General features: G+C 45.9%; 4 protein-coding genes and 1 long non-coding RNA gene across 5 annotated transcripts; 3 read left to right on the forward strand and 2 right to left on the reverse strand.

Annotated features, from left to right (window-relative positions):
* The first annotated feature begins 27065 nt into the window (after window positions 1–27065).
* On the forward strand, window positions 27066–39429 carry Tmem220 (transmembrane protein 220). The gene is made up of 6 exons (XM_028869367.2): window positions 27066–27210; window positions 27861–27890; window positions 32086–32146; window positions 32992–33115; window positions 34474–34533; window positions 38235–39429. Exons 1-6 carry the CDS (start codon window positions 27118–27120, stop codon window positions 38368–38370), a joined length of 504 nt encoding a protein of 167 aa, XP_028725200.1. The 5' UTR covers window positions 27066–27117; the 3' UTR covers window positions 38371–39429.
* A 3409-nt stretch (window positions 39430–42838) lies between these two features.
* On the reverse strand, window positions 42839–57715 carry Adprm (ADP-ribose/CDP-alcohol diphosphatase, manganese dependent). The gene is made up of 5 exons (XM_028869369.2): window positions 57606–57715; window positions 47872–47980; window positions 46406–47032; window positions 45145–45261; window positions 42839–43236 (listed from the first exon to the last, which is right to left on the reverse strand). Exons 1-5 carry the CDS (start codon window positions 57657–57659, stop codon window positions 42926–42928), a joined length of 1218 nt encoding a protein of 405 aa, XP_028725202.1. The 5' UTR covers window positions 57660–57715; the 3' UTR covers window positions 42839–42925.
* A 4-nt stretch (window positions 57716–57719) lies between these two features.
* LOC114693126 (protein SCO1 homolog, mitochondrial) lies at window positions 57720–71642 on the forward strand. The gene is made up of 6 exons (XM_028869371.2): window positions 57720–57993; window positions 59018–59108; window positions 61334–61531; window positions 62185–62277; window positions 64576–64691; window positions 70780–71642. The coding sequence occupies exons 1-6, from the start codon at window positions 57775–57777 to the stop codon at window positions 70912–70914; spliced, it is 852 nt and encodes a 283-aa protein (XP_028725204.1). The 5' UTR covers window positions 57720–57774; the 3' UTR covers window positions 70915–71642.
* Window positions 71643–94081: 22439 nt separating this feature from the next.
* Window positions 94082–116693, forward strand: LOC114693127 (myosin-3). The gene is made up of 41 exons (XM_028869372.2): window positions 94082–94114; window positions 94901–94955; window positions 95809–96020; window positions 97597–97740; window positions 98235–98391; window positions 98836–98863; window positions 99153–99261; window positions 99780–99872; window positions 100508–100571; window positions 100660–100758; window positions 101963–102066; window positions 102146–102284; window positions 102893–103011; window positions 103102–103251; window positions 104256–104426; window positions 104515–104821; window positions 104946–105016; window positions 105897–105984; window positions 106073–106190; window positions 106569–106692; window positions 106786–106922; window positions 107222–107477; window positions 107670–107912; window positions 108005–108181; window positions 108308–108453; window positions 108533–108623; window positions 109393–109782; window positions 109879–110005; window positions 110831–110949; window positions 111136–111332; window positions 111663–111846; window positions 112488–112653; window positions 112951–113075; window positions 113565–113873; window positions 113986–114189; window positions 114265–114390; window positions 115166–115336; window positions 115429–115533; window positions 115693–115788; window positions 115886–116023; window positions 116546–116693. Exons 3-41 carry the CDS (start codon window positions 95817–95819, stop codon window positions 116570–116572), a joined length of 5823 nt encoding a protein of 1940 aa, XP_028725205.1. The 5' UTR covers window positions 94082–94114; window positions 94901–94955; window positions 95809–95816; the 3' UTR covers window positions 116573–116693.
* An 18454-nt stretch (window positions 116694–135147) lies between these two features.
* Window positions 135148–136618, reverse strand: LOC119086970. The gene is made up of 3 exons (XR_005090391.1): window positions 136113–136618; window positions 135846–135992; window positions 135148–135330 (listed from the first exon to the last, which is right to left on the reverse strand). It is a non-coding gene; the product is annotated as an uncharacterized LOC119086970 (long non-coding RNA).
* Window positions 136619–142444: the final 5826 nt, after the last annotated feature.

A 142444-nucleotide genomic window follows, 5' to 3' on the forward strand; every position in this document is an offset into this window, starting at 1 on the left:
AACTCGTTTTGGACACCAGGCTGGCCTCAAACTCACAGAGATCCGCCTGCCTCTGCCTCCTGAGTGCTGAGATTAAAGGTGTATGCCACCACCGCCCGGCTATTTTAACTCTTTATTTAAAAGTTAATCCAACTTGTCAATCACTCTGCCCCATGCCCCAGGAAAGCTAGTTCACCTGAAGATGGGCTAAGAAGAAAGGACTACTATTCGCTGACTGAGCTAGGAAACTCCTTCCTTGAGGCAGACACTTGCAGTGTTTCCATGAGGTAGCAAGGCAAGGACTGTCCATTTTTATGTCCAGTAAGTCTTCAGTGCTAATGTTTGTGCACATGAGAGTTAATTGGGGTCATGAAGTAAAACCACACCACTTCAAAAGATTGGTTTCATAGGTTCTTATAGAGCTGGGAATATCCATGAATCCATGTCTCCTCCACATTATAGATACCCAAGCAGACCCCAGTACCCGACACAGGGTACCTCAATGGCATCAAGATGCTGTAACCTATGCCAAGGACATGAGACAAGACTTGAAAGAAGTGAGGCAGAGGGAAAGGGGGTGAGGTGAGAAAACTCACATGGCGAGACCTAGAATGGGCAGTAAACAGAGGAGCCAAAGAAACAGATTGATAAGAAACCAAAACAGCCGGGCAGTGGTGGCACACGCCTTTAATCCCAGCACTCGGGAGGCAGAGCCAGGTGGATCTCTGTGAGTTCAAGGCCAGCCTGGGCTACAGAGTGAGATCCAGGTCAGGCTCCAAAGCTACACAGAGAAACCCTGTCTTGAAAAACAAATGAAAAAAAGAAAGAAAGAGAGAGAGAGAGAGAGAAAGGGAGGGAGGGAGGGAGGAAGGAAGGAAAGAGAGAGAGAGAAAGAAAGAAAGAAGGAAAGGAAGGAAGGAAGGAAGGAAGGAAGGAAGGAAGGAAGGAAGGAAGGAAGGAAGAAAAAGAAAAAGACCAAAACACACTGGAAACAGGTGAGCACAGGAGGTAGACAAGATCTTCTCCATCATTCCAAAGGAATTCAATTTGATTCCTTGAGTCAATATTTTCCAAACAGATGACTCACTAGCAGACAGAGAAATCAATTTAGTGGATTCTGGCAGGCAGTTCTCAAACGTGATTTAGACTAGAAATGCAGGTAAGTATTGATTCATGTAAGTTTTGCTTCCTTTATGTAAATAATTGCATTAGAAAAGTCAACTTCAATCTTTAAAAAGAGTTTTACAGTAGGTTAAGGTCACAGGAAGTTGAGAGCCACGTCACAGGCAGCACAGAGCTGTCTGAAGCTTTTCAAGACTCATTTGTACAAGGGTATGATGGAATTTGTGAGATACAACCCTCACTCTGCTGCTGACTGTGGTAAAATATTTTAAGGTGTGTTACCTTTGTTTATGTTGCATTTGTTTATCTCTGTGAAGCTGTGTTAAACACTTCTCTGTGCCTGTTTAAAACACTGGATGGTCTAATAAAGAACTGGCCAATAGCAAGGCAAGAGAAAGGATAGGCAGGGCTGGCAGGCAGAGAGAATAGAGGGAGAAATCTGGAAAGGGGATCTAGAAGGAGCCAGAGAAGGGGAGAATATCAGGGGCCAGCCACCCAGCTACTCAACCAGCAAGCCACAGAGTAAGAGTAAGATTTACAGAAGTAAGAGAATGGGAAAAGTCCAGAGACAAAAGGTAGGCTGAATAATTTAAGATAAGGAAAGCTGGCTAGAAACTAAGCAAAGCTAAGGCTGGGCATTCATAATTAAGAATAAGCCTCCGAGTGTGATTTATTTGGGAGCTGGGTAGCAGGCCCCCCCCAAAAAGAGTAATAAAACAACAACAATAACTGACTAGGTAGGCAGTCCAAGGGGCACCGTTCATCAGAAGACTGGAAATTAACAAAGTGGTTGGCTGAATTCCACTGATGCACATATTAATAGAGAGGGGTGGGGAGCTAGAAACCAAATGTGTAAAAGGGGTACAACTTCACTGAAGACTCAGAGGAAAAAGGCAAAGAGGGAAAGACTCTGTTCCCAATGTGGCCAGGAGGGTGAAGTTTTTTGATCTGAGGTGGGCCCTGGAAGACATGTGTATTCGCCTGTGGAAGAAATGGAGCTGGTAGATATAAGAGCAGACATGGTACCCAAGAACATCTCCAGGGCTCTGTCTATTGGACATATACGCCTGCCCTAAGCCAAGTTCATCTGGTACTATCCACCAGGATGGAGCCTTGAGCAGAGAGACCCAGGACCAATTTACCCTGTCTAGTGGCCCTGGAAAGTTGTGTCCCTTGCCTGGGACCCAAGAGCTGGTTCTTAGAACCCCCAACAGATCTGTGAGTCTCCCTTGGTCTTTCCTCACAAGTCCTTTTGATTAATTTCCATTTCCTTACTCCCACAAAGCAAAAGTCGTTTTCTCAACATCCAAACACACCCAACTGATAAATAGCACTCACCCTGTTGGCCTCATAAAGCTCATGTGGTGTGATTCATGAGGTAGTATCAAACTGCTTGGCAAACTATTAAGCACTGGACAGGTGTGAATAATAGGAACTTGGCAACAACAACACTCTCACCCTGAGGCCCTTCAGCTATTCATCCATGTTCTTCTTATGAAATACAGGACTTGGTGCTAAAGGCAGCTGCCTGCGGAACAGTGCACCATAACCTATGATCTCCCAAAACACGACGACGACGACGACGACGAGGGAGCATGTGAAAAGACTTAGGCAGAGTGGTGGGGTTTATATGGAGTTCCCCTGGAAGACAGAAGGATGCAGATGCTGGGGGACTGGCATGAGCCATGTCCCAGAAGCAGCTGCTATACTGGGCTACGTGGTCACCACAAACAGCCTACCATGTTTAATGAATTGTAGAAAAGAAATAGGGATGACTGAGGCCCTTCCTTGGTGACTAGGGTCTCAACTACCGGGGGCGGGGTCTGTGAAAATCCAGGCACAGACTTGAATGATGGACAGCTGACAGATATGGATCTAGGGGGCTTCGAGGCTGCCCAGCTAGGGCAAGAGGAAGGGGACTTGAAGCTCACACATGGGCACAAGTGTCCTATTTCAAAGCCCTTCTGGTCTCTAATAAGACTGAGGGGTAGGTCATTCCTGCATGTTCCCACCACCACCACCCCTGTACTTCTCCAGGGAGCTCAGCCCTCTCCTGCCTTTCTCCCCAAACCCTATCAAATCGGAAAGGGTGAGGAAATATCTTGCTGCCTTTGTTCTTCATAGAATGACCAGAACTCAGTTGGGTCTCTGTAAATGCCGAAAGAATGAACGATCCTTCCTCCTTCCCATCAGTCCATCGCCCCTTCCTTTCCCCCACTGGCAGACCAGACTCAAATGCTCTGTACCCTCTGCCACACTCCTGAGCCCGGTTCCTCCCTGGGCTCTGTATTTACCCTAGAGATAACCTAGAGATTAGTGTAGAGCCTAGAGCTGGTCAAAGGGAGCTGGGCACAACTTGGCCAAGAACCAGACAGCAGTGGAAAATTCCAGCCTGGCACCAAACCTGCTGGGTCACAGTGCCCAGCTGGCATATGCAGGAAGCTACTGAGACGGGGAGAGAAGAAAACCTACCCTTTCTTTTCAAGGGGTCTGTGTCTTCTCATGCTAGCCCAGCCCACCTGACACCTTTGAAAACTAAAGAGAAAACCCTGAACTTTGCCTGTAGAGCCCTACATAGTAACCACTTCAGACCTCATAAACCAGATGGTCTCCGTCATAGCCACTTAGCTCTGTCCCTTGTAACAGAAATGTAATGGATAAAACACGTCAGTACATGGGCTGTGTGTTCCAACTAACTCAATTAGGCTCCAGAGTTGTGTACTTTAGAATGCAGTTAGTAGACCTGCCAAGTCTGGGCACTGTCCACCCTAAGCCCTACTTCCACCTAAGATCTACAGCAATGGTTCTCAACCACAGTGGTTTTGCCACCCCCATAGGAGACATTTGGCAATGTCTGGGGATTTTTCTAGTCATCACACATCATGGACAGTTATTACTGGCATCTGGCAGGTAGAGTCTGTTACTGAAGGTTTTATGGTACAAGTCTGGTCTGTGGCAGTCTTAACGAGATAGGTTCATTCACTCATCCTCGATATACCAATTGAAGAGCCAAGTAACAGTAAATGGAGGGGGGGAGATTGGTTTGATGTGGTTACATTGGGAAGAAGAGTCAACAAAGAGGCCCAGTGACCCAGTGCTGACGTGAGGCTAACATTTAAATGGAGTTGTGTGTAGCTAAGTAGTCCTAGTCAAGGTGTGTCCCTGCCCATCACGGACCCTTCACTGTCTGAATCTCAGTCTGTCCTGCAAGGTCTTCTGAGAAATTGTCAGAACTGTGAAACTGCTTCTTGGAGACAAGTTCCTCCTGGATGGACCAGGCTTCAGCCTTTCCCTTCTCCTAGCATGAGATTCCTGGAGACAGTACAGTTTCTCGGCATCCATCGCCCCACTTGTCAGGAGAGCCAGAGAGACACTGTGTCCCTCTTAAACTATCTTCTCTTCTCTTAAAAGGCCAGGGAAGTTATGAAACAACCCCTAATGTATAGGACTGTCCTCATAATAAACCATTATCACCATGCCCAGGTGTCAGTAGTCTAACTTGAACAGCTTTGCTTCAGAGTGACAGCATCATCTGGGCAGTTATCAGAATTGATAATTACCCACCACTGCCGCCATGAATCAGAGCTCTGTCCCGCCTAGCAACCTTCATTTTAACAAGCCTTCCTTCTGGTTGATTATGGTACTCACTATAAGCTAGACAAGCACTGGTAAAAGCAGGTCCAGAAGGTTGAGGGGATGGAGCCATGAAGAAGAACAGGCTGGAACAAACCAGTTACCAGCTTTGCGCTTCAGGGGCTCTGACCATAGTGAGAGAGCCAAGAATCATAGAAATGGCTGTCCAGATGGGAGCAAGCACTAGAGAAGGACATGGAGAGCCCAATAAGGAAGATTAAAATGCTCCTCTCTTACACGACTCTGAGGCATACTTCTAGTGGCTATTCAGAGAACCTTCAAGGATTTATACATGACAATATCCAGGTTCAGAGAAGCCATGTGCCTGCATCCTGGAGTCTTCTGAGAGAAAGACCTGGAAGCAGGCATGAAACACAGCAGATCTTTGTGTAGCTGTCATGGAACTCTAGTGACATTTTGGCCTTGAACTTAGGGAGCTGATAGAGGAAGGGACAAGAGGATCTTGATTTCCATCTACCCAGGCCTGAGCCTGTACAAGGATGAGCCCCTCTTTTAAATAAGACAAACCAGACCATGCATTCACTCCCTCCTGTGCCCTGCCCTCTCTCTGCAGTCTGGACTTGGGCACAGGGCACTTCTTGGTAAGGACTTTGGCTGTGGCATGTGCAGCCCTGGGTGAGGACACTAGAGATGGCTAAGAGAGTTTGAGAGTTTTCAAATCATTTCCACTGGGCCTTAAGAGGTTTCTAGGATCATGACTGTGCTGAGAACGGGGTGATATGCTTTGCATCCTTCCACACATGAGGCACAGGATGTAGAGCTGACACTGAGAGCCACTGGGCTACCACATCAGACGAGGGGCTCAGATAGTTCAGAAGTGGAGCCACCGTATGCACATACAGTATCAGAAAGCTGCCAGGAAGAGGGACAGTGAAAATGGGAGAAGCGTCTCCAGACAAAAAGAAGGAAGGAGACACGGGGCAGTCTTCGTCTCAGCTCTCCCTGGCAGTGACTGGGCTGACTGTTGCCTCCACTTAACAGATGAGGAAACTGAAGCTCAGACTGATTAGGTAACTTCTGCAAAGACCAACAGCAAAGTTTCGATTCAGAATCAAATGAAACAAGGGGACCCATGCCTCTTGCGGAAGCACAGAAGCATCTAGAGATCAGGAGAGACCTCAGAGATGTCTTTTATCTGCAGGGGAAAAGCAGCCAGAGAACCATTCCTAGCAATGACCACAGTGTCTCCAGCAGCCCTGCATTCGGTGGCCTCTCTGACCTTCTCCTTTCTCCATTATTGTTTCTCTCTGGGATCACCCGACTGAGACAAACCATTGCTCCAGATTGCAGAGTGCATAGCCCCCGAAGGTGGGGCTTCCTTTACAAGTCTTTGCTTTTGGAAGGCTGTAGCCAGAAATCAGACAACCCCACCCCTTCCCACTCCTCCCTGCCCACCCATGTTCCTTCTCCAGACTAGAAAATACTCCTCCCTTAAGCATTCGTCCTCTGTAAACAAAACTCCCGGTCGGTCCTGCTTTCTCAAGACTGTTATTGTCATAACTCCATCAAAATGTATTTGCTGGCTGATTAATACAGAGGGCTTACCCCCAATCACAGTTTTCCCAAGAATCCCCTTCATGCCCCACTGCTCTCCTCTACCAGGAAGCAAGTACCCACTACCAGAAAGAAGTCCCCCTCCCACTGCCTGAATGATGATGGCATTCTGTCTTGGGACTCATTTAACAAGAAAAGAAACAAGGCTCTATTGGATTAACAAGGAACAAGGCTGTATTGGATTAACAAGAAACAAGGCTGTATTGGATTAACAAGGAACAAGGCTGTGTTGGATGCAAGTTGCCTGAATATCCTTTGCTTTCTGAGTGGGAGGAAATTGCCTCAGTGGGTGCTGGTTTCCTTAATGGGTAGCTTTTTGCTCAGAGGAGAATTAAACGCCAAGTGTGTGCAGTCCGTTGCTCAGGCAGCCCCAACCTGGCCAGCCATTCAGGGGAAGAAAAGAAAAATCACACATTCTTGGACAGAGTGATTGATACAATTGCTGGGGACACAGAGGGTCTGAAAATAGTGCTGGTCCATGTCCTGAAGCAGGTTCTTTCTAGTTTTTTTTTTTTTTTTCCCTCAAGAAGACTCATATACCTTCACCCAGCCTCACCCAGCCCCACCTCAGGAGGTCAGCCTGCAAGTGTTAGGAGGATACCACACATCCAGACTGGCCCGAGTGAGTCCATCAGCCCCAAGTTTAAGTGCAGTTCTGACTCCAAACCTTGGTACTGGGACCTACAACTGTGAGCAGAGACCATTTGTAGCCAGCCAATGAGCAGGAGGCACAGAAGGAAAACAAATCCTCAATTCACCAAAGCCTCCTTTGCCTTCAGCAGTGGAAATACACACTTCTCCTGTATAGATGGGACAATTAAAGATGCTCAATGTTTTCCACACATGGGCACATGATACAGGCACTGCCTCTTGTATCCCAGCCTACATAGAAGGCAGCCTTGTAATTTCCTATGCAATTTCTTAAAGAACCACAAGCTTCCCTTTGAGTGTGTGGTTTTCACAGTCATGCTAAGAAGACTCTATGGAGTCAAGGTCTATGTTTTAAAATCCTCCCAGGAGGTGGCAGGGACGGAAGAGCTAGCAAGATGGCTCAGTGGTCAAGAACACATACTTCCAGAGGGCCTGAGTTCATTCCTTGCTCCATATCAGGTGCTTCATAGCTACCTGTAACTCCAGGACCAGGGCGAGCCAATGCTTCAGGCCTTCATGGGCACCTGTACTCACACGGACATACCCACACACAATTCAGATACGTACGCGTAGTTAAAAATAAAATAAATCCTTTTTTAAATGCATAAATAAATAAAATTAAACCCTCACTGTTGCGCAGAGTAGTAGACCAAGCCTCAGCCATCTCAGTATTTTTAGAAACGCACACACTACACACACACACACTACACACACACACACACACACACACACACACACACACACACACAGTGGCCTAATAAACACAGAACCAAAGCACAAAATTTATCTGCTGAATGAGTGATTGGGTAAATGAATAAATGAATGAATTGTGTCTACATGGACCTTGTGTTGGAAAGGAGATCTAGGACAAACTCTCCCTGGGTCCTTTCTCAGGGTTGCTGTCCAGAGTTCAGACTGATGTTCTGTGAGAGGCACAAAGGCCAGGGTGACCAGGGGGCAAGAATGGGGCCAGGAGACCATGAGTGCAAACACTTTCTACAAAGCCGGCAAAGAGCAGGGCACAACTCTTTGTTTCCTCTGCTCTTTGTCTACAGTTTGTACTCCCTGGGGTTGCTGTGGGCCTGTGCTGTTGCTAGGCAACCCTGAGCATTAACCAGGAGGAGTTGCGGTCTGAACATACTTCTGCTCCCTGCTGCTGGGAGCACCTGAAAAGATGATGAGGGGGACAAGATGCACCTCACCTGGGTGATCTCTTATACTAAGGAGGGGTTCCTTCTGCTCCCTGTCAAGCAGATGATGTTAGATGCCCAGCTTCTCCAGGAAAGAAAGGGCGCTCCATCTTTCCCAGATTAGGATGGGGGAGCAGTGGATTAGAGTCAGGATGACAGGGGAGATGGTGACATCGTGAGAGGTTTTGGTTTGGGGTTTGTGTGGGGGTGGGGGGTGGGAGTGTTCCATGCTGTGTTCTCCCAAAGGAGGTTGGGGAATACTTTCTGTCTTCTTCCAAACTGCTGACTCCAGCGCTTCTAAACTGGAGCTGACTTTGACTCCCTCATTCTCCGGGGACATCTGAAGATGGTTTTGATTAGCATGAGTTGTGGGGGGAGGTCTTACTAACATTGGATGACTAGAGATACTGTCTAACCAACCTACCGCACACAGAACAACAACAACAACAAAAGTGAAGAGTTACCCAGCCCAAAATGTCGCCAAGGCTGAGACACCTGGTCTGAGAGTGACCAAGGCTTACCAGCATCATAGAGCTACCTCAGAGTAGAGTACTCTCCAACATCCATCACTAAGTCTCTTTGAAGACATAACACACGCTTATCATATCACCACAGTAGATCCAAGGCAGGGATAGGAAGAAATACGAGAGAGCAATCATTGAGCACCTACTATGTGCCACGAGTCCTACTCGAATAGATAGATACACTGCAGTCCTTTACTACTAACGAACAGATAATAAAACTGCCCTGGGTCCCTCTACACTCCCCCTTTTCCTTTGCCATCAAAGGAAGGTATGAGCTGGTGAAACACAGCAGAAATTCAAGAATCTGGGAACCTGCTCCTACTGGGTAAGGTAAGAAAAATTCTACCTCAGCCAGCATGACGGCTTTTGTTGCCTTCACATAAGAATCCATGGAGAGAGGAAGATAACAGGGCTAGGGGAAAAGGGCATCGTCTTAGGCCCTGGTGTTCATCTGTCCACAAGTCTAACTAACCCCCCACCCCTACTCCACCCACTCCCCCACCCCTCCCAACCCTTCCAGTCTGACTGCCAATCAAGATCCTCCAGCCAAGCTCATCAGTGAGCCCTCAGGGAAAGTCCTAGGATGGGTTCCCCATTGCTCTTGAGCTGCACAGGCACTAATGGCCAACTCCTCCACCTGGGCTGAGCAAAGAGGGACAGAGAGAAAGTACTCACTCAAAACTAAGACCTCCAAGTACCCATCAGACTCAAGGAATCCAGCCTGGCTCTTCCTCATCACTAGGTTCTATAGCCAAGACAAAACATGGATGTGGTCTCCAGGGCATTAGGAAAGTCTATTTTCATTCCTGAGTGCAAACCCTATTACAACTGGGAGGTGAAGCTACTCAGTGCCTTGACCACATGTTCCTCTAATGTCAGCACTAAAGACATATGCAGCACACATAGATGTCTCTTGTTCTTTTCCCATTGTGTGTGGTGTGTGTATGTGCGCATATGCATGTATGTGGGCACACATGTGCATTGGGTGTGTGTGCATGTGGATGCCAGAGGTTGATGAGATGAATCATCTTTTATCACTTTTCTACCTTATTCAATGAGACTGGAGGCCTCAATCTAAACCAAAGCCAACTACACAGTTTGCTCTGGGGAATCCCCATCTCTGCCTTCTGAGGTTGGATTAATGATCAAGCCACTAAACATTTACATGGTGTGCTGGCTAGTTTTATATCAAGTTTACACAAGCTAGAGTCATCAGAGAGGAGGGAACCTCAATTGAGAAAATGTCTCCATAAGATCAGGCCATAGGCAAATCTGCAGGGCATTTTCTTAATTAGTGATGGATGGGGAAGGCCTCTGTCCATTGTGGATCAGGCTACCCCTGGGCTGGTGGTCCTTGGTACTCCAAGAAAGCAGGCTGAACAAGCCAGGAGGAGCAAGCTAGTAAGCAGCACCCCTACGTGGCCTCTGCATCAGCTCCTGCCTCCAGGTTCCTGTGCCACGGTGTACTTCAAATGAAGGGCTCCATCAGTGATGTGGGGGCCGCCCCAAGATGGAAAGAAGGAACCACACTTTCATAACCTGACTCTGCTCATCACTGTCATGGGCTGCCCCTTATGGGAGACATGACCTCAGGCTAGGTACTTTAAGACTGACTGCTGAGCACCACCTGTGATTCTACAGGGCAAATAACTTCTGCATCCCTGAAGAGGAATTGAGGCACAGGCTGTGGCATTTGGCAGTCACTCACTAATGAAGAACAGAGCTAGAAATGCTCCCCCCACACCTCCACTCCAATGCTTCAGCATAGCCCTTCCCTCCATCATCAAGCCTCAGCCTTCATGCTGATTGGAAGAAGTCATCTCATGATTGGGGTTCCAAGACATCCAGGGTAACCTAGCAAACTGCAAGGGTAAGGAAGGAATGGACGAAAAAAAAAAAAAAAAGGCCCCACCATAGTGTACAGACCTGCCCTGCAAGGTCTGCAAAAGAACAGAACTCACCCCTCATCGCAGGGTGGGCCACCCTTCCCTTTACACCTCAACCTAGTAGTCTAACTTGGCTTCACTTCATCCTCTGTCCAACTAGTCCCCACCCAGAGCCTAGGAGTCATATCACAGACACATCTTTCCTTTACAGCCAATCGCTGAAATCCTTGAGATGAGCTGGATCTTCAGCAGCTACCCCTCAGAGGCTTAGCTGTTCCTTCACAGAATCCTTAGCTAACCAGGAGATAGATAGCTAACTATAGATAGATTCATAGGGGCCTCATCCACCCAGGCCTGGTGGCATTTTGTCTCTGAGCCTTGGCACTCCAGTCACACTTTCTCTTGCACTTAGTGGGGCAGCCACATTTGCTACAGGTCAGCTTCAGAAGGTGATAGGCTCTAGAGCCACAGCGTAGCAATTTGTGTGTGTGTGTGCGCGCGCGCGTGTGCGTGCGTGTGCGTGTGCGTGTGTGTGTGTGTGTGTGTGTCACGGTGATGATTTTAAATGGGAAGATCCCCTTCATTATCTTCTTTCCTCCACCACGAAAAGAGACTGGAAAAGAGGCGAGGCGGCGGCGGGAGGGGGGGTTCTCAGTGACACATAAGTATCCTGCACAGCAATGAAAAGCTAATGACAGAGAGATGGACTAGAACCCCAATTTTTCCAGGAGTCTCCTAACTCCCGGCCTTGGGCACCATGCCAGGCTGTTTTCAGCAGTGAGGCAGGGGAATGGTCCTACTCAGCCTTTTCTTTTTCAGGAAGCCTCCCATGTCTTCCATCCATACCAATTCTTCCCTCAGCCCACCAAGTCTCTTCTCCCCTCAGACCCTCATTTCTGCTCAACTCTCACTTATCTCCCTTGGAAAGCTTTTCTGGATTCCCAGACTTGATCAGTCCCACCCCACTGTCCCCTTTGTCTTCTCAGCCCTGAGAAGAGAGGAGATCCCCTGAAGAGAGACACTTGTGCCCTCCCCATAGCAATCAGACTATTGGAACAATGCCCCCCCCCAAGGTGCAGTGTCCCCAGGAAGTTCATACTGGAGGAAGAAGAACGCTAAAGCCCTGGTTCCAACGGGGGAGGAGGGGCAATGTCTTCTGAGAAAAGATGCCACACAGTCCTGGCAGCTCATCGGACCACTCTCACTCAGGAGAGACTGGAGCCAAGAAAATGATGAGTCAGTGATGGGTGGGACCACACCTTGACCAGGATTGCTAGTGACACATTCTTGCGCCCACAAAAACCTAAACTTTAGGTCAGTACTCCCAAGGTGAGTTTGAGGGGGAGGGTCACTGGACTTCTTTATTGGTTCCTCTTTCCAGTGTGGCCTGTTTCCTCACAGTGCCCTGAAAGTGAAGTATGAAGAGCTACTGAAGAAGTGCCAGCAGGAGCAGGACTCACTGTCACACAACGCTGTGCAGACATCTAGGCTGCTGGCCAGGGACCTGACAAGACTGGTGAACCAGTCTGAGGCTGGAGCCAGCAGCTGGGAACCCACCCCTGTCAGCCCAGAGCCCACCACTTCCCCCACCACTACACCTTCAGGGTATAAAGCACTATTTAAGGAGATATTTAGTTACATCAAGAAAACAAAGCAGGAAATAGATGAACAGAGAACAAAATATCCATCTCTCTCCTCTTACTCGTAATGAGACCTCCAGCTCTAATCTGCCTGTTTGCTCTCACCCCCTCCCGTTCAGACACAGCACAATCTCCAAAGCTTGATGTTGATAAAGATATTTGCCTCATTGCTTTGTTACTGTTTCCTGTTTAGTTGGTATATTGAGGCTGGGTGGCCAAACCTTGCTTATTGAGATTGCCAAGGCCCAGCTCTCAAGCTCAAAACTGCAGTAATATCAGGAACCCCTGTATTATGTATTGCACATGTGACTATCATAGTTAAATCTGTAGTATGTAATTGCTTATTCAGTGCCTTTCTCACTGGAATATGAGCTCCAAGATAGAGGGACTGGAGCTGTCTTAGTGACCAATGTATCCCCCAGAAGGAAACAGGTAGCCAAGGGTGCATTCTGTGTGGCTGTCCTGGTCAGCTTTTGTCAATTTAACACAAGCTAGAGTTATCTGGGAAGAGGAACCTTAGTTGAGAAAGTCCCTCCATCAGATTGGCCTGTAAGCAAGTCTGTGGGGCATATTCTTGATTAACGATTGGTGTGAGCAGGTCCAGCCCACTGTGGGTGATGTCGTCACCTCTGGGTAGGTGGTCCTGGGTTGTATAACAAAGCAGGCTGGGGAAGCTATGGGAGCAAGCAAGTAAGCAGCACTCCTCCATGGTCCCCACTTCAGTTCCTGCCTCCAGGTTCCTGCCCTGCTTGAGCTCCTGCCTTGGCTTTCCTCACTGATGGACTGTGATCAGAATGTGTGAATCAAATATACCCTTTTCTCCCCAAGTTGCTTTGGCCAGTGCTTTATCACAGCAACAGAAAGCAAGCTAAGACAGTGTGCTAACCCTCCAACTCTCTTATCTCTTGGTCTCAAATATCTGAATTTGTAGACTAATACCAGCAGTCCCAAGGGCACTTCAGATTTAATGAATCTCTCGGAGCACCTCCCTCCATGCACACACACACCTAGTCCAGTGCAGAGGCAACAATCAATGATGGTGTGGTGGCTGTGCTTCCTAAGTCTCTAGGACACCTGCCCTGACAGAGGGAACTTGGGAATTTGGAGCTTCTGCCAAGATGAAAGGAGGGCAGGGACCCAAGACAGTTCTGGCCTGTGCCCCAGGCACTGGGGAGGGAAGGAGCTCAAATCACATTAGCATGGTGCTCAGCTGCTGAATTAGAGGTTGCAGCCTGCTCAGCGGCTCTTCTTAATAGGGACATTAATGTTCATTCTGAGCAATTACTGTATTTGCAACGGTTTCTTAATGTTCAGCTTCTGGAGCCTCGGAGCAAAGGGCCTTGTATTTCCCGTAACCTGCTCTCCACTAAGCTGGAGAAATGAGCTTCAGAAATGCTCTGCCCTGCTGGATCTGAGGAAAGTTAAGTACCTGGCAGACTCTGCACCTGACCCTCTCGCACCCTATGGCCTTCCAAGAGAGTCTAGGCAGAGGCAGGTGGGTCTCCCAGCATAAAAAAAAGAACCTCAGGAGCCTTCTCCACAGCTGCTTCCTGCATAGTCATACAGGGGCCCAGAGATAATGCCTGCTAAGCGCTCCTAACAGAATCCACTCCTCTCTAGCATCCCACTATGGTACTTATCATTTTTATTTTAATAGCATTTCCCCTCTTGATCATTAGAGTAATTAAGGTTCATTGCAAAAACAGAGTGCAGTGTAGAATTGAGCGGATCATTTTACCTCTATACCCACAGGTCACAGCCCCCCAACACTATCCTATACACCACCAGACATGAAGATATGTAAATACCAGTATTAAAAACACAGAGTGCAGTGTTCCAACAGCCTTATGATGGTAGGGTGGCCGTGGTACATTGCCATTGTATTTATAGCTCTTTCCCAGTGAGATGTAGCCTCAAGATCAGGGTATACGACCAAGCTCACTACTGATCTGGGCCAAGGCACCTGGCACAGAGCAGCACCTGGCACAGAGCACTCACCCCTTTCATGTTAGCTGGCTGGCTGCTGTCTCAGAATTCCTTGAGTTGTGAGTGACATAATTGGGTGCCCAATGAATGCTGGCTAAGAAATGGTGATCTCTAAAAATCTTAGGGGATCAGAAATAGTTCTGATGGCAAGTGAAAACTGACCCAACTCCCTAACCCAGCTCTCTCTCTCTCTCTCTCTCTCTCTCTCTCTCTCTCTCTCTCTCTCTCTCTCTCACACACACACACACACACACACACACACACACACACACACACCTTATCTACTGTTAAGAGTCATCCTTAGGCTCTTCTGGGTAGACCAGATGTCTTTCTCACATGCCATATAGTTAAGAGAAGGGAGCCAGCCCCTCTCTCACTAGCTAAACTAATCCGTCCCTGCATCCAAAGTTGGAATGTCTAGAGCTTGGGGTGGTGACAGCTTGGATCTGGAATGTCCTCTAAAGGTCCTGTTAAAGGTCCCCCCAGTTGGGTGGTACTGGGAGGTGATGAAACTTTGAGTGGTGGGACCTAAAGAGAGGTCTTGAATCTAGGGATGTGGCCTTGAAGAAGATGGCAGGACCCCAGCTTCCTATCTCTCTCTTTTTTTGTTCCTGGCCACTAGGATGAAGGCTTTGCTACCCCCATGTATTCATGCCATGGTGTGCTGTCACAGGAACAATCAGTCATGGACTGAAAAAAAAACCTATGAGCCTAAATCCCCCTTCTCTCTTTAAAGTGCACTGTCTGTCATTTACTGCAGCAATGGAAAGCTGCCTCCCACAGGTGGGCCTGTCACCACCAAGCCTAAAGGCAGAATGGAGAATGAGAAGGGAAATCCACACCCGCTAGAAACAAATGATGGAAAAATGAATGGATCATAGGCAGGTGAATGAAATAGCCCACTGCTGAGGAGACTGGAACAGCTCTATGTCCTGTGTCTAGAACTTGGTTGCGATGCTCATGTTATATATTGAGGACAGCAGAAAAGTCAGGGAGAAGCTGGATGGGAAGGAGGGAGGAAGGGAGAGGGGAGGGAAGAGAGAGGAAAAAAGAGAGAGGAGAGAGGGGAGGGAGAGAAGACAGAGATCAGTCAGGCACAGGAGAACAAGCAGAAGATAACCTGTGAAGTAGCTGGGGGACATTAGCAATGGGCCATCACAACAAAAGTCTAGCAGGTCCTGCCTAGGGAGCCTGGAAGCCTTCAGGGACACCCTCCTGAGTCAGGCTTAAGGATGCACACCACACTGGTGCTATATTCAAGAATCTGGCCTGGTCTTCTGAGATGTGTGTCCATCTCTCTGCCTGTGGTATTCCTACCTAACCACCCCCATCCCACCCTGGAATTTGGTAATCTGGACCAAGAGAGAGAGAAGGAGGTGGGGCTTCTGCACTACAAATTTCTGGGGGAACTCCATTCACTCTGTGAGCTGGTGTCCCCTCAGCTGACACAGTTCAGCTGTAACTCACAAGGGACCTGACTCCCTCTATACATCCCAGTCTGCTTCTTGTAGGTTGGACCAGGCTGGTGATAAAACGATCTTTGGCCCAGAAAGGCTAGAAGCTATAGAAAGAAAAGAGAAAGGAAGGAAGCAAGGGAGGGAGGAAGAGAGGGAGGGAGGGAGAAACCATACTCTGCCCCCAGCTCACCAACTGGATGCAAAAGCAAACTGCAAAGAGACTACATCTGTCTGTTATGGGCTTAAAACTTGGGGTCACTCTCACTAAAGTGTGAGGTGTTGCTAGGATTCTCTTCTTCTTCAATCTCTCTCTCTCTCTCTCTCTCCCTCTCTCCCTACCTCCCTCTCCCACTCGCTCCTTTCTTTCCTCTCTCCCTCCCTCTCCCTTCCTCTCTCTCTCCTTTTCCTCCTGCTCCCCTCTGAATTTCCATCTCTATCCCTCTCTTTTCCTATCTTTATCCCCCTCCTCTCTCCCTCTCCTTTTATCATCTTCTGCTTCCTCTGTGTCTCTTCCCCTTTTCTCCCTTCTCCTTCCTCCCCCTTCTTTAGCTTCTTCCCCGTTCCTCTTCTCTCTTTTCTCTCTTTCTCTATTCCCTTTTTCTGTGTCTCTCCCATTTTCTTTCTCTTCTTACCCCCTCCTTACCCCCTCCCTCTGTAGATCTCTGCCTCATCTCCCCCCTTCCCACCTCCAGCTTCCATGTCTTCATTTCTCCAGCATTTCTTAGTTTCCTGTCTGTCTTCCGTCATCCCATCATGTATTTAAATTTTACCAAATGCAGTCACTCTATTATCAGCCAAGTACACACTGTACGCTGTATTACTTCCAGAAGTACAATCTCCCTCTGATAAGGGAATCCTGCTTCTTTCTATCGACCACAGCATCTTAAAAATACACTTACACTGAATGTAATTTGATTTTTTTTTTTATATGTTTGGTTGTGAGCCTAGCCTTTAACGGCTGAGCTATCCCTCCAGCCCTAATTTGATTTTTTTTTTAAAGGATCATAAAGCAAATGTCCACCGGAGATGAAAGGCCCCACTTCCTGCCAGTGGTGCACAGGGCCGCATCTGTTTGTCTGCAGCAACAAGAGGAACCAGCATCTCAGCAGAACTGACTTCAAAGCATGCCCGTTAGACAGCTCTAACAAATGTCTTTCAATAGCCTTTGCTGAACTCCGAAGCGCTACCTGGAAACCAGCAGAAGCTGTGTGCTGGGCATGCAATCTCTGACTAGGGGGACCTTCAGGGTCTTTAAGAACAAACTCATCCTAGGCAGTGACAGAGGGAATCAAAGAGATTATGGTTAGGAGAACAGCACTTAGTAGTTCCCAGACCATGGGACACTTCAGCTTCCAAATCCGAAGGCAACCTGTGAATAAACTGCCCAGGGATTGTTTTTTCTTTCCAGATCAAGCCTTGAGTCAGGACTCTAGTGGCCTCTCCAATGCTGCCCATTTTCTCCTCAAATGAATGTGAGCATGGCTCCTGTCATCAGCTGGCTGGGGCATTTCCCAGCCCCTGCACAGAGCTGGGCAGAGCCAAGTGTCTTCTCCCTTGCTCACCTGCCCTCCAACCCTTTACCAGAATGAATATACATCAAGCAGCAGGGGCCCCAGAAAAAAATGATGACAAAGTCAGGAGACAGAGTGTGCCTTCCTGGAGTCAGGGAGATGTCCTTTCTTTGTGGCACAATTTGACCAGAAAACTAAGGAAAGGAGACTCGGTCAGGCTCACATCTAAAAAAAAGTCAGGGCTAGGGAAATGGCTCATTGGTGAAGCGTGTGCTTAGCATGTTACACACCCTGATCTTGATCCTCAGCCACACCCAAACAAAATAGCAATCAATCAATCAATCAATTATAGTTTCACCAGAGGGCATGGAACAGGAAAGGCCTTGCTGGGTATGGAGGCACAATCTTTAAGCTTTAATCCTAGAACTCAGGAAGCAGAGGCAGGGAATCTCTGTGAGTTTGAGGCCAATCTGGTCTACACCATTGAGTTTCCAGCCAACCACAGTTATAAAATTAGATTATCTCAAAAGCAAAGCAAAACAAAACAACCCAAACCATTAGAAGTCTTGGGCCCCACAGAAATCCTTAGGATGTGAGGGAGCTTTGTTTTCTCTCTAATAAGCACTAGGGCTTGAACCTAGGGTCTGTGCTTGCTGGGCACTGAACTGAAACACCAGTCCTCCTCCTCTCTCTCCTTCTCCTTCTTCTCCTTCTCCTCCTTCTCCTCCTCTTTCTCCTCTCTTTTTTTTTTTTTTAGAGGGGGCAGGTCACTTTAAAATTTTTTGGTTTTGCCACAGGGTCTCACTAAATTGCTCATGCTGGCTTGAATCCAGGCCTGTCTTAAACTTGAGATTCACTTGCCTCTGTCTCCCCAGGGGCTGGGATCACTGCCCTGCATCACCAGGCCTGGCTAGGAGATGGGATTTTTGTTATGAAATTGTTAAAGAGCTTTGAGATGAAGAGAGTCATGAGTTGTTTGGGGGTTTTGTTTAGTTTTGTTACCTTTATTTACTTATTTACTGGGGGGATAGCATGGGTTGCATGTGAGGTCAAAGGACAACTTGCAGTAGTCTGGTCCCTCCCTCCTCCATGTGGGTCCTGGGGATCAGACTCAGGTTGTCTCAGGTTTGGCAGCAAGTGCTTTTACACACTGAACCTTTTTTGTTTTGTTTTGTTTTTTGCTGACCTCATGTGAGTTTTGTTGTTGTGTTTGTTTTTGTTTTGAACAATTGCGGCCACTGTGGGGGGTGTGAGGGTGAAATTAGAATCTCACAAGAGTGGAAGCTAGGAGACTAATTAGATGGGAAGTGACTGTAGCCTAGGTGAGAAGGGCTAGAGGATCTGGTTAGGTTACCGACCCTGAGGGTAGAGAGGAGATACCCAAGTGGGAATATATTGTTGAAGCAACAAGATGTATTAGGTTCAGAAGAGAAAACTAGGTCAAGGATGACATCAGGAATTTGGGCCTGAGCACCTAATGAAGCTGGTGGTAACAGTCACAAACTGAGGAGGACTTGGAGGGGAGGCCAGTACCTAGTAAAGAGAATCTGACTTTGGATATATTTAAGTAAAAATTACATGGAATGAGGTTTGAGGAGTGTGGGGAGAAGGCAGAAGATGCACTAGGGTGGCCCAGTGGGAGGTGGGAACCAGCGGGAGGTGGCAACCAGTGGGAGGTGAGAACCAGTGAGAGGTGGGAACCAGTGGGAGGTGGGAACCAGTGGAGGTGGGAACCAGGGGGAGGAGGAACCAGTGGGAGGTGGGAACCAGTGAGAGGTGGGAACCAGCGGGAGGTGGGAACCAGTGAGAGGTGGGAACCAGGGGAGGAGGGAACCACTGGGAGGTGGGAACCAGCGGGAGGTGGGAACCAAAGGAGTATTCCGAAAAGCAGGCTGGGAGAGACTCAAGAGAAAGCCCGTCCCTGTGATCAAGGAAAGCACACGTGGTATCCCTCCGTATCCATGAGAGATGGCTCTGGGTCCCACCATGGACACCTAGTCCCTTGGATGTGTAAGTTCCTTACATAAAATGTCATAGAAAAAATAATAAAATTTTTAAGTTAAAAAATGTTGACGTGATTGGGGAGATGACTCTATGGGTAACCTGCTCGCTGTACAAGCACCAGAGGCTAAGCTCAGATTCCCAGCCCTATGTAAAGGCCAGGCATGGTGGCACACGCCTGTCACCCCAGTGCTGAAAGGGAAGGGACAAGAGGAGCCTGGAACTTGCCCTTTTGGCTAGAGTAGCTGGCCAGTGAGTTCTCTGTGAGAGACCCTGTCTCAAGAAATAGAGTGGGGATAGATAGAGGAAGACCCCTTCCATCAACCTGTGAGCCTCTGCATGCAGAAGCACAGGTAAGCATACCCCCACCACGTGTATGTGTGCACACATATACAAATAATAAATAAAAACAATAAAAGGCATAGTGTTTGCATGAATATACGCAAGTCCTCCTTGTGCCTTAAAAATCTTACTGATCACTCTGGTACAACATAAAATCCACTGTATCGTTTAGGTCATAAACAAGTCTGGGCATGATCAATATAGATGTAATTTTTTCAGATATTTTTATATACACTTGGTTCAGTCAACCGCTGCAGAAGCTGAGGATGGAGGCTGAGTATATTACAAGGTAGAGGGCCTGCTCAGCTGTGTCCAGCCATTGATAATTAGAACCGTGGGAGCCTGAGGCAAACCTTGGATCTGACAACTCTGCCAGCCAAATACCTCTGTCTCCATTGTAACTGATAGTGCCAGGGCCACACACCTATGAGTGTTGGGAGAAGGATTAGATTGCAGCTGTTTGAGGCACCATCTCCCATCAAATCACCCCACCCTGGCCGTGGAGGCACGCCATTCACCCAGCCACTGAGGGCATAAGCTTATAGCTACTATCAAGTAGGAAAAGTCAGCCTGCAGTCCTCGAAAGAGCACCATCCAGCTCAAAACAGGAGTTGGCATTTCTCTCACCAACTTTACTTCTGATGTTAGGAGACTTGGAATCATAACTATGTCAGGTCCAGGCACTCATCCTTAATCAGCCAATTTAAAAAGCCAAATTAAAAGTGAAAAGCAAAAAGGAAGGTTTATTCAATGTGGCCACAGTGGGGAGAAGGACAAAGGGATCCCACGAAGCCCCTTCAGTCAATCTTAGGGGTTCAGAAGTAAGAGCAAAGTTTAAACAGAGACCTAAAGATATGCATGTCTAAGCAGTTCCAGTCAAGGTGTGGCCACCATTGACCCATCCGTATCTGGGTTTTAGTCTCACCCTGTAAAGTGGCCTGCCAAGTTTTTAGAAATGTATGAAATCCCTTTTAGGAAGACACACTCCCCTTCTGAATGGTCTGGTGTCCTTTACTCTCAGGCCATGAGATTCCTGGGGAAATTCCCATTTATTTGTGGGTCCAATGTTTCAACCACTTAATAGTCAACTGAGAGACACATTTCTCCTTAGAATATCTGTTCCAGGCAGGTCACATTACACTGTCACTTGGTAGATTTTGACGTCTACGTAGAGAAACAAGTTTGGAGAGCCAATTTCACTAACCGGGAACAGCCAAGGAGCAGGCAGCTGCCTTCCCTTGCAGGACTCCTCTTTGCTGAAGAGGACCCACTGTCTACCTCCTCCCCCAAATCCTGCCAAGACTCCTGACCTCTGCCCCACCCTCACCACTCAGGATCCTCCCAGTCCATCATCCCCCTCCACCCTCAGCAATCTCCTTAACGACTTCCACTCCCCAGAGTTTTAGTCACCCGTGATGAGCAGCATTCTGGAAAGATTAATACGCCTTCTGACCAAATTCATGTAATTCTCAGCACAGTGTATTGTTGTGCGTGCTGTATTTTATTATTAGTTGTTATTCTCTGTGCCGATTTATAACTCAGACTCGATCACAGGTGTAGGAGAAAGCATGGAGTACATAGATAGGGTTTGGAACTATTCATGGTGTCAGGCATCTGCTGAGCGACTTGGGACACACTCCCTATGATAAGGGGAGCCACTGTAATGTAAAGAACGAATGGCCTGAATTCCCAGCACTTGAAAGAAGAAGTGGAACCCCTAGGGTAGAGGGCAAGTTCTAAGCTAGCCTGGGAACCGCTGAATCAGAAATAAATAAAACAAAACAACTGAAAAAAAAATGAGTCATCTTCTACCCACATATCTCTGTATTGTCTTAAGATGACAGTGAATTTTAGCTACTTTTGAAACACTTCTTTCAGTTGACTGTGCTTTTTTTCCCCCAAGATTTTATTATGAAAATGTGCAAACACAGGGCAAAGTTGGAGAGCACTGTGCAGGGAGCCACTCTCCATCCAACGCCTCTAGTTTATAGGGAGAGCTGACTCTGCCTTGTCACACAGCTATCCATCCACTCCTCCATCTGCCACCATCCATCCATCTTTTCTTCAAGCCACTGTACAGTTCACCCCTAAACACTCCAGTTACATATCTCATTAACCCCGGTCCAGTATTTGCTCAAGGGTTTAATTTTTGGTGACACAGTTTGCAAACAGAGAAATTAGCAACTCTGACGTGTGCAGACACTAACGTGTTGACAGTACACGCACACACAGATAATGACCGCTCCTTGAAGATAAGGAGCATTGTGGTCACTGGCAACAAGCTCCCTCAGGAGCTCTCCGAGTCAGTCCCCACCCATCCCAGAGGAACTGCTGATGCGATGCAGGCTTTGCCTGGTAAGGACCATCTCATAAACAGCCTCCCCTCTGTGTTTCCCTCCTTCCCAGCATGGCTCCCTACCGAGGATGCTAGGGGGTTCTTTTCCTTTTATTTATATTAGTAATCCATTATGGGACTACATCGCAGTATGACTGTACTCCTCCTGACCGCAACAGTTATATAATGAAGAAAATTGTCATTCATTAGCAAATTTCCTCTTAATGGTTCTGCTGAAGGTCGGAGAGACAGCTCAGCTGGAAAAAGCTCTTGCTCCGCAAACCTGACACCTGAGTTTGATTCCCAGAACTCACAGAGGAAGAAAGGAACCAATGCCTGAGATTTGTCCTCCGACCTCTACCTGTGTGCTGTGGCATTCTCAAACACACATGTAATAATAAGTAACGTTTGAGTTGAAAAATAATTCTGTTAAGAATTCTCTTATCATCCTAAACAAGCAGGAAGCTGGCAAGAGAGCTCAGCAGGGAAAAGCACTTGCCTCCAAGCCTGAGGACCTGAGTTCAATCCCAGGCCCCACATGGTGGAAACAGAAAACTGACACTCACAAGTTATCCTCTGACCTTCTTGTATGCATGCACACACCCACACCCACATGCATGTACACACACTCATACACATGCACACACAAGTGCAGACAAAAAAAATATCAAAATATGAAGCTAGCACATCCATCACCTGGGAATAAAACATCTAAAAGCTGCTGTGCAGCAACTGAGATGTAGGGCATGAGGGCAAGCCTGGGCTATTGTTGTCTGTTAGTATGATGTCTTAGTTTGCTCCAGTATTTTGCTCTGGTCTTGGTAATTTATATGTAACCAAGCCTTCTGTTCTTTGTCACAAAGAGTGTTTTCTCTGGGCAACTGTTTTGGCGAGTGCCAAGAACCTACTTTGAATTCATGTACACTGTAAAAAGATCTAAAGGACAGTAGACGTGTATCAGAATGGTACCTTATTTCTGCGGCTCATTCCTGCCAACATAGCTAACGAGCACTAGCTATGTTCTAAGTGCTTAGCCTGGGCAAGCAGCAGGAAGGAAATATATATATATATAAAATAGATGCAGATATTGTCCTCATTGGGCTTGCAGTCTGGTGAGCTACACAAACACCAAGCAACTGACGTTTCATTGCCAGTGTGATCTATACTACCAGAGCAAAAAGCAGATGCTGAGGGTGTGGCTGGGTTGTTCCAGGAGACTGAGTGCAAACAGGACTGAGAGTTAAATAGGCAAAGGGAAGGAACCATGCAGAGCCCATGCCTGCAGCAAAGAGAGCTGCATAATAGGAGGCCTGTGTAACCAAAGGTCTAGGAACACACACGTGTGTGTGAAATGGTGGGGAAGAGAGCTCAGCAGGCAGCAAGCTCAGCCTGCCGGCTCCAGCTTTGCAGGGTTTTACAGACTGTTCAAACCATAGGTCCTTGACCGTGGAGTTTCCCATGGGAGCATTCGGTGAGGCTGTCTGTTCTGAGTGAGCTCTCTAAATCTCTGGCGCCCAGAGCATCAATCTGAAGAAGGAGCAAAGAGTGCCTGGCATCAATCTGAAGAAGGAGCAAAGAGAGGAAGGAAGAAAAGATGAAGAAGGCAGAGAAGGAGGGAGGGGTGGTTTTAGGCAGAAGTTTTGAGATGTGTGTCTTGTGGAGATCACTGGTTGCAATGCGGGTGGAAGCAAGCTCAGAACACAGATCTTCTTTGGCTTGGCTGCCCTCGCGGGTACTGCATGGGGCGGAGCCGGGCGGCTTAAACAACAGACAGTTACTGCCTTGTGTTGCTGGAAGCTGGAGGTTCTCGATGTCATCAGGGTTGACGGCTAGAGAGTGCTTCCCTCCTGGGTTGTAAACAGCCTTCTGCTCACAGTTCCTCCTGTGGCTTTCTCTAGGCGTTCTCAGGAGGGGAGGGAGATGTGTAGGTATTTATACTGAATGCTCTTACTGTAAAAACACCAGTCCCATCAGGTTAGGGTCCCTCTCCAGTGACCTCACTTAACTATCTCCTTAAAGGCCCTGTCTCCATATAGTCAACATATGGATGGAACTCAGTCCCCAATAGGAGAGAAACCATCCAGGAGATCACTGGGGCTCAGGAGAGCACATCAGCAGCTCTTTTGGGGTGTGGCAGTAAAGACGGGGTGACACTGCAGATAGGTCTACCAGGTCACAGGGGGGCTGCCTAAGGAGGGACGAGGAAGGAAGAGACTGATAGGTTTCTACAGTTAACATGCTCGGTGGTAGCTCCCCAAAGATATGTCCAGGACGCTAGAAGTCTGTGCACATGACCTTATTTGAAGAAAGAAAATTGAAAATGTAATTAACTTGGTAATCAGAGATGAGATCAGTCTGGATTATCCAGGTGGATCTTAAATCCCATTAGTCTCCCTGTAGACAGAGAGGAGAGGGACAGCAGGATGGCTCAGTGAGTAAAGGTGCTTGCTGCTGCCTGATGTGACCTGAGTTTAACCCCTGAGGCCAGCACTGCCAGGTAGTGGAGAGAGCTGACTCCAGCAAGCTGTCTGTCCTCTGACTTCCACACGCTCACCTTAGCATGTTACACACACACACACACACACACACACACACACACACACACACACACCACTTTAAGAAAGATGAAGACAGAGAGAAGGTCCCTACACAGAGAAGACTAAGCAAAGACAGAGTCTACAGGAGAGAGCTGGCCAGAAGGAGCCTCCAAAACCTGCAAAGAACAAGAGGTTTCCCCTAAGCCTTTTCGGGAGAATGTGGTCCTGCTGACATCTTCAGTTTGGACTTCCAGACTCTGGAACTATGAGACAATCATTTCTCTTCTTTCATGGTAATTTGCTAAGGCACCCTTACACCACTAACAAAAAGAGAAACCGTGTATGTGGTCATGGCTATGTCATCAGTGAAGAGAGGGGTACCGGAGAAGCTCAGGTCTTCTAGTTTAGATTTACAAATGCAGACTCTGAGGTGGTGTTAAGATGACCAAAGCTACTTTGGTCTTTCATAAAGACTCAGCAACTGACAGCTATTATCATTATTGTTTGCTAGGGGATCACGTCTTACAATTTCATCCGGTTTTCCTGGAATCTCAGGCTGGCAGATGGGTTTAAGTTCTAGCCAATAGCACAGGTGGTTTCTCTGAGAATCACCGCTCCAGAGAAACCCCTCAGCTCGTTCCTTGCGGCACCTCTGCTTGAACGTAAAAGGTCCTGGTACAAAATCCTATTTGTATTTCTTCACCTCGGGCCGATTTCAAATTCATATGCACCCTGAAAGTCTTACATCAGACCTCTCCAGGAAGGTCCAAGGGAAGGTCCAACCCGCCCCACCTCCCCGCTCCCCAGGACTCGGTTCGCAGAGGAAGTCCGCCATCTTGTGGACACTCACGGGTCTAACAGCCTAACCCTTAAGCTCCAAAATGAAGATGAGTAGAGATTGGTTTTAATCGACTGTCCTCCCCACTCCTTTATCTTGTTAAAAAGGACAAGGCCATGGGTGGAAAATCCTCCTGGTCTTCAAAACATCTAAGAGGTGATCAATGAGACCACACCTACAGATGACCCCTTAAGCCTCCCCAGGTCACGGAGAGAGGGAAAGCAGTGTTTCCTGAAAATCTTTACTATGTATCTCAAAACCCTGTAGGACAGTGGTTCTCAACTTGTGGGTTGGGATTCCTTCAGGGTTGAACGATCCTTTTACAGGAGTAGCCTAGACCATCAGAAGACACAGATATTTTACATTATGGTTCATAACAGTAGCAAAATTAGTTATGAAATAGCAGTGGAAATAGTTTTAAGGTTGGGGTCACCACAGCATGAGGAACTGGATTAAGGGGTCACAGCATCAGGAAAGCTGAGAACCACCACTCCAGAGAAACCCCTTATTTCAAGAGTATCAGCTGCTGTGTGCCAGAGGTCGAGAAACACCTTCTGAGCAGTTTAAAGAATTTTAGGTCAAGGAAAGGGGGACAGTCAGGGACCCAAGTGCAGGATCTGAGGTGACAACGACTCTTTAGAATAAAAAATGATGAGGCGGATGGTTGTGTAAATGAGCCCAGAGAAGAGCCTTTGGAGCGGTAGCTTACACAACAGAAAAAGGCTGAAGGGGGTGAGCAGAGGGCGGTGAACACTTTAATGCCTTTCGTTCTAAGAGGTGCATGAGCAAATGCGTGCTGGAAATGTTGGTTTTGCTGGTGGGAGAGAAAAGTAAATATATATATATATAATACGTAAATACTTTTTTCCGGTAAGAGGACATGAAGAGAAAGGAGGCTAGCTGCTGAAAAGCTGTGTGTAGTCACTCACTTCAGAAATTGTCACAATGTTTTCCTGGCTCTGAACGTACAGGAGCTTTGGAAAGAAGCACATAAATACTAACATGATAGGCCAGGCATGGTGGTGCATACCTTTAATCCCAGCGCTGGAGAAAGGCAGATCTCTTTGAGTTCAAGGCCAGTCAGTCTGTTTTACATAGTGAGTTCCAGGACAGCCAGGGGTATGCAGAGAGACCCTGTCTCAAAAAAACAAAAGAAAAACATTTGAGAGAGAGGGGGAGGGAGGGAGGGAGGGAGGGAAGGAGGGGAGGGAGGGAAGGAGGGGAGGGAGGGAGAGAAAACCTACCTGTCTCCTCTCTCTCTCTCTCTCTCTCTCTCTCTCTCTCTCTCTCTCTCACACACACACACACACACACACACACACACACACACACACACACACACTTCTTTTTTCCTTTCCTTTCTTTCTATTCTTTACTTCCATTTCAGGTTTATGCTTGTTTTGTTTTTTTCTCATTTGCTTTTTTAGTATGAGAAAGCACAGCCTTAGACTAGGGGAAACGGGCTTTGGAGCTACACCTCTCTCAAACCCGATTTTCTTCCATCCCTCCACCATCGGGAAGACCTTGGCAAGTCACCTAGACCCACTAGGAGTCACTTTCCCATCAGTCAAACGGAGACAGCGTCAATCCTGCCTCCAGGGCACCCCAAAGAAAAGACAACACAGCAAGGCCGATGCCATACTCCTCCGCTAGTGGGCATCGCGAGACCGTCCTAGGACTGGGAAGGGCGGGGAGGCTCGCCCCCACCATCCGAGTCCTGGCCCCGCTAGCCCCGCCCCGGCCCTCTGCGCCCCGACCCCGCGCGCATGCGCCCCGCCCTTCCTTCCGGGTCCTGTCCCACTAGCCCCCCCCCCCCCCCCGCCCCTCCTTCTGGGTACTGCCCCACTAGCCGGGCCTCGCCCTCTGGCCACGCCTCTCTGGCCACGGCCTGTCCCTCCAGCTTCCAGGCCATGGCGACTGCAGTGGCTTCCTGGGCTCCCGGCTTGTGGCGGGCCTACAACGGGCTCATGGCATTCTTCTTCGGCCTGGCCGCCGTGGTGCAGGTCAGGCGGACTGAGAAGGGCGGGCAGCAGGACCGCGGAGAGGCCTGGGCAGCCAGTTCGCAGGGTGGAGCAGAATTGGGGTTTACGTTTCCCGAACCTACTGAGCCCTCTCAATCACAACACGGCTACGTTCGTGTGATTAAGCAACACTCTGAGAGCCTGACCTAGCGGCCCCGCGTGCACGGGCACACAGCTGATCACTCAGAAAAGGGACCCAGAACCGCAGCTCTGGCACCTTTCCGAACCTTCAGCTCCCGTGCGATTGAATGGCTTTCTGTGCCTGGAAGGAAGGCGGAAACAGAACTGATACCATCCTTATCCTTCCCAGATCGCTTACCGACCATCCGCAGGATAACCCCGCTTGTTTCTTGAGACCTAGGGTCTTAAAACTCCGTGTGGTTCTTAGGAAATCCCAAGCAGTTCTTTTCAAAGGATGCCTGGCTATTTGTTAGAGTTACCTGTTGTGATCAACCGGGAGTCCCTTCAGCCGTCCTGATGTGCAAACAGCTAGACAGTTCAAAGGTGTTCAGTAGTACCCTTAGCTCACTGCAGCGCCTGGCAATGAATAGTAAACATAAGGTCAGACCAGGCATAGGACATGTCAGTCAGGTCTAATGTCAGATAACATTTTGATGTTTTGACCATTCTAGGTGAACGATCCAGATGCAGAGTTCTGGGTGGTGAGTATGAGCTACGATAGCCCTTCATTTGACACAACTGTCCGTCTGATCCCAGTGGCATTTGCCTAAAACCTGAAATATCAACACTTTTGTGAGCCTGTTTTCCTAATTTTTCTCCTTGAAGGGGGAAATCACTGTGATGATATAACTTGCTGGAGGGTGTGAATCCGGGACTTTCTGGAGACATGGAAGTCTTTCCACAGAAAGGGCTTATCCCAGTAACTCTTGTCCCCTTGACAGTCATGTCACCAGTCATGACAATGCAAGTTCCTGTCGAATTTATTAAGGACCTACAACATGCTAGTCACTTGACATGCGTTATGCTGACCTTTCTGACAGCCATCACAAGGATGTGTGTGGGTTATATCCAGCCATGTGTTTTGTTTTTGTTTTTAACCTCAGACCGCAAGAGACAGTCTTGGAGGGAGACTGTACAATATCACTGAGGAAGGAACTCATTCTTAGGTTGAGGACAGTGTTCACAAGTGACAACACCAGGAATCACAGAGCAGAGTTCTAGTCCGGGTTTGGTGTTTGTCCAGTAGAACCATAGTATGAAACTGTTTGTTATCCAGAGTCTCCAGTCCCCAAATCAAATGACCTCCTTCTCAAGTGCTTTGGTCCATAGCCTGAGTTCCAGTTGTGTTTCTCTTCGGGAAGCTTCATGGTGCATCTCCAAAAGACTACAGCAAATAGCCATCCGTGCCACCATGCTGCTCCTCAAAACATGCCCAAGATCCCACCCAAGCCCTTCCCTTCCCAAGCCCACGCCTCCTGTTGACTCGGCCATTTCTGTTCTCAGCACAATTACCTAGGCAGCTTTGCTCAAAACCAATCATCTTTAACATCACTGCCTTGAGATGCCATCAGAAGTAAAAGTGAAAAGGAATTCAGCAAAACCCATTCTAGATATTGTTGCGTGCACGGTGCCTGAGCATTCCACCACACTTGTGTACGGATAATGGAAAACAGGTCACACGTTCTGATGGGTGGCCTCTCTCACTCCCTTTCAGTCCTCCATCACTTCCTCTCACACACAGCTTTATAAACTCGTGTGTCTGCCTCCTGTCTCCTGCTTCTAGGCTACCTGTATGTCACTGTCTGTGTCTAAATATTGTTATTTCCCAAGCTAAGTTGGAGATCCTCTTTTTAGTCTTTAGGCTTATCATAGCATGGCCCCACCCACATTTCCAGCATGACCTTTGAAGTCTAGTCCAGAAACGTTGGCTACAGTGCCTCGCCCCTACAGTGCTGCTGTCTGCCCAGGCTTCTGGAACTGTCTCAGATGCTATCTCATCCCCCAAACCGTTACTCTGCCTGTCTCCCAGAGGATCTGACCATCTTTCCTTTGAACCCTTATTATAGCAACAGTGCGTTTGGCTTGTGTTCTGTGCAGCCAGCTTCCAGGAGAAAAAGGGCACATTCTCCTTCTTCTTAGGAGCCTTTACAAAAGCTTCCTCATAAAAATCCTCCTGAGTAAAGTGCAGAATGGATGGATACACAGATGAACAATACTGTGTTACTTTCTGGGCTCTGGGGACTAGGATCTCACCCAGCTCCTTTCCACAGTCCCTGCTTCACCTTGTTCATGGAGGCTATTTGCATAGGATGCTCACCGAAGCAAATAGTGGAATGTGGATTATAACAAGGGGTTAGAAAAATATAGAACACATCACTTGGGAAACTCAAGGGGTCGCTTGGTAGTCAGTAGTGACACAGAGGGCCTGAGCTTTCTCTTCTCAGCCATCCTCATGTTCTCAGAACAGCTGCTGTGGCTCCCACTCTCGAATCCCCAGAGAAGTGTATCTAACATGAGAAGAATCAAAGCAGGACCGAGACAGATTTTCCTCCTGTGCTTTCTTCCCTTAAGTTACAGAGAAAACGTTTGCCGAGAAGCCCCTTGGGTGGGTGCTGTTCAGTTTACACAGATCAGCATCCCGTGTTGTTGGGGTTCGACCCTGATTTTAAAGCAACCATGCTATGTATGTCATCATCTTGGAACCTGGAACACCTTCCATTATATTTCTGGACATGGGCCATTTCCTACAGCCAAAGAGGTTGAAAAACAGTTTTGCAGTGAACAAGAATTAGAAATGAGTCCAGGGTACATTATGACACCACAGAATTAAATTCTGTTAATTTATGTGAGTACTGTGATACCTTTAGTTTTTTCATGGTTAAAAAAAAAAATCAACAAAGGACTGGCAATATGACTCAGTGGGTAGAATTGCCTGCCCCATAGCCTTACAAACTGATTTTGGTCCTGGTGACCCACATGAAAGTAGAATGAGAGAACCAACCCCACAAAGTTGTCCTTTGACCACCAAACACATACATTGCACACACATAGATAGATACATACATACACATACAGACACACACTCATTCACTCGTAAGATAATAAACTAATTAAATCCCAACAGTAACAGAAAAGAACATTATAAGTGGATTGCACTGGCTTCATATTTTTGCTGAGCATTGTTTTAGCTTGTATACTAGAAACAATTCTTTTCAGTCTCTCTGTCCCCAGTTTTTTTCATCTTCTTCCATTATAGATAGGGAAAAGAATTTTAATAAGGATTATTACATCACAGTTGCTATGAGAGACTTACTTAGTTTAAAGGATAAATTTGTTCCGATGTGTATAATATACTGTAATAAGGCTGTGTAATCTGTTAAGTCAGATATCTGGGCATTTGAATGCACATTTTAAAAATCTATGCTGGACATTTCTCACAGAGCACAATTGAATTGTATGATGTATGCTTGCTTATTGTCTTCTGTCTCTTATTCTTATCTCTGTCTGTCTCACTCTTGGGTACTCGAGTCATAGTTTTCCATTTGGAATGGGACTGATCCCTGACTTCTTCAGTGTGTTTTTAGAAGAGCAGCAGTGGCCCCTCCAGGGACTTGAATGCTGAGACCTACTGTCGACCTCCCCAATCAGCACCTGCATTTAAACAAGACCCTAGGTGATCCTTACATGCTAAAGACTTGGAAGTGTAGGGCTATCCCCAAGGAGTGTGACTGCCCATCTGTCAGGGACAACCTGACATGCAGATACCAATTCCCTGACATTCCAGTCACCAACTAGGATGGAACAGGAAGGACGGATCCAAATGCCAGCTCTGTGATCTCAATGCATGCTCTGCTCAAGGTGAAAATGGTCACTTAAAACAGACAGCTCTGATAACTTCCAAAGAGACTAAAGGTTCCTGTTCTAAACACTGCAATTGATATATGGTGTGAAGTGGCTTTCTCTCTTGGAAAATCTCCAGGTTTTATGAACCTGTTCTTTCTTCTTGCCTTCAACTGCACACACACACACACACACACACACACACACACACACACACACACACACACACTCACCCACTCATGCTTTGCAGCCAGAGTTTGTTATGATGAGGCTTGGGAATGGGGCTTCTTCAGGGCCAATCTTCCAACTCCCTTTCCAAAAGGAAGAGCCTGGTCTCAGTACTGGGCACATCAGACCCACACATTATTTGTATGCTTTCCTGTGACCTCACTTACAGAGGTGGAATACTGAATCACATCACTTGCAGGAGTGGAATACTGAATCACGTGGTCCATGGGGTCCAGCCCAACAGGGCCATCTGGCCATTCGCAGCTGTTTTGAGACAGTGTTTCTCTGTGTAGCTTTGGCGCCTTTCCTGGAACTCACTCTGTAGCCCAGGCTGGCCTTGAACTCACAGAGATCCGTCTGCCTCTGCCTCCCGAGTGCTAGGATTAAAGGCGTGCACCACCACCGCCCACATTCCCACTCTGTTTTTAAGAAAATGTTGTTTTATGCAAGCAAGGAAGGTCACTGGGTGTGAAAGTTGCTTGGGAGAGATTGGGAGGCCAGCATTGACTAAACACTCTGCTCAGACCTACAGCTTGGGGATGCAAAGCATTTCCTGGAAGAGCTGACCAAGGGAGGTAAAAATTATAGCCTGATGTGGTGATGAGGTCACAGTAGCAGAAGTTATCACCTCCTCAGTGACTACTAAAGCAGGAAAATTGTACAGCTTGGGGACCACCGATCACACTTTTATTTGCTAGATCCTCTGAAAGTAGCACATGTTGATCGTACTCCCATTTTCAGTGCTGGGAATGAGGACACTCTATTACTGGGCTAACCTCCAAGGTTTGGGCACACTTCCTAATCCTCCCATGTCCTTTTTGCTAACAGGTGGTGTACACGATCCCTGCAGTACTTACCCTGCTTGTTGGGGTTAATCCTCTCATCACAGGTATGAACAGTGGATTCTCCGTGGAGGTTCAGTGAATCAGAGTTCTTAGAATGGTGAGAATCTACCTGGCCAACTCCCAAGAGAAAACCAGGATTCCAGGCATTTCCTCTCCCTTCTCATAATGAGGAACTCCTTTTCACCTAGACTATCCTAGGAAGATTTCCCAAGGTCTTGCCATACTGGCCATTATCAACTGCAACTCAAGACTTCTTGGGCTGATTGTTTTTATGAGATTTAGCTCAGAAGGGAGATGGGTTTGGTCACTGCACTCCAGCTAGTGTCAAATGGGCATCAGTCACAGTGGCAATCTTGTCTTCTCAGACTCAGGGGCAACCATTGCCACCTATGTATTTTTTTTCTTTCTAATCCAGATCAGCTCCTTTTCTTTACACATTCTTAGAACAACACCACTCCTGTTGACGACTTTCTTATTTGGAATTTATTTGAAGTCTATGTATACAAACTGCTGCTTGTGTATAGAAAGTGCTTATTATGTCTGTAACACACTACTACATTTTTCATTGGTATATGTTGCTCCTTCCAATCTCTATAAGTACGTAGTACTTAGGGCAACAGCAACATATGGCACGCTTTTATGTGTCTCCCTACTAGGTGCAAGCTCCTTACAAGCAAGACCATGCTTTATGCCTCCTTGCATAAGCTTACATGTATTATTCCACTAGGCTAAGCAACAGAAAGTCTGAGGCCAGGTGCTGATGATGGGCAAGTGGTGTGGGAAGTGTGGCTCTCCCAAGAAAGTGAGTGAATTCCCATAAAGCAAGTAAAAGAGAACACTTGCTTCTGGATTCAACCTGATTCAACAGCTGCAGGATATGCACTTGTAGGCAATTTCATCTGGAAGAGTGTGTCTACGATACATGTGCTGTTTTGTGTGCTGTGGGCTGGCAGCTTGGCATACCACTTCTTGCTTCATGCCCAGCAGAGCATCCTAAACGAGGAAGAAGGCAGGTGAGCAGTGACTTTTGCTCTTTGGAGGGGTGGGGCAAACCTGACTAATCCTTTACAACAGCAACTCACCTACGCACAATGATGATTTAACTCCCTCAAATGTACCAGGAGGAGCAGGGGTAGTAACACAGACATTATGGGATGAAGAAAGTGTGGAAATGGGGGAGCCAGGATTCAAACCTAGGATCGCCTCTTGGATTCCACTATCATAGCTCTCATAGCTATTACCAGTTCCACAACTAGTAAGGGCATAGTGCAGTAACATTCCAGTCTGATAAACTGGTGACATCTTGAGTCACTCTTAGGTCAAAGTCTTAGGTGTAAATGCAACCAGCCACCTCAGGAGTCAGTACTTTGAGTCAACCTCTGCCAGCTTTGTTTGGTGTATCACATATTACCTCCCTTGGTCAGAACCATATATTCTGATCTTCCTTTGTTGGGATCCCAGCCTTACTAAAAGACCTTTACTTTCTTCCTTCCTGCTGCTGGTCTGCTGACAGCATGCTCCAGAGACTTGTATGTTATGTGTCACTGACAGGGTGTGGTTTGCTCTGGACCCTAGCCCATAAGTTTTGGGTAACTATCTGGACACTCCTTGGGGGAGGGGGTGAGAAGGCGCAGTGTCAATGACACAGACACCGGGAGTCAGGTGAGAAGCAAGCAGTGGCTCGTTTATTGTGAATATGGGGTGAACCTATATACCCCTCCCAATTTCCATTGGCAGCTGGAGATTCTCTTAGCTGTGTTGTCTCTTCCTCATTGGCTCCCAGCATTCTGAAGGTTGTGGGTCACCAATCACCAGGTGCAGCAGCAGACTCCAAGTTGGCTCAGTGGGAAGTAGCTAGCACTCATGCCTATGCACACTACCTGGAACAGGGCAGCTTAGGTTTTATCAGGCTAGCTGGCCACGCTCCTCCTATACCTATGTAAACTGGAGAGATGGCCAGGCCGGGTCTGCAGATGGAGATATACACTAAATGGGTTAGCTTGAAGCCTAAGAATCAGGGTGGACTTGAAGTGGGGCCTCCAGTGTCAGGGACAATTTGCTTATTCTCCAGCCAGTGTAAGAGGCACACATATCTGACACACAACTCCATGAATACATTCCCCCCAACACTATTAGTCTGATTAATATTACAAGCTCTCATTCTCCCTGCAGTATTCCCCCAGCTCTCTCAGTGTGTGTTCAGATTTTTTTTATTGGTTCGAGCTCTGACTGCAAAGCACTGACACCTTTCAAAACCATGAAACTCATGACAGATGAGCCCCCGGGCTGTCTTTGGGGCTGTACCACTCCTGGTGGCATGCAGAGGGGAGAGTGGCAGCCAGTTCATAATGGGAAACACGGTGTCTTCCAGGGAGCTGTCCGGCCTGGTGATCATCACAGCATGGATGGCACTGTGTCACAGCTCAGCAAAGTAAGTTCCACTCGTCAGTTAAAAGTCAAGGGCTCCGGGGCTAGAGAGACATCTCGGCGGTTAAGAGCACTGGCTGCTTTTCCAGAGGACCTGAGTTCAGTTTCCAGCACCCACAGATTGGCTCATAGCTGGCTCTCTGTGAGCTCTAGTCCCAGGGGATTTGATGCCATCTTCTGGCCTCCACAGGTACCAGGCATACAAGTGGTGCACAGACATACATGTAGGCAAAACACTCAACACATAAAAAAAAATTTTTTTTTGGTTGTGAGCCTAGCCTTTAACGGCTGAGCCATGCGGTGGTGGCGCACACCTTTAATCCCAGCACTCAGGAGGCAGAGGCAGGCGGATCTCTGTGAGTTCGAGGCCAGCCTGGGCTACCAAGTGAGTTCCAGGAAAGGTGCAAAGCTACACAGAAACCCTGTCTCAAAAAACCAAAAAAAATAAAATAAAATTTTTTTTTGCCCAAATGTATTTGAAAGTAAATGTCCTAATGTCCAAATATACATGGTTTCTATGTCAATTATACTATGTTCAGAGAATATGCTTTGTAGGATATAAGTTCTTTGAAATACATAGGGAGTATTTTATGCCTGAGCTTATAGTATTTTTTAAATAATGTGTAAGTGAAAAGAAAGTGGATTCTGCCAGGTGTGTGTGTGTGTGTGTGTGTGTGTGTGTGTGTGTGTGTGTGTATGTGTGCGCGCGCACGCGCCCGCACATGCCTGAGTACACACACATATTTGTTTGTAATAGGGTCTCATGTAGCCTAGGCTGGCCCCAAACTCACTATGTAGCAGAGGATGACCTTGAACTCTTGATCTCCCTGTTTCGTCTCTTAAATACTGGGATTATAGGCATATGCCACTACATCCTGGCTGGTAAGACACTTGTTAATGGCCAAACCTTCAGTTCATCAAGAAGATACAGACATTCTAAATGTGTATGTCCCCAATAACATTGCCTCCAAATAGATACAATAATCGTTGCCAGTTAAAAACCAAAATTCACAATTATTTTGTGAGATATTAATACACTTCTCCTGTTCATTAATATAAACAAAAGGCAGTGTGGATTTATAAGATATTACTTACACAATAAGACACTAGACTTCATGACCACTCTAGGACATGTGATTAGGGATTGAAGAATCTGGTGCTGGAGAAGATGGTTTGGCTGATAAAGCACTTGCAGGGAAAGCCTGACGACCTGAGTTCAGATTCCCAGCACCGGGTAGATCTGTGCACTCATGTAACCCCAGTACTTAAGAGCCTGGAGGCTGATGGTTTTTAGGTGCTTGTTAGCCAGCCAGTCTAGCCAATCTGTGAGCTCTGGGTTCTGTGAGAGGCCCTGCTCCCAAAAAAGGTGGACTGTGAGGCTGGTGAGATGCCTCAGCAGTTAGGAGCACCTGCTGTTTTTGAAGAGGGCCTGAGTTCAGTTCCCAGCACCTACATGGTGTCTCACAACAGTCTATAGTTCCAGTCCTGGGGGATCCAATGCCCTTTTGGCCTCCAGGGGTAACAGTTAGGTACACATGTGGTGCTCTTACATACATGTAGGCAAACACTTATACACACAAAATAGAAATAAATCTTAAAACAACTGTAGAGAGTGATAAGACAGTCAATGTCAACCTCTGGCCTACACACACACACACACACACACACACACACACACACACACACACACACACACACACACACACCCCTGGCAGAATCCACTTTCTTTTCCCTTGCACATGATTTCAAAAACACTATAGGCTCAGACATAAACTACTCCCTACATATTTCAAAGAACTTATATCCTACAAAGTATATTTTCTGAACATAGTATAATTAGAAACCATTAACAACAATAAAGTTAGACAACTGCTGTATATTTGGAAATTAGGAAATTTGCTTTCAAGTACATTTGGGCCAAAAAAGAAAGCACAATGGAAATCTGAAACTGAAAGGGGTAATGCTAACCTTTATGAAATGTAGCTTAAAACCACACTCAGACATAAATTCTGGACTTCAGCATATATTTGATGAGGGGTGAAGAGGCTGGAATGAATGAGCTAGGCTTCACGCTTAGAACATCATCAAATTAGGGCTGGAGAGATGGCTCAGCCGTTAAAGGCTAGGCTCACAACCAAAAATATAAGAACATCAAATTAAACCCCCCAAAACAAGAAAATAAGAATTAGTAAACCAATTAAATGAAAAATTGACATACAACCATAGGAGAACCATAAGGCCAAATATGGATTCTCTAAAATTATCACATTAATAAGCCCTGGTAAGACCTAAAATTAAAAAATATATACATATAAGAGCAAGATCCTGAGGAGGCATAAATAAGAGACATTAGGCATAAACAAGAACACATGGCACAACTAATGGATTAAGTCCTTAGATAGCACTGCAAACAACTTTCTGCACTGTACTTAAAGTCCTAGATTAAGTCAACAAGTTCATCAAAACAGTCAGTTGACTTAGAGTTATCATCAGTGCTGGAAGGCATTTTAGTGAACTCCTATTCTGGACTTGATTTATAAAATGTATTCATTTATTGTTGAGGTGCTGGAGACTGAATATAGGGCTTATATATGCTAAGGCATTTGTTCAACCAGTGAGCTATATCCCCAGATTTCTTTACTTTTTATTTTGAGGCAAGATCTCAGTGCCCAGTCTGGCCTTGAACTCACTTTCTACCAGGCTATATCTTCAATCCTCCTGCCTCAGGCTCCTGACTGGTTGGGATTACAGGCCTGCATCACTAGGTCAATAGCCACCCTCTGGAGCATGGTCAAGCTGCCAGGGACCACTCCCTTAAAGAAAGCTGACTCTCCCTCACTCCCCGGTTTGTTGTGGGGGTAGGGGACCAAGAGTACCTCCTCACTCGGCTGGATCTTCCTAACTTCTTGGAAGTTTAGTTCTTCACTTTTCAGTCTTTTTGTTAAATAAGACTTCAATTTTTTAAAAAAAATTTTCCCTAAAATACAACTCTAGACATAGATGTCATAGTTGAAGAAATCGAACAGGAAGGAAGAACCGTGCTGACCATTAGCAAATACCTCTGGAACAGGAAGGAAGGACTGTTTTCCAACTCACATGGTAAGGGCAGGACAACTCTATAACAAAATTTACCAAAACATTAAAAAAATAAAATTATAGTAACTTCACTCATAAGCACAGATGGCAAAACCTTTAAGGATTTTATTGTTATGAAAAAAACTGTAAAAATCACTTAAAATTACAAAACAAAAATTTCTAGAGAAAGCAATAGTAACAAGACCTTGGGAAAAGTTGAGCAGGGAGCTGCATCTTCTTATCCCAACACTCAGGGGGTGAGGCAGGAGGATTGCTACAAGTTCAAGGCCAGCCTGAGCTACATAACAAGTGTAAGGCCAGCAAGGGCTACACAGCAAAACCCTGCCTCAAACAAGCAGTCTAAGAGAGGGAAAGATTTCTTATGAGGCGACAAAAAAATAAGGAAAGATCAATTGTAGCATAATCTAATTAATCAATACTCCTCAGAACAGTGTTTGGAAGAGGCATTTGCAACATCTATCAAGATTAGGCATATAAAGATTTTATACAAAAATACTAAGTTCAATAAAGGGAAACTATTAAGATGCAATGTTTTACCAATTCAAACTGCATGCATATTTCCAAAGCGATTTGTTTTCTTGGACTTTCTAATCCTTTTTCTTTTTCTAGGAACCCAGGTGGTGGAAGAACGCACTTGGCTATTGCCACTGTGATCGCTCTTTTCCCACTCATTTCATGGGTCTATGTGTACATAAACAAGGAGATGCGCTCCTCCTGGCCAACGCACTGCAAGACAGTCATTTAGATTAATTCAATAATGCTTAAATTAGTATTTTAATATTTTATGCACACTAATGTATAAATAAGCCAGGAAAGAGGACAGTTTCCTGGTTTATTTCAAGAAATCTGAGTGAACACTAGAGATGATTTAAAGTCTTGAGAATTTAACAAGGCACCAGGACAGATAAGAAGCGGGGTCTGATTCTTCAGAGGCCTCTTCTCTGACAGCAGGGGACCAAGCACTGAGCAGAAATTTGAGTTTGAATTCAGCTTCCACACTATGTAATGGCTGAACTATGAATGTCCTGGTGGATATATTTCCTCCTGATATAGTAGGATGTCAGAGCTCCTTGGTCACCGCAACCAAACTGCTGTGAAGGCACTCTGAGAAGATAGAGTGTGTGCGGATTACCAAGGGCTGATTGTGACTGGAGTGAGGGGGCAGAGGCTGGGTAATGTGCTGACACAGAGGTAACTCAAGACTGCAATTACAAACTAATCCCAGTATACTTACCTGGTTCAGTGACACGAACTAAGGGAAGCTCTAGAACAGGTGAGCCAAATGATAGGCTTGTCTTGCAATCAAAGTAGAAAACCAGTAGAAATTATAGGAAAGATAAATTTGGAATATAGAAAAGATGAATAGGGAATATTAATGCTAATTTCTTACTCTCAGTGAAAAATAAGATGGAAATCTATAATTTGTTTAATGAATATTGTTATGCCCACACTGAGAGCACCAGAGGGCGACACCATCCAACAGAACATCCAACATGTTGTTATGGAGCACTTGACTTGTGGACAGGGTAACCAAAGAGGTAAATTCTTAACTTTTGTACTTTCAGAAGCAGATACTCAATTGCCAGAAAAAGTTAAGTGTGCTGGGAATGATGTGTGTGTGTGTGTGTGTGTGTGTGTGATCAACAGGTGTAGTATTTGCAGGAGTTTAGTGTCAGATGGATGTGCTTCTGTACAAAACAGTTTAGAGACATAAACACAGAATGCGTTTTATACTGATTGTATGCTGAGAAAATATTTTGAACTAAATTAGGCTAAATAAAATATATTGTATTTACTTTTTAAAGTGTGACTGCTTGAGTGTGTTAGATTACTTAATTAGCTCACATGGCCTGTCGGGTATCTAGATGGGAAGTTTATCTAGGCTGGAATGAAACTCTGTAACCAGATGACTGGTTTGGATGAGAATGGCCCCCACATGCCTGAATGGTCTCCAAGTGGTGACACTGCTGGGTAGGCTAGAATGTGTGGCCTTGCTGAAGGGAGTAGTCACTGGGAGTGAGATTTGAGGTTTCAAAAGACTCAGGCCATTCCCAGTGTCTTTCCCTGCCTCCTCCTTTCATCACAAGATGTGAGCTCTCAGCTGTTCCTGCCACCGTGCCTTTGTTCATCATCACGGACTCTAACCATCTCGAAGTTTTCAACCTGTGGGCTGCAACCCACAGGGGTCACCTGAAACCATCTGCATATCGGATATTTACATTATGTTTCATAACAGTAGCAAAATTACTTATGAAACAGCAACGAAAATAATTTTATGGTTGGGGGTCACCACACTATGAGGAACTGTATTAAGGGGTCCCAGCATTAGGAAGGTTGAGAACCACTGCTCTGGAACCGCAAGTCCCAAATTAAATGCTTTCTTTGGCCCTGGGGTTTTGTCTCAGAAATTGAAAAGTAAGCCAGACAAGATGTCATTCAGGAGACTTAAGAAATGCTTCTTTTAACTAGAATTAGTACCTATCATGCCAAAGGAATGGAAATGAGTCTGATATTCTATTTTATACCCTATAATGCAGCAGTACTCTGTAAATACTAAAGAGATATTTATTTTTGATATCAAGGAAAAAATAAAATTTATATTAAAGCAAGTACAGTGCAGTTGGAGTCAATAAGATAAAATGTCAAAGATTTGGAGTTTCCTCGTGTCCCTTTAGCCTACATGCTCTTTATCACTTTCATATCTTCTTTAGAACTAGTTGTAGTAAACTCAGTCCATTTGGAAATTCAACATAGGCACTATTGATCCTCCAAATAGGCTTGACTTCTGTGTAAATGACTCACATGTTCAAAGCATATATTATTTCCCTCTATCAGACTAGTATGGCTGTAAATATTCATGGTACCTTTTGCACCCTCAGAGAAGCATGGAAGACACTAACTTTTTGTCTGTACTTGTCTTTGGCCCTTACCAATGGAATAATTTTTATTTATTTTTTTAGGCAGGGTTTATGTAGTTCAGGCTAGCCAACATGCCAGGCTAAACTCTCTCTTCTTTCAGCATTTATGGTTTTATTTCAGTATGAAAAAGATGTACATGTGAACTGTTAAGTTCATTTTCTTTGCTGTGCAGCCCGATGTTGGGTTTGGTGACTTTGCTGGCCAGCTAGGGCTGCTCTCTGCACGAGGATCTGTGGCTCTTGGAGGCAAGACTAAAGGATCTCAGCACAATGAGACTTCCTGTTTGTCAGGAGCACTTCCAGACCAGGGACTTCCCAAAGTCATGAGGCAGTGTTGTTTTCTTGTCCTTCCCATAACCAATACTGAGCATCAGGCTTTGGCCTGGAATCTTCTCGGCACCTCAATACTGCTGGATTTCTGCTAGTTATACTTAGTTTTGGCCTACTGGTCTGATGGTACAGGATGAACTCCTTGGCCTTCACCAGAAGGAAAAGAACAGACATGACACTGAGATGGCAGACACTGGCACATGCAGTGCTCTGGAGGGGTGAAGACCACTCTATTTTTCTATTGGATTTAAGAATCAATAGCAGATTTAACACTGCAGTTCTCAGAATGTGTTCTCCCGTTTCCTATGCCTGCCCATCAGTTTGCTCTCTAGACACACATCCACAGCTCAGAAACCAAGAGTTCCTCTTAGGCTTTAAACTCTTCACCCCTCGCTCATTGATCTTCCCCACCCATCTAAACCACTCTTCTTCTTCTTCTTAAGATTGATTTATTATGTATACAATGTTCAGCCTGCATGTATCCCTGAAGGCCAGAAGAGGGTACCAAATCTCATTATAGATGGTTGTGAGCCACCAAGTGCTTGCTGGGAATTGAACTCAGAACCTCTGGAAGAGCAGCCAGTGCTCTTAATCTCTGAGCCATCTCTCCAGCCCTCCTCTTCTTTTTTCATGGCATCCTAAATCTCTTCAAATGAAATTCAAGTTTCTCTTCCACATTCTTTGTCCTTTTATATGTGGTGGGCAATTTCTCACATTTGTACTTGTGTTTTGTCTCTTTCCATCCTGGAGACATCAGGGTACACAGGAACATATGACAGTCGTGCTGTGGCCATCTGGGTAGTCACAATCCCTGTTACCTTAAACTGTGAGATGAATTTTGCACATGAGATCAAGAGTCTTGACATGGACAGGTGCTTGGACTATCCAGAGGGCCAAGCAAATGCCCACGTGCATCTTGAAAGGCTGGAAGAGGCAAGAAAGAAGATTCTGTCCAGAGCTTTCCACTGGACTGTGGCCACACCCACTTTGTTTTCAGCCTGGTGAAATGATTACAGAATCCTGACCTTTAGAACAAGCAGAGAACAAACACATGTAGGGAGTGGCCACATACTCAAGAATTCACTGGAACAGTCACAGAAAATGAACGGGCCTGTTTTCTGGTAGGCACTTCACAGGTACTTCTGGTGACCAGTATTTCGGTATTCAGCCCTGACCCAAACTCTACTCTTCAATGGTCTGTTTGCTGTCAAGACTTTCTGCAGATAAGCCTGACACAAACAGCAGTGGGGTTAAATGGGCTCCATGTGTCTAGAGAGGAAATCAAAAATAGATCATTTTCTACACAGTGGCCCCACAGAGCACTAGGCATTTCAGACAGACCAGACGAGCCAGCACTCAGCATTTGGCCCTGGTGTCACTTGGCACGTCCCCGCAGGCCCTTCTGAGATGGAAGGAAGCACCACGTTTTCACCTGAATTAATCGCTCAGTTTTTCTTCACAGAACAGGAGTGTCACTTTTATCTAAGTGCGGGTGCTCTGAACCAAAATGGGGAAAGCCTGCTCACACAGCGGGTAAGCAGGACAGACTTGCCTGGGCTTCCATGTATTAAGCTCTAGAGTCAACACAAGAGCACATTCTCCTTGTAAAAAAAGAAGAAATTCAAATTAGGATAAGTACGGTCCCTTATCAGACTACATGCCCACGAGTCTCCTTCCTGGTTTACTTTACTTTCCAGCTGCCAGTACGTGGGATATATTATCCAAAAATATCACTTCTGAATTTTATCTTCACTTACACATACTGAAGCCACAAAACCACTTTGTATACAAGCAGAATACTTAACAAGATTGAGAATTTAACTTTTTTTCCCCCCACGACAGGGTTTCTCTGTGTAACCCTGGCTGTCCTGGAACTCACTCTTGTAGACCAGGCTGGCCTCGAACTCAGAGATTTGCCTGTCTCTGCCTCCCAAGTGCTGAGATTAAAGGCATGAGCCACCACAGCCCAGTGAGAATTCAACTTTATATGCAATGGAGTAAAACATAAAACAATACCATTCTTTTTCTACAAAGACAGACAAGATAATGAGACTAAAAACACAAAGCTTGTTCCCTTCTGTAATTCATAATTCTGTCTGGAACTCTGCCTCTCCCTTTCAGTATCATTTTGTCAGGGTAGACATAAACTGTGCCGAAGGCCTGGCTATCCGGAGCTGTTTCAATAACTCCTTCAAGGTTGACATGGTGTATACCAAAAGGATCCTCAGAGTAGCCACCGTCATGTGTGTGACCAGCAAGGAAACACACCACACACTTGTGAGACCATATGATTGACAGGGCATCCATGTAGTTCCAAGCCAAGCACACGCTGTCAGAGGCCTCTGGGTAAATGGGAAGATGGCCTGTTAAAGAAAAATTAGGAGCCAATTAAATCATTTTCCATCAAGAAAAGACTGAAAGCTACTATTCAGGAAAACCAAACATAAGTATAATGCTTCTTCATCAACATGAAGACCAAGGTGGCAATGTGCTCTGTAATTTTAGCACTTGGAAGCTGCAGGAGGATTATGAGTTCAAAGCCAGACTGAGCTACTGAGCAGGCAATCTATAGCCTCATTTCTGGCGCACAGAATGGTCAGACAGGTAGCTGGTTCAGATATAAAGTAGAAGACATATTTGTATAGGAAAATGATGTCCGAGGACTTCAGAATTCCAAGGACATCCTGTGCTGGGCATCTATAAAGGCAGCCAGGAGTCAGCCAGATTCTTCACTGAAATCCAATCTCACTGATTTCCATAAATAGGAATGTTACATATAACGAATGATGTAGCTAAAAAACAGCTTAGGAGTTGCCCAGGGGTTTTGGTATATATATAAAAAAAAGTCACTGAACAGTTCAGAAGACTTTAAAGAACCTCTGGAGATCAAGGCTGCCAGATTCAATGTGCAGCTGAGGAAACGGATTAAAGCTGGGAAAGTTGACCTGGGGCCCAGGGGAAATCCACAGGCACCGGGGACTTCCAATCTGCAGAGCCAACACATTGGTTAGTCCAAGAGCATGCATCAGGGCAGAGTTTCACTCTGAAGGGAGGCAACACAGCTCACCAATCCTGGCTTCTTCCCAGTCACTTAGCTCTGCTCTGCTCCCGTTCATGTATTCTTACATTTAAACAAGTTCCGTTTTCTACCTACCTGTTTATAAGCAAGTGAGAAAGGGAGTGGGTAAGAGATCCCTAAAGCAGGAGGAGATATATGTGTGTGTCCTTCCCTTCTTCCTCCCTCTGACCCGAGCGGTTATAATAAAGTTAAGAGAGGCTAAGAGGACAGGCAAATTGCAGCAGTCATGCTCCTGTTCCATCCTCTTCACAGACAGATACACATTTATATTATCAACCACCTGAACAGCTTATCCTTTTCAAAGGATTTTCATTAATGATTTCATGTGTTACAAAGCTGAGAAAATTGTAGTTGACAGGTCTTGTTTGTCAACACTACAATGTTCATACCGCCAAGAGGCAGCCAGCATCCCACCATCATGTGCATGCAGGCACACCTTCCAAATTGCCTAGTGTCTCGGATGGCAGTGTCTCCCAAAACTGGTTCTAAATGAAAATAACAGGGAACTAACGTCTGTGCAACTGTGGGATTGACAGAGAACTTCAAGAGCTTGCCTGTCACATCTCATACTAATTTTGCTTCAGCTGGGCAACAGTTACCCAATGGTGGCAATTTCACTGCCAGCCAGGGCTCCTAAGGCTAAGACTTGGTGGGGCCTGAAAAGAATTCCTCAGTTAAAATTAGTACATAATTTGATCCCAGTTGGGAAAAGTCCACTTTGAAACCTACAAGGGAAACTCAGAGACACTAACAGATGGCAAAATGTTTTTGTTATTTTACAATTCTTTTCTGATAACTTCTTAAATGTTAAGACTTACGTTATATTTCAGTGAAAACTATTAAGTAAGACTGGAAGGATGGCTCAGCAGTTAAGAGCACTGGCTGCTCTTCCAGAGGACCTGGATTCAATGCCCAGCACCCACATGTCAGCTCACAACTGTCTGTAATTCCAGAAGAGATATGACACCCTCTTCTGGCCTTCTCGGGTACTGCAAATACACGGTACACAAAGATACATCCAGACAAACATTCATACATTAAATAAAATTATTTTAAAATTGCAAAAAAATGTAGTTAAAGTATTTGTTTTATAGAAAGAGGGTATCAAAATACAAATATTACTATTCTTTCATGGATAACTTCCCAATTTCTAAAATGTCAGTGTAACCAAAGAAACAATTTACATACTTACTCACAATCACCACCTTTTCCTGGTTCAGGTCTGAGAATGTAAGAACTTCATTCAACCAGTTCAGCTGTTCTTGGCTGAATCCTCCATTAAACTGGACATACTGGGGCTCAGAAAGTCCTGAATGAATTCAGCAAATTAGACCCGTGGCATGTCATTTTCTCCCTCATTTGGACATTCAAGTTTGGCTAACAAAGAACATGTTCTTTAGGGATATCTGATAATCATCTTAAGAATGTAGAGCAATATATAAACACAGCAATGGGGATTCTAGTCTTGGTCTCCTCTGCTTACTACATTGGCTTCCCGCTACACTGAAAATAGAACCCCCTTATTATGTCCTCTGAGCCCTACGACACAGCCTTATACCTGTCACCTTCACCCCAGTGAAGCCTGTGCTACTTAATAATGCCAAAGTCTGATGCAACTTAGTGCCCTTGCACTTGTGTCTCCCTGTGCCTGCCAGCTCCCCACCTCACTCTAAGTGTTAATCCAGTCATCTAGACAACAGCTTAAATACTTGAGTCCATGGAAAGTCTATTCACCTAATCTAAAACAGCATCCCTAGTTCTTCGCGGTAACACACTCTATTTTCTCAGCACAGTTATCACTGAGAAGATAATCTTGCTTTTGTTTCATCTCCTGCTAGAGTTTGGATCTGAAATGTTCAATAAAGCTCATGTGCTGAAGACGTGGTCACCAACTGAGGTGTTAGCATCTTTTAGAGGTAGGAGCTAGTGAGGGAAGTCAAGTCACAAGGGAGACTACAAGCTCAGGCCCTCTTTCCCGGCTTTGCTTCCTGGCTATGAGTAAGCAGCTTGCTCTAGTATGTATTCCCTGTCATAACATGCTGCTTCATCACAGGCCCAAATGCAACCAGGCCAAGGGACTACGAACTAAACCACCTCCCCGCACCCTCCACCCCAAACCATAAGCCAAGAGACCTTTCCTCCTCGCAAGTTGATTATTTTAGGTGCTGATCAGTGACGGAAAGCTAACAAATATATTTATTATCTGCTCTACCTACCTACTGCTATGGTTCTCTCCATATATATGTGCAGTGATTATGATGGGTACTCAATCTGTTAAATGTCTGAAGTTTAAATTACTTATAATTTATGTGACATCAAGCTTGTAAGAATCCTGACCCTGAACAACAGTGACAATAAATTTTACCTTAATCATCCATCTTCCTGCTGAATAAAAGGTAGCTGAAGAATTTAAAGACAATGTATTAGATTCTCAGCTCAAAGCAATAATTCACCTTGGGGACTATTTAACTCCACATTTGGATTGTGCTCCCTCAGCATCTTCATACACCGCTCATATTTTGGAGAAGATTGATCTATGCCCAAGACACTCAGGTCATAAGAATCAAGTAAAACAAACCGGAATTTAGGGAATGGTACAAAGTGATAAGCATAATAGTTCTCCGATGGCGTGGTCTCGGGATGCTGTACAATTCGGTCTTCTAGAAACTTGCTGTTAAGTTTCGAGTTTGCTAAGAAGTCTCTATTGAAGTTATAGAATTCATGGTTTCCCCATGTGTGGTGAACTGGGGCTTTAAGCATTTTGAATGTGTCCATGACAAGTTCTAGAGACTTTTCTGAGACTTTATACTGTGCGTTGTAGCCATCGATGATGTCTCCAAGCTGGAGGACACAGGAGGGTGGGCTGCGTTCTTTATTCCAGTCTTCAATGGCACCCTGTAAGTGAACAAGACTGTGCCGGTAATACCTCCGCCTGCTTCTTTGATAATTGAATCCATCTTCTAAGTCAGCATACTGAATATCTGCTATAACTCCAAAGGAAAAAAGGGGCTCTGAGCCATCAGCCAGGGCATCGGGGTCCAGCTCATCAGCCATTACCTCCAAGCAGGCTTCTAAATAAGCTAACGAGAGGGAAAAGATACCCAAGTTAAAATACTGCAGCTTTCCAATGGGTAGAAGAAAATGACAAAATGGGTAATTGACTAGACAGCAAGACAGACGGACAAGTGCATGGGCTCTAGAGGTCAATGTCTTAGCTCTAAAATGCTTCAGTTCTCATCCATAAAAAAGGTGATAAACTCTGTCACTCAGAAGACTAACAATTTCCTAAAGGGTACTATCATATTAACCATCAGTAATTCCAACTACAACAGCCATGTTCAAATCTGGAATCATTTCTCACTTTCCACCCATTTAAAACATAATGGTATTGTTGTAGAATATTATTTTAAGGTGTATTACTTTTGTTTATGTTGCATTTGTGAAGCTGTGTTACTGTGCTTGTCTAAAACACCTGACTGGTCTAATAAAGAACTGAATGGCTAATAGCAAGGCAGGAGAAAGGATAGGCAGGGCTGGCAGGCAGAGAAGATAAATAGGAGAAATCTGGGAGGAGGGAGAAGAAAGAAGTAGCCAGAGAAGGAGGAGGACTCCAGGGGCCAGCCCCCCAGCTACACAGCAAGCCATGGAGTAAGATTTACAGAAGTTAAGAGAATAGAAAGGCCCAGAGGCAAAAAGTAGATGGGATAATTTAAGTTAAGGAAAACTGGCAAGAAATAAGCCAAGTTAAGGTCGGGCATTCATAAATAATAATAAGACTCTGTGTATGATTTATTTCAGAGATGGGTGGTGGGCCCCCCAAAAAGTGAAAAACAAACAACATGATAGTACATCCTCTCCTGAGTCAAACAATTCCACCAGAACCTCACCCGTCACACTGTACCATCACACTCACACTCACCCACTCTACTTTCCATAGCAGACCTCCACTCTGGGGTACTCAAGCAGGCCCAGTCTTTTCTCTTTGTTGATGAGCAGCCTGCAGAAATCAGTCTGTCCCTTTTTTGTATCTGAAGTATTAAGGAAAGACAGTGATATGAAGACAGAAGGAGATAGTTTAATGAGGAATGTCCCTGGAGGCTCAGGAATTTGGTGTCCCAACCCCAGTTGGAGGCATAAATGGGGAAGTGCAGTCTTGCTGGAATAAGTAAGCCACTGAGGGTGGGCTTTTAGAGTTTAAAGCCCTTCCCCACTTGCAGTTAACTCTCTGGTTCATGATGCTATTAAACATGTGATCTCTTAACTTTCTGCTGGGCCACCATGCCTGCCTGCTACTACATATTCACAGGGTGGGAGAAAGGGATGTTAGAGATAGGGTCTCTATGTAGCCCTGGCTATCCTGGAACTCCTTGTGTAGATCAGGCTGGCCTAGATCTCATACAGACCTGTCTGCCTTTATCTTCTGGGACTAAAGGCATGTGCTACCTCACCCAGATACAAAAGATTCTTATACCTCTGAACTATAAGCCAAAATAAATTCTTCCTTAAGTTATTTTTTGACAACTTTTTTTTTTAAAAAAAATCACAACAGAAAAGTAACTGATATCACGAAGAATAATTTTAAATTTAAAAAAGCCAGTGCAGGGGCTGGAGAGATACTCAGTGGTTTATAGAGCTTCTTCCAGGGTACCATGATTCCTAGTACCCATGTCAGAAAGCTCACACTACCTGTAACTCCAGATACAAGGGATCTAATATCCTCTTCTGATCTCCCAGGGCTCTCATATATATGTGTGCACAATCACACAGAAATAAATAAATAAAAATACAAACACTATGACATCAATGTCAGCATTGTCCTTTCCATGAGCAGCAGGTGCTGTAGAATATTATTTTAAGATGTGTTACATTTGTTTATGCTGTGAACCATTTAATGATGCAAAGATGTGTTGCATTCTTTTATGTTGCATTTGTTTAACTCTGTGAAGCTGTGTTACGTTGCCTGTCTAAAATAGCTCACGGTCTAATAAAGAGCTGAATGGCCAATAGCAGGGCAGGAGAAAGGATAGGAGGGGCTGGCAGGCAGAAAGAATAAATAGAAGAAAAAGGGGAATGAGAAAAGAAGGAGGAGGACATCAGGGGCCAGCCACCCAGCTACACAGCAGACCATGGAGTAAGAAATAATGAAAGGTATATAGAAATAGAGGAAGGTAAAAGCCCAAAGGCAAAAGGTAGATGGGCTAATTTAAGTTAAGAAAAGCTGGCAAGAAACAAGCCAAGCTAAGGCTAAGTATTAATAAGTAATAATAAGCCTCTATGTGTTTGGGAACTGGGTGGCAGGCCCCTAAAGGAGTAAAGAGTAAAAAAAACTAACTACAAGCAGGTCCTGCTTCAACAGCTGAATTCTAATTTGAACCAGTTTTCCTAATCTTAGAATCCCCTGTCCCTGAACCAGAACAGAAAACAAATCTTTTCATTCCACACATAATCTCTATTAAACTTGGGAGAAGACTCTCATTAGGTTATTTATAAACAGAATTTGTAACTCTAAAAGAAGCAAGAATATTAAGGAGTATGACGAACATAAAAGGCCATGGTGTTAAATTACCAACTATTTATTATGGGGAAAAAACCCCACTGGAGTTCTATGTGAACTGATTAAAATCTTCTAAAACCTCCTCTGACTTTCTATAACCCTCCTGACTCCTGCTGTCTAGCTCCAGAGTTCCTGTCTAATCCCAGTTCAAGTGTCCTCCTAGCAGAGGCTCCAACATACTCAGCACAGGTGCAGACCTCAGCTGGACGGAGGATGGGGCTCTCCTCATTCTGAAGCCATTGTCACTGGATGGCTCACTTGGTAAAGGTGCTTGCTAACTGCCAAGGCTAATGAGCTGAGTTCAATTCCTAAGACCCACATGGTGCGTACAATGAACCCCAGCCCCCCAGTTGTCCTTTGACCTTCCAACGTGTACTGTGGCACACATGTAACCACAATCATATGTCCATGCAAATATTTTTTTTCTTCTTTAATTTTTTAAAGACTGTTTTTGCTAGAGCATTTTTAAAATTTGTTCTCTTCTCCCATAGTCTCCCCTTGAAAGCCCTACTAGACATCAAGTCTAAATATGTGTGATGGGGCAGTAGTTTCTTAACCCTCCTGTAGACTAAAGACACTTTTACTGGAAAGCTGGAAAACTCAAATAAAATTACAAGAGAATTGAATTTCATCTAACGTAGCTGAAAATCTCTGATCTAATTAGTTTCAGGTATTTGTGACTCCAAGCACAGCTGAATGCAATTACAGCAAAGGCCATGCAGCAACAAGTCTGTCCCATGAGCATCATCCCCAAAGCTCAAGACAAAACTGATCCGAGAATGCCCTTCTGGCTATGCCAGATAAAGCCATTTGTTTTGATATTTAAACCCGTAAACTTTAGGTGACAGTAAGTTCTGTGGACCTCTTAAAGAAGGTTTAGTCCCAATTGTGGTAGAACATTCTTTGTAGACTGTAAATATATATTGTGCTCATTGTTAATAAAAAGCTGATTGGCTGATGGCTAGGCAGGATTTTGGGGGCAGAGAGAATGCTGGGAAGAAGGGCGGAGTCAGAAGAGTTGTCAGACAGAAAGGAAGCAGGATATGGAGGAGAGGTAAAAGACACGAGCCTTGGGGCTGCACATAGATGAATAGAAATGGGTTAATTTAAGTTGTAAGAGCTAGTTAGTAATAAGCCTGAGCTATCGGCTGAGCATTTATAATTAATAATAACTCTCTGAGTAGTTATTTGGGAAGCAGCTGGTGGAACAGAGCTGATCTTGGAAAACTCCGCCTACACCCAATGATCTGATCTTCTCTCCAGGAAGCAGATGTTATTTTTGCTCACTTAACCATCATTTCCTGTTGTTTGTGTAACAACATCCCCATTTCCTTTCATGCCAATTTCCCTTCAAAGGCCATATTTTGTGACCTCCCAATTTGGGCTGACCACCTAGGGGTAGGTGAGCACCCCAAGCTGGGTCAATAAACTTCAGCTTAGTAACATCTGCCTGGAGCTTGAGCACAGCTGTTGCAGCCACTTTCACTAAGCTGAAAACTACAAATGAAATGACTAAGATAACACTGTCTTGTCCTGACTCCATTTCCTATCTGTTTAGGCACTCTTCAACTCACCCCCACTCAACAGACACATCTACCTTGGCAACACATGTGGGATTTTCCATGACCCTGACCATGGCCCAGATGTATTTACCAAAATAATTAATGTTTATACAAACTAAAGATATGCTTCAATAACTTATAAAGGTATAAATCAAAATTAATTGTCTTGCTGTGACTGAAACAACTATTATGTTTTGCTGGCACGGATGTTGCAAGGTTACTTGACCCTTATCTAAGACTGATGTACTTCTGGTCAGTGTGGTCTTTTGCTTTAAAAATGCTGTATTCCGGGGCTTTGTGTCCTTGAGGTGCTAACCCACTCTTGGTCAAGGCCAAAAGTAAAGGACTCCAATTTGGCCTTCTATGCGTGGTGGTCTGTAACTTTCTCATCCATACTATAACACAACTTGAGTTTCAGGGGAAATTAGCAGACAAAATCTAACAGAGAGGGGAACAAATCTGAATGAGGAAAGAAAGAGTCCTGGCAACTACTGAATACCTGAACCCACTGGTCCCTGCTAGATCTACCTTTGTCACTCACTGTACCAGTCACTCAACAGGTTCCCCTGATGACAAAGGGCAAGCCTAATTACTTCCTGTCAGCTGCCTGTCACTTTCCACTTTCCACTGTCAGTATGGGGAAACAAGGGACTAGGTTAAGGTTTGACAACTTTCCAAAGAAAAGTGGAGACAACCACACAAAAAGCGCACACTTCCGGTCTGTTCTGGGTAGAAATCAAAACTGCATACATAGGCCTTTAAAACAAAAGTCAGGCTGGGCGCCATGGTGCATGCCTGCAATCCCTGGATTCTGGAGGCCAAGGCAGGAGGATCATGATTTCAAGGCTAGCCTTGGGCAAAACATACCTGAGCTCATTACAAAAATTAAGGTCAATGAAAAGGGGGCAATATACAGTGCTATTAACTAAATCATCTTGAATAAACAGAAAACATAAAATTAGGCTGGTTATACTGGACACAACGGATCCTTGATCTCAATAATAAGAGAAGTTAATCAGGGGTGGGAAGGTGTCCAGGCAAAAGATTTACATGAAAGGAAAAAGGATGGAGGACCAAGCCAACAGATAAAACAAGCATTTTACTGGGCTGCTTGAGAGGTGCCGGGTATGGCAATTCCTCCTACTCATGCCTGAAACTTAGCATTCAGGAAATACTTAACAGAGAGAGCTCATCTTTCCTTTGGATCTGCCTTGATGTGTAATGTAAGCAGAGCAAGAGATTACTTCTGCTCACCTTCTACAGACCCACCTTCTCCTCACCGGCTACCCTGAGTTCTAAGGGTATTTCTAAGAGCAGCCTCTCTCCTCAACTGATGTGAGCTGACTGGCAGAAAAACAGAGCCTCTGAAGAGACAATGCCGGTGCCAATTCCCAGCAAGTCTTAGGTGAGCTCTGACTTTCAAAGAAAAAGATTGACCACAGGGATAATTACACATCATCTCAGTGTAACTACTTATACCTCTTAAAAGCCTCAACACCTAACTGTCTGCCCTCTCACCCCTCATATAAATCAATTTCCTTCTACTAATTTCTGTCTCCTGGTTTTTACCAGTAGACCTGAAACCAACAGAAACTTCAGATTTCAGTGACAATGATGATGGCATTTGCAATATGTCTTCGGAGATCTTTTTCTTGTGTAAGACACAGATCAATGGCCAGTTCATCTCTAGAGACAACATAGTATCACCTAGCACCTGTAGGTATTTTTTAACTTGTGACTTGTGGAAAGAAGGGGATAAAGGAGGTGGGGGGGGGTCATGGTTCACACACCACTAACAAGATCAAGACTACTTTCACTGGGTAACTAGTAATAGGTGAAGGCCTGAGAACCTGTCTCTTATCTTCATGAGGATCTCTGCGACACCTCACTGTGATATGTTAGGGAAAAATAAGAGTCCCAGGGAAGGAACAGGCTATAATCAGGGACGGATGGTTAGGATCACAATGAGTAAGAGTGGGCAAAGAGAACCAAGCAGGCAGAGAAATTACTCTTTGCTAGTCCTGGGCTGCGCTTTATGGTTTGGGGAAATAGATGCAGGAGGGCTTGAGAGACTGGCCCTTGTGGACAGAGATCAGAAACTCACATCCATCTCCAGCGGGGAAATGGAGACTAGGCAGCCAACTGACAGAACACCCGTCTCCACAAAATATCCCCCACAGACACGCAGAGAAAAGTATTTCACAATGTTAGTCTCAATAAGAGGAATTGCAAGGCAGGGCATGCTTGTAATTAGGCACAAGAGTCTGGACCTGTGATGAAGCAGGCATGTTACAGTGCCTGCTTTGAAAACTTCCAGTTTAGCCCATCCCACTTAAAGCAGCCTAAAGTCAAATCCAGCAACAATTTAAGTAGCCTCATCAACTAATGATAAAATAAGCATCAAATTGTGCTATGCATTTCCTGTCTCTCTCAAGAGAAGTTCCTAAACTGTAAGCAAACCCATCTGATACCGTGGTGGCTTCTTTTAACAATACAAGTTCCAGATTTACACTACACAACATGTTTCCTTTGCCAGGGCTCTATGGAGTCTGGCTTAGAGGTATTACCAGTGACTCACTCAACAGTTGGTTACAATTAAAATGTGGTATCTTATCCAATAGATAAAGACACTTTGGTAAACAAATAAATTGGAGAGTATAGGCAGTAGTAAAATTCCTGGCTAATAGAATTTAATGGACTTAATTGAATACAACATCAAATACAACGTTAATTTGTATGTAAGTTTGATCACATACCCTACAGCTGAGTATAGAGCTGAGACTTTGCCCTGGGCAAAAACGTGTGGCTACAGAAGGGGATTCCAAACCTTTCACTGAGTCATCTTCAGGAGGAAAAAATGAGTTTTGACTGACAATGACCCAACATGCTGAGCAGAAATTGAAGAACTCTCCCAGCTACTCTCTTAAAAGCCCATGCCCATGCTCCTGTGGCTCCCCTTCTTCTAAGCACCTCTTTCCTGTTAGCTCTCATGCTTAAATCTCTAAAACCTCGCAATACAACTCCAAATATGCATCATTCTGATTCATCCTGAAACTCCTCTGCAGCTGAGAACCCTAGCTTCACCAGAGCGGGGACTCTGAAGAGAGGACCCGAGACTGCTACAGGAAGCAGCAGCAGCTGCTGGGCTTCCTGCTCCTGCCCCACTGGGGCTGCCATCTTTCCTGGCAGCCACAAAGGGACAGTCCCCAATGTACTGTTGCTTCAAGAGCACCCCACGCTAAGATCTCTTGTACCTGCAAACCATGAGAAGACCTGAAAGCTCTTTTCAGACAAGAGAGAAAAGTCCTTACCTTCTTAAAAAACAAAGCTAAGCCTCATTTTAAAGATCTATCAGTAACTGGAACCTTACCTACTTTGTGTTGTGGCTTCTTCACTGTTTTTCCTTTAGGTGCTGTAGGTATAATACATACTTAATGGCTACAACTTTACATCATTGCCTTTTTTTTTTTTTTTTAAAAAGCTACTTAATCATTAAAATCTTTCTCGGGGGCTGGAGAGATGGCTCAGTAGTTAAGTGTGTTTTGCTGCTCGTTCCTGAGAAACAAGAGTTCAGACCCCAGCATCCATACTGGATGGCTCACAACTAGCTGCAACTCTGCCTCTGAAGGATCCAAAGCCCTCTTCTGGTATCTGAGGGCACCACACATGCAGGCACATCCACGAAAAATACATCTTAAAAAAAAAAAAAATCTACAAGCTAGTGCAATGGCTCAAAACTTAAAGAGTGCAGACTGTTGTTGCAGAGGATCGGAGTTCAGTTCCCAGCACCCATATCAGGTGGCTCATAACCACCTGCAGCTCAAACTCCAGGGGATCTGTCACTTCTGGCCTCCCTGGGCACCTGCACTCATGTGTACACACAAGATTTGAAATCTTATTTAAAAATAAGCCAACAATTCTTCTTAGAGTTGTTCTTTGTATTTTCCCATACTCTCAGTATATAATGAGGTGTATACTTCTTGCAATCCTAAACCCAAAGTTCAGATAAGGACAGTCGCACAGATGTTCCCTGATAGTCTGTCAATAGCACAAGGAGAACCTGTGCCACATTAAAGTGCTGGGTATATACACCTGACAACCGGTATCTGTATCCTCAATCCTCCAAGATTTACACACCACAATTAAATCACTGTAGAGTTCTGTGGTAAGTTTTAACGATTCATTAACATCACAAGTCTCACCTACCATGTGGTTAAAAGGCTGGTAACTTTGGTACTAATCTTAGGACCAGGTGTAACAATCTACTGTATGCTTTATTGTTTATGTGGTTTGTTGTGGTGAGTAATGGCATCCTCTCATCTACATTCCCATGGAATGACGATCTTGTAATCTCCATGCTCAGATTCTCTCACATCCTATATTGATAAGCAGCTTGAGACAGTTGATGGCTGGATAGGCAGGGTATATATCCCTGTTCAGTAAATAAGTTATAGGAAACATATCTACAACCACCATCAACACTTAAAATTAAGGGATCAAAGTCTCAGAGGGGAATTGAGGTAGGAGACATGAAAAGGAATCTGGATGGAGTCTCTTGCCAGCTGAGAGTCAAGATTTTCCCACAATTAATAATGTTTGCTATGAAGTTGCCTACAAAGAAAAGGTATTCCCTTTATATAGAGATTTCAAATAAGAATGTTGAAACAGCAATGAACTTCGCTTAAGGCCTAAGCACATATCACCTTGGAGTATGGTCCTGCTCCTTTCGCAGATATAAAGTAAAGCTACAGGTCTCTGGAAATTTTACAAACAAGACTATAAACTTTATTTGCACTAAACATGTCCCAAGGCCCCTGAGTAATCCTATCTAGTGCACTCCAGGGGCCAGTCTATAATCTCATTTCCCAGAAAAAAAAATGAAAATAAAAGGAAAAAGTTGTTTGACAATCTCTTGAGATATACCTTCAGAAGCCATCCAAATCATATAAAGACAACTAAGTGTGACTCTCCTGAGAGGCCCACATTCATGCTTTTAGGTGTATACTCTCTTCCTTTCTATTAACCCCTGTTCTTAAAAATGTGTGTTAAAATCTCTTCATAAATTTCAACAATGCTTTATTTAAAAAAAAAAATTCTACTTACTTTGGCATAAATTTCAGAAGTTTCCAAATCAATTTGAGAAGAAACAATACCATTAAACAACAACAGTAATTACTGGGTTAGAGAGCAACACAGGAGGTCAGACGGTCCAAACACTGAGAAAACAGTATCATGCTCTGGGAAAACAGTATCATGCTCTGGGAAAACAGTATCATGCGCCAGTGCAACAATCACTGAAGCAATGCTGGGATCCCCTTGCGGGGGAGAGTGCTTTACTTAAAGGGTACCGGTGTTTTACAAACTGACACACCACCACTGAGGCCGGGTGGGAGGGAGGGGTAAAGTTTGCTGACACTGAGACATAAGCAAGAGCAGGTAACAAGCTGGGGATCATTTGCCCAGCAGGTGCTCAGCAAATAATAAGCAAATGAACAGAATACAAGTTAAAATTTCTCAAGGAACTAAAAATAAGTGTGCGGCTGTAGTCAACTAACCAAGCAGTCCCAGACGAGGTAACCTGTTGTCTTTGCTCTTTACTCTTTGCTCTTTGGAGGTCCACCATCCAGCTCCCAAATAAAGCACACACACAGGGCTTATTCTTACTTATAAATGGCTGGCCTTAGCTTAGCTTGTTTCTTGCCAGTTTTTCTTAACTTAAGTCATCCCTTCTACCTTTTGCCTCTGGACTTTTTTCTTTTCTTATTTCTGTAATTTTACGTGCAGTCTCACTCCGTGGCTGGCTGTGTAGCTGGGTGTCTGGCCCCTGATGTCCTCCTCCTTCTCTGGCTACTTCTTCCTCTCTTCCCAGAGTTCTCCTTCTATACATTCTGCCTGCCAGTCCCACCTATCCTTTGCCCTGCCTTGCTATTGGCTGTTCAGCTCTTTTATTAGACCACCAGGTACTTTAGCCATGAAAAGTAACACAGCTTCACAGAGTTAAACAAATGCAACGTAAACAAAAGTAATGACCTCAAAACAATATTCTACAACAGAAACCTTCAACAAACTAAAATCAGGGGTGAGTGGGTGTGAGACTTTTTTTTTTAAAGAAACGAGCCACTGCAGACTAAATGAAGGATGGGTATGACGCAGCACACACTTTTGCAGTGCCTTGCTCTCAGGCGGCTTGTAGTTAGAAGCGCCGGCACTTTGGTCTTAAGTCTTCTCACCCTAGACACTCAAAAGTCATATTAGTATTTTTTTTTTCTAGGTCGTGGATTATTCCAAACGTCATGCGACGACTTCTGTTTTAGGGTCCGAGACCTCGCAGCTCTACCTGGCCGGTTTTTAGATTGTGCAGGAGGAGGGGATCCCCAGTCTCCTGCAGCTGGAAGAAGCGAACCCCGCTAACCGGCTGACCCGGGGGCCACCTGGTCCCATCGTCCTACCCGCGCGATGCCACCAGGCCCAGCTCAGAACCCCAAGGCGGGGACCTACAGCCCTCACCACCGGTTTCCATTCCGGAGAACCACCTACCGCTTGCAGCCGCACAACCCTGGACTCCTTGACAACCCGCGGGGTAAACCGCATCACCACCGAGCCCTGAGGCTAGAGCGGCCTCGCCCGCCTTCCCGGCTTCCGACGGAAGCGGAAGCTCCTGCGGAAATGGAGGGGCGGCCCCAAAGAGGCCGGGTCTCCTAAACTCATGGCGGCCTTGGTGCGGGCGCCTTGTTCGGTGATACGGCCGCCGTGTCGCCAGCTCTGGCTTCTGTTCTCCCACGGCCATGGGCTTTGGGGTACGGCAGGGATTCCGCGGCCGGGAGAGGCGCGTTGCTGCCTGGGGATCCGAATCTTCAGCTCCGTGCCGCCACCGCCGGGAGCCGACGGACCCCAGCCCAAGGGCGGTCGCCGCTCGAAGCCCGGGGTGAGTGGAGCCTTTGGGGCTCGGCCCTCTCTGCAGCTTGGTATCTCCGCATCCCGCTAGGTCACAGCCTCAGGAACTTCCTGGCGTGCCCTGAAAGGTTATGGAGTCACTTCCTTGCTCCCTGGTCAGCCCGTAGTCCCAGCCTCGATAGAACTTGAGAACCTACTCCCTCTCCGCGCAGTTACAACTCGGGCTTTTGCTCCAGAAAAAAAATAAATAAATTCTGGGTTTTAAGGATCTCAACTTTACCATGATTCAAAAGTCAGAGCACTTCTATAATTTCACTGAATTCCCCGGTTTAGTGTATAACTTGAAATTGGAACAAAAATGTGGACCTTTGTTGCGTTTGGGTATCCCCTACCCCTTCCTTTTCTCTCTTCCTCCCCTGTTCCTTTTTATCTTCCTCTGGTTCTATTTCGGTCTCACATTCAGAGCCTCCACCTTGCTTGTGTTAGTAAGAAATGTGGGTTTGGGGAGCGGGGGAAATCTTAGGCACAAGTAGCAAACAGTTTACGTCTTAAAGAGTACAGTATTAGCATAAGACGATGAATTACAGGCTTTGTGCTGTTGGTTGAGAGCAGGCCTCTTATATCTCAGGTTGACCTAGAACTTGATATGTAACCAAGAATGACTTTGAGCTTGATCCTCCTGCCTTCCCCTCCCAGAGTGCTAAGATTACAGGTGTACTTCGCCACACCCGGTTTTATGCAGTGCTTGGCATGGAACCCGGGGGTTTGGGACATGCCGAGCAAGCACTCTACCAATTAATTGAGCCCCATCTTCGACCCTTAATTTGTTTTTAAATGAACTTGGGTAACTTTCCCCTGGAAACTAGTGCTTTTGTAGTAGATATAACTGTATTCACAGAAACTTTCAGGATTTATCCCAAAGTAACCTGAAACATTCAATGTATGTAACAATGGTTTGTGTGTATATACTTGCTATGAGAACTTAGGTAATAAATACAACATGTTTAAATGTTTGCATCTTACTTGTTTTATTGTTGAAATCTCTGCCCCAGTAGCCCGTTTCTTGGAAGTCTTTAGCATTGACTTTTGCCATTGGAGGATCTTTACTGGCTGGAATGAAGTACTTCAAGAAAGAAAAGATAGAAAGTAAGTGCTTACTCTTTGACCTTATTTTTTGTTTTAAAACTTTTTTACTTCTTTATTTTTAACTGTGTGTATGTGACTGCAGGTACATGAATGTCCTGGTGGGAGCCAGAAGACACCTTTGGGGAGTTGGTTCTAGTGTATTCTTTCCTTCCATGGTGGGTTCCTGGGACTGAGCCTAAGTGGTCAGGCTTTTAGAGCCAGCACTTTAATCTACCAAGCTGTTGGCCTGCCCTGTTTTTAAACTTTTTCTTTAAAAATAATTTTAGATTTACTAGTTTAGAAGAGTTGTGAAGATGGCAAAGAAAAATCTCCATATACCTTTCATCCAACCCCTCTCCCAGTGTTGACATCTTAGAAGGTCATGGCACAACTAAGAAATTAAAATTGATGCAATTAACTGGATTACAGCATTTAATTGGGTTTTGCCCATTTTCTCAGTGTCTTTAACTTTTCAGGGATGGAATCCAGACAGCTGTAAATATGTTGAATGTGAGCTGTTAGAAGTCCAGAGGGTGGAAACAAAAGACTGCTGTAAATATGTTGAATGTGGGCTGTTAGAAGTCCAGAGGGTGGATACAAAGATGACTAAGATGTCCAACTGTTCCTGGTTGTCTCTTTAGTTTCTGAAGATTGTAAGGTTCTTAGGCTTTCCCTGACTTTCATGACCTTGACAACTTTGAGAATTGTTTGTCAGTCTGTGCTGGTCTGATCTTTCCTGGTGATTCAGTTCAGGCCTTGCAGCCTTTGACAGGGTTCTCACATTGCATCCATCAAGTACATTATGATTTCTCCTTGTCTTGTCATTGATGATATTGGATCATCTAAGACAATGTCAGCCTTGTATAAATTATGTGTTTTATGATATGTGTCTGTGTGTGCTGTTCTCATCACTCTGAATTTATTCATTTATTTTTGTTAGTATAGACTAATCATTTGCTATGTATTCAGTGGGTTGTGAGCTGTTCTCTTTCTTTTAATACTCAAAGTAACTCGTGTGAGCTTATGCTTAGTTGTTTTGTTTGGTTGTTGGTTTTCATTGTCAACTTGACACAACCTGGAATCACTTGGGAAGAGTCCGTAAGGGGTCATCTAGATCAGGTTGGCCTATAGACATACATGACCATGGGGATTGTCTTGGCCCTAATTGACTTGGAAACACCCAGCCTGTAAGTCAAAGGTAGCCCCATTTCCTGTTTTGGGCCTGTACTTTTACAAGAATAGAGGAAGCTAGCTAAATACTATGTATACATAGTTTATTTCTCTCTTGTCTAGGACTGGGTGTGATATGACTAGCTGCTGCAAGCTCCTCCCACTAGGACTTTCCCACTACTTCCAGGAATTGTTAAATAAAATAAACCCTTTCTCATCTGAGTTTCTTTATTTGTTTGTTTGGTTTTTTGTTTTGTTTTTGAGACAGGGTCTCACTATGTAGCTCTGGCTGTCCTAGAACTTGCTTTATAGACCAGGCTGGCCTCAAACTCACAGAGATCCGCCTGCCTCTGCCTCGTGGGTGCTGGAATTAAAAGTGGGTTCCACCACTGCCTGGCCCTGAGGTTTTTTTTGACAAGATGTTTTTTCCCAGCATCAGAAATGAAATAGGAACAGAGCTTGTTCACACAGGATCCTGTTTTCAGGAGTCTTTGGGTTTTCCCTTCTGTCACTGGCTCTTCTTGTACTTAATTTTTCACCTTATTTCAGCACTTCTCAACAATAAAAATAACTTTTCCATCAGTTGGAGAATCCCTATGTAATGAAACCATAAACTCACTTCAGTGCCTGATTGTCTTAATATTATAGCGATCATTCCAGTTTTCCGTCCGTAGTTCTGGTGTCCTTCCCATTAGTAACACTCTTATCCCTGTTTGTTTGGTTTGTTTATTTAATTAATCTTCTGTATGAAACTAAGGTCCCATCACCACTGCCTTTCCTATGAAGCTGTCTCTAGCACACCCGGCCTCTAGGCTCCTTCACCCCCACTCTGAACAGTTTAGGACTGGCTTGTTCTAGGAGAACACGTTTTACCTCTTCATTGCAGTGCTTGCCATGTGTTACAGCGTTTAATTTTCTTATTAAATGCTTATTTTTCTGAAAAAATTTTGTTAGTGTCTTGAAAACTGATATTTCTTGTGTATTTTATACCTCCCACTCCGCCTATGTACTGTTACTGGTATTATGCTAACTGTCAGACATTTCAGTGACTTTTCTGTTTGGTGCATCTCTTTAAGAACTGGAACAGCAACGACACCGCGCGGTTGGAAAGCCTTTACTAGGGGGACCATTTTCCCTCATCACTCATGATGGAGAGCCCAGAACTGACAAGGACTACCTGGGCCACTGGGTGTTGATTTATTTTGGCTTCACCCATTGCCCTGATATCTGTCCGGAAGAACTAGAGAAAATGATTCAAGTTGTAGATGAAATAGGTAAGAAAGCAGTTGCTAACTGCACTATTTAACAGTTCTGTTTCTCACTGTGTTAGACAGGGTGTTGTCATTATTTGGTCTGAAAGAACGTAAAGTTTCCATGTTCAACTTGATGCTCTGATTGCAGGACCCTGCTCTATACTGAAGGAGTCATGTTTGGGTGCCAAGTGTTAGATCACTTAAAAATGTCAGCATGCCTCTATCTCTTATTACTGAAACATTCTCATTGTGTTTCCCCAGTGACATTGACGGTTGGATTAGGAAATCTGGAGTGATAAGTGATATTTTATTAGTGTCAATTAAAAGGAATTAGAAGGAATCGTGCCTCTTTAAATTGTTTTGGTAAATTCATTCTTTATTGATAGCTTACCTTGTCCTTGAGATAGGGTAGGAAAAACTACAGGAGTTGGATTGCGTTAGGAAATAAGATGGCTACAAGAAGTGATCTGGGTTAACAGCATTTATGTATGAGGAGAGGTGTTTGATGGGATGTCTGTCTGGCTCCACCACAGACAGAAACTACTCCTCTACTCCAGATAGTCAGTCTAACCTGTCCTCTGTATTCCCATGACTTTTCGCTATAGCAACACTTTCTCCGAGTGTTGTGTCTTTTCCCTTGTGGTGAGTATTGACTAATTGGAACTTTTTTTCAGACAGTATTCCGTCCCTGCCAAATTTAACTCCACTTTTCATCACCATTGATCCAGAAAGGGACACAAAAGAAGCCATCTCAACTTACGTGAAAGGTGTGTTTTACTGATAATTGCACATACTTACTTAACAGTTTGCAGTAGCAAACCAAAATAGACAGGTGGTATTATTAACAGTTTTCAGGCACATAAAACAATGGAGGTCAGAGTTGTAGCTTGGTTTAATTGACACAAGAAAAGCAGTTTATCCATTCTTGGTGCTGTGCTCTTTTATCACAAGAAGGGTTGGAGCTTGAGCTTCATGGATAACTGAGTTAAGCGGAGATGAGAGTGCATTGCTTCTAGCTCTGTGTCTCACTGTCCTTTTGTTAAAATGGAGAGACATACCTCAGGAGTGTGTACAGTGGGAGGTTATTATATATATATATTTAGACTGGGTTTAATTATACCATTGACTGCCCTGAAAATTACCATAGACTAGGCTACCTTGAACTCACGGAAACCCACCTGCCTCTGCCTCTGCCTCTGCCTCTGGAGTGCTGGGATTAAAAGTGTCTGCCACCATTCCTTGCTTTAATTCAATTGTTTTAAGAGACTTCCAAAATTACATAAATTCTGCCGGGCGGTTGTGGCGCACGCCTTTAATCCCAGCACTCGGGAGGCAGAGCCAGGCGGATCTCTGTGAGTTCAAGGCCAGCCTGGGCTACCAAGTGAGCTCCAGGAAAGGCGCAAAGCTACACAGAGAAACCCTGTCTCGAAAAACCAAAAAAAAAAAAAAAAAAATTACATAAATTCTAAAAAACATAATAGTACATACATTCTATGGCTGATTTACCCATAGCCACGAGTGTTTTGGTTTTGTATGAATTTTCTTATTGGCTGTCTTTTGTTGTTAATTTATTTTCCCACTAGACATGGTGGTGCACACCTTTAATCCCAGCACTGGGGAGCTAAGAGAGACTAGCCTTGTCCACATAGAGTTCTAAGATAGCCAGGGCTACATAGAGAGTCCCTGTCTCAACATTCTCAAAAAAAAAAAAAAAAAATTTCATGCAGTCTGTTTTGATTATGTTCTCCACCCAACTACAACTTCATGTTCTTCCTCCACCTCAAAAACAAAAAATAAATTTAAAAAAAATCAAAATAGGAAAAAAAAAAACCAAGAAGACAAAAAAATGTTCAAACAGTGAAACAGAAGTTCACAAAAAGAACATGGAGTCCATTTTGTGTTGGCTGACAACTACTGAGCATGGGGCCCACCCTGGAGTGTTTTTGATGTTCCCATTAACACTTCACTGGAAAACTGATTTTCCTTCTCTCAACCATTTTCGGTTACAGATAGTGTCTGGACTAGGGGTGGGACTTGTGTGCACTTTCCCTTCTCAGTTCTCAGGTTTCATCCAGTTTGAACATGGGCACGGCCTGGGCATGTTGTCATAATCTGAATTCGTGTGTGTGTGTGTGTGTGTGTGTGTGTGTGTGTGTGTCAGGCCTGTTATCTTTGGAAGACACTGTTTTCTTGAAGTCGTCCATTCCTTCTGTCTCTTCAAGTCTTTCCACTTCCTCTTCCATGTGGATCCTGAGCCTTGAGGAGAGTGGGATCAATGAAGACGTTCCATTTCAGACTGAGTTCTCCCAAACTGTCTTAGGGTTTCTATTGCTGTGAAGAGACACCATGGCCACAACAACTCTTATAAGGAAAAACATTTAATTAATTAGGTGGGTTACAGTTTCAGAGGTTTAGTCCATTATTATCATGGTGCTGGAGCAGGAGCTGAGAGTCCTTATATCTTGACTCACAGGCAACAGGAAGTGGTCTGAAACACCAGGCGGTATCTTGAACATATATGAGACCTCAAAGACCATCTCCACAGTAACATGCTTCCTCCAACAAGACCACACCTACTCCATCAAGGCCACACCTCCTAATAGTGCCACTCCCTTTGGGGACCATTTTCTTTCAAACCACCACACAAGCCTCTCATAACCACTAAGCCATCTTACTAGCCTCTTGAATGAAGTTTCTTCCCATATGATGCATTGAAAAACCTGAGGTACTTTAGGAATCCTCAACTGCATATGGCTATAGCTAAATTAACATAATTAAGTAACTAGAATATATCTCTCCCAGATCTTTACTATATTATAATCATTAAAAGATCCAATGTATATCATGGGAGAATTTTCATTTCTTCTCTGAGCTTATTTTTTTTTTAAATCATGCAGAAATGGTTGTAGACTCAGGAACAAAGTGGCACCAAAGCTGCTTTATAGTGTTTTTTATTTATTGGGGTTTTTATTTATGCATGTTTTTGTTATTTTAGTTTTATTTTAAGTAAAGATGGTTATGTTTCTTGTCTTTCATTTTCACTGTGTTCTTGTTTTTATATTTAGAATTTTCGCCCAAATTGGTTGGTTTGACTGGCACAAAAGAAGACATTGATGGAGTGGCCAGAGCATACAGGGTCTATTACAGCCCTGGCCCTAAGGATGAAGATGAGGACTACATAGTAAGTACCCTGACCTTGGATCCCAGGTTCTCACACTTTACATGCCTGACTGGCTTCTGAGATAAAGGAAAACCTGAGAGGCTGAAAGGACGGCTCAATGATTAAAAGCACTTCCAGAGAACCTGGTTTCAGTTCCCAGTACCCACACTATGGCTCACAGTTGGTGTAAATCTAGTTCCAGGGGATCCAGTGTCCTCTTCCGGATTCCACAGCACTAGGCACACACATTGAACACATACATTCATGTAGGCAAATACTCAAATACATAAACCAAAAATCTCTTTTAAAAAGAAAACTGAGGGTATTATAAATTCCTCAAGAATTTAGGATAATTTGAAAATCTGATAGGCACATATTTTTGAGAGGTGGGTGTTCATTGCTTAGTTTATATTCATCCCATAATTTGTCTGACTTCCTTAGTTGAATACAATTACAAAAGCAAATACTCAGGCACCATGTTGGATTTAGAGGAGCACCACATTGAATCCATGCTAGTACAGTTTTAGTTCATCAGCATTGTGCTGGTTCTCCCTGTGTCCCTGATGAAGTAGAAGAAAAAAATGCCCTTTTTAGAAGTAGTTGTAAGCTTCGGGGAATCATTATATCATTGAAAGATAAGAGAAAAAATAAGAGTCTTCAAATAACATTATCTACAGGTTTTAGTGGACATCTGTCCAGTTTACCTTTGTGGGTCCTTCATTAAGGATCTGTTTTCTTGTTACTTAGTGTTGTCTGTGAAGTCCTGAGCAACTAAACCCACTTCTGCTTTGTGTTTCATGGTGTGCAAAGGGCTGACTTTTCTTCTCAATCAGGTTCTTGTTTCCCAGCACATTCAGAGTTGACATGCTGCTATAGTATTGTTAACAGTTTTTTTTTCAGTTGTCATACTGTGGGTTTTCTATGTTAGTTGAGTGAAGTGATTATCATAAATTTTCATTTTATCTGCAAAATGTCTGAGTCACTGATAGCAGTTTCCTGAGGCTGTCCCTACATCGATGTTTGTCTCTACTGCCCACTGTAGTGTGTAGTTTGTATCTCTCTCTCTCTCTCTCTCTCTCTCTCTCTCTCTCTCTCTCTCTCTCTCTCTGTGTGTGTGTGTGTGTGTGTGTGTGTGTGTGTGTGTGTTTTTACACGTGCTGGCTAGGATGGCTGATAAATGAGCTCCCAGAATCTGCCTGTCTCCGCTCCCCTGTATGCACATACAGGCATCTGTGGCCATACTCGGCTTTTACCTGGATGCAGGTGATTGAAGTCTTGCTTTCACCCTGAGCACCGGCACTGGCACTGGCACACTAGGGCAATCAATCCTTCCGCCCCTCTCTAGCACTTTTGAGCCTGTAGCCTGTTTTTGTATTGCTGTGCATTTACTCAATCAGCCAACAGGGGGAGACACTTCCAGCTTCTTAGAGTTTTTCGTTAGTGTGACTCCTTATGTCTTGAGGCGAAATATGTTAGGATTAAGGACCAGTAAGGGGCAGTGCTTAGAGATAAACCTTGAGATGTAATGGGATGTTATTTTCACAATCTCAGACAATGAAGATGAAAGTAGAATCTTTAGACAGTGAATATAAATTGAGCATACTAAACAGGATTCACTACAAAGCTAAATTTGCACATTATTACATATGTACTTATTATACACATAATATGACTTTATTATATATAAATGTTAGGAAATAGTTCAGGAAGAATTTAAGTGGCTTTTTAAATTTAAGCTAAGACAAATTCATAACCAAAGATTATTTAGTGGTGTGCCTTTTTAAAAACCTGTCAGTTTAGCTGTGTTGGAAAGTTTGAAAATCTTTTGTTAGAATTGGAAAAATAAGAAATGGGTTGTTGGAGTGAACGTCAGACAACAGGTGTTTCCAGGCATTGTTGTTAGGAATGAATCTGGTAGGCCCTCTTCAGCGGGTCCTGTGGAAGTATGTAAAAACTGCTGTTACCACATAGGTGCTCCTTGGAAATTAGCTCACAGGTAAATCTTACAGCATTGTTGGTAAAGATTGGGGACTGAAACCCAAGCAACCACGTTGTCCTGATGGAGAACAGCAGTTTCTGGGTTGCCTGACAGACTGTCCCGAAGTGTCAGTTGTGTGACGGTGGTAGGTGGAGCTGGGTACAGACATAGTAAATGAAGAGAATTTCTCTGAGAATATAGCAGTAACTAGTGACAGTGGTTCCCTGCTAGAAGAACCAAAGGACATTGGGAGTCCGGAGTGGAAGATTAGTGTGCATGCACTACTTTTTTAGGCACTTAAAATGTATATTAAAAGACATGAGTTGCCAGCTCTGCAGCTGAATTGGAAGTCATGGTGACACAGTGATAAGAAAAGGATTTGGACTTTGAAATAGGACAGGTGCTAGGTGGTAAGGTTAGATCTGACACTTAGTAGGGTATATAACGTCCCCTTTCCAGCCGGTTTGTACTTTATAGAGAATCCCTATTTCAGTTTGAAATGACAAGTGAGGGGTGGGGAGATGGCTCACTGGGGAACAGTGCCTGTTGTACAGACACAGGAACCTGAGTTCACATCCCTAGCAACCACATAAAAAGCCAGGCTTGGCCATGCACTCCTGAGACTCCAACACTATTAGGGGTGGTAATAGGATGTTTGCTGGAGCCTGATGCTACTAACCTAGCTCTGGGTTTAGTGAGAGACCTTATTTCCAGGGAATCTGGCTTAGGGTAACAAAGGAGGCCACCCAACGTCATCCTCTGGCCTCTGTGTGTGTGGGGGGGGGGGGTACATACTCAACACACATACACATAGACCACACACACACGAAGAAGAAAGGGTGTGTAGTTGCTTGTTTTGTTTTTCTATACTACCAACTACCAAAATTCGACAAATTCTCTATCAGAGCAAGTATTGATTTGCCCCAACAATAATGGAAAAGTGACCACTAATAAGTTTGACAAAGACAGAAGAATGTATTTTACTGTATACTAGTTGCTAATTTATATTAACCCTCAAAAATAAGTCCAGCATACTTCAGTTCTGGTCTTTTAAGAAGGAAAGTAAATAGAGAAAAAGGTAAAGTGTGTGTGGAGGGGGGCAGTGGATAGTATTATGAAATTGTCAAAAAATTAATTCTCTAAAGGAAACAGTGAAGGAAAGAGGGGTATAAGCTGCAGAGAAAGGCTTGAGGGGAGAGCCAGAGTTTTAATATGAGTCATATATGAGGAGAGATTCCTGGTCCTGCCTGGCTCCTGCAGTCACTTCTCCACATGAAGTCACCAGCTGTCTGAGCTCTTGGTGGCATTCTTTCCTGATGGAGGCAAGTGGCTCTTTCCATTTGCTATCTCCTTATGAATGTGTGTGTATAAAAAGCCAATAGCCTCACGGCCAGATAATGTGGGCTGGGGTATATTCTGGGGAGTTTCCAGTTGGTGTGTGTGATGGCATTCCTATCTTCTCCTGTCTGCCAAACAAGCCTGCAACAAATTCCAAGGACTTAGGATGCCAGGTCTACTCTTAAATATTGTGGAAATGAATATCTAAAAAGAGTGATGACCAGTCGATACTTAAATTGGAACTGAGACATTTTAAGAGCATAGTCAAGGAAATTGAAGAGCCTCCTAGAGAGCAGCATTTGTGGCCAGTGGGGTTTCCAAGCAGTCTGCTTCAGATAAGAAGGTCAGACTAGCAAATGCAAATTTCCCAAGGGAGAAAAACATCTTCAGTTTTGGTTTGAATCACTAGTATCTGGACTAAATCACTTAGGATTTGTAAATTACATGCTTCAGCTAGTGGTTGGTTTTCTGGCTTCTCATAAAGCATGGCAAGCAGAGTTTAAGCAGTTCTTCCTTAAGCATGAGGATGCACACCCAGGCACTCGCTGAGTTCCGAACTACTCAAAGTAGTTCTGACCACGGCTCTGACTCCCATGTGATAGCTCTGTATGAATGCAGAAGGGGTCAGATGAGATACACCCAATAAGAAGTGCAAGGTGTTTCATAACAGCGCTGCTGTTCCACAGCGTAGTGTATTTATGAAGGCTGATAGATAGAAGGTGAATGTACAGGTGAGTATATGAAGAATTGTACCAAAGGATCCTAAGCTGACCCACAGCAGCAACCATGGCAGAGTTCAGGAACCTGAGGTTTCAGATGACCCCTGGCTGGGAGTGTGTTGCAGTCAGCACAGGCCCATTCGGTAGGCAGGGCCTCCCTGAGAGGATGCTGCAGTGGTTGTTTAAGCACTGATGTTAATGTCTCTTACCCTGCAGCATATTTCTCTGCTGCGGGCCGCAGGAATATATCATAAGAACTCAGCTGGTTATGACAAAGTCACTACCTGGAGGAATCAGGGAATTCCTCCAGAGGAAGCCAAATCCCAAGGAGTTTTTGGTGTTACTTGGCTTGTTATATATCAGCTGTCTTCTGTTATGAAAATCATGTGTGCCTTCATAGCTTTCCCAATTGACTTTTCCCTAAGAAGGGCTAACAGTGTGAACTGATCACTCTCTAGACGTACACATTCCAGGTTTTTGGAGAACAGCCTCAGGAAAGGCTTTCTCTGGAATCAGATTATCTCCCTTGGCCACTTTCAAGGACTACAGGAAACACCACCCAGGTGGGTGCCCATTGTTAGTCTCAGGCGGACTAACAATGATGACAGCCCACATGCAAGTCTCCTGACTTAAATTCCACAAGGAGACACCACCCAGGGGGGCGCCCAACTTCCAAGGACTAACAAGTGATAGCAGCCCACGTACAAGTCTCCTGACTTACAGTAAATTCACAAGAGGCCGCCTAGGCCAGGTGGACACTAAGTAATAGTTTTACACAATTTAGCTTAGGCCCTCCTTTCTTACAGCCTCACTAACTTTATAGACCTCTAAGTACTTACCTAACCACTTCTAGGAATTTTTAGATAACCTTCTGTGCTAACAGCTATGCTCAGCCAGAACTCCCAGTTCAAGCCTCCCTGTAATTATCATTATTGATAGCATCCGGCCAGGTCCATCACCGGATGGAGGAAAGTACCTTATCAGAGATACCTCTCTACTCTCTAAGAACAGACTTAAGCATCCAGGCCACCTGTTTGAAAAGGCCTGGTGGATGTGCTAATTAAGCTTAACTTCCTCCTTTCCCAAACCTTACCTCCAGTTCCAGATCTCCCTTTAGCTATCACCAGAGGCATCTAGCTGTACACAGGTTGCCTAGAGACTGAGCACACTTTCCCCCACCCTGCAGAAAAAACGGCAGACAGCTTGGACAGATCGGAGCCACAGGAAAAAAGAAGACAGTTTTATTTTCTCCCATTGACCTAGCAACTTATAGATTTTTAACATCCCTTACCAAACACATTTAAGGTTATAGTTGTGCACATAAGACCCCTCTTCTTAGACATTACCCATATTTAGCCTTTAGTTGATTCATTAGTCACTTCCCCTTTGGGTCACAAATGGTAATTAACAACTAGTGCCCTTCTTTGTAATTCTTATCAACCCTCCATTTGATCCTGATAGTGGACAATCACTGCCTGAGGAAGTTCAGGCTGAGTGTCCTGGGTGGAGGGGAGGATTGTGATTTTGGAGAGATATATAACTGTAAAGCAGAGGACAGAGGGGGGGAGAAGAGAATGGAAGAACTAGATGGGTAAGAACTGAGATGGGAGAGAAGTAGATTGAAGGGCTACAGCAGAGTACTAGAGGAACGAGATGGTAGATGAGGAAGAGCCAGATGAGAGAGAAGGAGACGGGAGAGGAGATGATATGGGAAGGAACAAGATGGATGAGAACCTAGAAGGGGCAGAACTAGACAAAGGAATTAAGATAGAACATAGAGGGGACAGTAGATAAATATAGAAAGAAATCAGGCAAGAAAGGAGCTAGACATGAGAACAGAACTGAAGCTGTGTATAAAGGATGTTATGCCAGAGGAATTAAAGCAAGTGGACTACAGAACTCGGTGTGCTGAGATTATATTTCCTGATAATAGTCCTCGCCGTCAGTAGTTCTCTCTCCTGAGCCCCTGGGATGTATAATATTGAGGCTGGTTCCTCTAATATTATACAAGATTTCTCTTCAGTAACATAAGTTGGTAATCCTTTTTCACACATGCTTCTCCTCCTCTTTACAGGTTGATCATACAATAATAATGTACTTGATTGGACCCGATGGAGAGTTCATCGATTACTTTGGCCAAAACAAGAAGGCAGCAGAAATAGCTGGTTCAATCGCTGCACACATGAGATCACACATGAAGAAGAGGTAGCCAGAGTGGTGTCGCCAGACACAGGATTGTCTTGTTGAAGAGGAAGGAGGCTTTGTCTCCCTAAGGAGCCTCTATATAATGTAATGTACAGCATGGCCTTCATACCCTGAGATCATCATTCTACATGAGATGTTGCCCTGGGCTCAGCCAACCCAGTCTGCCACATAGCTACTACCATGGGTCCAGAGGGCCAGGGTAAGCAGAGCTGGTGGAGAACAGGCCTCCCAGAGCCATCAGAGGGAGGCATATGAGCACCTTTCCGTAGGAATGGCACTTGGAGCAGCACCAATTCCTGAACAGTGTCCGGGACCTTGCTCAGGCAAATCGTGGGGCCGGATTCAATAGCAGAGTGTCATTTCCATAGTGCTCTTGTTTTTTCAACTTGTGTGCTTGTTTGCTGATAGTCCAGGCAGGCATTCGCGTTTGTCTTTGTACTTGAGAGTAGAGGTCAGTCTTTGTAGAAAAGGAGTGTGTGTCACTGTCAGGTTTGCATTTCGATCCCTCAGCAGGTGCTGCTTTGACGACTGAAGGAGAAAACTTACTGTTCCAACCTAATTGTTAATTCAGTTCCTGCTTTTTTTATTTTTTAATAGCTAAATGGTTTGGCTGGTTTTCAGTGATCGACCAAATGGAAATGAGGATATTAATTATGACTGATAAAGATTTTATTTTTCATGTACCAGATTACACAGTATATAAAATAAAGATGTAATCAGTTTAGCAACTTGGACAAGTGTGACTTTGATTCTGTGAAGAGTGGATGCCTAGGGCATTGTGGTCAGGGCAGAGGCCACAGACTGAAATGGGTGGGTAGGTAGATGCTTGTTGAAATGCAGGCTTGGCGCTCACCTCTCTTGTCTGAGTGACATGCAGAGACCTGGGTTTCCCTGGCGACAGGTGACTGACGTGCTGATGATGGGAGCCCACAGGTGGATCTAGTGTCTCACGGACAAACAGTAAGCATAACCAGCCTTTCGAGGGGTTGTCAGCAGCTATTCCAGAGAATGCTGCTGTGGCCTGGGCATGGTAACATACACCTTTAGTCCCAGCACTCAGGGGCAGAGGCAGGTGGTTCTCTGAGTTTGGAGCCAGCCAGACTACCTAGTAAGCCCCTCTGTCAAAAAAAAAAGAAAAAAAAAGAAAAATACTGGGTGAATAATAGATCTTGGCTTTGTTTCTGAATTAAACTGCCCTAATACCTAGGTTTGGCTGTCATCTTTTTTTTTTTTTTTTTTTTTTTTTTTGGTTTTTCAAGACAGGGTTTCTCTGTGTAGCTTTACGCCTTTCCTGGAACTCACTCTGTTGTCCAGACTGGCCTCGAACTCACAGAGATCCGCCTGGCTCTTCCTCCTGAGTGCTAAGATTAAAAGGCGTGCACCACCACGGCCTGGCCCACCTTTTCAACTTGAATCTTTCCAGTAAATCCGAAATACTACAAATAAAGCATGAGTCCAAAGGGCCAGGGTAAGCAGAGCTGGTTAGCTGTTATATGCATATAATGCAGGCTTATCTTCTGGCATTTAATTTCTCAGTACATACATTAAGCTTAATGAGTACTTAAGTCACTGTGAAAAAACACCCTGTATATGTTATAGGCCAAATCATGTCATTCACAAAAATATGTCCACATCCCAGAATCAGTCACTTGAGAATGTGACTGTATTTGGACATTAAGTCTATAAGGAAGTAATGTTAGGATCCTGCTCTCACTCTGCTGGGTCTAACATCTTACATCATAAGGGGGGCGCCAGGACTGCTACCTCATGGTCATGCAGTCTTAAAAAGCCGAACACAGACCCCCACCCTCTTTTCTGTTTCCTCTCTGCTGTCTGCTCTGCCATGCTTCCCTCCCCTGCCAGGCCTGGCTCCTCCCCACCCTCAACCCCCTTTCCCTCCATTAAAGCTCTAAAAACTAATACTGGGTTCTGCCTTGGCTGTGACTCTTCCACCTACCCACCAGCACCGTTTCATCCTTTCAGGTAATTTAGTTGAAATGAGGCTATTTGGTTAGCAGTATTATTGGCATCCTTAATAGTGTAGGAGATCAGCACACAGGAAAATAGGTGGGAACACTGGTGTCTGTCCACTAGCCATAGAGAGGTGTGTAGAAGGAACCAACTCCTAACACCTCCATTGTAGACTGCCAATCTCCAGAACCTTAAGAAAATAGAGGTCTCCTGTTGAAACCACTCAGTCAGCTGTAGCAAACCAGTATAGTCCATTCCTTGATAAGCAGCTGGAAGATTTAGTTCCCCTCCCAAGTACTTGGTTTGGAATGTCTTTCTTGGGAACTTCCTAAAGTCTGATCTTACAACAAGAAAGGTACTGAGCATCAGAAATAGCAAACATTTTAGCCCACAACACTTGTATGGCTCAGTGTGTGGCATGCTTGCTCATTCTCAGCTGTTGCAGGTTAGCCCTCCTGTGATGCCCCAGAAAGGAAAACTGTTGCAGGTTAGCCCTCCTGTGATGCTCCAGAAAGAAGAGCTTTTACAGAAATTTTTCATTTGCTCTTCATCCAGTGTCAAGTTTACAGACTTAGAGCTTAGCAGGATAGATGCAGAGAACGGGACCTCAGAGATGATCTCCGTGTGTGTGCGTGTGTACGTATACATTCTTGTGGGTGCACATGTGTTTGGAAGCCATAAATCAACCTTGGGTGCCATCAGCTGTCCACTATGTTTTCAGAGAAGGTCTCTCATTGGCCTAGAATTTCCCTAGCAGGCTGGCCAGGCAAGAAGCCCACTAGAGATCTTCCTGTTTCTGCCTCCCAGTACTGAGGTTACAAGCATATGCTGCCAAACCTGGTCTTTAGGGTTTTTTGTTTTTGTTTTTGTTTTTTGTTTTTTGTTTTTGTTTTTTTAAATACATCGGTTCTAGGGATTGAACTCAGGACCTCATGCTCAAGTACTTTACCATCTCCTTAGTCCCCATTTCTGCTTTCTTACGTAGCATTAGGATTTAGAAATTTTTAAAAAGGAAAGTGTGTTGGAATAAAAAAAAAAAAAAAAAAAAAAAAAAAAACAGCTGTCTTCTGGTTCCAGCTGGAAGTGGGGCTTTCATTGCTGATACAGGATCACATGTGATCAGAGCAGGCCTATCACCAGGTTTGTCTCAGGAGCCTGGTAACACAGGGGCCCAGGAAGCTAGCTGATTTCTAAGCATTTCTGAGATTATGAAGGATGATAGTTCTCTGAGATATTTGTTACTGGCTTTGTTTTGTTGGAGCATTTTGTTTGTTTGTTTGTAGACAAAGTTTCTCTGTAGCCCTGACTGCTGTCCTGGAACTCTATCTGTAGACCAGACTAGCCTCAAACTCACAGAGATCCTTCTGCCTCTGCCTTCTGAGTGCTGGGATTAAAGTTGTGCGCCACTGCACCTATGTACCCCTAGACTGGTGTTGAACTTGGCAGTTCTCTTAAATGTAATTCATCAGTACAATAAATAGTTGAAACAGCTGCTGGCTTTGACAACTGCTCCGTCAGGTTGCGACCATTCCTGTCAAGCATTTCTGGCTCTAGGTATGAAGTGTCGCTCCCACTACGAGATAGAAAAGAGTTCATATACTATCTCTTTCCCAAGATTTCCTGGGGCCTAGCTTCTGTCCTGGCTATAGTTGATTTAATTCTCTGTCAGTCTATACACATAGCTTTCTTCAAAGGCTTTGAGAGTGAGGTCCTCATGAGCAGGTTTCCTTCTCCAATTGCAGGAGAGTTAACTGGGGGTGAGCTTTGCTCAGAAGCTGACATGTTCATTCTATAAATACCTACATGCATGTACTACAATGCAGTCACTGTCCTCGGCGTTAGGGATTTGGGAGTGAGCAAACTCTCTGGGAACTTACTTTTACAGATAGACTCTAAGTAGATCACCACACTGAGTGCTGTCATAACTAGTACTGTGAAGAAACTCAGAGAAGGTAAGAGTGAAGAAAGATGGGGAAGATGGATGTGTATGGAAGGAGGGATGATTTGAATGTGGTTGGTCCCTCTGAATCCCTTGTTGGAATTTAATCCTCTAAAATAGTAATGTGGGACTTTAAGAGATGAAGGATTTGGTTTCTGCACCCATGGATGGAGCAACCTACTCATGAGATAAATGAATTATTGGTAAATGGTTAATGGACTATTTAAGAATAAGTGCAACAGAAACCAGTTTGCTTTGGACTCTTACATGAACCTTACTTTACCATGCAGTGTCCTGCACAGCCTCAGGACTACCAGTAAGAAGGCCATCACCAGATGCAGCCCCCCAAATCCTGGACCCAAACTGTTAGTTGAAAAACCTGTTATTAATAACTTAATGTGTGATATTTTTATTTTCTGTCAAAAATACACAAAAGTCAGAGGTTTCCTTCTCATGGTAACTACTGGGGAAAATGAGAGTGAGCCTTGTATCTAGGAGAACCTTCTTAGCAGAAGCCATAGCAAACCTATGGTACCAACACCAAGGCTCTCTCCACATGTGAGGACCAGGGACAGTAATGAGCCATGCAGACCTGCTGGAATGAGGCCAGGGAATAGCAGAGAGCCTGGACTGTAGAGCTGAGTTCAAGTAAGGGACTTTGATTTTGTTATAAGGGTGAGATGTGGCGTTGGGGGAGCCCTAGAAGGACAGAGCCAGAGCCTGACCATCTCAAGGGACCCTTGGAAATCACTGCCTTGACCTAGGAGTCAAGGACACGAATATTACCCTTGTAAAGATGCATAAAAAGTGAGTTGTTCCCTGTGTTGTATTTCATTAGAACATTTATGTCGCCTTTAAATTGACTTTTTTTTTAAGATTTATTTATTTATTATGTATACAGTGTTCTGCCTACATATATGCTTGCAGGTCAGAAGAGGGCACCAGATCTCATTATGGATTGTTGTGAGCCACCATGTGGTTGCTGGGAATTGAACTCAGGACCTCTGGAAGAACAGCCAGTGCTCTTAACCACTGAGCCACCTCTCCAGCCCCCTTAAATTGACTTTTTAATAGTGGAATTTCCATCATATTCAAAGAATAGAATAATTTAGTGAACTTCATGCATCCATCACCAGAGTTCAGTCCTTGGCAGCAGAAGGACAATTGTGTTCTGTATTCACCTCCTCCTGCTCAACCAGAGCACAGTCCTAGTATATATCTGTGGAAAAGTCAAGCAACATATTCTCACTTGCCATGCCCAAAACACTTTTTGAGGTTTAGGGGCATAGGGAGATTGTTTATGTTAGTTTCCTGTCATGACATAGTAACCAGGGGCAGGAGGACTTAGAAACAGAAAATTTTATTTTGGCAATGTAAGGGTTTAGGAATTTGAAGTCCACGGTGGCTTGACTCTATTGTTTCAGGGGATAGAGTGAACATCATGACAGGGCATGGTTCAGTCCAGCTGCTCACCTCAACGTGACCAGGCAGCTGAGAGGCAGAGACCAAGGCTCTGATGTCATCTTTGTCATAGTTTATCAATGTGACACACCTGGGAAGAGGGCCCCTCAACTGAAGAGTTACCTCCATCAGCTTGACTTAAGTACATATCTGTGCACTATTGTCTTGATTGGTAATTGATGTGGAAGGGCCCAGCCCACTGTGGGTGATACATCCCTGGGCTGGTAGGCCTGGGTTGTATTAAAATAACTGAGCAAGCCAGTAAATAAGCAGCATTCCTCCACATTTTCTGCTTCAATTCCTACCTCTAGAACAGTGGTGTTCTGCCTTCCTGATACTGCGGCATTCCTCATGTTCTGGGGACCCCCAACCATAAGAGCATTTTATTGCTACTCCATAACTGTAATTTTGCTACTGTTAGGAATCACAATGTAAATATCTAATAGGCGACCCCTGTGAAAAGGTTGTTCAACCCCCTCCCAAAGGTGTCGCAACCCACAGGTTGAGAATGGCTGCTCTAGGTTCTTGTCTTCTTTTCCTCTGATGATGATTGTAACCTGTATGACATAAAAACCCTTCCCTCCCCAAGTTGCTTTTCATTAGAGTGTTTCTTCATAGCAATGGAGAAGCAAACTAATACATCCTTCAAGGGTGGTACCATATCCCAGTAGCACTGAGGCTGGCGACAAAGCATTTAATACATGGGCCCTTGGAAGACATTTAAGATTCAATGACCACTTAATGTCATCCAGTATCCAGTTAATGATAACTCAGGGTTGTACTTTGGTCCTCTGATTCTCAGAAGCCATGAACCTCCATATCATATTGTAATTGTGTGTGTATTGCACTGGGGTCAAGGAGGATGCAAGTATAATACTGTGCAGGATAGACCAGAACAAAAACAGCAACCTACTTGTTAGGATTTTCATTTATAAAACCAGGATCATGTTAGGGTGACATCAGATGCCAGGAGCACAAGCCAGAATGGTGCTTGGCTCCAGCAGGGCTTGGAATGGTTGGTTGTAGTTGAAGCAGACACAAGGCCTCTTCCAGAGTGATGGAAGTGTTCTGTGGCTTGAGCTGTGTGATGGCTTACATATCTAGAAGTTTAAGACTTATCCATGGCGCTCTACAATCTGTACCTTCAAAAAACAGAGGAAGAGGAATTCCCATGAATGGCCTTGTAAGAATGCATGTCTGGGACATGAAGAAGGTTTCAACTCTCAGCAACTTGCTCTAGCTTAGCAGAGTAGCATTGACTAATGCAAGGGCAGGCTACCCCAGGTGAGAAAGGCACAAAGAGACTACACAGAAGGCAGACCTCTCAGCAAAGTTTAACAAACATTCCCAGAGGGAGGGAAATGGTCAGACAGGGCTCGGTGCCATGCGGGAGTCAGGGCCCATGTGCAGGGTCTTCACATTCCCATTTCACGGCACAGAAAATCAACTCCAGAGCTCTCCCACTCCACCCTATACAGGAGGACAGCATCTAAAGCTGGCATGGCACTGAGAGGCAGTGGGTTTGCTCAGAGGCCTTTGGGGAGCCTCAGGGAAGAACGTGGGGAAGGTGCTAAAGAGAACAGCAGCTGGTCAGTGTTCTACTCCCATGATCCCTTTTATGGAATGAGCCGGAGATGCTACCCTTACAGTCCAGCCATCTGAAGTATTCCTGGGTGGGTCTGCAGTTGGCAGCGCATTATCCATTTTCCATCCAAGGATGATACAAAGAAGGTTCAAGAGCCCAGGCTGAGAGAGAAAGGAAGCCTTACCCTTGCATCTGCTGGGTGCTGAGATCTTGTGATGGCCTTGAAGCCTGATAAGTGCCACCACAGTATCAGGTTCGTCATTGTGGTGGTGTAGGAAGGAAAGACTCGAGGCCCTCTGAGTTTTTTGAAAAGCTAAAACTTTGGTGGATATTGCAAATCCAAACTGTAACACGGTATCCGTTTATTATTTTATAGATGGAATGTACATACTTTTGCATTGTCTTACATCTGTTCACTCTTTCTGTCTATAAAAATTTAAATGTATAGACAGCCTAATGTTTTTCTCCCATATTGTTGTCCTGTGATCCTGACTTTGAGAGCCAAGGCTCTGAAGTTTTTAAGCATCTAGTCTTAGATCCAATCTACACAATGCTTTTGGTTCCCCACTTCTTGCTCCTTCTCTAGAGCTTCTGGGTGAGTCTTTTTTCTTACAACCATAAAACCCAGAAATGCAGCTGTGACATGACAGCAAAGGCAGAGTGCATAAAGTAGGTCGTCACTAGACTTGATCAAAAACACATAAATAATTACTAACCCCAACGGATAAGAAGTGTTTAAGGGTCCATAGAGAAATTGCATATGAGTAACTTCAGAAAAAGCCAGGCAAAGGACATAAATAATAGTTCCCAAAAGAGGAATAAGAGATAAATGATAGATGAAAAGTGTGGCATTGCTAGTGATCAATAATGAAAGTTAAAACAGTGGAATTTTGTCTCAGGTTCATGAGACACTTTTGAATGATACCCATTAATAATGACTCTTGCATGGAACAACTGGTAGAGAAACCATGGCAACCATTCTGGATGGTGAGTTCACAGCAGATAACAAACCTGCTTTACTTTGTCCACGGAAATAACTGGAGTGAGTACAAACATCTGCTTACTGCAACATTTCCATATTAAGTGATGTAAATTGGTGTGGAATGCCAAACTCCCTATGTGCTGAACTACAGCAGATAAACGGTGGTACATTCATAAATGGAAAACCACAGGCTCATTAAAATGGAGCTGTAGGGTTGTGAGTATAACTCAGTTACAGAGTTGCCTAGCATATGTGAGGCCCTGGTTTTGATCCCCAGGACCAGATAATAACTACATTTAAGTAAGTTTAAAAGAGGAGCTGTTGATTAATATTTAAGGATATGGGACAATATTCAGTACATAATTTGACTAGGTAAGCCACAGAAGTTTGATCTCGTTTTTTGCATAAACACAAAAATTACACACCATAGCCGGGCAGTGGTGGCGCACGCCTTTAATCCAGCATCGGCAGAGAGCCAGTGGATTTCTGTGAGTTCGAGCAGCTGGACTACAAGTGATCAAAAGGTGCAAAGCAACAGAAAACCTGTAAAAAAAAAAGAAAAAAAAAATTACATACCAAAATGTTAACAGTTGTTCAAAATGGAAGTACATTCATGATTTTTTTTAATTATTTTTGATGATTGTTTTCTTAGCCTTTTCAAGTGAATATACATTTTGTTTATAAGAATGATAATATTATATAAGGAATAAGTAATTGGGGTTGGAAAAAATGGCTGCGTTGGTAGGAACACTTACTGTAATGAATTCAAAGTCCCAAGGCCCACATACAACAAAGCCAGGCGTGAGGATAGCTGGGGCTTGCTGTGTACCAGCCTTTGTCTAGATTCAGGGAAAGACTTTGTCTCAAGAGAATAAGGCAGAAAGAGACAGCAGGACACCAGTGTCTTCCTCTAGTCTTTACATCTGTGCATGGGGGCACCTGCACACACATGTGCAAAAAGAAAAGATGCACTTTTTAATTTAAAAATATTTTTTATATTTTATGTATGAGTGCTCTGCATGTTTACCTGCATGCCAGAAGAGGGCATCAGATCCAATTATGGATGGTTGCAAACCACCACATGGTTGCTAGGAATTGAACTCAGGACCTCTAGAAGAGCAGCCAGTGCTCTTAACCACTGAGCTATGTCTCTAGCCCCAGTGCAATTTTTAACAAAAGAGTTGTTATTAGGAAAACTAGTCAAGGTTAAGGAAGACAAATAGTTTATCTCTGTGTTGATTTCAATCATATTTTGTTGCTTCCAACATTATGGTGCTAAGAGGGATTATGATGTTAAGAGCAGGATCAGATATTATGTGATGTGATCCACTAGTAATGTCTGCATGTCCCATTCCAGGTTGTAGGAAGCAGTAGTAGCCATCTTGATCTAATTCCCACCGGCCATGAAAGTGAGGCGCTAGGTTTACTGTTGCCCTGTGTGCTTGGTTGCTTTTGACTGGAGAAAGGCATAACACGACTTGGGCTTTTTATGCACAGTCTCATGCAAACTCAGGGAGAAATGCCTTTAGAGATAGGCTGTCAAGTCACCCCAGAAAATGTCACATATTATGACAGACCACCCTTTGCCTCAACACACATACAGACTTGTGTCTCTCTTGTAAGGATAACGGAATTTTCCCAAGTTACTGCCCTGAGAAAATTCCTCCCAGAGTCCTGGGAAAGACACTATGGTGAGGAGTACCTGAGGGAAAAGAATCTACTTACACTATGTTCTTTTGTCTGTTAACTTTATTCCTCTATGACAAAACTCGTATCTATTCAGCTTTAGTTCTGTCCTGAGTCTCAGTTCCTCTTTGTACCTACTTTTCCTGTCCCCTCATAGCCCTGGTAATAACTAAGTCCTTATGCTTTTGGTCTCATCTTCATCCTCTGTTCCTTCATCCTTCATCTATTCTTCCTGGCTCCTTACCCTGGCCCTGATAAATTCTACCAGAGATCTGCTTTACCCTTCTCTACAGAATTTTTGTCTTCCTCTCTTCTCTCTCTGGCCACACAGTTCTGTGTCTGCCTCTGGAATTCCTCTCCAGTCCTTACTGCACCTGGTTATGCAAAAAGCCCTACTGTCCTCAGTCAGTCTCTCTGCCATGCCCCTTTGAAGGAAGGGGATGGTCTGAGCTTCATTTGCACAAGAAGCAAAGCTATACATGGACAGCCTGCTTGTCTCCTAGGCTGGGGGGATGGGAGGGGAGTTAGTTACTTAGGGCTTCAGCAGAACTGTTTGCCAAATGGTCTGGGAGTATTTGGGTATGCAAGAATTTCATAGCAGAAGATAGCTGAAATATTAAGGCTATATAACACCAAATATTCCGTGATAAATGGCTTCCCATTTGACGGCCCCTTGGCTGGTCAAAGTATAGCTTTAATATGCAGCTAAATCTCTATATTCTTGCAGCCCGCAAGACTCTTGTACCTTAAGTAACAGTCAGAAGGTACTAGATATGAGGATTTATGATTATTTAGTTTCTCTCCCCCCATCTTTTTTATTTTATGTAGAAAGAAACTAAGCTCAAGACATTTAGCAAGTTTAAACTTTACAGGGGAAATTTGTTTCTTCCAAATTCAAGAATATTCTATCAGTGTTGAGGCACTGAGGTAGCTACATGGGACATGCTCAGAGCAAGGACCAGCACCTCCCACAGCCCCATCCATCCCCTGAGCTAGAAACACACCCTGCTGAGTCATAGCTTCCCACCAATTAAGTGGGGATATGGCCACCTGCTCTGCCTATTCCCTGGGATTGTGGCAAGGCTCAAAAAAGATCAGAGACAAATGAGAAAAGCATTGGCAACACACAAAATTACTAAAACCTTTGACATATGAAAGTTCCTAAAATAGAAAAAGAAATACATGAGAGAGAAAGGACAGGGATATGAAGATGAGAACTGTGAGTGACCAGAAAGACATCCAACTTCACAGGGAAACCACAGCCATGACACCTCAACAATACAGTTGCCCAAACGAAGCCTGAACAATGACAGTGAACATGCTGACTCGGAAGGGGGACATCTCACAGTGTCCCACCCTAGACAGAAAATTACAGGCAACTATGAATGACGGTTGAGAGTGGGAGAATTAGTCTCTCCCAGAGCTGAGCCCCTTAGTTGATTATTGAATGCAAAGTGGTTAGCCTTGGAAACATATGCACACATGCAGCACCAAATGGACTCAGTGGGTTGTGTTTATATACTTATATATGTAACAGTAATGAAGTAAAAGACGCCATCAGTTTGAGATAGAGGTAGACATGGGAACGGTTGATGGAGGAAAGGAAAGTGGGGAAAGTGATATAATTGGATTTTAATTAAAATTTAAACTTTTAGGGCTGGAGAGATGGCTCAGAGGTTAAGAGCACTGCTTGCTCTTCCAAAGGTCCTGAATTCAACTCCCAGCAACCACATGGAGGCTCACAATCATCTATAATGAGATCTGGCGCCCTCTTCTGGCCTACAGGGATACATGCAGGAAGAATACTGTATACATAATAAATAAATAAATCTTTAAAAAAATTTAAACTTTTAAATAATAAAATCTTGAAAAATAAAAAGAAAAGATGAAATAAAATTTGAGAGATTTTGTCACTTCACAGAGACCTAGTTGCTTCCAGATTTTTTTCCATGTGGTTGGATAATCTTGGATTCTGTCTTTTCCTCTTCATTCCTCTCAATCCTGCTCTGAACTCGGGCTGGGAGACTCCTTAGGTTCCATCTTGGGAGAATGGAAGAAAGAATCTGTCTCCAGTTGACTCCTGTGTATGGTGGCCTCTGCCAGGTAGCCTGTCTCTACTGACTGACACTTTCTACTGACATCCGTGCTCTGGGGCCCCCAGATTCTTGGAACTACTATGTAAATCCCTGCCCCCACCCTGTGCTCATGCTTACACCAGAGAGAGGGAATCAAGAAGTGAATGTGACAGATGTTAATTATAAATTGTGTAATTCATGTGTAAACTATATACCTTTGTGATCTGTGCAAAGGGAAATGGAATTGGGCATAGTTCCGGGAGGCCTTCCTACCCCTGGCCCAACAGTACCACTTTTGCCCATGTGTCTCTTGACACAAATGCAAAACTGAAGTCCATCACTACTTTCTGTGAGAAACCCTAGTGCATAGTTGCCTCTTATTAAAGATGGGGGGGAGGGTGCGGGGGCCAGGGCAACCTTAATGCAGGAGAGGAGCTTGGTCCTGCCTCAACTAGATGTTCCCTGCTGTGTTGATTCCCATGGGAGGCCTGCCCCTTTCTGATTGGAGACAAAGGAGTGGATGGGAGTGGGGTTAGGAGAGAGGTGGGGAGAGGGAGTGGGAGGAGAGGAGGAAGGGGAAGCCGGTCGGTATGTAAAATAAATGAAAATAATTAATTAAAAAAAGATAGGGGCAGGGGAAGAGATATCACCTTCTTCTTCTTCTTCTTCTTCTTCTTCTTCTTCTTCTTCTTCTTCTTCTTCTTCTTCTTCTTCTTCTTCCTCTTCCTCTTCCTCTTCCTCTTCCTCTTCCTCTTCTTCCTCTTCCTCTTCCTCTTCCTCTTCTTCTTCTTCTTCTTCAGTTCTATTCTCACTGACACTAGAAAGTGCAAATTCCCTTCCGTTGGTATCTCAGTATCCCAAGCCTGCATGTAGACCTAGCCTAGCCTGGATCTAAGGCATTTTCTTACAGGACAACTCTAAGACAGGCTCACATTAGATCCATCCCCAACCAAAACTAGTGTCACACCCAACCTGTCTGGTCACTTGAGGTAGACTCAAAAAGGCCATTGCCTTTTTCTCTGCAGTAAATGGCACTGGGACCTATAGGCTGCCACTTGTCCCTTGCTGTGACCATTTTGTTGCCATATCACCTGTCACTTTGCCCACAACCTTCCCAGTCACTATGCACCCGTTTTCATATTCTCAATAGCATCAAATACCAACTGTGATCATTTCCTATGATCTAATACTATAATAGGTACCTTTTGAGAACATTCCCCCAAAGACTCACATTCTAAAAACTTGGTCCCTGGTGGAGCTATGTTAGGAGATAATTAAACCTTTAAGAGATAGGGCTTAGTGGAAGATAAGCAGATTTGAGGGATTCATGTAGTGCTTACAAGTCCCCACTCAGTTCCCATAAGGGTAAATTATAAAAGAGAAGCCTGGCTTGTGTGAAATAGTTTCTAACACGACCTGTCATTACAGCCAAAAGAACCACTTAGCAAACATCCCAATTTCCTTAAGTTCTTTTTTATATTTTGCCGAGGCAGCAGCTCACTGTATAGCCAAGACTGACATTAAATGTAAGATCTTTGGCCTCCCAAGTGCCAGGGTTATAGGCCATTCTACCATGCCCAGGTATTTAACCTTATTTTTGAATGTATAAAACAGGTCCAGTTCCTAGTACACACATATATACATTTATAAAGCGCACAAAGACGTCATTCCCATTGCTCTCTGAAGATAGCTGTTGTCATTAACATCCGGGTTAGCTTTCGGTGATTGTTTGAATGAGAATGGCCCATAGACCCACATTTTTTAGTATTTGGTCCCCGGAGGATAAAACTATTTGGGAAGGATTAAGAAGTGTGACCTTGTGGGAGGAAGTAGTCACTGGGGTCGGGCTTTAAGGTTTTGAAAGGCTCAGGTCAATCCCAGTGTCTCTTTCTGCCTCCAACTTTCAGGTCAACAGATGTGAGCTCTCAGCTGTTCCTGCCACCCAGCCTTTGCTTGGCCATCGTGGACTCTGACCCTTTGAAGCCATAAGCCTCAAATTAAATGCTTTCTTTTATAAGTTGCATAGGACACAGCAAAATTTTATTACAACAATACTAAAGTAACTAAAACACCTTCTTTCTTGGTAAAAAGGAGCAAATAGAAATAGATACAGCCGGGCAGTGGTAGCACACGCCTTTAATCCCAGCACTCAGGAGGCAGAGACAGGTGGATCTCTGTGAGTTCGAGGCCAGCCTGGGCTACCACGTGAGATCCAGGAAAGGCACAAAGCCACACAGAGAAACCCTGTCTCGAAAAACCAAAAAAAAAAAAAAGAAAAAAAAAAAAAAAAGAATTTTAAAAGCCGGGAGGTGGTGGCTCACGCCTTTAATCCCAGCACTGGGGAGGCAGAGGCAGGCGGATCTCTGTGAGTTCAAGGCCAGCCTGGTCTCCAAAGCGAGTTCCAGGAAAGGTGCAAAACTACACAGAGAAACCCTGTCTCGAAAAACCAAAAAAAAAAAAAAAAAAAGAGTTTATTTGTTTGGGGCTGGAGAGATGGCTCAGAGGTTAAGAGCACCAACTGCTCTTCCAGAGGTCCTGAGTTCATTTCCCAGCAACCACATGGTGGCTCACAACCATCTGTAATGAGATCTGGCGCCCTCTTCTGTATACATAATAAATAAATAAATCTTTAAAAAAAAAAAAGAGAGAGAAATAGATACGTTGTTTCTCCTTTCTTGCACCAAAGTCTGCACTGCTATGCACTGTTCTGGACTTCTCTCTCTTTTACTTTTTCGTTGACGAGAAATTATGGAGATTAATTCACATCAGCTCATAGAGATATTTCTAATTCCATTATGGAACCATCATAAATTATGGCACAGATCATCTAATCAATTGTGTATTAATGAGCGTTTGTGCTGCTTCCAATCTTTTATTGTAGAAATGGCGTCCCAGTAAGTAGCCTGGCCACTCTGGAGTCATGGCTCAGCAGTCAAGAGCCCTGGTTGCTCTTCCAGAGGAAGTTCAGTTCCCAGCACCGACATGCTAACCATCATCTGTAACTCCAATTCCAGGGGATCTGAAGTCCTTTTCTGGCCTCTGGGAACTGCACAGATGTGGTATGCAGACATATATTCAGGCAAAACATCCATATATATAAACTAAAAGTAAAAAAAAAAATCTCAAAACAAACAAACAAAAATAAAAAAAACCCAAATATACAAGTAGCTTGTGCTGAGTTAGTTAGTTTGTTTGCTTTGTATTTGTGGAGATGTATCTTTGGAGTAGTTCCAAAGTGATTTTTCTGGGCCAACAGGATATCACATACCTACTTTTATTTCTTTGGCTGGTTTAATATTTTCCCAGATTCTCCTCCAGACTGGTTTTCACCAACCAGAAACCTGTGTCTCTTCTCTGCTTGCCAACAAATTGAATTGGCAGTGTTCAGATTTTCTTCTGTCCAACTGGGCATGATTTAATATGACTTTCTTTTTTAAGAAGATAAAAATTTTTCATGTTTAAAGGCCACATGCATGTGTGTATATCTTTTGTATAAATCATTGTTTGTTGACTTACCATTTGCTTCTAGTTAAAAAGGCTTTTGTCTCTTTTTTCTTAATTCCTAAGAACTATTTATATATTAAGGACACAGTGTCTGCTACATCATCTGTCATCTTGTTCATCATTGATTACTATGCACCTGAATTCATACCCTCAGTATTATCAAATACTATGATGATAAGTTTAACATATATATATATATATATATATATATATATATATATTGCTTCCCTCACGCTGCAGGGGGAGCACTTGAGGTCATAGGATCCCTAGACCTTCCAATCATACCCCCAGCCCCATCCAGGTAAACCTGAGCATAGGGGTCCCCAAGCTCTACCTCCTCCCTCTTCTTTTTCAGGAACCTCTCTAGGGGATTTGCTGCCTCAACCCACACCAGGTCAGAACTGGGGGAGGGTGTTCCAGCCCTAAATCTGGACCTGTCTTTTGGAGTAAAATGTATGGTTGTTTTTTTTTGTTTTTGTTTTTGTTTTTGTTTAAGATGTTTTGAGACAATATCTTTACATAGCCCTGACTATTCTGGAACTCACTATGTAGACCAGGCTGGCCTAGAACTCACAGCGATCTGCTTGCCTCTGCCTCCTGAGTGTTGGGATTAAAGATGTGAACCACCATGCTTGGCCTTGCTCTTACACCCAAGGTAACTGCTAACACATGAAGGGGGGAAGGGGCTGAGTGAGACACAGAATCTAAGGACTTAGTGGGGTCTTCCATGGGAGGTCGCATGAGCAGGTGATTTAAAAAGAAGTAGCTTTCCCCCTAGATTTTTATCTGGGTCCCCCCACCTTCTCTCCTCACCGTCATGAGATTGCCTGAGCTCCAGTGACCCTGCAGACTGGACGAAGGCATATGGGAAATCACGTTTCCAGTCTCTACCCAAGGTCTAGCTCTTAAACCTCAACCTTTGGCTCCTGCCCCAGATGACTGGAGGGGAGGGGGAAGTGGGAGAGAGGGGAGAAGGTAGTAGCTTGAGCTAGCTCCGGGAACCCAGGGAAGGTCTCAGCACGCATGGAGTGTGCCTCCTTCCTCCCTCTGATTCAGCACAGACAGGTGAGGCCCTGAGACTGCTCCCCAGGACACGACAGCAGCCCTGTCAAAACATATGTATCCTGAATCTTTCTGCTCGGAATGTCGAGACAGCAGGCAGGGATTATAAAAGAATTCACCCAGGTTTTCCTTAGTGCTTGTTTCTGTCTTTACATTTGGACCTGGCACATAGTTCATTCTGATGTGTGGCGTGAGGTCTGCTTCTGGACGGTTCTTTTTCCGGGTGGCCGTAGGGTGTCCGAGCACTGCTTATTCGAGTCCGTCCTGGTCCTGAGATGCTGCTGTCTTTACTCTCAGCTTTCCACAGACATCTCCAGAGGTCGGTCTAGACTTTCTCTAGTGTCCCTTTGTCTGTCTTCATGCACAGTGCAACTCTATTGTGTGTGGACTGTGGCATGTTTTGTTTGGTTTGTTTTTATTTTTGCTGTTTATTGATTATTTACAGGATCTCACTGTGTTGACCTGATTGATGGTCTGGAACTCATGACTCAGTACAAAGAACAGGTTGGCCTCAAACTCAGAGACAGGGATCCTTCCTCTGCTCTTGGGTGCTGGGATTGTGTTCTAATCATTGCAATGGCATCCTGTGGCTTCTCTCATCTTTGTTGTTGTTGTTTATCATTCATGTCTGAAATTTGGGGCTGACCTTCAAGCTCCAGGAGAAAAGGGTTGGAATTTTCTTGGAATCCTGTTGTATTAGCCTGGAGATGGCTGGTATCTATGGTGTGGAGTCATTCCCTCCTGTAGCAACACTTGTACAGAGGTTTTTGCACACACCTGTTCAGTTTTTCTTTAAGTTTTTGGGGTTTTTTGTCCCCATACCCATTGCTCTGGGTCTCCTGTTGTCAAACTGCTCATGCAGACTTTGTCCTCTCAACTTCTTGGGTGCTTCTAAGGTCCAAGCAGGTGGAAAGATTTCTCTAAATGAAACCTATGTCATCCTCCAAATTAAAGGCTGTCTTAGTTAGGATTACTATAGCTGTGATGAAACACCATGACCAAGGCAACTGATAAGAAAAAGCATAAATTTGGAGCTTGTTTATAGTTTTGGAAGGTAAGTCCATGATCATCATGGTGGGAAGCATGGCAGCAGGCAGGCATGCATGGTGCTGGGTCAGTAGCTGAGAGCTTACATCGTAATCCACAGCACAGGCAGGAGGCAGAGAGAGAGTAGCCATGGGGTAGGCTTTTGAAACCTCAAAGTCCACCCCCAGTGACACACCTCCTCCAACAAGGCCACACCTTCTAATCCTTCTCAAATAGTGCCACTACCTGGGGACTGGGCATTCTAACATAGGAGCCAATGGGAGGGGGGCCGGGGGCATTTTCATTCAAAGCACCACCAGAGCTATGATTGAAACCTTAACTGCCCCCCTCTCCACTGACTACCTTTCTTCCCGAGTCCTGCTGTCACAGAGCCGTTTGTTTTCCATCGTGGCATCGGTAACCTGATGACACCTTCGATCTCTTTCCTCTGTGCCTGCCTATTGCCAATGGGCTGCCATCTTCTCCCTTCTGTACCTTTTATTGTTACTGCCGAATCTCCTGGCAGGGCCTTACCTCTTTGCAAGCAGCTTTTCTTAGAATCTCTTGTCTCCTGTCCTGGGAGAGCATTCTCATCCACTGCCATCAGGGCACACTGCACGCTCCCAACCACACGAGCTCCATCAATCATTTCAGTCCAGCAGACTTGCGACAATAGCTGTCATCTCCTCTGAGCCTGCTGAATGTCACAGACCCACAAACGCCTTCCCCTCCAGTCTCGTCTTTCTATTTTACCAGTGTGTGTGACAACATAGCCTTATGGGGGTCACTTTTCAGCACCAGCTCTGTCTCTGACAGATTAAGAGTTGACATTTTCTAGAAGCTTCTCCTGATCCGTTTTGCAGGTAGCCCAGCTTGTGTCATGATCTCCTAATCACCTGTCTCCGATCTCTTCCCACTGAGTTAATGAGATGCTTCATAGCCTGGCTTTGACATTCTAATTCCAAGCTGGTTGCTTGCTGGCTACATACCCCAAGCTGATTTCTTTTCCTTCCCTATGGTTCAGCTTCCTCTGTAATCATCAACGGGCATACCAGTGCCTCCCACATACTATTTATATAATTTGGCTTGCCAAATCTTCAGAGCAGTGCCCCAAAGAGACTGAAAGTGCTGGCTGGTTTTACCCTTGCATTCATAGTGAGTACTTAGAATAAGTTACATGATGGAAGGCAGGCAGATGAACTTTTATTACATTGGCACAATAGGGAGACTTTAAAAACTATGTTTTGAATGTATTAATTTTTGGAATAGGGCAGTATAAAAGTTGTAAAAAGGCAAATCATATCCCTCCTCCATTTCTTCAGCCATGTGCTTCTCCTTCCAAAGAAAGGGAGAATTCCGAGGCTTCAGTAGCTGTTTATTGCCGAGTGATGATTTTCCACGGACTTCAGCTCTCTAGGGTCTGCTTATTTCTCATTTCCTGAAAGTTTCCTCTTTCTTGTCTTTTTCAGTCCTGCTGTTCTCCTCAATAGAACACACTCCCCCAGACATCCTCTTCACCAATTCTAGCCCTACCACTCACTTATGGATGTGGGATAGGTTCTAAGACCATAGGGGGTGCCTGAAGCCACAGGAGGTACCTAATCTGAAAGGAAGTATGCTTTCCACTACTGTACACATCTGTGATCAGTGGAACTTATAACCTGGGCACAAGCAGACATCAACAGCAGTACAAATAAAGCCAGTTTATTACACTAAACGGTAACAAAGAATTGTGTGCATGTGGTCTCCGTCTTTTGAAAATCCAGACAAGATCAGGTATGATGGCACAGGACTTAGTCACAGGAGGCTGAGGCAGGGGGGTGGCTAGGTAGAAAGCAGTTTTCACTACATAGAGAGGTCCTGTTTCAAAAGGAAAAAGATCCCAGCTGAACACTGTAGTAATACTTTCAGACAGTGGTCCCCCTAGAGTAACAGAAAGCATGGGGAATGATGGGGTCAGGGGAGCTTCTGTACCTACCCTGCTCCAGGTCTGAGCACACCTCTTCACCAAATACCATTTCACTGCCTTCCTGGTACCCATCTGCTTTGTCCAGCCTGAAGTCACTGCTGTCACACTTGAATTCATAGTCACAAGTGCCTTCATCATCTTGTCCGACACAATTAGGGTTAATATCTTATCCTCTTCCCACCCCAAGAGACAGAGACCTCCTTGAAGACAGAGATATTTCTCTCCATGGGTCCTCTACCTTTCACTCTTTGGTTCTACGGCATGTGTGGAAAACATGCTCAGTGTGTTTCCATCACTCAAAGATAGAATCAAAAATCAGATGGAAGAGTGTTCTATAAAACAGAAGAGGTATAGCCACAAAGTACCCAAAGAAGATTCATTCCTAATGTCAGGGAGAAGAGATCTACAATTGGGTGAATTTATGGACTGTGGGAGTGGAATATATGGACTAAAAGAAATGATACAGGAATTATCGTTCTTTTTATTAGGTGGAAATTGCCCTTATCTTTAGGAGATGATAATGAAAAGTGAAGGTTTCCATCTGCTGCTACTTATTTGCAAATACACAGCAAAATGAGAGAAAGGGAGAAAAAGAAGATGAAGAGAAGAAGAGAAAGGGGAGGAGGAAAAAGAGAAAGAAGAGGAAGAAGAGGAGGAGAGGGAGGAAGAGGGAGAGAGGAGTGGGCAGGCAGAGGAAGAAAATGGGCAGAAGAACAGAGCAAACAGAGCATCTACTGTGTGGTCCTTGCCCATGGGAAATCATTTGTGATGCCTCAAACTTACCTGTACACTGAAAGATGTTTCAATAATAGCAACAAAACAAAACAAGGAAAGCATATACTGTCAACTTGAACTGAAGGAAGAGCTTTGGCATCTCTTTGCTTGAATTCCTTCCTGGCTCAGGACCCCTACCTTTCACCTAAGAACCAGGGAATGGTTTGGGACTAGAATAATGAAGTCCCTCATTTGCAGTGACACCTAATCCCCCTCACAGTAGGACGTGGAGAAGGCACTTGATCCAGGAGCCATGTGCTCACTGAAGCTGACTTCATGCTCTGGCACACAGTGGTCCCGGGAATGCTGCTGCATGGCCCGCAGCCCCAGCATCCACTGTGGGTTCAGACATCAAACAGGAGGCAGATAGCCAGGGAGGAAGCAGCTAGGCATCCCAGGGCCGGTGGCGAGCACCTGACCTCCTGAGCCTGCCTGCATTCCTGAGACACACTTCATTTTTTCCCAGCTTCTAAGGGATAAATGAAGCCCTGGGCTCCGGCTGTGGGGATTAGCTCTGCCTGTGTGACGGCTCAAAGAACAAGGGTTTCTCTGTTCCCCAGAGATGGCTAATAATATACCATATGTCATCTGTCCTCTGTTCATCAGAGGAAGAATTCCATGCCAAGAGAGTATCTAGTTTGCCCCAGAAAGCTGCCTCTTCTGGTGGCAAAAACATTCTTATCTCTAAGACTTTCTCTTTATATAGACACCTTAAAATATATTGTCTGATATCATTCCCTCTCTACAGCTCAGTAAACACATATTCAGAATAATCCACTCAAGCTTACCACTTAGAAAGGCAGTCATCTCATACCATAGTGCCTTTAAGTAGAGAAGACAGCTTACATCTGACAAACGTTGGTGTGCCAAATACTCGAATGCCCTACGGGATGCACCTAATAGTCCGTGAGATGCGCACATCACTCTCATTTCACAGATGAGAGAACAGGTCCCGGAAGCACAGTGTCCTATCCCATGGTTTGGGTGTGGGTGACTGGGGTGTGTCTAATTCTCAGCCCCTTGTTTCTGTAGTAAGCCATGCCCACCACCTGAACATGTCTGCCTCTTGGTTCCTTCCACACACTTTTTAAGCTGCTTTCTGGACCTTGGTGACTGTTGTCATCCACGTTCCTCACAACTTCTGGAGAAGCGGCCTGATGCTGCTCTCTTCACAGCCCCTGGAACCTCCCCCTCTCTCCTGTCTCCGATTCCTGACATGTAAGGAAGGGTGCTTAGCAAGTGACTTTGTGGATCTCTCAGGGGGGCATTTTTGACTCCATCGTGCTTCCTGCTGGGCTCAGGGTCTACTTGGTGGTGTCAAATGAGTCCGATGGCAAGAAGAAAGGATAGCCAACTTTGGAAGAGCAGTCGGTAAAAGCAACCTGTGTAGAGCATTTCTCTTCTGAGTCCTGGAGATGTGAATGGCTCCAGTTATGTGGATAATTGATGGCTATACAGGACAAGTCCCTCCCCGCGAGAACTGCAGGTGATGAGAAAGAACCTGGAGGCACCCTGTCTCTCTGCCTGTGTCTACCAATGTCTGAGATGTAGCCCCAGCCTCCTGTATTGTCTTCAGGAGCCTGCTAACATCTGTTCCCTAAGCGATGCCTTGCTGTCCCATGTCTGTCTTACCCATCTCTTCCTAGAACCTGAACAAGAGATAGCATAGAAGCCTGGGACAATGTGTCACTGGGCAGGAAATTCAGAGCCAGGAGCCCATGCTCTTTCAGATGATGGATGGACACTTCAGGAGTGATGGTGCTAGAGTATGGACATTTCAGTCCAAACTGGAGCTAGAGGAGCAATGAGGAGATGTGACTCCACAGTGGGCTGGGAGACAGCACAAGGGGGTTATTAGTGAGCCTCAGCATGCTCTCCAGTCACTTCCTCACTCAACATATAAATGGGTGCTGCTCTGATCTCGGAAACAAATCTCTGAAGTCTCTATGATTCGTCGCCCGTAATGTGATTTATGTTAGGAAAAGTCTATCTTCTGATTCCAGTGTATCATCTTGAAGCATCCTAGATAGGGAAGAGCACACAGAGGGTGTTTAATAAATGCTCCTCATGAAAACTTTTGCATTGTTTTCTCCTTTCCTCACCTGGCTTCCATTTCTGAGCTGCGTGTGGGTGGGCTGGGAGGGGACAGTCCTCATTCTCAAGTGGGATATATTGGCACTCGGTTCTCTATCAAGGGAACTGTGGAGTGTCCATTCAGCCACACACCCCAAAGAGTGGGTTAAGAAAGGAACAGCAGAATGGAAATGGAAAAAAATTAAAATATAGCTTAATTCTCTTCTTCATTTTCCAGTCCTGATTTAGAAATGACAACATCTGTTAGATAATACCCACCCTCCCTTTCTCTGCAAGCCACCGCCATCCCCCTCACCCCCCATCCTGGCTGGCAGCTGGTCTTTCCTAATTGGTAATACGTCTTGATAACCACAGGCCCTAAGCAGCTGTCCCTGTGAATATGGGCTGGTGGCATAGCTCCCTGTCATTAACTTGCTTGTTGGTCCTACTGGTGCTTAAGAAAGGATTAAGTTAATAATGATAGTGATGAGACAGAAAGCAGAGAGAGAAAAGGAGAGAGAAGGAAAAGGAGATTAAAAAAAAAAAAACCCTATAATTCCATGGCACAGGTTTTACAGTTGAACAACCCTGACACAACCTTGGGTTGTGATGAGTCTGGCCCATAATCCCAAGCGGATTTCAACAGGTTCAATCATTTTTTTTATTCATTGTCTCATGAGATTGCATTATTTCCAAGTAAATAGCACAACAGAGTATCCCCTGTTCCCAAGTGGTAGTGGCTCCCACTGATTTCCAGGGTGGGGAGGCCTGCAGGATGGAGTCAGGCAGGGCTCCTAAAGCAAAGACTATCCCATTGTATCAGGTGAAGAAACGCCACCCCTGAGTCCAGAGCAAGGCATCTCAAATTCCCAGCGTTCTACCGTTGGAAAGATGGTTTCGGACCCTGCTCATGTCTATATATACTTTTCCCTTGGCAACAGCAAAAAATACGTGTGGATGGGGCCAGTCCTCAGCTTGTGGTGTCACTCATTCTCTTTCCAAATATAGAGAAAGAATGAGCCCGGGGGGTTAGTGGTGGCCTATAAAAGCCCAGGGGGGTGGCTGCTCCTCCGTGGCTCACTCTGCCGTGGTCAGAGGTAAGTGGCAGTACTTTCCTTGTACCTCTTTTGGTCTTTGCTGCTTCCACACCCGGTTCACCCACTGCTCTGGGCCGTGGCCCTGTCTGCCTGGCTTTGTCACATAAGGTGGGCCCTCGTTTCTCTTCTCAAGGTGTTCTCAAAGAACATGTGTGCAGTGAAATGTGCGGCTCAGTCCCCAGCTGCCCGCTGCCTCGAGCAGGTCATCATCGCTGGGGTCCTACTCTCTCCTCTCTCTCTCTCTTTCTTCTGCTTGGGAAGGAGCCTGTTGGACCCATGTGGGCCTGTCCACCATGGCTTGACGGGTTCCTGCTGCCTCTCTGATCCACGGAGTGGGCAGAGGACTCTGTGCTCCCTAACCGGACTCTGTACCTGTTGGGTGTTCAGTCGCCTCCCTCGAGACCACATGCTGGGGTCACCAAATTTAAGTTAGCCAATCTCAACATTGCCTCTGATCGCAGACAACCAGGAGGCCTGACCTCACCTGCTAACAGAAGCTTTTATTGGCAGGGACTCAGTCCATGTAGAATCCTTGTCCTATTCACATGGAACGATCTTGCAGTTTGAAGAAGCCGTCAGAGTGGGCTGGGAGAGCCAGCCTGCCCGGCAGTGGGCAGCTCTGCCTAGCTGGAGGCCGTGACCTGTCTGTTCCTCTAGCTTGCCTCAGGGTTAAAGGCTCTTTATAACGGCCTAGGCCTTTGAGTGTGTGAGTTGAGTCTCATCAAGTCTGGTTCAACACAGAAGCAGACATCGCGCATCTCTAAGCTTCTCTGTGTGCTGTTGCAGGTCCTGTAGCTCCACAGCTGCTGCTGTTTTCTGCTGTCCTGTGGGTGTGACTCAGGTGAGAATCAGGCCCCGTCCCTGGGCTTCAGGAAGTCTTCAGGTAAACCCAGACCACCCAGTGCTCCCTCGTCCAAGTGAGTTTCAACACAGACGAGGCTTCAGGGAAGGAGAGAAAGGTCTTTCCTCCCAGGGCTGCAGGAGGATCCTATCTATTCTTTGTGTGTTTTTTGTTTGTTTGTTTGCTTGCTTGTTGTTTTTTTTTAAGACATGATCTCACTATGTAGCTTTTGATGGCCCAGAACTCACTAGGTAGACCAGGATAACTTCAGACTCACAGAAATCCGCCTGCCTCTGCCTCCTGAGTGTGGGGTTAAAAGCATGTTCCTCCATGCCTGGCCTTCTGTCCATTCTGAAGTGTGGGAGGAAGAAGCCATCTCAACTCAAAACACTTCAAAATTGCCTCTTCCATTTGCTGTTCAGCATGCCCTCTTCGAGGAATGCATTTATTTATTTATTTATTTATTTATTTATTTATTTATTTATTTGCTTACTTACTTACTTTTCATGGTATTTATTTTTGAATGTTCTGTCGGCCATATGCACATCTCAGAAGAGGAAAATGAAGTGTCAGGAGTGGGATTTCAAAAGCCCAGATTGAAGGAACTGAGACTCGATCTAAGCCCACAGCACACAGTAGCAACTCAACAAATATGAGCTGATTACATTTTCCCAGTGCTGACTCCTTGTGTGGAGCCAGCCCCACTGGGCATGGAACAGCCCAGGTCTCCTTGACCCAGTCTGAAAGGCTTCCATGGACAGCAGAGGGGCAGGCTGATCTACTAGGGTGGGTGGGAGGCTGCCTGCTGCCTGGCCAGGGAGCAGCTGGTCTGACTGCTGGGTTTGTTCTGCAGCTGACGCCATGAGTAGCGACTCTGAGATGGAAGTGTTCGGCATAGCCGCACCTTTCCTCCGCAAGTCGGAAAAGGAGAGGATTGAAGCCCAGAACCAGCCCTTTGATGCCAAAACCTATTGCTTTGTGGTTGACTCAAAGGAAGAATATGCCAAGGGGAAAATTAAGAGTAGCCAGGATGGGAAGGTCACCGTGGAGACGGAAGACAACAGGGTAAGGTGTTTGCTCTTTTTCTTCCTCAGCACTGACCCAGCTCCTCACATTACTTTGCATAAACATCAACTCCCTCCTTTACCTGCTTCCAGAGCCAGAGCCTGGTTCTGGAATTCAGCATCTGAACCAGTGTGAGGTATACAGACACTGGAAGAAAGCTGAATGCCCTGGGCTCTGTAGCCAGATGGGAGATGGGCCCTGCGGTGGCTGATTTAGTTTTGGGTGTCTTTTGTCACTGTTTGCATTGTCCTGGGTTGGAGAACCAGCTTCGTTGTCTCAAGGGCTGAGTACTTCTGGAACACCCACTGTTTGTAGGTTCCTCCAGTTCTGTCAATGGTCATCTAAGCAAGGAAGGTCAGGGACCCTAGAGGACCACAAGGTCAACGTCAAGAACCAGACTCTGTATCTGGAATGGGAAGGGCAATTAAGCCCACGACATTCTGTGGGATGAAGGGAGGAAGTTGGGACTCGAGAAATTCCTGAATCTGGCAATGTTACAAGGAAGAAAACCAAAGAGCCGTGGGTATGGCTCAATGATAGAACACTGGCCCAGCACATGCAGGGTCCTGGATTCAGTCACCATGGTGTGATAAAGGTAGAAGCAGAGTCAGGACAAAGAAGATGCAAGAGATGAAGGAAATGACGTCATTCGGTGGAGCAGGGAGGAAAGGGGCAGTACAAGTATGGAAGGAACCTCTGCGTATTCCAGATAAAGAGGCTGAGAATGGGCTTCCAGAGCAGGATGAAAGGCAGAAGCTAGACTCAATGTAGGATTATCACTGGGTCTTGGGAGAACATGCCTGAGAAGGTACAGGAGAGCCCATGGCCCAGGGCGACTTAAGGGAAGAAGGCAGCTTTCTGGCCCATACTGCTCAGGGATTGGCTATTTCCAGAGTCACTCCACAGAGAAAGGTGGGCAGGAGCTGACAGGCCCATCACAGGCTGTCCACAGAGGAAAGCCCCAGGGCTTGGTGATGAAAGTCTCCCTCTCAAGGAAGAGATCTAGGGATGCTGCAGGAAGGGAAGGGTGGGCCAGCAGCTCTTCCCCAAGAGCAGGGAAAGTGGCGAAGGAAGACGGAGGGGGTCTCAAAGCCGGACAGCTGCTTCTACAGGGCGGCGAAGTTGGCAAGCCCTGTGGGTACCACACCAGGGACACAGTGTCTCTTCTCTCATTCCCTGTTGTCCCTGGTCAGGTCTGCTGCAGACATGGCCTTTTCTCTGAGCAGGTAGGAGAATTACAGGGGCAGCCAACACCACAGCCAGACAGCTTCCTTCGGCTCCCGTTCTGTGTCACAGGCCTCCGCTTCGTCCTCGGAGGTCCCCCGTCATCGTTTTCCCACTATCCCCTAACCCCAGGCCCACCAGATAGGGAAAATCAAAAGTCCTGAGTGGTGGGAACAGAACCCATGCTGTACCACCCCCACCCCCACATGCCGTGCCAACCTTGTTTTCCCTCCCTGCCACCCAGGCCTTTCTTCTGCTCACCCGATTTGCCGTCTCTCCCCAGGGTGCCAGGCACCCACAGCTGTCCAACAGCTGGGGAACGTTAGCTAAACCTCACACCCTTCCCTTTCAGACCCTGGTGGTTAAACCGGAGGACGTGTATGCCATGAACCCCCCCAAGTTCGACAAGATCGAGGACATGGCCATGCTCACCCACCTGAACGAGCCCGCCGTGCTGTACAACCTCAAGGACCGCTACACGTCCTGGATGATCTACGTCAGTGGCTGCTCGCTCCCCCCGACCTCGGGCTTTCCTGTGGCATCAGATACGGGGGGGGGGGCACGCCGTGGCGTGGGGAGGGTGGGGGAGGGGAGCCTGCAAAGGGAGGGGAGTCTTCTTTGACTGGCGGGAAGAGAGGAGATGGAATAGGGAAGAGAATGATGAAGAGACAGATGGAAAAGCAGGAGCTGGGTGGGATAGGAGGAGGGGGCTGGAGGAAGGAAGATGGGGAGGAGGGGGGAAGTTAGAGAGGAGGAGCCGAAGAGCAAGAAAGCTGAGGTCACGGTGGGGTCAGCATGGGACTAGCTGTGGGCTGCTTTCCTCTTTGAATTTCAGTTGCTTCATCCATAAATAGAAATCATCTCTTCTTTATGGGTTATCAAAAGAAGCCTGGGATAATGATAAAGGCTATATATATATATATGCCTATATTATGTATATGATATATACATACGTATGTATGTATGTATTTATTTTTTTTCCTCTCATAGACCTATTCAGGCCTCTTCTGCGTCACCGTCAACCCCTACAAGTGGCTGCCGGTGTACAACCCTGAGGTGGTGGACGGCTACCGAGGCAAAAAGCGCCAGGAGGCCCCGCCCCACATCTTCTCCATCTCTGACAACGCCTACCAGTTCATGCTGACGGGTGTGTTTTCCAGGAGAAAGTGTGGGGATGGGGAGTGGGAACTAGACAGACTCAGGGTCATTCTGGGGCGAGACTCTGGAGGAAGGGCAAGGAGGAAAGAGGTCCTGGGGGCCAGGGTGAGGAGTCTTCATTCTGTGTAGGTACTGGTTAGACCCTAGGAAATGAATACCCTTATGGATCAGAAACAAAGACGGACCGTCTTAGGTGGTTCAACCTCCGAGGATGAGAGGCCTCAGTTCTCATCAAGGGCTTAACTTCTTTGAGTCTCCTTATCAGGACAGAAGCTCTTTAATCCCCCACCTATGACTAAGCAGACAAACAAAAAACTAAATAAGTAATTAAATAAAGGGAAAAAGGACCGGAGCAGCTGCAGCCTACTGCTTGCGCGATGGATACAACCTCTTTGGACATAGCCATCAGCTCTGTTTTCTTCCCCTTTGACAGATCGTGAAAACCAGTCTATCCTGATCACGTGAGTACCCCTGCTTGCAGAGGTTTGGCAGCTGGGGCCAAGGGTGCCATTCCTTCAGCTCTGTTCATTAGGCAGAGCTTGGAGCAAAGCCCATGGTGAAAAGACAAGGCGGGGATGGGTGGAAAAGCCTCAGAAAAACTGGGCTTACCCATGCTTGGAACAACTAAGGCAGTAGCCTGGCTCCTCTTCCCCTCTGTGTGTCAGAAGTGTTGAAGACTACCAGGTGACACCTTGGGGTGCTGGTTTATGAACAGGACTAATTTCTTTGTCCTTCCGTCCTTCTAAACAGCGGAGAATCCGGGGCCGGGAAGACTGTGAACACCAAGCGGGTCATCCAGTACTTTGCGACAATCGCAGCCACTGGGGACCTCGCCAAGAAGAAGGACTCCAAAATGAAGGTGGGGAAGGGAGCCAAGACAAGAGAGTGGGTTAGGGTGCAAGAACCTGGGGGACAGCGTGTGCTTGACCACGGGCCCAGATCCTGTGATTTCTTAGCAGATGAGATGCCAATATTTTATAAGAAGTCTGGGGTAAGTCAGAGAGCTTGTTCCTTTGGGGTGGCCTCACAGATAGCAGCCTGAGAGCCCTGGGAGGAATGCATATCCCCCTGACTCCAGTCTGCAAGGCTGTGAGAGAAGGAAAGTAATCTCACTAACTGGAGGACCAAGTTAAAGTGTGTCCACTTTAGAGGTCCAACAACTGACAAGTCCAAGGGAATGCAGAAGTGTTTCGAGGAGGGCACGTTGCTGACGTGGCTGGGCTTTCAGTTGCTAAGTCAGGGAGGGAAAGCCTGGCGTTGCTGGAGCAGCCAGGAAGCCAGGCAGGCAGGACAAACAGCAGGTGACGATTGTTTTTTAACCCCCATTCTGTGGCTTACAAAACACATTTTCCCTTCCTCTCTGGTTCTCTTGCTTAGGGGACGCTGGAAGATCAAATCATCAGCGCCAACCCCCTGCTGGAGGCCTTTGGCAACGCCAAGACCGTGAGGAACGACAACTCCTCCCGCTTTGTGAGTCTGCCCTTGAGTGTGATGGGCTCTTTGGCCTGCAGGACAGTCAGGGTGCCTGGGCTTGGGGAACTTACAGACCCATGAGAAGAGACAGAGAAAGAAGCAAATACATAGGCCACATGTATGTGAGTTTCCAGAAAAACTGAGAAACTGGGGACCAGGTCCCCAACACACAGGGCTGGCTGGTAAGGGCTTTCTGGGGGTTGGGCACATGAGCCAAAAGCTGCTGGGTAAGGAAGGGGATGAGGGGAAGAGTAGCTACATGTTCCCTGAGGTGGGAATGGTGTGTGGAACACTCCTACAGAGGAGCCGCGTGTACGTGGCAAGTGGGGAGAGAGAGGGAGAAGAGACCTGTCGCTAACAAGAGCATTAGCCATTAGAAAGCCTTCGGGTAGTACCTTAAACACCATAGGAAGGATTCTGTAAGCAGGATGTGACATGGTTTGTCAGCCCGGTTAGTTCCTTAATGAGATATGGGGAGCTCAGGAAGAGGCAGACACACCAAAGGGAAGAAGAGGAAGGGAGAGGAGGAAAGACACACTGGTTCAGACTACCTACCGAGGGAGAGGCTCCTCTGGGCAGTGCTCAGGCATCTGCTTCCTAGCCACGGAAGGATCTCGTCTCCCTCTCCGCAGGGCAAATTCATCCGCATCCATTTCGGCACCACTGGGAAGCTGGCCTCTGCAGACATTGAAACTTGTAAGTGTGCCCAGTGGGACAAGTGCGTTCTCGCAGCCACGGGGGAGCGGGGGACAGCGTGGCCCACAGGCCTTTGCTTCTATTCCAGATCTGCTGGAAAAATCCAGAGTCACCTTCCAGCTGAAGGCTGAGAGGAGCTACCACATCTTCTACCAGATTCTTTCCAACAAGAAGCCTGAGCTGATTGGTGAGGTCATAAGGGTGGGGTGGTGGGGTGGTGGGATGGTGGGGTGGTGGGATGGTGGGGTGGTGGGGTGGTGAGTGTGGAGGGGAGGAGTTGCCTTTGGGCTTTTGGATTATTAGACCCAAGAGAGTTAGTTGCACCTATAGGTGACTCTACAGCCAATGGAAATTTATATCAGCCATGGGATATGGCTTTTAAGGCAGAACTGTACCATTTAAAAAAATCATGTAGTATTCATATGAGTATGTGTGTGGATGTGCACGGGTGTCTATGGGTATCTATGCATATTTGTGCAAATGGAGGCCTAAGGCTGACTCTGGGTGTCCACTCAACCTTAATATTAAGGCAAAGTCCCTCACGGAGGCTGGAGCTACTCTAGCTAGCCAGCACGCTGCTAGGACCCCTGCCTCTGCCTCCTCAGCGCTGGGGTTACAGGCAGACCCCAACATCCACCTAACTTTCATATCAGTTTTGGGGATTCGAACTCCAGTCCTTATGCTTACATAGCCAGCACTTTACCTGCTGAGCCATCTCCCCAGTCTGTACCAACTTGAAAAATCTGATAAGATGTGCTGTGTAATAGGGCAAAACCATTGCAGGCTTTGAATAGTTAAGCGCTTAATGGTCCTTGAGCGCCCTCTTGTGTTTCAACACAGGAACCACCTTAGCCACATAAGGCCAGTAGCATAACCCAGGTAACAACAGCCCGGCTAGGGCCATTCTGCCTCTAGGTTTGTAGCTGATAGAGGCCTCTGTGCTTACTCTCTTCTTTACTTTCCGTCTGTACCAGCTAAGCCTTCCGGGCTCCAGCCTGAAAACAGGCTTCCGGTTTCCAGCCAACTTTAGAAAGGGCTGTCCGAAACAGTCTATGCTTTCCCCAGCCTGGACTCCTGTCCTGGCACACACTCATCCAGTTTTCCTTATCCACTGTCCCCAACCTACGCTGGCATGCAATGCTCATTTGCAAAGCAAACAGACAGAAATGTCTTTTCTAGGTTTCTCCCCTTTCATGGCCTGGGGGACTGCAAAGTTGCCCCTAGATTACGTTTTCTGTCACGACCTGAGCAATGTGAAGCTGTCTAGGCTCTAGAAAGTTCTTTTGCATTTAACTTTGACCCTAGTCGCAGGTCAGGGTTCAGGGGCTCCATTCCACCTGTTGGATTTTTTCCTACACGTGTGTGAATTCCTCAAACATTCATCGTTTCAGAGTTGCTGCTGATTACAACCAACCCTTATGACTACCCGTTCATCAGCCAGGGTGAAATCCTGGTGGCCAGCATTGACGATGCCGAGGAATTGTTGGCTACAGATGTAAGAAGGACCATAGCAAGGTGGGAGGGCCTCTCCATGGTGAGGGTGATGGACAGACGAGCTGTTCTTTCCATTGCAGAGTGCCATCGATATCCTGGGCTTCACCCCAGAGGAGAAATCTGGACTGTATAAACTGACCGGGGCCGTGATGCATTATGGGAACATGAAGTTCAAGCAGAAGCAGCGAGAGGAGCAGGCCGAGCCAGATGGCACCGAAGGTACATTGTCACCACAGCAGGCTACAGAGCCCGAGCAGAGGGGTCATTCCCCTGGGGCCATCCAGAGCCTCTTTGGAAAATGATTAATCTCTCCCCCACCAACCCCAGAAGGTGAGGGAGGTTTTTCTGGGACTGCAACAAGATAAGAAACAATCACTACAAGCTTTAAAAAAAACTTATTAGTTGTGTGTGTGTGTGTGTGTGTGTGTGTGTGTGTGTGTGTGTGTATCCATGCATCCTATATATAGCTCATGTGTGGAGGTCAGTGCACAACTTTCAGGAGTCGGTTCTCTCCTTCCACAAGGAGAGATCAAACTCAGTTGCCAGGAGTGGTAGCCCGTGCCTCTACCTGCTAAGCCGTCTCCGGCCCCTCCACCCATTTCTGCTGAATTCCTAGGAAGGTCTTATTCCAGATGCAATGCGAAATGGCCAGGGCTTTCCGGAACCAAATCCCGCTGCTTCTTGAAGACTCCCACACTCTCCGAGTGATGTGGTGTCGCTGGTCCCACATAGACATTTAGGGGATGGGGAATCTGAAGATGCCAAGGAGAAACATCTCAGTGGCTTTCCTCCTACCTTCTTGAACATGGTCTTCTCTTTCTGACCAGTGGCCGACAAGACAGCCTACTTGATGGGCCTGAACTCTTCAGACCTCCTCAAAGCCTTGTGCTTTCCTAGAGTGAAAGTCGGGAACGAGTACGTTACAAAGGGCCAAACTGTGGACCAGGTAAGGGACTGCCTGGAGGCCAGGAGGGGGGCCCCTGGGGCCCTGACGGTCACTGCCTTCTTACTAGTTTGCTGACCTTTCCTTCAACAGGTTCATCATGCTGTCAATGCACTCTCCAAGTCTGTTTATGAAAAGCTCTTCCTGTGGATGGTCACTCGGATTAACCAGCAGCTAGACACGAAGCTCCCGAGACAACACTTCATTGGGGTTTTGGACATTGCGGGTTTTGAAATTTTTGAGGTTGGTTGTTATTTGTGTCTTCTCATATCCTTGTGTAGGAAGTTTTCATAACCCCAAAGCGGGGGCACCGAGGTGGTTTCCTTGTAGGAAGGATAGAAAGAGTGAGTCGGGTAGGAGAGAAATAGCCTATCCGGACAGTTTGCATTGTTTTCAGACAGCGGAAGGGGTGGGGGAGATGGTTTAGGCAGTGAGGTGCCTGCCTTGAAAGTAGGGAGACCCGAGTGTGATGCCTAGGATGCATGCATTAAAAAAAAAAAAAAAGCTGGCCATGGTGGTGCGTCTCAGCAGACACAAGCTGACCCCTGGGGCTCATTGGCCATTCAGCCTACCCTACTCAACATTTCCAGGCCAATAAGAGATCTTGTCTCAAAAGAAAAAAGTGGGTGGTGGATATTGCTTGGAGAATGACACTCAAAGTTGTCTTCCAGCCTCTGCAGGCACACACACACACACACACACACACACACACACACACACACACACACGCACACGCACACGCACACGCACATGCATGCACTCATGCAGATACACACAGGGCTGTAGACTTCCTTCAAGTGGAATTTTAAAGGATATCACCAAATAGGTAAAATTTCAAAAAATCCAATGGAGAGCCAGAGAAGTGGAAATTCGATACAGTGCATCATGTACTAGTTGATAGAACTATCTGACAGGTTCTGAGTTGGAAGCAACCATGTATTCAGTGTTTACCAGGCAGTGGCCATGCAGGCAGGCAGAAGGGTAGCTTGCAGTTTAGTTGAGAATAAACTGTAGGGCATGCAGAAGCATAAACATAAGGTAAGTGCACCAGAGGTGCCCAGAGGCAGGAGAACCATCTAAGTAGAAGGCACTAGAGAGATTTGGTCAGAGCTGGGCCTCAAGGAATCATGACTGGCTCTGAAAACATAGATGAGCAGGTGGGACCCTATCCACGAGAAGGAATGCTGATGGAGTTTCATTCTGAAAGAGGTCTAATTTTTCATGTGAACGTTATATTTTAATGTCAGTATAACAGCCTGGAGCAGCTGTGCATCAACTTCACCAACGAGAAACTGCAACAGTTTTTCAACCACCACATGTTCGTGCTGGAGCAGGAGGAGTACAAGAAGGAAGGCATCGAGTGGACGTTCATCGACTTCGGGATGGACCTGGCCGCCTGCATCGAGCTCATCGAGAAGGTACCCTACTCCATCTGCTCTGAGCACCCTTCCCATGTACTTTGCTGCTCATGGTTACTCAGATGCCTTTGTCTCACCTTCCATCCAGCCGATGGGCATCTTCTCCATCCTGGAAGAGGAGTGCATGTTCCCCAAGGCGACAGACACCTCCTTCAAGAACAAGCTGTATGACCAGCACCTGGGAAAATCCAACAACTTCCAGAAGCCTAAGGTGGTCAAAGGCAAAGCCGAGGCCCACTTCTCCCTGATTCACTACGCGGGCACCGTGGACTACAGCGTCTCAGGCTGGCTGGAGAAGAACAAGGACCCCCTGAATGAGACCGTGGTGGGGCTGTACCAGAAGTCCTCCAACAGACTCCTAGCGCATCTCTATGCCACCTTTGCTACAACAGACGGTAACTAACAGACCCCAGACATGGGGGTGGGGCTTTGTCCTCACGTGACCATCTCCCTTTCCCACAGCACCCAAAAGTCTCGGTAGCTCTATCGACAGTGCCTGGCCCCTTTCGTGTCTTACAGCTGACGGCGGGAAGAAGAAAGTCGCGAAGAAAAAAGGCTCTTCCTTCCAAACGGTCTCTGCGCTTTTCAGGGTAGGACATTTTTGAATTAATCCGTCCGCAGTTCACTGGAGTCATCGCAAAATGAGCAACACTGAGATCCTAGACTTGATTTGTTCAAGGGTAGTAGTAATGTTGCCTGAGTCTGACGGCTGTCACTGAGTGAGGTCAACTGACTGCCTGGCCATGTACAGATGAGGTCTAACACAGATGGGACCAAGATGAATTTCCATTTTGTGCTATCACTAGCAGGGGTGGCCATCTACGGAAGGGAGTTCTCAGCTCTAATTACCTAGCTGCCTTCAGGACACCTGAAGTAGCCCTCCCGGCACCCGGTAGAGACAGACACGTTTTCTGTGTTGATTGGGGGAACCACTTGGTGGTGGGTGACCATCTTGCAACCCGGGAGAAAGATGACTGAGGTGGAGGTCACATTTCCCTGTCCTTAGGACCAGAAGTGGTTCAGACTTCAGATTTTTTTTTTTTATTAATCCATATATAAAATGAAATTTCTCAAATATGGGACTCAACACCAAGCACAAAATCCATCTGTAGTCCGTATATGCCTTATATAGGGAGGATGAAGGTAATTTTATAAGATATCTGAAGCATACTGCTGTTTGGCCTCCATAGGGTGGAACGTTCCTTTTGCATGGCATGCTGGTACTCAAAAAAATTTCAGACTTATAAAAAGAGACAAGGTTCAGGTTTTAGAGCAATTTAGATTTTCAAGCGAGGGCAATGTCCAAGTTGGGTCAGTTGTCCGTATGTCCGGCCTCGGGATGATCCAAGGACAGAGTTAATTTCACAATTCTTAGGTCGAAGCCACAGATTTTAGTTTTTACCACCAGCGTGTGTTTGTCTCTGTGGAGGTTTATAGTAGGGCTGCCAAGGGAAACCTGTTTTCTTTTAGGAAAACCTGAACAAGCTGATGTCCAACCTCAGAACCACCCACCCCCACTTTGTACGCTGTATAATACCCAATGAGACCAAGACCCCAGGTGAGACAGACACCGGCCGCCCCTCCGGTTGCTGCTGCGTCTGTGAGGGCTTCCAAGTGACACTCAGATACCTTGTCTGTGTTCTCAGGGGCCATGGAGCACAGCCTGGTCCTGCACCAGCTCAGGTGTAACGGGGTCCTGGAAGGCATCCGCATCTGTCGGAAGGGGTTCCCCAACAGGATCCTGTATGGGGACTTTAAACAAAGGTACATTGTCCAAATCTTTGTTCTTCCTATGACAAGGATAAGGACTGGAATCTGGGGAAAGGCATATCGGAGGAAAAGACCCATTTCAAGAGAGTTGTGGTTTGTCTTCTATGTGAAATAACCTACCGCTTGGTCAAGGTTCACACCCTTGTACCTTCCACATTTCTTTAGAACTTGTCAGATATATAAACAGGAAGGGAAAGAAAGCCCTGGCCCAAGGGCCCCAAGGCCTGTGTTCCAGGCTACTATCTAGAGATGTGACTGTGGGCAGGTTTCTTTACTTCCCGGGAACTAGGCTTTCTGGTCTATAGGAAGAGAGGCCTGCGATCACCAGTCTTTGCCAACAGCCTGTGACCATTTCTGTGTCCACAATGGCAGATATCGAGTACTGAATGCCAGTGCTGTCCCAGAGGGCCAGTTCATCGACAGTAAGAAAGCTTGCGAGAAGCTCTTGGCTTCCATTGACATCGACCACACACAGTACAAATTTGGACACACAAAGGTAGCGCATCGATTCTGCCTCATACTGTTAGCCTCTGTGTCCTCTTAACACAATGAGCCAGATGGCTCATTGTTCTTACCCATCCTCCCGAAGGTGTTCTTTAAGGCCGGCTTGCTTGGAACCCTGGAAGAGATGCGGGATGACCGCTTGGCCAAACTGATCACTCGGACTCAAGCTGTGTGCAGAGGGTTTCTCATGCGTGTGGAATTCCAGAAGATGATGCAGAGGAGGTTAGAGCGGGGTCTTTGTTTAAGCATGAGCTCTTTGGGAGAAGGGGGAAGGGAGAATCCCTTGTAGAAATGAGCAATAGTTTTTTTTCCTTCGTTCTCAAATTACATTTTATTTATTTATTGCATTTATGTGTGTGGACATGTATGCCAAGGCAAACTTGTAGGGTCAGAGGATAGCTTGCAAGGATCAGTTCTTGCCCCCACCATGTGGGGCCTAGGAATCAAAATCAGCTCATCACGCTTAGCATCAGGCACCTTTACCTGCTGAGCCATCTGGCTGGACCATTCTTTGTTTTCAGGGAGTCCATCTTCTGCATCCAGTACAACATCCGCGCCTTCATGAATGTCAAGCACTGGCCCTGGATGAAGCTCTTCTTCAAGATCAAGCCCCTGCTGAAGAGCGCAGAGACTGAGAAGGAGATGGCCACCATGAAGGAGGAGTTCCAGAAAACCAAAGATGAGCTCGCCAAGTCGGAGGCAAAGAGGAAGGAGCTGGAGGAAAAGCTGGTCACCCTGGTGCAAGAGAAGAATGACCTGCAGCTTCAAGTACAGGCTGTACGTCTCTAGGAATTTTGCTTTTTCATATTCCAGACTTGATTATGATGTTAGGAAAGCTGGGTTATTGAGAGTGGGGCTTGGGTGGGTGCTGGGATTTGCTTGGAGTCAGAGAGGACTTCATATAGAATGGAAGACAGCAATATCTCAATCCTTTGGCCCCTTAAAGGGAATTGTGATTTCTTTTTAAAGGAGAGTGAAAATTTGTTGGACGCCGAGGAACGGTGCGACCAGCTGATCAAAGCCAAATTCCAACTGGAGGCCAAAATCAAGGAGGTGACAGAGAGAGCTGAGGATGAGGAGGAGATCAACGCTGAGCTGACCGCCAAGAAGAGGAAGCTGGAGGATGAGTGCTCAGAGCTGAAGAAAGACATCGACGACCTGGAGCTGACCCTGGCCAAGGTTGAGAAGGAGAAGCACGCCACAGAGAACAAGGTTGTCGCTCCCCTGCCATTCCTCTCCAGCTCCATTCACTCATTTCAAACCAAGCTCTGTTTCCTCTTCTAATTGCTTGCGGCTTCTTCTAGGTAAAAAACCTTACTGAGGAACTGGCTGGGTTAGACGAAACCATTGCAAAGCTAACACGGGAGAAGAAGGCCCTCCAAGAGGCCCACCAGCAGACCCTGGATGACCTCCAGGCTGAAGAAGACAAGGTCAACTCTCTGAGCAAGCTCAAGAGCAAGCTGGAGCAGCAAGTGGATGATGTGAGCAGAAGGCCTTAGTCTCTGGAGTGTGGAACCTTAGGGCGGAAGAGCCCTGGGCAGGGGCTGGGTGGGGCCGTCCCCTTGGAAATCATTTGATCCTAAAGGGGCAAATGATGCCTTTTGCAGCTGGAGAGTTCCCTAGAACAAGAAAAGAAGCTACGTGTGGACCTGGAAAGGAACAAAAGGAAGCTGGAGGGAGATCTGAAGCTCACCCAGGAGTCCATATTAGATCTGGAGAATGACAAGCAGCAGCTGGATGAGAGGCTCAAGAAGTATGTCCCCCAAACACGGCCTCCATCCCGTGAGTGGCTGGGGACCCCGTCCTCACGCGTTCTCTGTGTCCCGCCACAGGAAGGACTTTGAATACAGCCAGCTGCAGAGCAAAGTGGAGGACGAGCAGACACTGAGCCTCCAGCTTCAGAAGAAAATCAAAGAGTTACAGGTAGGAGGCCTTCCGCGCTTGCTTGCCCTTGTTGATCATGCAGAAGCATGGGTGGTGTCTTCTCAAAGCCGTTGAGAGCAGGTGGGGTAGGACCGTGTGGCTGCCAGCCTCATGGGACCCAACTCTGCCAGGCTGACACGGCCGTGGTGACCGTGATGACCATGCTCCCCAAACTTGCAATAAAATGCACGGAGGTGAATGGAGAAATTTCCAGGGTAGTGACCATATTGGTGTAGGAAAGATTCGTTTGGAGGAAAATTAGCAGCATTTATGTTTTTTGGGCACACGGGGCGGGGGTGGGGGTGTGGGGGGGTGATATCATGGAGGCATCCATGAGCAGATTCATCTGGTGGGAATAAAACCTCATCTGCTCAATCATCATCATCACGGACTAATTTTGTATATTAATGGGCTTCCGTGGGCTCATTCATCACGTGCCTACAGTGTGCAGTAACTCAGCTCTCTCTTAACCACTTTCCCTACCTTCCTAGCCTTCAGCAATTACTGTTTCATATTCAGATTGACTTAAACAAATTCTTCACATGAAAACACGCACTACGTGTTTTTCTATGTCTAGCGTCTTTCATTTTGCAGCAAATGGTAGGGCTTCATTTTTTTTTTTTTAAGTCGAGTAATATGCCACCATTTAAGTGAAGGACATTTGCTTCATGCACTCGTGGGTTGATGGCACCTACTTGGATGCCATGTTAGCTGTTGTGAAGAGTGACCCTTAAGAGAGTCTCTTAAGGGAACTGGCTGCCCCCTACAGGCTCGCATCGAGGAGCTGGAGGAAGAGATAGAGGCAGAGAGAGCCACCCGGGCCAAGACAGAGAAGCAGCGCAGCGACTATGCCCGCGAGCTGGAGGAGCTGAGTGAGCGGCTGGAAGAGGCGGGAGGGGTCACCTCTACCCAGATTGAGTTGAATAAGAAGCGCGAGGCCGAGTTCTTGAAGCTGCGCAGGGACCTGGAGGAGGCCACCCTGCAGCACGAGGCCACCGTGGCCACCCTGCGGAAGAAGCACGCAGACAGCGCGGCCGAGCTGGCGGAGCAGATCGACAACCTGCAGCGCGTCAAGCAGAAGCTGGAGAAGGAGAAGAGCGAGTTCAAGCTGGAGATCGACGACCTCTCTAGCAGCGTGGAGAGCGTGTCCAAATCCAAGGTGAGGGGCCGGGTGGGCCGGCCGGTCTAGAGAGGACACCCGCAGTGGGTCAACCTGAGGCCGCCTGCAGACCTCCCTCCCCCTTCCAATCCTCAGGCCAATCTGGAGAAGATATGCCGAACTCTGGAGGACCAGTTAAGTGAGGCCAGGGGCAAGAACGAGGAGACCCAGAGGAGCCTGAGTGAGCTGACCACGCAGAAGTCCCGGCTGCAGAGCGAGGCGGGTGAGCCATAAGCCCGTGATGCTGTGCGAACCAGAAGGCTTTTCTAGCGGGGCAGCACCTTTGAGGAGAGGGTGTTTTGTTTTGTTTCTGCTCTGCTTTATTTTCCTTTGTTTTAAAGACAGCATCCCACTCTGTAACCTTGACTGGCCTGGGACTCCCTATGTAGACCAAGATGGCCTGGAACGTACAGAGATCTGCCTGCCTCCGTCTCCGCAGGCCTGGTGTTTGGAACAGCCTCTTTCGTGGCTTGCTTCCTTTCTCCTGAAACGTGTTTTTAGAAATCCACCCTCCCCAGGTGTGGTGGTGCAGGCCTTTAACTCCACAAATCAAGTGGTTCTTTGGTGCAGCCACAGGCCAGTAGAGGGAGCAAAGAAACACGTTTTATGAGACCCTTGGAACCGCCTTCTAGGATCATAAGCACCCTGTGCCAACCCCCCCCCACTCCTGTATACACTCCAGCTGTTCACATTCACCCAAGAGTCCAACTTCAAATTTCTAGAGGTGAAGTACTAAGTTTTTTCCTTAATGACACATCTGGAATCATCAAGCACTGGGATAGCTGGAGAGGCGCCCTGGCGATGTTCAAATTCACGAAGGTTCTCTTGGCTTTCACTGGCAGGGGTCACTCTTGGCTTCCTGTAGTTTTCAGCAGTCTTTCATTAGGATGCCATTTCCTTTTCATGGACACACCCATACTCTCTTAAGAAGAGGCCTCACCTCATTACTTGTCCCTCTACCCCAATGAGCACCATGTCATACACATGGTGAGTGAGTGAATGAATGAATGAATGAATGAATGAATGAGCTATTTCCTTCCTGACACAGGTGAGCTGAGTCGCCAACTGGAAGAAAAGGAAAGCATCGTATCTCAGCTTTCCAGGAGCAAGCAAGCCTTTACTCAACAGATAGAGGAGCTCAAGAGGCAGTTGGAGGAAGAGAGCAAGGTACCTGCTCTGAAGGATGCTTTCTTGGCCGGCCTCATTTTCAAATGGCATCTGCAAAATAAAAGCAAAATTGAAAAAAAAAAGCAACTTCATTCAGCTGGGTGTGATAGCAGGACATACCTGGTTTGTGTGTGGTACACAGTCCTAATCCACAGGGGTGGGTGTCCTTTCATTTTTTTTTTTCAGGCCAAGAACGCGCTGGCCCACGCCCTGCAGTCCTCCCGCCATGACTGTGACCTGCTGCGGGAACAGTATGAGGAGGAGCAGGAAGGCAAGGCTGAGCTGCAGAGGGCGCTGTCCAAGGCCAACAGTGAGGTGGCCCAGTGGAGGACCAAATATGAGACGGACGCCATTCAGCGCACAGAGGAGCTGGAGGAGGCCAAGTAGGCGACTCTAACTAGAACCCCCAAGTGATCTCATGGCTCCGCACTTTGGCTTTAGAATGACTTGGGATGAACTTAATGAACACGTTTTGTTGCTAGACATTTCCCCATCCCGTGTGCATTGACACGGTGCATTAAGACATCAACTTTGATCCTGGTTAGACCTGAGACGGGCCGCTGATCACAGACTTTGAGTAAATGGGGGAGTCTCTTGGGGTTTATGCGCAGAGGCGTGTCAGCCACTCGGATTAATGACTCCGGCTTGATGAGCAGCGATGCTTAAGGAAGTTGAAACTTAACAGTGTCTGCCTCCTTCTCATTTTCTTGCAGAAAAAAACTCGCTCAGCGTCTTCAGGATTCGGAGGAGCAGGTTGAGGCCGTGAATGCCAAGTGTGCTTCCTTGGAGAAGACCAAGCAGAGGCTACAAGGGGAGGTGGAGGATCTGATGGTGGATGTGGAAAGAGCCAACTCCCTGGCGGCTGCTCTGGACAAGAAGCAGAGGAACTTTGACAAGGTGTGGGGCAGCTCCATGTTGGCTGAACGCCTCGGCGTCGGGGTGTTGGAGGCCGAGGGAGGAAGAGGTGGGCTCCCTCCTCTGCCCTACTCCAGTACTGTCTTAGAAAGAGCCTTGAAGTTCACCAGGATGTTGTTTCTCCATCTGTGATGTGGACCGGGATAGGATGGGGCAGAAGCCCTTCAGGTGATGGTTAGTAGCAGTGAACCAATTTCCACAGTGCTTTTAAGGACAAGATCTTTTTCATCTGCTCACATGACCCATGTCTTTAGGTGGTTGGCGTGAGACTCAGACTTGGGTCCCTCCCTGTGACCCACAAGTGTGATGTGAACCAATGTTTTAATGAAATACTTGGGAAGTTCAGGACCTTTTTTTTTTTTTTTTTTTTTTTTTTAAATTAGGAAAAGGATGATTATGTATAGCTAATTTCCTCCCTAAGAATTCATTTGCTTTTTGGATAGACAATAATCACTGATTGATTATCCCAAGTAAGGTAGCAGAATGAAACCTTAACTTGTTTAGTAATTAGACAGGCAGACAGGTGGGAGCCCTAACTCTGAGAGCAGTCACCCCAGTGGCGATATTCTGTGAGGAGCTCGGCGGAGAGCTCACTAAGAGAGCCTTCCATGGCGATGTTGCAGGTGCTAGCTGAGTGGAAGACCAAGTGTGAGGAGAGCCAAGCAGAGCTGGAGGCAGCCCTCAAGGAGTCCCGATCCTTGAGCACGGAGCTCTTCAAACTGAAAAATGCCTACGAAGAAGCCTTAGATCAACTGGAAACTGTGAAACGGGAGAATAAGAACTTAGAACGTAAGCATGGCAAACCGGTCTGAGATTGTGGGAAACCCTTCCTCTTACCCATCCTGGCCAGAGTGTGGGGGATGGGTGAGACTCCATTACTCAGGCTCCTCCACATGGGTCCCCTGATGCACCTGGAGAAAGTGTTCACTGTTGACAAGCTGGTGTTTCAAGGCTCTCTCTACAGTGTCTTATCTCTGGGGAGCAGAGGTCTGTAGAATTATAGAAGATTAGCAAAAGGCATTGAGTGCATTTGGATGCCCTGTGCAGAAGCGTCCAAATGCACTGGGAAATTTAATTTAATTGCAGAAGAGATAGCGGATCTCACTGAACAAATTGCGGAGAATGGTAAAAGCATCCACGAGCTAGAGAAATCCAGAAAGCAGATGGAGCTGGAAAAGGCTGATATCCAGATGGCACTGGAGGAAGCAGAGGTGAGCGTGAGCGAGGAGGCGAAAACCAGAACTGAGGCAAAGGCATGGGCCTAGGGGAGAGATGGTCACACTTCGCCTTTGGGGAATCATGGTCCTAATGGTCGCTCCTTCCCCATAACTGGAGGCCGAGTGAGATAGTGCCTCTGAGTTATCTTAAGTTTCTTAGAGAAAATCATTACATTAAAATATGTCTGCATCTGAAATTTTACAACCCCTTAGCTGAAGTTAAAACAGCTGTAAAGTGCTTCCTGCTCCTAATAAATAGGAGAATGTAAACCTCTTTTGTGTCTGAGTGTATAATCATAAATGAGTAATAATGGAATGTTTTACTTCTTCACTGAAGATAAGTTGAAGATTTTATTTAAAGGCAGCTTTGATTATTATGGAATTTGATTTAGGAATAACTCATTGGAGCTTTGCTGACCCAAGGTCGTGTGGTCAGCTCTCCAGCAGCACAGAAACTGTTCCTTTTGGTTTTGTCTTTTAAAGGCAGCCCTTGAGCACGAAGAAGCCAAGATCCTCCGAATCCAGCTAGAACTGACCCAGGTGAAATCAGAGATTGATAGAAAGATTGCAGAGAAGGATGAAGAAATTGAGCAGCTGAAGAGGAACTACCAGAGGACTGTGGAGACCATGCAAGGTGCCCTGGACGCTGAAGTGCGCAGCAGGAATGAGGCCATCCGGCTCAAGAAAAAGATGGAAGGCGACCTCAATGAGATTGAGATCCAGCTGAGCCATGCCAACCGCCAGGCTGCAGAGACCCTCAAGCACCTCCGGAGTGTCCAGGGACAGCTGAAGGTAGAGGGAGCTCCCTGGGGTGGGGGGACTTTTCCAGTGTCCAGATATGTAACGGCTAGGTGAGGCTTCTGGCCCTTGGCCCTCCGCTTCAGGCACTTTGTCTTCTGGCTAGGACACCCAGCTGCATCTGGATGATGCTCTCCGGGGCCAGGAGGACCTGAAGGAACAGCTGGCGATCGTGGAGCGAAGAGCTAACCTGCTGCAGGCTGAGGTGGAGGAGCTGCGGGCCACACTGGAGCAGACAGAGAGGGCCCGGAAGCTGGCAGAGCAGGAGCTGCTCGATTCCAATGAGAGGGTGCAGCTGTTGCACACCCAGGTGAGGACAGGATATGCATGGGGTACGAGAATCCACCCCAGAAACACCTGTATGACACTCCTTCCTCCTCCCCAGAACACCAGCCTCATCCACACCAAGAAGAAGTTGGAGACAGACCTCACACAGCTCCAGAGTGAGGTGGAGGATGCCTGCAGGGATGCAAGGAACGCAGAGGAGAAGGCCAAAAAGGCTATCACTGATGTGAGGCTCTTGCTCCCCACCCCCCACAATGTGGCCACCGAGATTGTGCCTCATTAAAGCCCTTCCTTTTCTTAACCCTAGACATGCCCACTAGAAGTCTACCCTCTTAGGACACACATGGTATACATGCTGCCCCAGACCATTCCCATCTCCCATCAAACTCACCTGTCCCCTCCTGTACTGTTAAAAGCTGGCAGAGGGGGAGAGGCAGGGTGGGAGTATACTGTTCTTCTGCCTGTAAAGAGGTGCGTCCTTTCATCTAGTGCCTGGAAATGAGACCCTCTGAGGCACTATCCCATCACATCTCTAACCTTCCTGGCTCTCCAGGCTTTGTTTCTGGTTCTATAGCACCAATGGTGCCACCTGCTGCCTCTCAGGGAACACCACCTCAGTGCTGTTACACTTTCACAGAGAAGTAAAGAAGGAATACGGATTCCTTACTCCTTGACTCCCTCCCTTGTGCAATTCTAGGTAGCCTCCTCCAAGCCTCAGGAGCCTTTGAAACTGTGTGGTGGTGATAATAAAATAAAGACTCCCTGGGGTCTGGACAGGTTCCAAGATCAGTTTCAGGACCCTGCTTCTCACCTAGTCCTTGTAGAGTTTCTTTTATATATCTTATATCCCAGGTGTAGCTTTTGTGCTGTTCCAAGGTGAGAAGCGTATTCACTCATGGTCTTACCCATTGTCCTTTCTGCAAGCATGCTTTCTGGTCAGCCTGGAATGCCGGTTTCCACAGCTGCAGGGTGAGCCTTGCCTAACACACTTGGCTTTTCAGGCTGCCATGATGGCGGAGGAGCTGAAGAAGGAGCAGGACACCAGCGCCCACCTGGAGCGGATGAAGAAGAACCTGGAGCAGACAGTGAAGGACCTGCAGCACCGTCTAGACGAGGCTGAGCAGCTGGCGCTGAAGGGCGGCAAGAAGCAGATCCAGAAACTGGAGACGCGGGTACTTGAAGGGAGAACCCGGGTCAAGCCCAGTTTCCCAGCCTGCTTCACTTAGGGAACAGCTCTAGAATAATGTCCCAAACATCTCCCCAGATCAGAGAGCTGGAGTTTGAGCTGGAAGGGGAACAGAAAAGGAACACGGAGTCTGTGAAGGGCCTGAGGAAGTATGAGCGTCGGGTGAAGGAGCTCACATACCAGGTAGGTGGAAAGAACATCTAATGCGAGTTTTCTCTCCAAGGTGCAAATGGCACAAACAGTCTGGAATAGGATGGAACACTTGCACCCCCCCCCCAAACTGGCTAGGCCGTGGTACGACACTGCCCTTCTCTAGTGACGTCCCCACGTTCTCATTTGCAGAGTGAAGAGGACAGGAAGAATGTGCTGAGATTGCAGGATCTTGTGGATAAACTGCAAGTGAAAGTCAAGTCCTACAAGAGGCAGGCAGAGGAGGCTGTAAGTTAGATGTTTGTGTGACCTGGCCCGTTTCCCACTGGGAGCCCTGAGAGAGGGGCACGCTGATTTCACCCACTGGGCTCTTTGCCTAATTTAGGATGAACAAGCCAATGTTCATCTCACCAAATTCCGGAAAGCCCAGCATGAGCTGGAGGAGGCCGAGGAACGTGCTGACATTGCAGAATCGCAAGTCAATAAACTGCGGGCTAAGACCCGGGACTTCACCTCTAGCCGGGTAAGCTGACCTGGGAATTAATTGCTCACAGAGATGCAGAGGCTTCTGAGCTAGAAGTTGCTGTAGAGAATCCTCTACTTCCAGCCGGAGAATCTCAAGCTCGGAGAGAAAACTTTGTTTATAGTCACTAACCTGGGTGGAATCCCTAAGTAGAATCCCCGCCTTTAGCTCACAATAAAAACAAAACAAAACCTTCCAGCAAACAGATGAATCATAGTCCACTGAGCTGTCTTTCAGCGCCCTCTGCTGGTATGAGCGAGGCTGTTGGAGCACCCTCTAGTGGTGGCTGAAGGTGTCTGCAATGAATGTGACGCAGGTCCATTGCTGCTCCTTGAGCCGCGGACCAGTTTCTGAGGCTGTGGAGCGATTTCACCTGGGCCGCCATACATCCTCCCAAGGACCCCCCCAAATTCTCTGCATCCCAGTGAAATATACAAACAAATCCTTAATGCTTGCGGGAAGAGGGGTTCGGGAAATGTCTCTGCTGCTTGGCTTGACTGAGAGCATCCACATTCTCTCCAGATGGTGGTCCACGAGAGTGAGGAGTAAGCGAGCCCTCCTGACACAGGGCAGAAGATATGCAGAATGTGTATTTTCACGGCTCCTGACAACCGACCTTAGTTTCCATGTGACTCTTTTCCACATGCAATAAAATTGGCCTTGTTTTCAAGTCGGGCTGTTTTGTCTTGTGTGTTTCTCTCGTCCCCACATGGAAACGATGCCTCTTTCAGTGACTGTGTTTATGCTGAATACTGAAGTATCAGTAAGCTGATAACTTGGTAGATCAAAATGGTAAATTTGTGTGTATGGGAGTGGGTGGGTTGGCTTTTGGTTTAAATTTGAGATTAAAAATTTTAAAACACGTCTAAGTTAAGCGTTGCTTCAGTGTAGTTGGGAGAGAGAGCTTACGAAACTCATCTATTAATATCCCCTAAGAGAAACACAAAGGGTGGGTTCAGCAACACCGGGTTTCACATTGGGTAGGATTCCTCTCCTACACGTTCTACTAGGGAAATATATCTTGAATCTAGTAAATAATGGTTGGACTCCATACATGATATAAATGAACATCATAGTGTTTGGTCCTCTCAAGAGCTCAGAGGCTAGAGGTGTAGCTCAGGGGTAGAGCCCTTACTTATCTCACATACACAAGGCTCAGGGTTCAGTCCTCAGCCACTGTAAATGCGGTTTTTAAAAAATAAGGAAAGAAAACGAGTTCAGTCTGCATCTCCCACTAAATCCCGTTATCTTGGGTGCAGTCTACCTTATTTTCAGAGCTGAACAAACAAACCACTCATACATCACCCAGGTGAACCTGAGTTTTACCCAAAGAGGACAAATGTTGGGCAAGTCAGAATAACCCTCATGCTGATCAGCCAACATTACAGAATGCTCTAACCAGAGATCAACTCAACAAGTAGATCGTCCTGAGCACACTCATCAGAAAGGGTTGCCAAGCCCCTTTCCCTACTGAGGGCTAGAAGATTTTGGGATGACCCAGTTTGACTCAGGTGGGAAGTAGAGGCCGAAGAGTTTTTAACAGTGCTCCAGACCAAGTCAGCACCTCTTGGAGTGTGCAGTTACGGAAGGCAGGAGGCCGCTGTTCCCAGGTAGACTAGGTAGTGAGGGCAGAAGAAAAGAGAGACCTGGGCTGTCACAGGTTTCACACGAAGTAGGAGTCCTTCATGAATTGCTACCAGACGGAGGAAAAGATAAGACTGCCAGACACCCTCTGCCGTCCCAAACAAGGGCATGTGCACCGTTGCTTGCAAAGATTCCCGATCAACAGTCTACACCGGGTCTAGGTGGGATTACTACCAATTCAGGGGATTCAGGGATAGAAGATGTAACCAATAAATCCACATTATAGGGAGTTCATCTGAACAAACAATAGGGTTTAAAAAATAAATATAGTGCATGCAAAAATACTGAATAGTAAGGAGACCTATACATTAGGTGAGATTTAACAGGTCTATAAACCAATTATACTGTAAGGATTTTAAAAAATTTAACATTATGATCTATTAAAAGATTATTGAGTGTGTATGTGTGCACATGCACACACACAGATGCATGTGTCTATGTGTACTCAAAACGTGTGTGGAGGTCAGAAGACAACTTGTGGGAGTCAGTTCTTCTCCACTATGTGGGCCTTGGGGATTGAACTTGGCGGCAAGTGCCTTTACTTACTGAGTGATCTTATTGGTCCAAGAAGTTGTTACGACTGGATTTGTATGAGAGTGTGTTAAAACATAGAGATGCACCCTTGATAGTAACTATTCCCCTTCCTCCTTAGGGGAGAGTCTGCCACTGTGATCCTGTTTCAGAACCAGTTCTTGCTTTTTACAAGTCTATGCTATGACATTTATAGATGAGAAAGGAAGGGAATGTGAGTAAGCTTTGCCTGAAGTCAACGAGCTGACAGAACTGATGGATTCACCAAAGAAGCTCCTGATGTGTCAGATGCAGAATGGACACACACACACACACACACACACACACACACACACACACACACACCTGATAGTCTCTGAGGCTGTGGGATCTGTCTTGTCCACTCACCAGTGAAATGTGGCTTTCACACAAAAGCACAGTTTGCTTCTGGAAGCCACCCTGGTGCTAGGCAGTGATTTTGTGAAGGATATAGGTAGGGGAAAAAATCATTTTTCTGAGAGTTACAATTATCGTGAATTTTTTCAGTTTCCTTATTCCACAAAGCAAGGGATGCCCTCAGTTATAGATGACATCAGCCCTGTGAGTGAACAGAGAAAAAAAGAGAGCAGAAGTCTCCTTCCAAATGAGGAACAGCCATGCCACAGAAGCCTGAGAGGGGCAGCTCGCTCTGGCAAGGGAGACCAGGATGAAGTCAGCCACTATTACTGAAGTCTTACAGTGTGTAGGCAGGCACTTTCTCACATCATCCTGTAAAGATGCACCAGTGACGAGATGGACCTTGTTATACTTGCTTACTTCACAAGAAGAGAAGACACATGGTGACCAGGTTCAAAATGGCAGAGCTGAGGCTGTCTTTAGATTCCAAGGCCACTTTTGCCCTGCAGAGCCTGCCTAGAGGAGCAGCAGCCATATCCTCAGGGGGACCAACCCAAGGAAGGGGGCTGATGAAACCAGAAATGAGCTGGCTTGTTTTCTTTCTGATACGGTTTCTGTTCACTACTCCAGGCACTACACGGTGAGCCTTCTGTAGCTCAGCAGCGCACTGCACCCTGTCCTTGAACTCTCCCTCACACAGACCATTGGGTCATTCACTGGAACATGATGGCCATTAGCCCATTTGTGACACTTGCTGCTTCTGCATGAACCCCGAATCATGACTAGAAAGAGGCTGGGGTCGTCTCCCCTGTCAGCTTTTTTTTTCTTGGGTGGAACCCCATTGTCTCTAAATTTTAAGGGCTGTTTCTAATTGCTTTCCATTTCTTGAACAACCCCACTTTCCTATTATTTTTTTTTTCTGGTAGCTGGGTAAAGAATTGATTTATTTTCCCCCCCTGTAATCCTCGTATGATACAGAAACTTCTGACTTGCCGAGTTCTTTATTGAGTCTCAAATCTCCGAGAGGTAGATTTCTTCTATTTTTATTACCGTTTGTATTTTTTTTAATTATAAAAGAACTATCTGTTCAAGAATAGGATTTTTAAAAGGCATGTCAAGTGTAAAGGGACCGCCAGCTGGGATGGGATGGCAGACTTCTTTATTTGGAGTAGCCACAAGCTTGATTTATGATCGGCAGATGTCCCCCTCTTAAGGAACCAGGGGACTAGTTTCTAATAGAAGTAACATGTCCTTATGTGGGGAGATGGGGCCGCTTGCAGCCACCAGCAGCTGGTGAGGGTAGCTTTTCATTTCTCCACGCCTGGGTCACTCTAACAGCTGAGTCTTAATAAAGCAAATGGACCTCAGACTGGGGGGGGGGGCAAGCCTCCCAGAACACCCAGGCTTATTTGCACCCCTCCCTCTAATCCCGCTGCTAAAAACAGCTGCAGCCCCCAGAGAGGCTCCCAGAGCGCTTGCTGGATCTGAGCAGAGATCTGGTTACCCCAGCTATGCTGAGACATTCCAGAGGCTCTTGTGTCCTCTGCTGCAGGCCACTGGGGCCAGAAGCCCAGGATGGCACTGACTATTTTTATTCAAGATGGTCGTGCTATCTACGACAAGAAGCCCCCTCTTAAGGGCATGTTCTCACAACTGAGACAAGGTACTCTTGGGGAAGCTTGCCGGAGGTTTAGGTGAGAAAGTGACGGACACCCTAGGGCTCCCTCCACAGAGGATCCTGACACCCAACTTGCTAAGAGAAGATCCAACTTACATGAAGAAAATGGTAGCACCACCATTTCCTAGGGCTTCCCAGCGAGTATATGGCCCGTAACCCTGTGCTACAAAGACAGATAAGACAGAACCTTGAACTCCAGGGACAGTAAACAGAAACTAAGTATCCAAGTAAAGATAAGAAGAAATTACCCCCCCCCCAAAAAAAAAAACCAACCCAACAACCCTTCATGTAGTGGATAACTAAGGGAAGTGGCAGGTGACAGAGCTCTACAAAGACCAAAAGGCTTTAGCCTCACGTGAGGTGCTTTGTACACAGTGGGCACATATGCCCTTGCCGATCCAATTCTTAGTAGGAAACGTCAAAGAGAACAGTGGAGAATATGCTGCCCTTCGGGAAAATCAGTTCTCTCTACTCCCATTTCCTGCCTCTCTCTTCCGACTCCCATATCTGTAAGAAGAGAGAACACACCTCAGAAGCGACTCTTGACAAATTCTGAGACAGTCTTAACCGTGAACTCCATTCTGTTGGCTTCTCAAACAACAGGCCCCTGAAGCCAGGCTCAAGTATCGGAAAGGAGGCCCCGGGTGTGTGTGTGTGTGTGTGTGCGTGTGTGTGTGTGTGTGTGTGTGTGTGTGTGTGTGTGTGTGAGGTGCTGACCCGTGAGAACCCCAGATGGGGCCAGCCCAGTCAGTGTTGCTACTAGGTGTTTCAGGTCTGTGTTTTCACACATCTCGTCATTTACCAAGGACCTACTGTCACCCGGAACTGGGAAATAGGAGCAGAAATCCCTTGGAAAGTGAGAAAGAAGAAGAGAAAGAGGAACCCATGTCTTAAACTCTCAGAGAGGGGAGGGCAGGTGGACGGGAGGAGAGACATACATTTCCAAACATGGGCCAGCCTCTGCTCTGGGTGAGATGAGCATGTACAGCAGCTGCACCTATTCTGGGCCTGAGATCTCTGTCCCGGGGCAACAGGTGTGAAGACCTAAGATATCCTGGCGCATTCCCGGTGGCACAACTCAGTCTTCCAAAGACTCATTCTCAGCTGGAAAGATACAGGTCTCCCTTTTCTGTTTTCCTAGGGCCCACCAGCCTTGGGGATCCAGGGCTCATCGCACAGGTTTCTGGGACTGTGGCTTCTGGGACTCGCACATGCTCACCCTCCTCTGAGCTGATGAGGAGCGAAGTACATGTCAATCACAGTCCGTGCCCAGAAGCTCACAGGGGGAGTCAAGTAGGAGCATAGACAGGGAGCAGAGGTGAGCTTTGCCGCCTGGTCATGCAGCCCCAGGTTTAACATCCCCGAACTAACAGGATCTTCCATGCGATATGTGGTCCGTAAGTTCACACTGATTGGATCTGACGCTGTTATCATTGGTCAGCAGGAGCAAAAGCCCACAGCCCCGTGTCTCCAAGACACTACAGAGTAGAGACTAATCTTTCAGGGAAAATCAGCACATTGGCTGTGACCTCATCTTTGTGATCCGAGGGAGCCTTTGTTAGGGTGTTTTCCAGCCACCTACCTCCGTTGTGCTCATCTTAGGGAGGGGTCAGAGGGCAGTGCCAGTCCACCCGGAAACTGGAATAGGTACTCTCAACAGGAGCCCTCGACTCCTGCAGGTCTCTTCTAGCCTGTCAGCAGAGCTGAGACTCCAAACCCTGACCCAGGCCTGAGTGCTTGGTGCTGAGCATGGCGTTAACGTCCTCCCTTCCTCCCTTCAGGTTCTGTCTTGGCTTGTAATCCTGAGTAATCTATTGCCTTTGCTCCATTGTCTGAAACATAGATAAGAAAAGCACACAGGGTTTTTTTGTGGCTCTTGACATCTCTGTAAGAAAATATTAATAGTGGCTCTGTGGCTTAAGCCGTCCCAAACTAGCTCTAGAGATTAAAATGACAGTGTGAATATGAATCATTACTCTACATGAAAAGAGCAATTTTGACAAGCTTCTTACTGTGTTTCATGACTTCCTTGAACTCACCCTTTGGGTTTTAAAGGCTGGTGAAATGAGGAGCCGATGATTTCTTCTAATATGAAAGTAGGAAAGGGGAATACCAGAGATGAAAGGTTCAAGTAAGGATGGACTTGGGAGAGAGAGGGAATGCGTGTGGGTAATAAAAAACTTAAGGGTGGGATGGAGAGATGGCTCTGCGGTTAAGAACACTGGCTGCTCTTCCAGAGGACCCAGGTTCAATTACCAGCACCCACATGGTAGCTCACAACTGTCTGTAACCCCACTTCTGGAGGGACCTGATACCCTCACACAGACATACATGCAGGTGAACACCATTACACATGAAATAAAAACTTAAAAACAAAACAAAAACTAACTAAGGGTGTATGTAAAACCCTTATGGAAATACTCTACTTTGTGGCAAAAAAAAATCAATCAATCAACCAATCAATCAAAAGAAGTTTGAACACAAACACCCTGCTTTCCCAAGAAAATATGGATTATTAAATTAAAATCTGTGCTAAGTGTGGCATACTTCTTTAGGCGTTATTGGTCAGGAAGGCCAGAGATATCCCCCAAACAACACAAGCTCTTGGTTTCCACCATGACTGTATGATAAGGCCCTGTTGCTGAAGACACAATAAGCTCTGGTTGTGGGACACAGAGAACTCAAGCTGGACCTGACCTGAAAACATCCTCTCTGCTATATAGCTTCTATAGTCCGGAAGATGCTATGTAGGCCCTTGGGGGAAGAAAAGTTATTAGTAGTATTGCCCAGCACCGAACCTTGAATACCGTAATACTGATCTTCTGGGCAAGAGGCGTGTGCCCGTTGGTGCAAGTGCCATGGAGGTTATGGGGCTAACCAGCCAGTTTCTGATCGGATTTGAGGCCTGGCTCTGTATGTACACCAGGTCAATGCCCATAGCTCAGGAGGTTATAGGCTCTAGGGAGAAACCTACTGCCGGTGTTTTGCTGATTGGACACGATGTCAGACTGCTTTCTAAATATGTGTATTAGTGTTATTCTCACCTTGGCCAGAGAAACTTCCGCTGGGATGGGTTGCGGTTAATGCAGAGACTCGTAACTGACCGAAGTGCTGAGAATGAATGACTGTGGTGTACTCATCTCTAAATGGGGGCATCTGTAGTAACCCCAGTGCCTGAGTCTCCGGAGACAGCATGGAAGAGGGCGTGGGAATGGAAGAGCTAGAGGATGGAGAGGAGTGTTGTGAAATGTTGGCTTCTGAACACGGCGGGGCTGTTGTAACTCATGAATTCACTGTAGCTGTAGCTACTGAAACCAACAGGGTCATCAGTATTCCACCAGGCAGCACTAATTATTACAAAGAAAGAAAGAAAGACAAGAAGAGCACACTAAGGTGGGAAGGAGACAAGCTACACCCCCAGCCTCTGTTTTAATCCTTTTGTAACAAAGTCTCACTGAGTTGCCAAGGTTGGCCTTGAACTTACTGTTGCTGGCCCGGCCTTGACTTCTCCATCCTTCTTCCTCAGGTTTGGTAAATACCATACACCATAAACATGTATAAAATTGTCAACAAATAAATAAAAGCCAAATGGTGGTGGTACACACCTTTAATCCCAGCACTTGGGGAGGCAGAGGCAGGGAAAAATCTCTGTGAGTTTGAGGCCAGCGTGGTCTACAGAGCAAGTCCCATGACAGCCAGAGCTACACAAAGAAATCATGTCTCAAAAAACAAAATAAACAAAATATTAAAAACAAAAAAATCCCATGCTCTGAGATGCACACAGCTCACCAGCGGTTTGGTTTAGGAGCACACAGTTCACGCCCATTGTAAATTGAAAACGCAGAAGCTGATCATGTGTTTAATAACCCAATCTAGCAAATATCCCAGCTCGATTGCCTCGAACACCACAGGGCCAGTCATTTCCCTCACCGCTATGTGGCTCACTGGGAGCTATGGCTTGCTGCTGCCACTCGGCATGGAAAGGATCATTGGTCATGTTGTCAGCCCAGGAAAGGATCGAAATCTCAAAGTCCAAGTGTGATTTCTACTTAATGCCTTTTGTTTTCCCACTAGAATAAATTGAGCCATAGCAAATTGGGAACTATGTACAGTGTCCAAGGCAAATAATGTCACAGCTGAGTCTGTGTAGATCAACAGAGGCCTCCTCGGGCCTGTATGAAACCTGTATGACCTGCCACAGTTCCACCAAAAGACTCAGTGGCCTCTCTTACTGCTGGTCAAGTACACTCAGAATGACGCTCAACTCGGGTCCCACCTGTGGCTGAAGTTTGCGCTTCCCCACAAACTTAGTTACTTTCCATTTGCTGTTATTCTAACACTGCTCAGGCTGTCTCCTCACACCTGCCCAGCCACCAGTGGATGTTCCAACATGTTTCTAGGAGCAGCCCCTGGCTTCACTCACGAGGATCAAACCCAGGGCCTCACACGTGCTAGACAGGTGCTTTACAGGTAGCTCCATCCCTTCCTTCTGTTTTACCTTTTATATTGTGACAGTTTGCCCAGGCTGGCCTCAAACTCACTCTAGAACCAGGCCTTGACTCTTCCATCCTCCTGCCTCAGCCACCCCAGTAGCTGGGATTACAGGCCTATGACACCAGGCCCAGCTTCTAGGGCACCTTTTAAGTTGCCCCTATTACCTCGAGTAGTACCCTACCTTCTGTCTTACCGATCCCTGCATTTCCAGTGCCCACCCAGATACCCTGTGTTTTCAAAGACTCTCGGGACTTGATTTTCTCAAATTTGCCCCAACTAGGTGAAGTGAAGATTATGGAAGTTAGAGACGAGGTCTCCATGATCTCTCTTACTTCACTGATGGGAAGGTAGGGGGCAAGAGCCTGCCTCAGGGTCACCCTACCTGTGTGTGTGGCAGAGGCTAAAACTGTGTCACAAGACTTTGCTACCTTGGAGACACCCTGCCTACCTACTCCTTTACCTCCTGACCTGTCTGTCCACTCAGTCTTCCACCCGGCCCATCTCAACTACCACCATGTGCAGTTCCTAAGCATTGCCTCCCATACCCAGCCAAAGGCTCCTGAACATCCACCGGGCTTGGCAGCCTCTTTTGTCTGCTTGGTGCCAGGTTCTCCCACTAGGTGGCACCACGGCTCTGCCAGGAGCACAGTTCCCATGGAGGCCACAGCAGAAGTGATAACATTCCTCAGGCGCCATGGCCTGTAGGTGGCTCCTGCGAGATGTGGGCGGACAGTGGAAGGCTCTCCACCACCTCAGCCTGCATTTATTAGAAAACGCCAGGGCGGTGTTGTTGGGTGCTACAGTTGAGGTAAAAGGAAAAGCTGGCGATAGGGATCCTGTCTTAATTTTAAATTTCGTTCATCATGGAGTTTTGAGTATCAAGTTTAATTTTTTTTTTTTTTTTGACTCCCCTGGAGGCTATACCCAAGGAGAAAGCTTGGAGCCATGACAGTGGGCCTGTGCCTGATGTCTTGAGTTGCTATGGCAACAGATGCCCTGGCTGTTGTACGTGGCCCTTTCTCTTTGTGAGGGCCCTGGATCAGAGAGGATTTCAGGGCAGCCACCATTCGGGTGCACAGAGTCATTGGGAAGAGTCGACCCCTGGCGGTATCTAATGTCTCTCAGGAGATATGTCCACCTAGGAAGACCCCATTCTCCCTGGGAAGCCGCCCCTGCTGTCTCCAGCCCCTCCCTGCCGGGCTAGGTTCCCCCAAAGCCTTGAAACCCACAGTGCCCCCACCAGGATCCATGTTAAAGCTCTGGTTAGTGGAAGAGACAGGTTTTCTTGCTTTCTGGAACACTCCTTTGCTCTCCACACGGCTTCATTCTTTTCTTCAGGGAATGAAATGCCTTTCACTACTGCACGGGCTCCCTTAGGTCTCCTTCCTCTCTGTGTCTGAGAAGAACCTCCCTCGCACTCTCTCCTGTCTGAAGTGTATTCTCCATCCTCCGTAGGACTCCTCTGCTCAGGATCCTCCTTTCTGTGGATCCAGGCGCCACTGCAGAGATGGAGGAGAAAGGATATCAAACAAGCTGCCCGCCTCCAAAGCCCTGACAGGAACCAAAGGGCCCAGTGTGCAAACTGTCACCCCCAATCTCGGTGGAGAGCCAGCTGGGGAGCTTTCTGAAACACTGGTGTTCATGGTCAGGCACCATGGCATCCACTCTTACGCCCAGCTACCTGGGAGGCTGAGGCAGGAGGATTGCTTGACCCCGGGATTTAGAGACCAGCAGAAGCGACATAACAAGTGCCTGCTTCCGAAAGCAAGCAAGCAAACACACACACAACAATAACAACAGATTGCTCAGGCCACACATACAAGATCAACTAAGTCAGAGTCCCTGAGGCGCAGTCGCCGTATATTAGCAGTTTATAACACTCCCAAACCTCCACCTGAAAACATTCCCAGCTGGTGGGTACCAGCACGGGGCTTAGGTTCCACTGAGCCTAAGCTGCCACCTACAGGCCAGAGCGGGTACTGCCTTCAGCTGCAGGGAAGGAGAGCAGGTTGGCACTGTCGCGTTGGGGCTTTGGAGGCTGGAGTTCTATCCACCACCAACTCTCTTGTATAATCCTACAGGGAACCTCAGACCGAGCCTCTTCTCAAATGTTCCACCTCCGTAGGCCCGCTATATTCCCCAGGCCACAAGAGCTCAAATGTACACTCGGCACAAAACTGACTTCCTGGCTCTTCCAGGCCCGCCCCACGGCTGCTTTATCCCCAGAAACTGTGTCTTTTCAAGATTAGCAAGTTTCCACGCCTGTGTCCCACTCCATCCATCCTGCTGTCGTCTTCTCTGCATGCCTGGGTAACAGCACAGCTAGAATTTAGTCTCAGATTTCAAAAAAACGTGCAGAATAATATTTGTTTATTTAAGCACATACTTTAAAATCGTATTTCTCTCTGTCCATTCTGCTCAGGGTGGGAGCAGGGTATGAAGTTACATCTTAACAGGTTGGTGGCACTGGGAACTGAAGGTAATATCCATTTATTAAGAGTGAGCCATTTTCCATGGGCCTCTCTTTCTTCATCTGTAACATGAATAACTACATCACCCACCCTAGAGGATCAATGCTACGGTGCTGATAAAAGCCCCCACACAATATTGTCTGATACAAACAGCAGTTTCCAAGGGCTAACTGAACTGTCTGGTCTGATGACTGGACCAGACAGAGGCATGAAATATGCGGACTTCTGTTCATTTTTACTTTTATCACACATGACTTGCTTCACACACGTGAGTAAAATTGGTCCTGAAAGCCAAATACTAAGGACAATAGCTAAAAAATGGTGGTCAGAGGTGCCAATGCCAGCCTTTAAAACCAAGTTGCATTTTTGGATAGTGCCAGCAGCAGGGGGCAGTGTAGGGCCACAAATGAATAGATGAGCTCCTGGCCCGAGCTCAGTGGCTGAGGACTCCGCCTTGGATTTAACCACCTGGCTTTTCTTAAGCCTGAAGTATCTTGTCTGCTAGTTTGCCAGGTCTGAGTCTGAATGCTTTTCTGTTAACTGCTTTTCTGGTTCCCATCTACCACTTGGGATCAATGTGACATCTTCAAAGTGAGCTCTGCTCTCACATCCCATGACTCGTCTTCCATGTAACTGTGCTCTCTTCTTACCTGCAAGCATGGCAGATGGGTCATAAAGTACAGCGCTTCTGCAGAGTCTGGCCTGAGAACCCTCCTCCACGTCTCCACCAAACAGCTCACATTCATTTGGGAGATTTTGTCACTTGGGAGATGTTCACAGGTGCCTCCTGTGCACTGTTCTACACACCATCCTTTTGCTAGCCCAAGGCAGGCCCTATAAAAGGCTTGGTTTCTCTGACAGGGACTGAACTACTATGACCTCTAGAGATTCAGAATGACCCAAGCTTTTAGCAAGGGTGAGCACAACCCCATGCCTCTCTGGAGAACATTTCCCAAATCTCAAATCCCCATTGCACAATTCATGCTCCCTTAGCGGAAACCCCCCTCCCTGCCAAGCTGACTCAAACTTTGAAGCTTCTTATAAGTACTGTGACAAGAACCCAGAACTGTGGTGATGCCCCCAATCCAACTCTTCTGTCTTCAACCCATCCCAAGAGATAAGTAAAGCAATTACAGGGACTTACTTTCCAAGACTGTCAAGATATCAAACTTCCCCTCTCCCTAGCAGGCACTCAGATGATCCTGGACTTGGCAACAATGTGCCCCATTGACTTCAGGGCTGCCTGAACCACCCTACCTACAGGTTCTTATTTAAGAGCATTTTGATTATATCTGCCCCTTAAGGAGAATAGGGGAAAGTGTTCTTGCAGGATTATGCAGCGTTGGAGACAGGGAGGTCAATAAGTATCCTTGACTTGAGTGCTACAGACTATTTTAAGAAATGGCAGAGGAAGGATATGAGGAATCAAAGGATTTGATGCCGATTAAATCAGAGAGATTACTACATCCTTGTAGGGGATGCATTGCTAAGATGGAATGAGATGAGTGAATGATATAAGATACTCAAGACAGCAGGAGAAGAAGAGGGTACCTCGTCTGTTTGATAACCCTAGAAGAAAAAAACACCCAAGAAATCCATGGTGGAATTACACTGTGAGCCTCAGGCTTGATCTAGTTTACACCCTAACAGGACAAGCATGAAAAAGAAAGAAAGAAGAAGAGAGAGAGAGAGAGGGAGGAGGGAGGGAGGGAGGGAGAGAGAGAGAGAGAGAGAGAGAGAGAGAGAGAGAGAGAGAGAGAGAGAGAGAGAGAGAGAGAGGTGGGAGGGGGGGAGGAAACTATGGTTAAAACAAGAATTTAGGATCACAGGATCATATCAAGAGGTCGCTTGAAGGCCTAGCAACAGATCCCTGACAATGAGATCTGGAAGCAGACAGTGCCCTGTCTAAATAGTTCTTGAGGTTACAGTGAACAGAACTAACTGCCTATCAATACCAAGGAGCTAAGGTAGCCAAGACAGGTAAGTATTATTGATTGCACTGTTTAGGAACAAAAGACCACACAGTATATGATTCTACCCATGCAAACTATCCAGACCAGGAAAATCTACACAAACCAAAGTTTGATGAGTGGGTGCCAGAAGGGGAGGGGAGGAGAGAATGGAATTGCTACTTAACAGGGGCTGATTTGTTTGAGGGTGTCGAAATGTTCTAAAATTAAACAGCAATTGTCGACTGCACATTTCTGTGAATATGCCAACGTTACCGAACTTTTAATAGGTGCACATTAAGGTATGTGAAATTCACCATAGTAAATGTGTAGAGAGGAGGCAGGAAAGTGTGTGATACAATTTACAAATACTCCACTAGAAATGACCCCACAACACCCAAGGATTATATTCATTTGCCTGGAGAGTTCAGTGTGGGAAATTTTATCCTGAGGCAATGCCGTAAAGGGAGTGTTTCTAAGCCACCAATAGGAGTGAACGAAAAGCAAAGGGATTATAGAGAAAAATAAGACACATCCCCAATTCAGCAGACTCAATGGCTTTTAGAGAAGGGACTCAGAAGGTCATGTGATCATGCAGAAACCATCTAAAACAGCACCAAAGGCTTGAAAACGAAAATAGTCTCTTTTATACCCCAGCTCGTCAACCTCACTCCCGGACTTAACCACTGGGTCCAGGTTTTGTTGTTGTTGTTGTTTTGTTTTCTAAGACAGTGTTTCTCTGTGTAGCCTCTGCTGTCTTGTAAGTCGCTCTACAGACCAGGCTGGCCTTGAACTCACAGAGATCCACCTGCCTCTGCCCCCACAAGTGCTGGGATTAAAGGTGTGCACCACTACCACCCAGTGACACCTTCTACTTCTTGTAGATCCCAATAGATTCCACATAGGAGTGAGATCCTGTGAAAAGTGGTTGCCTCAATCTAGTCTATTTCTCTTCACAAATGGCCCAAAGTTTTCTCAGCCGAGGTTTGCACAGTAGCTCTTCAGTCACACTGCTGGAGATGGAAGGATCACATTAGCTGTGGGAGATGGAAGCCTGCATTACCATGGGAAAGATGCATGCTGGCTGATGTCTAGGAAGATGCTGTTTCTGCACATGGTGTCTAAGTAGTGATGGAACTAACTGAAAAATCACTATTGGATACCTTTCCAGGGGAAGGAGACATAACCACAAGGCTCCCATCAACTGTTAAGGGCTCAGTCTTACTGGCGATGGGCTGCTCTGCAACAGTCTTGAAACATGGGGCACAGAAATAGGAGGAGGACCGTCCAGGCGCCAAGTCCCCTCGAAGACTCCTCTCACTCTGCAGTATTTTTAGTCGTGGTAATTGTAGGTGGTGAGCAGAGCACCAGAGCCCTCAAAATAGGTGGCTCTCAAACACGCAAGGTCAGCAGGTGTCATCTCCGTCAGCAAGCCTGCAAGGAGGAAGGGATTAGCTGTGCACAGGGCAGTTTTCCAGAAGAGGCCGTCTTGGAGAGTGATCTGGGGTGACCTTACTCAGGAGATTAATGTGCTTCTCCCCTTGTGCTGTTAGCAAGCAGCAAAGTATCTGACACCTGGGAGACTGTGTGTTGTGGTAACGGGGAGAGTAAACACGGGGGTATGGTGGTCGCTTGAGTGGCTATTGGGAAAGAGGAACTGGGAATAAAACATCAGTGTATCTCCGGAGGTTCAGCATGTTCTGTCGAATGGCCTGGGCCCCTGATGTGGAAATGGCCAACAGAACATCAGATTTTGATAAAGATGGCCACCGAGACTATCAAACTAATGCTCTGTGCTCCCTCGGGGATACAATCTGGAATGGGCCCCAAGGCTGGTGTAATAAAGGCTTGCTGTCCAGCATAATAGCCACTGGGAGGTAGGACAATCTTGAAAAGGTGGGACCCAGTAGGAAGATTTCCAGTCATGGGGGTATGCCAGCCCCCTTCTCTTCCACTTACTTTTTTTTTTTTTTTACATCCCAACCACATGGTGAGCTGTTTTGTTGTGCCATGAGCTCATGCCAAGATGTGTTGTCCCCCACCCCTATCAGAGGCCTGAAAGCAATGGGTCTCCCCATTGCTGGACTAAAACCTTTAAACTGTGAACCCAGATAAGCTGCTTTTCTTTACTTCAGCTTGGCTGCCTTGGGTCTGTGCCGGTGAATGAGCCCAGTGACATTATGACCTCATCTGCCAGGAAAAGAATGCTTTTTGGACCCAGAAAAAATCCCTTTATAGGTGAATAACCAGTTCTGGTAACAAAAATCAATTGCTTGTGAATTGGGTGACCATCGATGAAATTTTGATCACTTGATTAATCCTATGTGCCCTGATAAAACACATTCTAAAATAGCAATGTGGAACCCTTTCTCTGAGTACTTCCTCTATAGAAAATGGCATGGGGGGATCTGGCAAAACATAGCCTCTATTCCCAGGAAGCTTCCAGACCAGTGATGAGGCAGACCTGATCAGCAGGTAAATGCCAGTCTTCTTCTGGCTACACCTGAAAGGGCCACCCCCTCCACTGTCTCGTTTATAGTCTACATGAACAGGTCAGTCAATCCTCTTCCTGTGAGAAACCTCCGATTCCATCTGGACCAGTGGCTTTTAGTCCTGCCTGAACATTAAAGTCATTGAAGGAATTTTGGAAGTGTGCCAAAACCTGGAGCATGGACCCATTCCCTAGGGCTGTTCACTGAGCTGGTTGAAAGAAGAAGACCAACCCCACGCATCAGTATTTTGCAAATCTGCCCAGGTGATTCAAAGGCAGGGCTCACAATGCCTGACCTAGCTCAACAGTTCTACTTTCTAGGAAGGTAAAGTAAGACCCACAGAATCAAAAGGACAAAGCTAGAGTTAACGTTCACATCATCCAGTGACTTCTAGCAGTCTAAGCCAAGCTAGGCTTTGCTTTGGGCAACCACTGTCTCCTAAATCTCGTCTTTCACACGTAATCTTCATAATATTTCCTTACATGTACACGCTCTACATCCTTAACACGTCTTTAAAAATGACTCTCCACAATACCATTTAAGCTGTGTCCTCAGCAGTAAAACCCTCCAAGTTCAAATTGAACTGTAACGGATTTAGTAGCAGACCGATTTCCGTTAGCTGTCAGTCACATGACAGGTTTGCATCACACCTGAAGACACCTAGGGCTGAGTGTTTTTGGGAAGGTCTGGGGTAGGTGCTGTAGATGTTTGCAGGGGCAATGGGAGAAACTACAGAGGTCACAGGAACTGGGCAGGGGTTGATCCTCAGGGGGTCTGTGCTGGCTAACCTTATGTCAGCTTGACACAAACTAGAGTCATATGAAAGGAGGGATCCTCAGTTGAGAAAATGCCTCCATGAGGTCCAACTGTAAGGCATTTTCTTAATTAGTGACTGATGGGGGAGGGTCCAACCCATTGTGGGTGGTGGTCCTGGGGTTAGCAAGCTTTCTTGACAGGCTATCTTTGAACCACCAGCCCACAAATAATGAACCAGAGACTTATTATTAATTATGGAAGCTTGGCTTTAGCTTAGGCTTTTTACCAGCTAGCTCTTACAACTTAATTAACCAATACTTTTTAATCTACATTCTGCCACATGGCTTGGTTACCTCTTCTTAGTATGACACATCCAACTTGCTCCAAGTCTGCTGGTGAAATCACATGCCTAGATTCCTCCTCCCAGTTTCTTTCTCTGCCTGGAAGTGCCGCCTATTCTTTCCTGCCTAGCTATTGAGCATTTAGCTCTTTATTAAATCAATCAAAAGGCACCTTAGGCAGAGACACATCTTTACGGTGTAAACAAATATTCTGAAACATCTGGGGTCTATAAGAAAGCAGGGCCAGGCGGTGGTGGCACACGCCTTTAATCCCAGCACTTGGGAGGCAGAGCCAGGTGGATCTCTGTGAGTTCAAGGCCAGCCTGGGCTACCAAGTGAGTTCCAGGAGAGGCGCAAAGCTACACAGAGAAACCCTGTCTCAAAAAACCAAAAAAAAAAAAAAAAAAAAAAAAAAAAGAAAGAAAGAAAGAAAGAAAGAAAGCAGGTTGAGCAAGCTTTGTGGAGCAAACCAGTAAGCAGCACCCACCCATGACCTCTGCATCAGTTCCTGCCTCCAGGTTCCTTCTCTGTTTGAATTCCTGTCCTGAATTCCTTTGCTGATGAATTACAATATAGAATTGTAAGCCCAAATAAGCCTTTTCCTCCTCAAGTTGCTTTTTGGTCATGGTGTTTCATGACAGCCATAGAAACCCTAACTAGGACAGAGTCTGTCAGGCCTTGGTGGCACCCACCTCAGGAGTGAGGAAGAGGGGTGGACACAAGGACCAGGTGATTTAGTTCACCCCTTCTGGAAAGGCCACAGCTCAGCCTAACCAAAAGACTGTTAAAATGAGGCTGCCCATCTGTCACCTGGAATCTGCTGATGAAAGACTGAAATTGATGTAGAAGTGGAGGAGAATGATACCACAGAGTGCTCAGAAAGTCACACCAGAGGGCACAGTTTAAATTAAATGCCACCTTTAGCTCTTTCGGGTTCTTAAGGACTCAGAATTTTCAATCTATCTCTCCGCTTACTGAGACTTACTTTCCTTTTTTGTATAAGACAATTAATCTTGCTCTCTTTATAAATACAGTCTAAATTGACATGCAATATTCTGAAACAAGAGGGGGAAAAGATGTATTCCCTTGTCTTCTGAGTTGAGCCTCAGGATGAGAAAGGTCTTTGAGATTTGAGCGATAAATTATCCTTAATTGGGGTTTTGATGAAGAGGTTTCCTGGTTTTCAAATTTGGGAGCAGCGATATGAAATGAATGGCAGGGCAGATGAGGTGGCTTGGTGAGCAGATGCACTCACACACAGGCCCGACCACCTCCGTCCCGTCCTCAGCGCCCAGGGTGGAGGCAGAGAACAGATTCCTGAGAGCTGACCTCTGATCTTCACATATACTGTGCCATGGCATTTCTGCTGAGATTCACACATAAACACGAGACACACACACACACACACACACACACACACACACACACACACACACCTCACACCTAGGCACAACACACATTAAATTTAAAAAAGGAAGTGATTGGAGAATCCTTTGGTGAAATGAGAGGATGGAATCCTTCAAAACAGCCCTTCTGGACAAAACCCAAGGCCAGGCGTTTCTTTCTTCATTTAAACATAGAATAAAGACATAAAGCACTGGGCAGGAACGTTCACACTGGTTTAAAGGTAAAGCTGCTGCCACTCAGAGAAAAGCAAGGGAGAACTGTAGTATTTATTATTGTGATTAATCTTAAAGATTTGAAGTAAGTAAAACATTTATTAAATCTGACTGGTAGGTCATGGATACTTACTACATTGTTTACCAAACTTTCCTGTCAACATGTCTTTATAGAGGAAAGCAAAAGTTGTTTTCAGGGACTACAGTTCTAATTCCAATGTCTGATGTGTGGGTATAAATTCATTAGAGATACATATCCATTGTGACGCAAAGGCTTGCACTGTTTATATGGAGAGACAGGTGCAGACCTCGGCTTTTGTTGCATAAAATGACATGCAAATTTAGCAGGAAGGAGTTTTTAAAGAGTTGAGGGAGCAAGGGCTGGTGAGATGGCTCATCATGTAAAAGCTCTGGTTTTCAAGCCTGATGACCTGGGTTCGAACCTTGGAACACATGTAGAGGTGGAAGGGTCCTCTGACTTCCACACATGACCTGTGGTATACATGCCCACACATACACATCAGTACACACAGTCCACAAACACACATTAGACACACAGCCCACAAATACACATTAGACACACAGCCACAAATATACATCACATCACACACACACACACACACACACACACACACACACACACACTGAATACAAAACTTTTAAAGAGTTAAGGAAACAATGTTCGGTTAGAATATTTGCACAATTAAAATATGTTGAGTTAAAAAATATTTAATTTAATAAAACACCCTTGTTTTTCCAAAACATGATGCTTCGAAAAAAACCTTTATTTCTTGAATTTACTTAAAAATGTAATGACACATGTAATCATCTACATTAATTGGACATGTCAAGCAATATTAAAGGAGTTGACAGTCTCCCATCTCTCAGTTCAGCTCTGCCCCTACCCTACAAGTTAGCCAAGGTGAGCCCCTTGACTCTATCCTTCTGTCTCTTTCTCTAAAAAAAAAAAAAAAATTAGAATAACTTTTTTTTTAATTGTACCACAGTCATTTTGGAAAAATGCACAAAGGAACAAAACCAAGATAAAATAAGAACAGTTCAGTGGGCATGCATTTCTAATTCAGCTTGAGCAGACTTTGTACCTTTTAAATCCTGCATCAAAGATTTAGGCTAGACTCTACTTGCTAGCATATGTGCGTGTGTCTTCACTTCAGACATTTACTTTCTGTGAGTGTGTCTTGAGGATCCCAGGGGAGTCAATCATTTCGGCTGGTAAATCACCAAGGATCCCCTGAGACTCACAGTGGGAACCACCCTTGTTCCCCAGGGCATAGCGGGGTATAGTCAGAGACCAGGGCATTCTACTGCCTTCTCCCAGACTTCTGGATGGTCACAGCTTAGCACCCCCACCTCCCCTCTGCCCTTTCTCCTCTTGTCCTTGCCTACATTACCCCCCTTGCCCTACTCCGTCTCTGCCTCCAACTGGCAGAAGAAGTGTCCATGTCACTCACTTCTTGGGTAACTGGAGCTCCTCAGCTGTTCGGGTCCTGATTTGGAAGGACATCTCAGTGTCATCCTGGCTCCTACCACACAGCCAGCCTTCCAGAGGGCTTCACCTGTCAAAGCTGGGGGTGGACTTGTATTTCCTTACGAGAACTCTGTAAGAGAACTCAAAATAAAATAAATCATCGCAAGCATTAGACAAAGTCCTCTCCTGAGAGTCTTCCTGCTTCAGAATCAAACTTGCCCCTAAATCTACGGGAGGTGGGAGGGCTCACCATGTGGTCCTGGAAGGTATGCAGGGGGAAAGCCATACAAGAAAGATCCAAAGGCAGTGTTACCCTCTCTGGGATGAGCAAAGCCCAGAGCCAGAGGCAGGATGGGAGTGCCGATCTAGGGAGATGGGACATTTTAATCAAGCATTGCGATTAGCTTCCACAGAGCTTCAGAAACCAGAGTGGGCTTTGCCTGGGCAAATAATTGGTCTTTTCTCTCTTCTCTCTTCCCTTCTTCCATGTCTCTCTTCCTTTTCTTTTATAAAATCGATTATTTGGAACCAAATTAGCATCATAATCTGTGCCCAGGCTCTGCCTGTGTTCCCTGGGGGACAATGATTAGTGGGAAAAGCCAGCAGCAACTCTCATGGACTACACACAACGGACAGTGAACCCTGCTATAAAGCAGAGGCTTAGAGTGCAGGCTGGCTGTGACAAACGCTACCATCTGACACTGACACTGGGGACAGACATGCATGAGTCAGGATGGGTAAGGGATGGCATGTTAGTTTTGCTGCGAGCCTGAAACTGCTCTGAAAAAGTACATTTGAAATGTTTTTTTTTTAAACATGTCAAACACTCCAAGAGGCAAAATTATGTACTGTACGCACTTGTACAACATAGTTGTTAAACAATAACAACGGAGAAAGAAACAAGGACCTTAAACAGTCCCCAGGGTCTAATACCAGCAAGCGCCTAGTGATCTTGTGTGGGGACAAGGAGCCTTGGACAGGTCACATTCCTGTGCCCAGTGCCAGCGTCCCTTGGCATTATCCTCTTACACAGGGAGAAGCAAGAATGTCCTTATAATCCAAGGCCTGGACTCCCCTTCCTTGATGCCTGTGGGGTAAGAAATCCGAGGACAGAATGAGCCTGCCAGACATGGCTTCTTGACTCTGACTCTGGCTGAGAGATGGGGCCGGAGCTACAGATCCTGCTGGGGATGTTCTCAGAAACTCTATCAGGTCAAGCGACCTCAGTTGATCTGCCTGACCCTGGGTTTCTCTGTTAACCCCTATCTAGGAGAGCATATTGTCATCCATGCTATCCAACAGACACCATTCTTCATTGCTTATGATTACAAACTCATTCCACATCTTCTGAGTACTCCCATTTGCCATGCAGTGCTGAGTTCTCACACACATCCTCCTGTCCCCCCTCTTCAGACTTAGGAAGAAGGCTCTAGTCCTCCCTCTGCGTGAATGAAGAGCCTCTGGAGGGGGAAACAACTTGTTTAAGTCACAAATACATTAAGTTTGGGGGCTCAGATAAACCCTCCATCCAGGCATGCGTCAAAGCCCATGTCTGCCTCCTGCGAGCTGCTCTTCCAAGCTCAGGCTATGGCTGATGGCAGGATGAGCAGGAGGGCACTGAGCTTTTCTGAGGACTGCATCTGTGTCGTTGTAGCATCCCAAGTTGGGTTAGTCAAAGGCCCTTTGTCCTCCATCAATCCCTGTCTCTCTAGAACATTCTGTGCTCATTCTCCCCTTGCCCTATCCAGTGGTGACCCTGGGTAGCTGATTTTTTTCCGGACCCACCATGATTTCTTAGACCACACGGTAAACATGGCTTTTGTGTTCCCCCTGCTGGGATGATTCCCTCTTCATTCTTTCAGAAAGACCTATCTTTTAGGAATAAATTGCAGAAGCGAGATCAATGGCAGTTAAGGGCACTTGCTGCTCTTGCCGAGGACCAGAATTCATTTTCCAGTACCTGTATCAGGTGGTTCACAACCAACAGTTACTCTAGCTTCAGGGGAGCCTATACCCTATACCCTATACCCTCTTCTGGCTTCTAGGGCCACCTGCATACAGGTGTGCACACACATGTGTGCCTACACACATAAATAAAAATCAGTCTTTAAAAAAGCAAACAAACAATTGTAATCGTCTCCATCCAAGGGAAGCTTTTTCAGACCTCGAGAAAGTGACCTTTCCTCCCACCATTAGGGTTGTGCCACTCTGGGAGAGCCTCAGGCCTTGCCCCTTCCATGTTGGTGTTCTTGATTGGCCTTCTGTGGAAGCATAGCTGTTCACTTTTGCCTGGTCCTCCTCCCCTTCACAGTAGGTACTAGCATCATGGTTCTAAGCACATGTTGGGTGTTCAAAATACTTACTGTGTAGATGGAACTCCAGTTGAAAAGTATAATTAGAATTTTGGAGATGAACAATATAATTTTAGTTTTCACTTGCAGACTCCATGGCTAATGGTGATGTGCCCCATGTGCCTAAAGGGACCTTTCCAGTTAGTTGTAAACGAATTCTACCCAGCTATTGATGAGCTTAATGCTTACTGCTTCAGGTTGATTGCGAAAATAACAAGGTTGTGCTGGTAAATATTGCCATGCAGAGATCAAATATAGTTATGAGTTTAGGTTGGCGAATGGCCAGGAAGTTACTCATGCGAACCCATTCACTCATTTCCCCGTATTAGCGCCTAATATGTGCCCTCCACTGTGCTGGTCACAGGAAGTTGACAGACACCTTGAGGGTCTTCTGACTAAGCAGCTGATCGCCTAACTATGGGTTAGGTGCTGCAGGACAGAGGGACTTCTTTTAGGAATTCTTCTGCTTGCTGGGAAACTCGTGATCACCCACGTGCTGAGCTCTTATCCAGGATCCTTGCATTTGCTGTTCCTTCTGCCTGGAATGTTCTTTCCCCTGATGTTTTCTCAACTGGTATCTTCTACGGTATAGATTACAATTCAGTTCCATCCTCATCAGAGACTTTCATCAGCATCTCAGTGGCACTCTTCTCCCTTGTCACTCAGCACGTCCCTTTGCTTCAGTCTCTTCATTTTTTGGAGACACTGTCTTTAGTCGTCCACTTGGTCATCCCATCTCACACAAGTGTAAACCCATGGGAAAACAATTCTGCTTTTACTCTTCAGAATTTGGAATGCCCGCATTATAGCAAATGTTCCCAAGATTTGTGGAGGGAAGGTACAATTCAACCTTCACAGGAGTGAGAGGGACAAGATTCTGCAGACACTGACTGGGACTAAAGGGGGCCGGGGACATGATCAGGCATGAGGCTCCAGTTTGTTTCTCCAAATTATAAAAGCGGTTCAAAAACTGAGAGCTAGTGATGGGCATGAACAGTAACTGCGTTACGGGAGAATCTGTGAAAAATTGGAACACACATGAACCAAAATGATGACCATGCCGAGTCAGGCCAGAGAGCATGGACAAAGGTGCAGAAGCAGAAAACAGTTTGAACCAGGGAATGGGCACCAGTGTGGTCAGGAGCAAGAGTTTACAAAGGCGAGCAGTGAGAGATGAGCCTGGAAAGGAGGCTAGGTCAGCCCAGGGTTGGATCTCAACATCAGCCACTGAAAGTATTCTCAAAGATGCAAAAGACTAAAAACTCAGCCAGTTGCATCTCCACCGACACAATTCATCATGATCCAGGCTAGGGGTATAAGTTCAGTGCCAGAGGGCTTGTCTAGGATGCACAAGATCTGAGGTTCAAACCCCAGTACAGAAACAAAATTCATTTTGTTCTAAAAATCAACCTCTGAAATTCTTAGATGATACTATATAATATCCAGACTTCTCTTTTCTGAGTTAAATTTTTAAAAAGCGTTTTAATTATGTGTATGGGGGACTGGGAAGGCACAGCTCTTCCCTGGGGACCCTGTGTGTAGGGCGCTCACGGCACAAGCAGGCACAGCGCAGTGCATTTAATCAGATTTGGTACAGACTGTAAATCTACTGGCAGTGCTGGGACTTAATAAAAAGTGTGTTACGGAGGAGCTCTGCTCTCAGGAAGACGGGCTTTGCCATTAAAACACTTTAAATCAGACCCAAAGGGGAAGAGTACAAACCTTCATCCTGCAAGTGTTTTGGAAAAGTGCAAGGAATATTGATTGGTATTTTAGGAGTGGAAGTAGGCTCTTTTATGTCTCTTGCTTCTTTAAAAATGTATAAGCAAAGTCACTAAGAACCCATCTGTGTTAATGGCAAGGTGGAAACCACGGCAGCTCTTTGTGTAGGAGAGTGACACTGCAGAACGTTTAAAAGGACCTGATGGTGTCTAAAAGCAGATGAGGAACATTGGAAGCTTCCTTCACACAGGTCAGCTTCTGTTTGTGGCTCCACAGGCCATTTGCTACATCCACTCACTCCTCAAGGATCAGCTGCTCCCTTCCAAGTATTAAGATGTCAGCGAAAATCTACCTTCTGGGGAAATTCAATCTGGGGAGGAGAGCGGCTGACGCTCGTAAAAATAGCTCTAGGGCGTTATGATCCTCTGGGCGAACCCGGGTGAAAGAGCAGACCTGTGTGATCCCCAGGACCATGGGCTCAGATGCACCCGGCCTGGGGTCAGGAAGTCAGAGGGGGCTAGGGCTGGGCTTCAGGGACTTTTGACATTCTCAGAAATTGAACAGCAGCAACAACAACACAATTTCAGGCCTTTAAAGAATGTTTAGGGGAAATCTTTCATCAGAATTTCAGATGTTCATGCCCCCCTCCCCAAATTAAGAACCATCGCCTTGATGTATAATGTCCACAGACATTTTTTCACTCTTTAAAAATAATTTTTCATTGGCTAAGAAATACTTAAATACATATCATGCATACACACACACACACACACACAGAGTCTCATGATGCAGCCCTAGTTGATCTGGAACTCCCAGACTGGCTTTGAACTCACAGAGATCTACCTGCCTCTGCCTCCCAAGTGCTGATATTAAAGGTGTATCCTGCCTCTTCTAGACCTTAAACACATAGTTATACATAGATAAGGCTCTTTACCCATCCTTCCACATTAGAACTGGTCTTTCTTGTTCTTGCCCTTCTTGTCTTTATGTACATTTTCATAGTTATGCACACACACGGACACTGTAGAGCATCTAGGTATATGCTATTAAATTTCAGTGGTGCTCTGTATGTGTCCGCAACTTGTTTGTACCCCACAAAGTCTGGAGGCCACTTCCACAAGTGCACGTAAGAGCATTCGTCTTTCTTCAGCTGCTGCATGGTACCCCAGGCAGGCTGTGCTCAGTGTCCATAGCCACACCTCTACCAATGAACACACAGTTGTTTCCAGTTCTCCTCCACCCAAGCAGCAACACAAGATGAGAATAATTGCATAGATCTCTCTCTGTGTGTATGTGTGTGTTTCTCTAGCTGAGAGGGCTTGCTTGGTCACATGAGATGCATCACATTTAAAAAAAATTTTGAAATTAAAATACAATTATAGCATTTTTCCTCTTTCCCTTTCTTCCTGCCAACCCCTATCCATGTACCCTCTCTCACTCTCAAATTCATGGCCTCTGGCCTCTCTTTATTTACTTATATTACATATTATTATTTTTTATTTTTGAATCAAATGTTTTCATGTAACATATTTTGTTCATGTCTTTCCCTCCCTAAACTCCTTCCAGACCCTCTCTACCTCCCTATCCAATTTAACTTTGTGGTCTCTCTCTTTTTTTTTTTCAAAAAAGAAAAAAAAACCCCACAAAAACAAAAATCAAAGCAGGCAAACAAAAGCAAATGAGACAGAAATAATGCCCAAACAAAAAGTGCTTACAGAAAAACCATGGAGTTTTGTGTGGCCAACTGCTCCTAGGCATGGAGCCTGCCCTGGAGTGTGGTTGGTACACTCAGTGACATTCTATTGGAGAAAACGGATTTTCCTTCTGCCAGAGGGTATCCCCTGTAAACAGTTCTTAAGGGCAGAACCCTGTGTCCACTTCCTCCTCTCAGTGTCGAGGCCCCATCAGGCTTGAACCTGTGCAGGTCTTGTGTATGCTGCCACAGTCTTTACGATTTCACATGTGCATCAGTCCTGATCTGATCTATGGGTTTAGAGATATGTCCTTAGGAGTCATTTTATTGCCACGTTCCTTTAGCAGAATAACAGTTGGTTTTCCCCTAGGCCTGTGACCTTTCTAGTCTCGGGTTATTGGTCACTTTGGTGGTGCCACTTATGGGTATCATCTCGTGCAGTGGGCCTTAAATCCAATCAGAAAGTGGTTGGTTACTCCTGTAACATTTGAGTCACTATTGTACTAGTATAACTTGCAGTTAGGTGACTGCTGTAGGTCGCAGGGTTTGTAGCTTGGCGACAATGATGATTATCTTTCTCTTCTGGTAGTGTGCAAAGTACCTTCTAGCTCCACGAATGCTAGTCTGTAGAGGAAAAGTTTCTAGTTAGGGACCAGCTCGACTTCTCTGTGTTCTGTGACATAAGTAAGTGCTGTCTTCAGCAGTAGGGACTCTTCATCAGGTTGTGGGGGAAAACCAACAGCCTTGGCAATAGCCTATGATGATTGGGGGATTCAATGGGGCTCCTTTGGCTAATGACTCAAGATGTAACCCATT

Source organism: Peromyscus leucopus, chromosome 8b (genome assembly GCF_004664715.2).
Source record: "Peromyscus leucopus breed LL Stock chromosome 8b, UCI_PerLeu_2.1, whole genome shotgun sequence".
NCBI classification, from domain to species: Eukaryota; Metazoa; Chordata; class Mammalia; order Rodentia; family Cricetidae; genus Peromyscus; species Peromyscus leucopus.

What these genes read in the sequence shown, in the direction of transcription:
- Tmem220 (XM_028869367.2), top strand. Translation starts at nt 27,118, where the DNA reads ATGGCGACTGCAGTGGCTTCCTGGGCTCCCGGCTTGTGGCGGGCCTAC. An exon ending in GGTTAATCCTCTCATCACAG is followed by an intron (nt 32,147 to 32,991) that starts GTATGAACAGTG and finishes ATGCACTTGTAG; the next exon opens with GCAATTTCATCTGGAAGAGT. An exon ending in CTGTGTCACAGCTCAGCAAA is followed by an intron (nt 34,534 to 38,234) that starts GTAAGTTCCACT and finishes TTCTTTTTCTAG; the next exon opens with GAACCCAGGTGGTGGAAGAA.
- Adprm (XM_028869369.2), bottom strand. Translation starts at nt 57,659, where the DNA reads ATGCGGTTTACCCCGCGGGTTGTCAAGGAGTCCAGGGTTGTGCGGCTG. An exon ending in GGAGTTAAATAGTCCCCAAG is followed by an intron (nt 45,262 to 46,405) that starts GTGAATTATTGC and finishes GAATTCATTCAG; the next exon opens with GACTTTCTGAGCCCCAGTAT. An exon ending in GGAAAAGGTGGTGATTGTGA is followed by an intron (nt 43,237 to 45,144) that starts GTAAGTATGTAA and finishes TTTCTTTAACAG; the next exon opens with GCCATCTTCCCATTTACCCA.
- LOC114693126 (XM_028869371.2), top strand. Translation starts at nt 57,775, where the DNA reads ATGGCGGCCTTGGTGCGGGCGCCTTGTTCGGTGATACGGCCGCCGTGT. An exon ending in CAAGAAAGAAAAGATAGAAA is followed by an intron (nt 59,109 to 61,333) that starts GTAAGTGCTTAC and finishes CATCTCTTTAAG; the next exon opens with AACTGGAACAGCAACGACAC. An exon ending in CATCTCAACTTACGTGAAAG is followed by an intron (nt 62,278 to 64,575) that starts GTGTGTTTTACT and finishes TTTTATATTTAG; the next exon opens with AATTTTCGCCCAAATTGGTT.
- LOC114693127 (XM_028869372.2), top strand. Translation starts at nt 95,817, where the DNA reads ATGAGTAGCGACTCTGAGATGGAAGTGTTCGGCATAGCCGCACCTTTC. An exon ending in AGAAGGACTCCAAAATGAAG is followed by an intron (nt 99,262 to 99,779) that starts GTGGGGAAGGGA and finishes TCTCTTGCTTAG; the next exon opens with GGGACGCTGGAAGATCAAAT. An exon ending in AGCACGCCACAGAGAACAAG is followed by an intron (nt 107,913 to 108,004) that starts GTTGTCGCTCCC and finishes GGCTTCTTCTAG; the next exon opens with GTAAAAAACCTTACTGAGGA.